The sequence below is a fragment of the Amblyomma maculatum genome, chromosome 10, assembly GCF_055883805.1.
Source record: "Amblyomma maculatum isolate TAMU_Amacu chromosome 10, ASM5588380v1, whole genome shotgun sequence".
NCBI lineage: Eukaryota > Metazoa > Arthropoda > Arachnida > Ixodida > Ixodidae > Amblyomma > Amblyomma maculatum.
In genome coordinates this window covers 34346208-34490386 of record NC_139353.1, presented here as the reverse complement: position 1 = coordinate 34490386, position 144179 = coordinate 34346208, and the positions used below count along the sequence as shown (strand labels likewise).

Sequence of the window (144179 nt, the reverse complement as noted above, 5' to 3'; positions counted from 1 at the left end):
TCCTTTGCTGTTTATTTATTTCGGAATATCTCGCAAATTATGTCACTGGTTAGCTGCTCATTGGTGCATAGCTAATAATATCAGGCTATTGAAGCCCGAAGAGACCACTGTGGAACCACATTTTCTAACGTTCTTTCTTATTACGAAAGAAGTCATCGGCTCACCACCACAGACCAAGAACCTTGTCCGATATTTCTTTTTGTGTGTCATTGCTCTAATTGGGTAGCCTGTTTGAGGAGGTCACAAATATGTGGCTGTACGTGGGTAATTTAAACGCATTTCGGTATAGCGGAAATTTTGCTTCGGTCGATTTGGTCCAAAACCTGTCCAACATAATTCGGCTACGGCGACCATGATGGGGACTTCCAGGGCCGCCTTAAATTTTGTCCACCCACCGCCGAAATTTGACCTCAAATCTTTGGGCAAAATCTTTCCAATTGAATATGACCATGGCGAACAAGATGGTGACCTCCAAATTTGACCGAGCTCACCCTCAAATTTGCGTCAAAAGCGATCAGTTCCTAACTGCATTGACCATCCTCGATACATGGTTACCTATAAAGTTGGGCATGACCATTTCCAGAATTTGTCCCAGGCCACCTTCGAAGTTTCACTTTTACAATTAGTATCCAACCATTATTGACTTTGCCCGACAAGAGGGCAACCACCCAATCGGCCATAGCCATTTCTAAAATTTGGCCCCTGCTATAGCTGAAAAGACCTTGTTTTCGTACTATAATCAGCTTAAAAGAGATAATCCCTACCATATTTTTTACTTTTTCTGTAACCTTTCAACTCGTTCATTACTAAAGAAAACAGACTATTCATGTAATGACGCACTTTTCTTTCCATTTATTTCTCGCGTTTTTCTCTGTACTGCCTTTCGCCTACCTATACAGCTTTAAGACCTTTAAGACCGTCACTAGTTGCTTGTCGAGAGTGGAAATGAGTGAGTCCATGAGGAGTGAGTCCCAATGAGTCGAAATCAGTGAGCTCAAATTGGTCGTGAGGTGAAATGAGAGTCCAGATGAGTCTGAGTTAAGATGAGTCGTGAGTCGAAGTGAGTGAGCGCAGATGAGTCGTGAGTCAAGAATGAGTGAGTCGAGATGAGTGAGTCCATGATGAATCTGAGTTCAGATGAGTCGTGAGTCGAAGTGAGTGAGTGCAGATAAGTCGCGAGTCAGAAATGAGTGAGTCGAGAGGAGTGAGTCCAAATGAGTCATGAGTTGAAATGAGTGAGTGAGCCCAGATTAGTTATGAGTCTGAGTGAGTCGTCATCACGCGTGAGTGTGAGTTCATGAGTCTGAGTAAGCCCGAGTGAGTCGCCAGCTTGCGTGAGTTTGAGTTCATGAGTGGGAGTACGGGCCTTGTGAGTTTGAGTGAGAGTGAGCCCGCAGATGGATCAAATTTTTCTGAGTGAGCCTGAGTGAGCACACGTGATTTTGCCGGCCTATGTATATGAGGACACTTAAGCACCGCCTTAAAGCAATAGCGTAGACTACCAGCCCACATGTAAAGCCCCGCCCTCGTCAAGCCGCATGAATATGTCTAGGTGGCCTACGGTAACGTGAATTCAACGCTCCTGGCAGGCTGATTCTGATACCCCCAGTCGCCGCGCGTGTAGACTACAACACACTCTCGAGCTGTGCCTTTTCGTATACACTCCTATTCGGTTTCACTACGTCAGAACCGTACCATTTTTTATTGGGTGTCATATATATAGGTAATCTCCTTGCTTTCCCGTTCTTATTTTTCTCATTACAGATCATTCCTTATGATGCATTTAGATGCCAAATAATCTGTTCTCTGCACTGTTGTGAACAAGTGCACGTAGCTAACTTTTGTAATTGCGCGCGACACGCCCGAGCCAGGAGACACGCAGCAAGAAAGGGCACAATATGGCGCCGCCCAGGGAGCGCTTTTCGGAACCGTCTGCGTGCCCAGTTAAGAAAGCCATACTCACTACAAAACATGACTGTTTGTGTTCAGAGGCATATATGGGTTGGTAATCACGGAATCGTTCACAATTTAACTCCATCCAGAAGTTCGCCCTGCATGACAGACGTGACCGCACTCGGGGCCAGCTTATTATGCCTCGTGTCGGCGCATAACGTCGAAACCTATACGGCATGCCACCCGCGACGGTGTTGCAAGACGTGCGTATATATGTTACAACAGCCATTCTCCAACGAGACAGGGGCTCTTATCTTTGGAGGCTTTTCCCCTCCTTGTCATAAACGCAGTGGCTAGCCTCTCGTGTCGTAAACTAAGAACCAGCTCCATCGACCAATCGCGTCGCACTTCCGGCCCGACACGGCCGGAAGTAATCGAGCCTTCCTGACCAATAGCGCATCGCCTCCGCCGTCGACGTTAGGAGGCCACCGCCACGCTCTTCTCCCTCAGAACCGCGTTCTCTCTCTCTCCCCGTACCGTTCTCGACACGAGCGAGAATTGACTGTCTCTTCTTCGCTTGTCCACCGAGAACGGCGTCCGTTCCGCAGGCGTCGTTCGCCGTGACGGAGGAAACACTTTAGCGAAAGTCGTAAAAGTGGCAAGTGCCGCTGCTTGTCCGGCCCCTCGGCCGGATTCGAGGCCTTCACGGCGCCTGCGTGCTGGAGAACAACGTGGCGCTAGTGAAGCGAGATAGCGGAAGGGTGGGGAAGGGCTGACCGTGCGTGTGTAAAGCAAGAGCTGCCGAACCTTCAGCACGTCACCTCCTCTTGGACGACTGGCTGCGGCCTCTCAGTAATTATGTGCAGCACTCTCGCAGCCATGAAGGCACATGTGAGTAGATGGAAAAAGGCGGAGAGCTTAGGAAACAGAAACATTCTTGATTGCTCCGTGCGAGACAATTTAGTGAACCGATCAATTGAATCCTCGCGTTGGAGTAGTATATTCAACCTATTAGCTGAACAAAAAACAAGTCAGAGCCCCGAAACAGGTTTCCACTTGTCTCATTTTACCGCAAATTATAACTGTTACTTTATGCTAATATGGGCTTCTCTACTGAAGGACTTACACCGTATTTCGTAAGAAGTTTGAGAAGTTTTCTTCTTACGGCGTAATTGCTACTCAATGAAGTCTGTTAGGTTAGTTTTGAGGAACACTTGAACGACTCTGACTGAATCTTTCGCAGGCACACCTCAGAAGACAAAAGAATGTGCTTGAGCCCTTCAATTCGTTTTTATTGCCCTGTTTTCATTGCATTTTTCTCTTTCCTCACGATGGTGTAAACTTGTCGGGTAAAATTGACTAAGACAGATTTCGCTACTTCAATTTTTTTTCTTTTTTTTTTTTTTTTTTTTTTGCAATTCTAGCTAACGCATAGCCATTCCACCGTTCGTTTGACGCCTGCTTTGACCTTACATTCATCTGCGACAACACCTAAACATTTCCTCCTGCTGCAAAGAGCAGACGACATGTCAGCCGGTGCATCTCCTCCAGAAATGGGTGCATTCTAAAGCTCTCGCCTGATTGGTTGATACAGGCTCTACTTCTTTCAGCGCTGCACAGATTTTGGGGACGCGAGCCGCACATACTGCTTGCGACCCCTCGCTGTTCGCGCCATCGCGTTTCTTTGTTTTGTTTCATCCCCATTTTATTGCCGCCGGCCAGGGCGCCGGTACTCCCCATTTTACAACCCTTTCTTTCCTCGGTTGATCGCCCTTAAAGCCTGCTGTGTTTCTTTCGCCCTGGTGTATTTCTTTTTACGGCGTGCTTAATGTTGCCTCGGGTTCTTTACGAGCTCTCGCCATCGATACGGTGGTTCGGTCACCCTGAGTCGTTCGAGCGTTGCTCCGCTTTCGATGTGCCTGAAGAGGGCTTGAAAACGAGAATGCCACGGGAGTTTATTACGTTGCAACCTTACGAGATGAAAACTGAAGAGACGCGTTAATGAACTTGACGGTCACTGGTGCGAAGAATATTACTATGTTGTATCGAAGATGAATTATTTGAAGCATACGTTTATATCTGCGTCTACACACGTGCGATCACCGGTCCCGGATGAAAAGCGGACTGGACAATGGAAATGCGGTAATCAAAGAGAGAAGGTAATCGCTGAAGATGAGTGAATGCTATAGCGCAGTCCTTTTCCCATTCCTAGGCACGAAAACTTGTTTGGGAGCGCTGAAGGAAGCAAGTTGTATTTACTGTCCAGTATTTGGAATTCATTTAGAGCCAGAGATGGACGACTGGTAATTATCAAAATGAGTAAAATAGGGGAAAGGCACCGAAAAAAAAAAAAAAAAAACTGGACTGAACCGAACTGAATTGTGCCTTCACGCTGAGAATGCTGGAGGCTGCTCACAGAGGAAAAACTAAAAGCCTGTCTACTGTCTGAAGGAGTCGCGAACATAAACAGAAAAAAAAGCACTAATTATCAGAGATATGTAACAACGGCCGGTGAAACTAACACTGATGCATCGTTTGATTTCCAACAAGACACGCTTGTGCCTGGTGCTTTCTGTTACGGTCAAGGTGCGAATAGTCTGTACACTCTGGGCTTCATGTTTAGGGAAAAATTTGTTCGCTTGAACATCACTACATTTTTTTCCGAGCTTCAGGTGTCCAGCTTTCCGACAGGCTTCAGTCAGCTTATCTTTAACGCACAGGATGGTATTCACAGCACATGGGGCTATTGACGCCTGCACGGTTGAGCTCCTCGTCCCTTGTCGCTCCTGGTGTTAGGCAAGGCGCTGTGGCCCTCATCTCTGCGTTTTGCTCTTGGCCAAGAGTTTTGCCTTCATGCTATTGTTAGAGACACTGGCGTCAGTGGCGTTCCGCATTGTGCGAATATATAGGACAGTTAAGGTAATGGCTCTTGCGGATAACATGACACTATATATGAGAGACGAGAACGATCTCACCTAGTGCCTCGTAATTTTAGGGTGAAAGCTTTTCTGGGCTCATGGGCAGTGTAGACAGTGTCCCCAGGAAATGTCCGCACGAACTGACACATACACACAAAAAATCGGTCTGCATTGGCAATCAAACTACTATCTCTCCTATACCTAATCGAGTGCGCAAAAGCACCGCTGCATGCCGCACTCAAATTGGAAAAAGATCGTAATCCTCCTTGTCTAACGCGAGGATGATAGCGATAACAATGACGATATAGTTAATGATAATACTAAAGATGATAATGACGCTGTAGTTAGTAATGATGATAATGATGATAGCAGTAACGACGATGGCTGTGCATTTAGCTGATAATACGATAGTGGCGATCGTGATGACGATGATAGTAGGAATGACAATAACGACGTAGTGAGGGAAAACAGTCGCGTAAAGTGGTTTTTGCCATTTCCGCTCTTAAACACAGTTAAGCGCAGTCCTGTAATTTGTTGGTGAATTGCCAGGCTGCATATGGTGCTGCCCTAAATTTCATCGAAGTTAGTATTTGATAACTGGTCGGGCTCAAGCGTGTCTGAGCAATAAGTTGCGGACGGATCGCTCACAGTACGAACATGCCAGTCCACGACATTCAGTGCCCTTGTGTCGGACGAATGACTCTTCGAAGAGGGCGACCACCCTTTACGTACTCACCCTGACAGTCGACGACACTGTACCTTGCGCACTCAGTCTTGCGTCCGGATATGGCACGCGGCCCATATCCTTTTCCCCGTTCTTTAAAGATTACTCCGCGCTCGGGCAGCGCCTTTCGTTCAGTGTCTGTAGCTCTCCGCCACCTCATTCGTTTGTTGCTAGTTAGCGCCTGTCGAGCAGAGCTACTCGTCATTTATTTATTAGGCTCACAGCTCTGCCATTTGATTACTTGAATAAAATTACTACTACTGATCAGCCTACTATTGATTAAATCGCGGTTCCCAAGCCTTGCAGATGCACTATTCAATGCCACTACGATGGCGTTTTTTTTTTTTCTTTTCTGCGCGCACATGCAAACATGTAAACCCAGGCTGTAATTTAACCCCAAACGCAGTGGCGGGCTCCACGGGCCGATCACTATTATCCCTAGCTAGTGTCTCTGAACGCAGGGGGCGGGCACAGTCTATTTAATGGTTGGAGCTAAAGGTGTAATTCCTCCCAGGACACCTGTGCGGCATTATGGCATTGGGAGTATATATAGGGGGTCTTGCCTGCGCTTGACCGTTTGCAACAATCGGGCATTGACGGTCGGCACAGCGGCAGAAAGTCTCGCTTCAGGAGCCTAACAGGCACATGTTAGGCAGGGATGCATAGTTGCCCGTTGTTGTTGTTTTCTAAGTGCACTCCATTCGGCTATTCGAGGTATCTGTCGCGGGCGCTTTGCAACGATCGTCATGCATAGTTGCCGTTGCATTCGTCCTTTAGCGTTATAACTGAGGGGCTTTTGCTTCGAAAAGTCTTCGGCGCGGCTTTTTCTCTTCGTGCATGGGGTGCCATCGCAGGGAACGATTAACTTCCTGACGGGTGATGCTTTTTTCTACGTAGAAGGAATTCCCGCGCGATCGTCTTGTCCTTTTGTGTTCAGGCTGCGCGAGGCTTCTTTTCCGACAGGCCTGGCTTGTGTAGCCGGCGCCGAGGTGACATAACCGACAAAATTATCCAAGAAAAGTAAACCAGGGCAAAACACGAGATGAAAGGTAGAAGGCGACACACAACGTGCTTTTGTACCGTGTTATTCGCTGGTTTGACTTTCTTCTAAATGTTGTACCAACTTGTCCGAGCTTGACATAACCGACAGGGGTAGCCAATGAACACGTCTGCGCTCAAATCAGCTGTTCTCACTTGCATTATATATTGTCTGTGCATCACAACGTGCGTAAGCTATATTCATTTGTCCATTTCCATGCTACAAATAACGTGAAAGTTTGTGTGTGTGTGTGTGTGTGTGTGTGTGTGTGTGTGTGTGTGTGTGTGTGTGTGTGTGTGTGTGTGTGTGTGTGTGTGTGTGTGTGTGTGTGTGTGTGTGTGTGTGTGTGTGTGTGTGTGTGTGTGTGTGTGTGTGTGTGTGTGTGTGTGTGTGTGTGTGTGTGTGTGTACGTGCGCGCGCAATTTATTTTTTTCACTCGTTAAGCAGCGTACTAGCCCTACAACCAACATCGTCACTGGCGCTGGTTTATTGATCTATGCAAGCTGCTTTTTGGGAGTTCCCAATGTTCTTCCTCGATCGCAGCAGCATATCCAAACGCTCCGAAGTCGCGTCTTCGTCTCTCTCTTCTGCTGCCAAGCCTGTCCGTCAAGATGAGAGGGGAGGGGGAAGGAGGGGCCGCCCAGTGCGCTACGATAGTACCTCTCACCCCCGATACTCGCCCCAGTAACACCGAGGGAAAGGGGCCGAGAGGGGAAAGGTCAGAGTATCCCTTAAAGGCCGCGTCGCGCGGGCGAGGCGAATGTCGAATCTCCACAAGCTTAATTGTGTGCGTAATGTTTTTTCGAGATGGGGTTACTATGGCTCTCGCGTTACAAGCCGCTTCATTACCACTTTACAGTTTTCTAGTCAATTATGAGGAGTTGAAACATAATACGTTCGAGCGTATGCAATGCGCCGTACCAGCCATGTCATAAGGGCTTTTGAGAATAGAAAACGGAACATATCGGAACACAACATCTGGAACAAAGTTCGCTACAGTATAACCATGTATGCCGGAAGAATTGCAATGACGTTTAAATGGAAATGCAAAGTATCCATGACTTACATATGTGTTATGCATTAAAAAGATATTGAGAATCCGCAGCAGTGGCTCAGTATTTGGGGCGCTCGACTGTGGAGGCGAAAAGCAGGGAAGTACGATGTCAAGTACAGTGAAATGGCATAACCACATCTCCCCAAATTTTGGAATCTTAGTGCATTTAGATGCACCGACTTATTTTACTAAAATGAACTTACCATGCCCGTTATTTTGATAAGGTTGTGATATCAGTTTTATTAGTTTTTTTTTTTTTTTTTTTTTTTGTAACATTGTTAACAACATATGCCGATTTTTCTGCCAGTCGTATGTTCTGTGCGCAAAAAGCGGACTTGCGAAGGTGGCTAATAGCGATGAGGATACCATCTAGTGGTGTTCTCAAGTTGTGTTACGTCAAAAAATATATCCAATCTGACATTGGACATTACACTGCCATAATTTAGTGAAAGCCTTTGAGTTTCTTCTTGTAATAATTAATTTGTTTTTGTGTTGTTTAGAAAACCGCGTGATGTTTTCAGATAGGAAGCATTTACTCTCCACAAAACCGCTTTTTTTTTTATAACTGTTTACTACATTGTTTTTTACAAGCTTTCAGCTTCAGTGTTATCTCACACTAGTCAACAATGGCACCAACAAAAGGAAGACAAAGCGTCGTGATGCTATCTGTTTATTGCACCCGTGTCCTTGTCGTATTTGCCTGTCCTTTAGAGTTCTTCGTGCGCTCGCGTTGAATAATTATAACAGCCATAGGAAACCAACGAGTTTTTGTTTGTGAATAAATAGTATATTAATTAAAATATCCAGTGGAGTATCTGTGAATTTATTGCTTGTTATGGTCAACTCACTCATTATATACCAAAATATTGCTCTTATAATCAATTATTAGTTGACGAAATCAGCTTAGTCAAAAATACTTTCTATGACTTAAATAGTAGAGTAATTAAAAGATCCAGTGGAGTATCTGCGAATTTATTGCTTTTTATGGTCAACTTACTCATTATATTCAACAACATTGTTCTTATAATCAATTAATAGTTGAAGAAATCAGCTTATTTAATAATACTTGGTACTAGTCCCCTTGCAATAGCCGCGTAAACAGAAGTGCTCATTCCGCGTTAATTATGGACAATTCGGAGACGTCACTGCGGCACTGAATAGGAGAAATGATGATGATTACAGTTTGGTGCACTCACAGATAACACTTTCACCTGGCACCTGGCACAGTTGAACGCAATAATTTACATTCATGGCATAGTACGCCATCCCCCCCCCCCCCCCCCCCCCCGTCCCCTGCATAAGAAAATTTGAAGCGAAGTAAAACATAACTATGAGAACAAAGGGCATGGCAGAGGTGGTTTTGCAGGCAGCCTTTATAAATGCACGAAAGGCACTATACACGCGTCTCGACATTCGTTTCCGACCTCTCGTCGGCCGCTTCGAGAGGGCGTGACGCTCGCGTCGGCGTCTGCAGGTAGCGTCGCCACGGGCGCCTCTTTTTTTCTCGCCTGCCGGAACCGGAAATTGACAGCCGTGTCGGCCAGGGCGAGCACCGCCCACTCTCTCTCCGCTCCTCCATGCTCCCACATGCATGGGTGGCAGCACCACCACCGCCGGAAGTGCCGGGAACAACACAAATCCCGGAAATACGACCACAAATAAGCCGGATACCCCCTTCGATCGAGAGCGCTTTTAAACGTAATAATAAGCTCAGTCTCCCTTCTTCTTCCCCACTTTCCATTCGTGTCTGTATTACACCCTCCTCTCTCATAGTGATCTGTGTGAAGTCCTGCTCGTTCGTTTGCTCTTTCATGGTTGCTGCCACGAAGGTACGTGGCGAGGAGTGAGTCATCCCTGCAGCTCATAACTGCCTAAATGCCCCCCCCCCCCCCCTCGCAAAAAAATAAAATAAAATAATTAAGAAACGGCCGCGCGTGCTCTTTTATTGCCGTCTGACGTTTCAAAGATGTCTTTTCGGTGTACGTACTAGAAGTAGTGCATACCAGCTTGCTTTGAAGCAGCATCGTTTTCCCTTCTAACGCAGAGATATGTCAAAAGCGGCTCACCACCGCATAAAATATGAAGCAAAATAAAAGACAAAGAGCAAAAAGACGTTCCGGAGAATACGAGTTGGTCCTGCACAGTTGCCACGGTGCAGGATGCGAGCGGCCATGATTTCATTTGCTCGGTTCGTGTTATGCGAAAAGCCGTGTTCGTTATTGATTTCCAGTCATACATCCTTTTCCTTCCTTTCGTCACTCATGAGCGGGTCCTTATTGTGTTGTCTGTGCTTCGGCTGCCACCTTTTGGTTTTCTCTTTGGTTTTCGCGAGTTATAATCGATTTCGACTCGCGCTCGAGCTTAGTGTGCGACTTGTAGTGGCCACTCAACCAAAAGAACGGCGCGGTTTGTGACGCCCACTGCCGGAAGCTTTCAGACACGCACTTTGGCACCTTGCAGCCCTTCGGGGCGGGCCGGATCTGCGTTCGATTTCGGCTCTCCGGTTTTTGCCCGAGTCAGCGGAGAAAAGAGCTGTCATCGCTGCCGAACGCGCCGGCGTACGGTGGTGTTGTATACGGCGTCGAAGTGGCTTTCAGGGGTCTGAAAGACAGCGCAGCAACACCTTTGAACGCGTCTTGGAGACGCTTTCCTTGCATGGTTTTCGTTTTCAAAAACTCTGTTCACTTTGTTTTACATTGTTTTCTTTTGTTGTTTTTCATGTTTAGAAACTTGACGCGTAGGTCGCGAATTCGACCGTAAGCGCTTTACCATGCAAAGTATCGTTACAATAAAACTTTTGAGGCTACAATAGGGCAAGAATAATACGCGAAACATGCCGAGACGAACAGCCTTTCTGCTGAAGATAACCATTCCAAAACTTTCCCTTTATTAGATTGAAGTTTGGAGTCTGTACGCATTGATATATTATCGCACGTTATCGACAAATGAGCTGCTATGCTCAATGAAAGCGGAGTCTTTTGAACTAGGCAATAAGAAGTAAAATAAAGCTCTTGCTTCTTACGGCCGTTTTTGCCAGCGAACTCCGAGGTGTCTGAGACATTTTTGTTTTCTATCTAGTACCTGAGGAAAAGCTTGACGGCCATCTTGTTGTACCTAGCCCAAGTTTCAATTTCGTTTCCCCTACGTCTTTTGTTATCATCATGAGCAATTTTTTTTCTTTTCCTTCTCTCGAACCACGCGCATCTCTCGCCAGAGTCTCAGTGGGAAATAAACAGTCTCCCCTGAGCTCCATCCGTCCGGACACCGGACAGCACACATATATACTTAGAGATTGTACTCACTAATTCCTTTTTCGGTCTTGCGAACGGGTTTTATTCGACGGGCGTGGCACAAGCTGTTCTTTTTATTGCGAAAGCAACACTACGACAAACAAAGCGAGACTTCGGGTGTCCCCGCCGGGGTGGTATATAGTTACGGCGCTCGACTGCTGTTCCCAAGGATGCGGGATCGAATTCCGGCCTCGGCGGCCGCTTTTCGATGGAGGCGAAAAGCAAGGCGTCCGCGTGCTGTGCGATGTCAGTGCACGTTAAAGAACCCCAGGTGGTCCAAATTTCCGGAGTCCTCCACTACGGCGTCTCTCATAGCCTGAGTCTCTTTCGGTCGTTAAACCCCCCAAACCAAACCGAGACTTCCGTGAGGAGGCGTAGCTACGGTCTCCTAATAAAAAAAAGTCAGCCTGCCATGACATGTGAATTCTTTACCCCTATGCCACGGGCAGGAGCTGCCAATTCGGGTCGCTCCTTTCATATGGGAAGGTGATATCAGAATCAGCCTGTCAGAACCGTTTGCATTCTCGTTACCCCTACGACACGCAGGCACGTCCATACGGCTTGGTTGAAGTGTGACTTTAAATGTGGGCTGGTAGCTACTCTTATAGGATGAGCTTAAGTGTCCCCATTAATGTAGCACCTTACCGGGATAAGAGAATAATGTAGCAGGCAAAAGAAGCTTCCGCTGTTGCTTTCGCTATTCAAGTATAGGATTAATCAGAGCTAAACCACTAATATTTTAAAATTTAATTTTTTGCAGCAATAAATATGAATTCTGATACTAAACGAATATTAACATAGCCGGAAAGGGTCCTAAGATCATTTTTTTTTTGTACTGGGGATAACAATTGGATGATGCTGACATTTATGTTTCTAATACTTAGTCGTACAACATACGTGTGTATACCTATAGGGGTAACCCGAGAACTAAATAAAGTAATCAACTAGAGGTGACGGTTATTCTTCGTCTCGTTTTACAGGCGGAAATTGTATTATCGCGTGAAGGATTTGCATGATCCTAGGGCTAATTTGCGTGCCAGCGTCGGAGGCGCTTTTTTTTTTTCTCCCCGCTTTGTGAGAGGAACGAAAGAAGGGCTGTTTCAGCCTCATCGAAATGGGTTTGTTTTTTCTTTTCTTTTTCATAGCAACTACTTCTAGTTCGAATGAGCTAGGTCATTATGCTTATATGGCAACTTATAACAGGTCTCTCCATTTGGTTCGTTTTGAATAAGCCGGTATCCTGCACATTAAGCTCGTGTAAATATCTTGCTCGTTTTTTCACCGGTACTAACGTTCAACGTCGGTCAAGAACCCTCTTTCCCTTGAGAAAACTGAACAGCTGGACACAGGGGAGAAAGACTCCTTCAGAAAAGTGTAAGTAACGCTAGTATCCAGTCGATTCTCGATAAGCCAAAGTGGGAAAGAAATAAAAATTGGTTCATGTTATGTGAGATGTAAATGAAGGCTGGACTTGTTATCACGCACGTGTTGTATATACTGTTACGGTGCGCAATATCTAGATGACGACGACGCACTGGTGTGGTGGGGTGAAGAAGACGACGCTCAAGCTAAGCTGGGTTTGTGCTGGTGGTGTGAGCTTCTGAGAGTTATCTGGCTTGGTCATCTGGCAGATCCGCAGATATCATGCTTGAAAAGAGGTTCGAATGTGAAGAAGCTGATACATGCTGCTCCGACAGATGCTGAGGCGTTAGAGCAGCAACTTCGCAGTCCGCCAAAGGAACCAGATCAGCAAGTGCGATGCCATGGGGTAAAACCATGGGGCCTACCATCCGCAAACGAACGGTCTTACTGAGCGCCTTAATTGCACACTGACCGACATGCTATCTATGTATGTGTCCGATCACCATCGTGACTGGGACATCTCCTTACCTTTCGTCACGTTCGCCTATAACTCCTCACGCCATGATACCGCCGGATACTCTCCCTTTTATCTACTTTTCGGCCGCAACCCTTTACTCCCTTTCGACACCTTGCTGCCTCTCGACAACTCTTCCTGTAGTTACGCTTCGGACGCCATCGCCCGCGCTGATGCCGCCCGCCACATTGCTCGAGACCGGCTTGGCGCGTCTCAGTGCTCACAAAAGCGTCGTTATGACCTACGTCACCGAGACGTCCACTACCCTCCTGGTTCCCTAGTGCTTCTTTGGCTCCCGGCCCGTCGTGTGGGGATGTGCGAGAAACTTCTGCCTCGTTACGTAGGTCCTTACTGCGTCCTGCGACAAGTCACCGATGTGACTTATGAGATCGCCCCTCTACAGCCCAAGTATCCTTCCACAACCCCTCATCCAGAAATTGTGCACGTCGCCCGTCTGAAACCGTACTATTCAAGTTCTCCTGTGTAGGCAGCACCGGGACGGTGCTTCTCCCGCGCGGGGAATACTGTTACGGTGCGCAATATCTAGATGACGACGACGCACTGGTGTGGTGTGGTGAAGAAGACGACGCTCAAGCTAAGCTGGGTTTGTGCTGGTGGTGTGAGCTTCTGAGAGTTATCTGGCTTTTACCGCTTTGTAAGTTTCCCTTAACAATATTTACGAGATAAAATTGTCATTTGCAACAGGACGTGCGAATTAAATGTGTACGAATGAATATGCGTCAGCTGACTAAGGACTATATTACGGGCATAGCCTCGCAGCAGCGTCTGCGGGAAGAAGCTGCGCGGCGGACAGAGTGTGCCAGCAAATATAACGTACACATGGAGGTTTAGCCTCAACCTCGTAGAGTCCTCTCCGTCCCTCCACTTCCCCCCTTCTCTTTCACCGACCAGCAACGGTCGCAGCTCCTCCTGCTGATGCTATAAAGGTCCACATACAGCGTACGTCGGGTCATTTGGACCTCGGACAAATAGGATCCGAGACCCGGCGTCAAATCTTTCCGCTGCTCCGCGGTTGTTTCCGCCCCGTCCCCCTGTCCGGTCCGGAAGGGAAGAACCTTTCGGGTGTTTACCGTGCCAATTCGTAGTGGCAACCGGCGAGATGCCTGCCCGCCCGGTGACGGTCGAAAACTGCCCATCCTGCGGGGAATGCTAGGCGCTGACAAGCCGCCCCAGCCCCTTCACCCCCACATCGTGGACCACATAGGCACATACCGCTCCCGTATAAGCAGGACTTCACCCTTCTCCCCAAGGCCAGTCAGTGTGTTTGCTGGAACCGTTCACGGGCTTTTGTCGCCCCCTTTATTGGAGAACGCCCTTTCTACGGTATTGAGTGCGCTGTGATTGCTTTTTTTTTTTTGTTGCTGCTGCTGTTGTATCCGTTTTCTTCTTGCCGAGTCAGCCCGGTATCCATCAATGTCGTCGTTTGGCCCGGTCATTTATATTCACGTCACGCCACCAACGCTTGATGCCTAGACGCCGCACGTGTGTGTATACTGTCCGTGGATGTTTGAAACACGTGGGATGTTTCGACACCGTGGTCCAGACGCAGGAGAGTGTGATAAATGCGCTGGAGTTGGTAAGAAAAACAAACAAATAAGCAGGGGTGGTTGGAGGGAAATTAAAGAAGTAAAGAAGGGAGCGAGCAATGTCTCGCTATTAGCACTGTCTGCGGAATATGAAGTTTACCTAGTCCAGCACCTAAAACTCGATAGCATAGTTGCTGTCTGATATTTGATGTCAAGAGCCCCAACTTGAGCGCGGTTGCTTCGAGGTGAATCTGCCTAGCCGCGGTGGCTTAGTGGTTAGGAGCCCGACTGCTGAGGCTGACGCATTTTGACAGGGGCGACACGCAAAGGCGACCACGTACTGTGCAATGTCAGCTAACGTTAAAGAATCCCAGGTGGTGGAAATTACCTGAAATTTCTCAAGCGTCTAAACTTAGTCGCTTGAGGAAGTTCAGTCCCATTATACCTCACCTGAAGGCAGCTCGCCCTCCCAAGGCTCAGTGTTTGAGGCAATCGTGGGGAAACTTCGACAGCATTCACGCTGCATCCTTTGAAATTTTCAGCGCCAAGTATTAACGTGGACAGGCAGAGTTGCCCAATTCAAAAAATAATTATTGTTTTACCGTAGGTTATCGTGCTCTGTCGTTCACTTCAATCGGCTCCTCTCGTCATGAAGCGTGCGGTGGCATCCATTTATTTTTTATCTTGAACGTTGTTCACGCTACCATTGCCTTCTTTTGGCTGCGAGCATGCATTATCGCCGAAGTTAGAATAATCTATGGTACTTACTTAACATGTGTGCTACCAGAAGAGTTTGAAACCTGTAAGAGCGCAGTCTGATGATTGCCGGTCTGTCCGGTACACACATGAAGGAAGAGCGAGAGTGAAAAGACGTCAGTATAAGATGCAATTAGAGCATCTATTCGCCTGTATAGGTTCACCTGCATTATCAAAATCTGTGCTTTCAACACCCGCGGATGAAACAATGGGCTGATCACGGCCAGGGTTATACGCCAACACGATTATAAACGCGGGAAGGAGAAGTGACACCAAAGATGCACCGCGGGAAGCTTTTCTTTCTGACCCCTTCGCGTTTCTCTTTCTTTCTTTTTATTTCATTTTCTGTTTGCTTCTTTTTCTGTTGCTCCTTCTTTTCGTAGATAGTCGTGGAAGACAGTGACCGATGAGGCAGAGGTGACGAGAAGCACATGGCAGCAACTTGCCGAGCGTTTTTCAGAGACAATCATCTCAAAAGTGCTGACACTTAGTGAAACACCCCGCACGCAGCCCATAATGTGGAAATTTATGACTGCGTGCCAATGACTAGATGTGCAATAACCCAGGCACTAATTAGGCAAGTAGTGCTTAACGGTGTATCGAAGTACATGTCGGTGAGGGGTGAGCTAGTATACGGGCACGATTATATACAGTCATGTCGAGCGCTGAGAAGAGATGTGTAGCAACCGTCCTGTTATGAGGTGTGTACTAAGCACTGTATGACTGCGAAAAAGAAAACAATGTCCGTGTTTGCGTGGTCAGAAGTGGCACTGACGGGACTCATTAAAGATATCGCGTCATACCATAAAAAGCGAAGCTTAAGTGTCCCGTACATTTTCTTCGTGCAGCGGTCCCTTTTACTGAAGCGTAAGTTTAGTGCACCGGCTATGACGCAGAAAGTGCGTGGTATAAAATTGTGAGAATGGCTACGGGGGTTCTCGAAAATAAAAATGGGAAGAATACGGTATTTCAGGTTCTGTTTTCCCGGGGGATGGTGAAAAGAAAAACAAAACGAACGTGTTCAACAGTGCCGTTAAATATGGAGGTGAGAAAATATTTTAAGAAAATTTTGGAATTGTGTCCGACTGATATAGGGAGCTTGCATGTAGCGATGCATGCTGGGTAATCCGCCAAGTTGTTGTCGTTGGCAGCAGACGGCGGTCAGCGCAAACAGGCTAAGCTGAGCGAGTGCCTTGTCGTTTTCAACGGTCTACAGAGCAAATACGCGGCATTTCGTGCGCTGCCCTTACGTACGTGGTCCAGACGCATAGTGCACTATGCGTCTGGACCTGTAGCTGCCCGTCGATATCGTCGTCATTCATGACTTCTAGTTCTGGCGAGTAGTTTGATACTTTCCCGGACTGGGCGTTGATCTCCGTGTGTTGGCCCGTGTGAGCCATTCGCATTGGCGTCGTTGGAGGGATCCTTTGCCCTCTTGAACTCGTGTAGACGTATTTTTGGAATTCTGAAGAACCCGCAGTCGGACGGTCCGATCGCGCCAGTATCGTCCGCGCACTACGTGACCATGTAGACGAGGCTGTGCAGTGCCGTGCTGCGTCGTCTGCTGCCAACGACACCACCATGGCGGATTACCCAGCATGCTTCGCTTCATGCAAGCTCCCTATATGCTCACAAAAAAATAAATAAAAAAAAAACCGCGAGAATGCGCACCTAATTTAATAATATGATTCAGTCACAAAATAACTCAGGGTGGAACAATTAAGTCACGTTTATCTGTCAGCTGGTAAAAAAATTCGCAGATGATTGATGAGACTCATGCGCCACGAATGCGAGAATGTTACTTTCTTTAAGTATACATGCCCCTTGAATTTGTTCTCGCCTAGGACTTAGGTGAAAAAATCGCAAACATTAATTCTCGTTTCCAACTCATTTTGCATCGGCGATTTGTTTTAGATTACTTAGACCACATTGGAGGTCCTGCAGCTGTGCACATCTTTTTATTTTATTATTTTTTTTTTTTTGGATGAAGGCCTCGATCACGAGTGGATTATGATAACAATGCGGAATATATTGCTTAACATATGACGTCATATGACGTAACAATATGAATGGAGCTGTCCGAGTTCGTAACTCCCTCCTACTCGACCACGTCATCATGGTCTTGCGAGATCACGCAATCTATCGGCAATTTTATTGAAGGAGCTCGCGCTGGCCGCCAGGAGTCCTGGTCCGCGGGTCTCTGTCCGGGTCCGGCGGTCCTAGTGTTTGTTACGGTTCGGGGGTCCGGGTATTTGTCACCTGCCAGTGGTATGTTGTTGAATTTGCATCGGCGTTTCCCCCTGTTACAATCCCTCTAGGGATAAATAAATAAATAAATTTTCAAGGCTTTCAGCGGTCGACATAGACGGACAAATTTATTTTCTACATGGGCTCACTATAATGCTGTTGCGTACATAAAGATTCCACGACATACGTTGCGTGGTCCTGTTCTACATGATGATGCGGATACATGTGGGGAAAATTTTAGTCTTTTTTTTTTTTTTTTAAACAGCTTCCTTTCTTCCCTGCCCTGAGTCAATGCCTAAGTGGCTCGCTCCAAGAAGACAAAAAAGAACAGCTCCCTTTTTAGCCTTAACAACGTACGTTGTTCAATGCTCAACAGGCGTTTCTAAAGCGCATTACTAGCTTTACTAGCTCCAGTTTGATGAAAACCTTCGGTATGTTAAAAATGGGGCAAAAATCAATCGCATGCACTTGGCTGGTGGTGTCTTCCTGTCTTCCTGGTGGTGACGTGCCCGTGTGTTCGCGTCTGCTCATTCCTCCTCACGAGCGATGTGAATATATCTGAATATTGACGTTGTTGACTCGTGTTTTTGCGCTCACTAGCTAAATGCATCTAGTTGCTAGGCAGTGCGCATGTGTGTCAGTCCCTCGCTTGACCGATTTATTTGAGCCGTGTTCTTTCAAAATGTTGAGGCGAAATTTGATCAAATTGTCGTTTTATGCTCAATGCGAAGAAGTTCTACATTACCGAAAAATTATAAAGAATCAAAGATCTCCATAGACGGAAACGACCGAGATCCAGGACCTCCGAAAACGCTTGAGGTCAAACGCCCAAAGTCGTGATGACAGGCGACACCTAGTGTGTGTGCCTCCAATTCAACCGTGACCGATGACCTCGCCGACGCGTTGCTCTCCTGAACACTCTACTGTCCTCCGTCGCTTTCTGTGACTGACAAATTGGGGACGGCACGAAGGGACAGTGTGAAGGGCAGGGGTAAGGTATAAGGCGCTTCGCAAAGCGACAACCGACGAATTGAACCCCCTCTTCCTCACCGGTACCCCCCGTCATCGTCACCCCAGGTATCGCGCCCTCTAAAGAACCCCCGCAGACTCACCCGACAAAAGGCGCATAAAAATACAACAGCGTCGACAGCAGGAGCTTGCTTGGGGAGAGGAACCTCTGCTGATGCTGCTGCAGATGCGCACGGCTGATCCACTCCTTTCTGCAACGAAAAATTGCCCGCCGGCCTGCCGAACTGAGGACACTCCTGTTTTTTACCTCTTTCCTGCTCGCTTGGAAGCCAGGTAACCCGCTGCTCCGTCGTCAAGCAGTCTGGTAGAACCCGCGAGCGCAGTCAAGCAGTCTGGTCAAACGCACCCACCCCTGCCGGCAGTGGTAACCTCCTTTCCTTCTGCCCCCAGTCCTCCTCCTTGGCCATGTTCAGAACCGGAGCAACCCATCGGGACGTTGGGCAAACAAGAGTAAGAGTCACACAAGTGGGATTCTTCTCTACCCTTCGCTCTCTTGACTGGCTTCGCTCTCGGTCAAAATGTCCGGCCCAGGCTACATAAGGACCGTAGAGGAGAGCAAAGAGCGCGGCTAACTTTCTTCTTTCCCTCTGGTTGCCGCGTTCTTCGCGTTCCCTTTGTACCATGTCAGAATGCGCGAAACTGGTCGCACATGAGGCCACCTTGTGGCCTTCGATCGCGCACGTACAGACAGATGCGTGGTCGGAAGATGGCTCCCGTGCAAGTTATTTCTCCTGCCTGATGTAGGCATGTCTGACGCTGCAGTGCCTTTAGCGGCTGGCTTCTTCACTTTTTTGGCCGTGCCTGGTTCCGCGCGGTTTCGGCGTCCAGTTGTTCCCCCGCTCTCTTTACGCCCTTCTCTTGTAGATGTTTGCTGCCACCATCGCTTTACAAAGGAAGGCTGTAAACCGATCCGCTTGTTGTTCAGGCGGCCGCTCAGGTTGGACTGTTTACTCTCGCCCTTCTGGTTGCCGCCAGCGCACCGACCGGCGAACTTTGAACGCATTCTGAAGACCGCTGCGGTGCCCACCCCCGCCCCCTGCCTTCTTCCGCCACTGGAATGCCGCACGTGCGGCCAACGGAATTCCGCATTCGTTCATTCTTTATTTTTCCTTTCCACTCTTCAGCCACCTCCTCCTTCGAGCGTTTCACCCCTGCTCCTTTCTCCCCTTTTGCCTTCGTCGACAAGTTTAACGTTCCTCCATTCTTCCCCAATTTGCCAGACTCTGCCCCCATCGCGATGGGATTCCTGAAGATCAGACACAGCCTTTTTGCTGGACCGCAATAAGAAGCGGAGGGGGCTGAGAACGAGGGAAGCAACGGCCTGGTCAGCGCGCGATTATTCGATTTATTTTTATTTTCACCCTTCTTGAGCCAGTGCTGCACGAGCGTGCGCACATATGATCCTACGGCACTCGTGCGCTCGCCACAGAAGAACGTTTGGAGTCAAGAATGCAGCCTTTCGCTGTAGTCTCTCACCCACCCTCTCCCCATCCCGCTTCTTTTGTCGAGGCTTTGCTCTGTCCTCCAAAGCGCACCTGCGAGCCGGCTTTCTAAACAGCCGGCTATGCGCTTGCGACGAGCGGTGATGGATAACGTTACCTCTTTACGATTCTCCTGCCGCTGATCCTTGCGCCGGTTTTTCTTCTTCCTCTCCTACACCCCTGGCTCAAGATTTGTCTGCTTTTGCTTGGTCTCCATAAATTTTCGGCAATAAATACATCCGAACGTCGATTCTCGAGGACGAAGGAGCGTGAAATTCTCCTCAGGAGCTTTCTTCGAACGGGAAGATTCACTTGCATACATTGCTCTTTGGCGGCACGTTTCTTGGGCGCAGAGGAAGTCGTGGAATTCACGGAATGCTCTTCGGTACCACGCTTCTGTCTTGTGTGGGGAGAGAATTTGAAGCCTTAAGGGCGCCTCAGCAAGCTTTCCATGTCGATTAACCGACATGACACGTGAGCAATAGGTGACTTCTGGAAAGGAGGAAGTGGTCGTATGAGGAGAAACAGGTCTTTTTTTATTGCGTTTTGCTTTTACGTGTTGGGAAGGCACTAAAAATGTCAGGATAATTGTTGCGATACCTTAGCGTAAAAAATATAATCACCGTAATTCTAAAATGGAGAGATCATGAGCGAAATTGAATGTATTGCTTTTTTTTTATTGCAGTGGTGCATGTAATTCACGTGCTAGCGGAAGAAACTTAGTTTGGTATATTTCGTTCCATTGTCGTGCACTGTAGGGTAAGTTTAAAAAGTGTGTAACGAATAGCGCAGTTGCCACTAAAGAAAAGAATAGTGTATATATGTGAGCTGGTCCGATATATATATACCTATTCCACTAAATAAAATAATAGTGTATATATATATATATATATATATATATATATATATATATATATATATATATATATATATATATATATATATATATTCGTGACACACTTTTCTTAAACTTACCCTACAGTGCACGGCAATGGAACGAAATATGCCAAACTAAGCTTCTTCCGCTAGCATTTGAATTACATGCACCATTGCAATAAAAAAAAAGCAATACATTCAATTTCGCTCATGATCTCTTCATTTTGGAATTCAGGCGGTCCCGCGGCTGAAACGTGAAGCCACAAAGGTCTTTTTATATATTTTTTTTGCGTATATATATATATATATATATATATATATATATATATATATATATATATATATATATATATATATATATATATATTCTTGCATCGAGGATGCACTTGTATAGTATCATCCTGTTTCAGATGGCAGCTAGGTGGCTGGTCTGCCCGCAGTGCACAGGTTTTTTTTTTTTTTTCTTGTACAATAAACGAATCTGCGCCTTACTCACGGACAATTCCCGAAAATGAACGGCACTTCGGCTCTGTTACACACAAAACTGGAAACACGGCCTCGGAATAACTATCAGAAGCTTTCCTATAGGTTTCAGCGTCGATTCTTTGTGAACAGAATCTCAAGTGGCCATCGGTTATGCTCTTTATGCATGCCTGATTTCAGCATCCATTCATGATTTCAACACTGTTTGCAATGGGATTTTATATAATTAATTCCTGATGTGTTTCGTTGGCTTTCATGTCTTTTCTCACTTTATTTTTCTTTGATCGCATATCCAAAAACACTACTAAGCAATAATCCAACCTCAGAGCAGCCATATTTTCAAAAGCAAGCGCTCTGTCGATCGAAAGCAGCATTGTACTGGCGTGGCTTAGCGGTGGCCGACTGGCGCCATCGTCCAACGTCCATCCTGCCGCCGGATAACGAGCAATACGGATCGCTCTTCGGGAGTCGAAGCATGGACCGTACGGCGCAGGTGATAGGGAGCGTAGATAAGATAAGAGAGCGACGGGTGGGGGACAGGGAAGAGGAGGGGTGGGGGTTGAGCGCCCGGTTCTGCAAGCTCCGAGATTGTCGCCATGGTCGTCCATGCAGCGGCGGCGTCGCTATCGGCGCGACGGGTGCGCGCGCACAGGGCAGCCCAGCCGCGACCCCAGTGACCGTTCGGCGGTGCTCCGAAGCTCCTCGTTTGCCAACCCTGGGCCCCCGAGCCCGATAGGACCGAATACGTTCGGTACTAGACATCCAAGACAACCGAAAACTTGTCCTGGACCCTTCTGGAAGGGCGGCGATGCTTCGTCGTCGTCCGGGGCACACTGCAACGCTCCTCCGAGTCGGCGTGATTTGCCATACCTCGTCCATGTGAGGACAGCATTCGTCGGAGTGAGCGGAAACATACGTGTCTTCGGATCGACAACGTGCTGTGCCGCCACTTCTAGTCCACTGACTTGGAGTTCCTTCTCCTGTCTTCAATCACTGTGTATTTACCGTTCGGGATACCACGTCTCCTGGACGGCCTGCCGAGTGGTTTTCCGCAAGTACAGTCCTGGCGCTGGGGTCCACAGCCGCTAGAAAGAAGACGTCGGAGCAGTTGTGCGGCCGTGCCTTGTTTTATCTGCACGGATTGCTTTGCTCTTTGGCGCCGTTATCGGCTTAGGGAACAGAAGGCAGGTTTACTTTTTATTTTCGCACCATAGCTGGCGATTTGCGTAAAGGCAGGAAACGTCCACGTCGTCAGGATAGGATGTGTCATAGCCTTGTTCTAATAACGCTGAAACTTCATGACGAGTGAAGACATTAGGTTGGATTGCAACGAGCTGGGGTTCAAGAAGAAAAATAACTTTCAGTGGAGAATGTTACGTTTCAAGCATTACCATTTTATACACTGAACATAAGTTGAGCCTTCTTGTCGTGGTGGAAAGAAAACAATTTTACGAAATCCGCAACCTTAACCAGCCGGCCTGCATAAGGGCTTCACTTGTGGAGTGGTTGTGTCTACCACTTGTATATTCTTGTCTTCGCACGCGGGAGGCTGTCTTCGATCACTCACTTTGGCACTTACAGATTAAACATAATCTGACCGAAAACAAGAAACGGTTTTCGAAGAAGGCTGCCTTGTGGACATATCATCAGAAAAACTAAGAACAAGAAAGGGGCACTTTGTATGCACGATTATTTGATAACTGCATTCAATCAGCGCAGTCATTGTTCAACTACTTGCACAAAGCCTCTGGTCAAGTATATGTCGCAGCTACGCAAACTATCGCCATATGTGTTCAAGCTATATTACAGTTCAGCACTTTGTGAAGCATTTCAGACTCCGCGAATGTTCTGTTCCTTCAGCCTTTAAAAGGTCATGTTTCTTTTATATCCATCGTGTTAGTTGAATGACACCGACCGTGTTGGCTTCAGTCTGAGAACTTTCATCAATGTTTTCATCCAAGCCCGACCAGAAGCTCACAGCGAATGTTCTATGTTGGTAACAAAACCATTTTCGTCTGCAGTACTTCGAATTCATTCTTATTTAAAAGGAATTATATACTATTCGGTACTACCATTACGAGTGCATTTCAGAGGCAGAGTAATCTACTTGCATTTTTCGTATCGACCCACAAATTGCCCATTCTGGACGTTGAGAACCCACCGCACTGTGCAATATCTACCTGGGCACAGTGATTTGGACGTATATATTTCCAAATCTTAAGAAGCTTTCCATCTCCATCAATCAAACTTCAGGTGTACTTCAGGTGTTGCGGACTAAACGGTTCCATCAAGATTTTCTCTTTCCTGGCTAAGTAGCCGAGGCAGTGGTGAGACGCTGTGACTAGTGTTGTGCCCTGTGGGACACTGTGCATCAAGTATTCGAAGTCCGCAAATTGCCTGGGAGAAGCTTCAACAGCCCGCAGCCTCTTTGATCCATGGAACTGGGTCCCGTCTCAACGATGATGTATGGCGACCGCTGGTCAGACTGTACCTACATGCCCGACACTATGGGTCTTCAGCCGGGACCTTGCGGTAGTGGGCAGGAATCGCAGCTTCTGGACGACGGTCTTGATTACCGGTGAGTGGGTGCGTTAACTAAGCGTGCTGACTAAGGAAGTAGAAGATGCAAGGCTCAGGTATAGAGCTCCATTCGATACTGAGTGCAGCCGCCCAAATTTTTAATTGGCGTGCGTAACGGCTACATTTGCTGTGCTCCTGCGCCTTAGGCGGATAAAACTTGCCGGAAGATCAAGAGTACGCTATAAGGCTTGGTTAGCCTTTGCTTATACTTCGACATATAGCAGATTAACTCCTCTCAGCGCTCACAATCACAGAAAATGTGACCGTCACTCAAGCCAGTTAAAGATTTGGGCGGCTGTACCTTAGCGCGTCAAGTGTAAATTGCGATGGCGTAGCAGGAAAGATATATATACCTGTCGTCTTTGCAGCGCGTAGCCGGACAAGGGCAAAGAATGGAGGAACGAGTAGGACGCACTTTGTCCTTTTCCGGCTACGCGCTGCAAAAACGATGGAAAACCATCTAGCCCGACAGCTTGTCTTCTTCAAGACATACCTGTACACATAATGAAGTACTAACTAAATTTCCTCGAAACTCCGCTCATCAGAATTGAAATTTTGTAGTCATGTGTGTCAGTGAGCACGGCGTCGATATTGGTAATGTGTATTGTACAGTTGCAGCTCTTATCCCTCTTTCATGTTCACGAATAGCTAGTGTCCTATTGATAAGGGTTAAATAGTTTGGTTTGTACTTAACAAAACGCTTAAGCTCACCATATCCTTATTTAAAAGTTGTATAAAAATGAAAATACACAGCATCCTTGGCATATCAACCGCCGATATGTATAGCAGTTAAGTACGAGTTACACTTGTCCCAAAAAAACATCTAAGCCCGTTGTGTTGCATGGTTAAGCATGCCTTCTCACTGAATGTAACGATGCTTAGAACGTTCCTAACAGGGACAAGCAGCTGTCAATGCCAGCCCATGCTGCAATGTCGGGAAAAATAGTTGCCATATCCCAGTATCCGTAGTGGTTCATCGTCAATTCAATCACTGCCATCAACACGTACAACGACTACACGATACGCGTTATTCTGACTCCTGGCTTTCTGCTGTGATCATATTTTCATTATTTGCAACACGGAACTTCTCTCTTGTGAAGCGGGATCACTTTCCATAGCTCCTTCTTTGAGTTTTTGTGTAAACACTGTGGCGTAAGCAAGGAACACATGTTCATTTATTCGAAGCAGGGGATGGGATTCTGACATGAAAGCCACTAGCAAAATGGTACGATTGCGCTTCTCTATACGTGACAAGTTACACGCCTATTGCCTTCGCGTGTTTGGCGTTCATTTCCTTGCTTATTGTAATATCATGATAGCTCCACGAAGAAGACGTCAATATGCATGTTTGCATCTCATCTCTAGCGTAACCCTACAGATTTACTTTTTCTTGCAGAGAACGCATTTCTCCTGGGAAGTACAAGTAGGTATTAGGCAAAAAAAAAAAAAAAAAAGGAGAAAAAAGTGGAGAGGGGGGGGGGGGGGGGGGGCTCAGAATATATGCGTTTGATGTATTGTTCACCGAAAGAGAAAACACAAATTTATTTTTAAATAAACACGGCAGAAAGCCTGCGAAGTTTCCTAAAAGGAAGTACCGAAATTCGTAACTCGGCCCTATAGAGATAAATGTGCGATTTTTTTAATTGCATCAAACTTACTATCTCTGTTTTGTGTGACTGCATTTGTTCCACGCAAGAGACGGTCCCAGAGTCAGCGATTCTACTAGGACTTCCAAACAACTGTTGGTAATATCATTCAGCACAGAGAAAGCGAACTGAAAAAAAAAAAGAAAAATGACTGGCCCTACTTAGCATCCATTCTTTACATCTCTGGTATCACATCTTTGGTCAAACTAACATTGTTTCCAAAGAATTTGGAAATGCCTTTTCTTGCAGTGTTGAGATTAATAACATTTTTAAAATCAGTATTTAGCATTGTACGTAGGGTAATACGGGGTTACTGAGGACGAAAATTAATGGGAGACATTCAAAGAAGGTCGCAACACCAGGGTTGCTTGACCCCACCTGCTATATCCTTGTACATGCAGTAGAACGAACCCGCTCAGTCATCGCCAGCCGAACCCGAGCACGCAAAGGACAGGTCGGCGTTGAATTGACGTCCGAGCTCAAGAGTAGCACAATATGGTTCGCCTGCGCCTCTTTTGTCTGAAGACTCTGTCCTCGCGATCAGCAGTCTAAGATCTGGCTATCGTCGGCACAATACTCCGCCTTCACAAGTTAACATGTCACGTGATCTTGTCACAGTTGACGCCTGCGCTTTGCTTCACGGCTGTCCGACTTTACACCTGCAGAAAGTCGTCACTTGTCCTCGTTTGAATCACAACACGCGCCACGAGCCATGAACTCTGCGACCTTATGACGTCATCAGAGTGAATTTGTTGCCAAACGGTTTGCAACTGATCCACCCTTACTTCAGCAACAAACGCTGTAATAAGTGTAAGAAACCAACGCCGATAACCAACGCCTAAGTGGCGTTGGTTATCGAGACATGCTCAAAATGAAGTGGAATAACTGCTTGTGAACATTAACAACGACCTCCTTTGAATACAGCAGAACAAAAGACGCTAGTATATCTTCGTACACCAGGTGTTCTCTTCACGTCCTTAGCACGACGTCAAGCTTTCTCACCTGGCCGGCAACGAGTAAGATAATCCGCAGTTGTTGTCTCCGTGCTTCAAGCACGTCGAGAAAACGAGGACCCCTCCAATCACGCACTCTTCTCCCTTCAACGAGCCCATAGATAAGCCAGCACGTTGTTGACTAAAAGCAAGAAAAAGAACGGTCCTTCAACACTCGACGAGGAGAGTTTTTGGAGACCTCGTTACGGTGACCGCAACGCTTCCCTTTCCACGCTTGCTTTGGAACGGTTCGGGTACTATATATACCTATATAAACTTGGCACCGGTTCCATACACTCTGGCGTGTATAGGGCTGCGTACACAGGCTACGCGCCCTATAAGGTTTGTTACGTATGCACGTAATCATGTTGAATTGGTAGTCTTTGAACAGGGTGGAATGCTATTTTCTCTAGCTAAAGTACTACTTTGGTGGTTGTTGACGACACATAAAGATGTACGGTGACCATGTTTTCATTTGCGTGTACTTAGGAATTCTGAAGAAGACATTATTTTGCATAAATTTTCTCAAGTCGTTCACCTACGCATAATGAGCGATTTATTTTTAAATTATTTTAGATTTTGTTTGATTTCAAAGTTAAAGGGTAGGAGAAACAGCTGACGAAGGATGGCGGCCATGCTGGGAAAATTACATTTAAAAGCATGGAGTAGAAACGGAAAGAAAATCACGGGCAGCACTGATATATCTTTTAATCATAATGGAACGCGGCCGTGTTTATAGCCCAATAATTGACGCATGCAAGTTACCAAAATAATCAACTATTGCTCTCGTCTTCTCTCGAAGTTTTTCGAAGTATTTAAATGCAGTACTTCACACACCAAGGTATGTTGTCTCTTCCGCGGTTCTTCAGTTACTGGGGGACTAGCACATTCGACTGTTGAGCCCATGGTTGAAAATGGTCGAAGGATTGAGTCCTGGCGCTTGAGCTATTTGACAATGAAGGCTTTTTAAAAAGCAGCGGTGAAACTTGCGGCGTCCATGCATGTAAGCGAACACCGGGTCGAAGAAAAAAGGGATATAAAAAAATCTACACGTTTTTTATTCTGTAAACTAGAAACAAATCCGCAGTATATCAACCGGTGACTAATATATACGCCGCCAACCAGTCACCCACACTGATACCTGCCAGCAACAATACCTACTTTACTGATCCCTGTCAATGCCCGTAATATGTCGTACCAAACCACGCCGTCAATCGCATATATCATACACCATCTCATGAGAGAGCACACAAAACGTATACTATACCATGCCATACCATACTGTGTCATGTCATGCTCTTGCCATGCAAGTACCATGTCATACCATACCATAGTAATCATACTGCACAATTTCCCACCGTGTAAGTCATTTTGTATTATACCTTACCATCTTGTGCAATGGCATGCCAGGCCAGTACACCCTATTAACATACTATGTCATTCAAAACTTACCATACCTTCAATTATATTTCACGGTGCTTTCTAACTGACAAAGCTATTAATAAGAGCGAGTTAGTAACAATGCTATTCTATAATATCATACAATGCGTATCAACTACTACACCTTGTATCATGCGATATACTGTATCATATACCATATTATAATCCTTAACATACAATGCCCTGTAGTACCATACTATTCCGTATCATACCATGGTATGGAATAGTATCCCGTACTCCACCATATGGGAAGGCACTGACCATCGTTAAGCTCCGAATCGTTGTGCGTTCTCAACTTTCAGCGTGCTTTTAAGACGCCGGCATGTTCGCTCTAAGAAGAAAGCCGACTTCTCTGGCAAAGCTCGTCGTCTCCTCTTTTCCTAAATTCCGACACCTTCGCCAGGGTTTGCCGACCCGACCCGAACACAATGGCAAAGAAGCACGCCCAGATTTATTGTCGCTCCGGGGCTATCTCTATTATTTTCTCTTGTTGCTTTCATTTTCTAAAAGGCGTTGTTCTCTCGTTCCTCGTGGACTTAGCTTGGGGAACGTCCTCGCCGTCTTATTCCTTTTATCTGCCGGGGCTCGTTTCTGTTGTCGCGATCGTCGCAAGCACGCGCCAAGCATGTGCGTTGCCGAATTATACGACCACTCTTCACATCGACTGCATCTGCGATATTCGAGTGATGCGCCACCGTAAGCATTCAGGGTAGATTTGGGAGACCATTCGAAAGCCTCGCGCCCTCTTGTCTAAACATTCTCTTGCGCCTTGATGCTTCCCTCCCGACTCTTCATGATGCGTTGTGCGCTCGTTCCCATCTTCGGCCGTGCTGTGCTGCGCACCCATGGAACCAGCGAATTCTTTGAGCAGACACGCATGAAGGTAGCAAGGCAGCGAAGAAGGCTTAACTTGTCGTTTAGATTTACCAAGAGCGGGATAGTGCTATGGCTAATAAAACCACCGGCGTATTATCAAACGCGCGTGCTGGCAACCTGCTCCGGTCAGGGATCAATGCACGAGTAGGCCCCTATCTGGTCTGGTCACCCGACACTGCATGCAACAGAGTCAGGGCAGGAGACAGCAGACCGGGGTCCAGGTCCGGTCACCCGCGTACGCACGCACGCACGCACGCACACACGCACACACACACACACACACACACACACACACACACACACACACACACACACACACACACACACACACACACACACACACACACACACACACACACACACACACACACACACACACACACACACACACACACACACACACACACACACACACACACACACACGCGCACACACACACACACACACACACACATACACACACACACACACACACGCACACGCACACACACACACACACACACACACACACACACACACACACACACACACACACACACACGCGCGCGCGCGCGCGCGCGCGCGCGCACGCACTTATACAGGTTCATCACACGAGTCCCCGTATGTCTGAAAAGCTTGGAATTTGTTATTAAGTTACGAAATAAAACTAAACATGGAAGCGTAAATGCGTGCGGGTGTAACACTGCTGGAAGCAATGAGCTTACGTGATTATTTTGAACACTGCATGCACATGAACTGGTTTTAAATGCACCCCTTGAATGAATAAACAATAGTTGTCAATGCGCGCTTGTCTCGAGTACCTCGTTTTTCTTATTTTTCCCAGTGTAGCGCGCTATTCAATCAAAATGTTCAACCAACCAGCCCAAATCGCTGTTTTACTTGAAATCTTCAAAGCAGCGAGGAACACCTGAGCCCTGCACAGGTTGAAAAAAAAAAGTGGGAGGTTGGTGGGGCGAAGGCAACTCTACATGATGAACTGAATGCGGCGACGAAGGCTTGAGCGCTCAGTACGGCTAAGAGCTCCTTCATCAGCAAAGACCTGATGGCTGTTTGTGGGGAACGCCTCAAGCAGCAAAGGTCCGATAGCTGTTTGTGGGGACTCGATCATCCTCAAGTAGCAAAGGTGTGATGAGTGTTTGTGGGGAATCCGCCAGCAGCGAAGGTCTAACGGCTGGCTGTGGGGACTCCTTCATCCGCAAAGGCGAATGAAAAGTATCCAAGCGTCCTTCGGGGAAAGAAGAGACGTGGGCGAAAACGGAGACGCGATCGTCAGCTGAAGGATATGGCCTCTTCACGAATTCGGCTGCCACCGCCTGTGAGACATTCGAGAATTCGCTAAGCTTTTTCTGTAATTTATTTTATGCTTTCACCTGCACCGAAAAAATGAGAGTGGCAAAAGGCGCACTGCAGCCAGCATGAGCTTACTACAATCATACTAATGACGCGTTCATATGTTCAGTGCCGTGCACTGAACATATGAACAATTAAATATATGTAATTTTGTAAAAAAATTATCATTTCTTAATCTCTCAGAAAAGAGTCTCTTAATCTTGGTTGATGATAACATCGTGACTTAATTTGTCCAGTGCTATTATTTAAAAAGACAAACGAAATTGTTGTCCTTCACATACTTGACCCGTGTTACAAGCATACGTGTTAAACTTTGCATTAGAAGGAGAACCTGGTTGAAGATCAGAAATTAAAAAAAGTATAGATATATTCAAAGGTTGCACTGCAGGAGGGAATTAAAGTAATACGGGAAATCGAATACATGGTCTCATTACACTAAGGCCAAATCGATCGCGAAATCGCGGCTATAACGGTACAAATCTGTTCCAAACAGCCCTCATCTTTACCTCGTCTCACCCTCGCTGAATTCTACTCTCCCGATCATCCTCCATCCCCTTTCCGCGTCTCAAAACCACACCCGCCCTGTGGCCGCACTCCCAGGTGGTTCCCCCTAATTGTGCCCACAATTGATACGTGCCCCCACATTGAGCGTGCGTCATCAGGCAGCTTAGCGAGTGAGCGAGAGAGCGGTCGGTCGGACCTGCTCCTGTCCGTTTCCGACGGGCACAGCAAGGTGGTATGCAAGGCTCCCACTCTGGGCTGGCTGTATGATGATAGCGGCAGTCTCGCTGGAACATACCGTCCACCTTTCGATTGGCTACACATATGATGCTTGAACTGCGGACAGATGCAGCGGGCTCCCGCAGCGTTTCCACCGTGCTTTTGACAAATGCGCACATCAATGGCGCAAGCAATATGACATCGCCCAAATAGCTCATCGGACAGCGCTTAGAACTATAAGATTCAAAATGTGCTTTATTTTGTCACCACTTCATGATTTTTATTGAGATGCTTAGTTTTCGAACGACGAAAGAACGAGAAATATGGCTCCAAAGCCCGTCTTGTATCGTTCACACTGCAATAATTTTGAAAACGTTCCTCAACACTTTTTGGGTTCAGTTCTGTGGTGTACACTTTTTCGCTCTGCTGTCGGCGTGACGAAGTAAAAATGTATGCATTCGCTTCCGGATAACTCTTCGTAACGTGATTGATAAGTGGGAGTACGACCCAATAAATCGCAACAGCTTTCAGTTCACGACGTTCACGAGTGCATTGTTTAGTTAAGGACTTGCAGGTGCGATCATTATACTTCCGCTCTACATCGCTAACGAATCTTTCTTGGTCGCAGTATTCCAGTTATCAGCATTATTAGAGACTTGGTAGTCGAATTACTTTTACTAAGAAGATAAAACCCACTGCGGGCTATTATAATTCATTACTAATTTTTGTAAAGTATGAACAGCTGTATCATCGGCGATCAGTTTTGTGTTATACGACGAAGTTTCTACCTGTAACAATCACTTCACTACTTATACAGTAAGTTGACAATGTTAGTTTCAATCTTATTCTTCACCTTTGCTCTCATAACACAACCATACGGGGCATGCGAAAATGTGCGACTCCGAGTACATTTATTTTAATATACGGTTCGAGACAGAGCGGTGCTATCAATATTATATATATATATATATATATATGAGAGAGTGTGTGGTTGGTCGGTTTGTGGGGTTTAACGCCCCAAAGCGACTCAAGCTATGAGAGACGCCGTAGTTGAGGACTCCGGAAATATCCGGTTCTTTAACGTGCGCTGACATCGCACAGCACACTGGCGCCTTGCTTTTCGCCTCCATCGAAGAGCGGCTGCCGAGGCCGGAGTGTGTATGCGTGCGCGCGCGCGCGCGCGCGTGTGTGTGTGTGTGTGTGTGTGTGTGTGTGTGTGTGTGTGTGTGTGTGTGTGTGTGTGTGTGTGTGTGTGTGTGTGTGTGTGTGTGTGTGTGTGTGTGTGTGTGTGTGTGTGTGTGTGTGTGTGTGTGTGTGTGTGTGTGTGTGTGTGTGTGTGTGTGTGTGTGTGTGTGTGTGTGTGTGTGTGTGTGTGTGTGTGTGTGTGTGCAGTGTAAGCGAGCGTGCGTGCGCACGCGAGTTACGGCGGATACCCGGCACGGGGCTGTAGCCGTGAAATACTCGCATAGCGACCGCCAGACATCTGGCGAAGTCCATTGGCTGATTCGTTTCCTGCATAATCAGAGCACGCAAGGCTGCACGTTAAAGGGCGCGGCGGCGGCACCTTCCACTCCACATCATTGATTGTGTCGAACGAGGCCGCGCCTGGGCCGGGAGTCGAACTACTGACCTCTGACGAGGACGCACAAACAAGCGGTGTTAACGCGACGTCTCTGGCAGGACTTTCTGGGCTGTGAGCGTAGCCGGCGCCGTGTGACCTCGCCTGTTTGTAGCGCCGATCTTGCTTTGCGCACTGCGGGGGCATTGTGAGGTGTTGACTCGGTGGCGCGCGTGCGATGGGATCTGCGCCGATAGCGGCCGCGGCCACCCTCCTGTATCACGTGGACAGCGTCAGTCTTACCCTTTGAACGCGTATGCCGGTTCACGTGCGCTCTGGACTGCCGCCCCGTCCTGTTTGTCACCGTAGGCAAACTATGCCCACCTGTTTTGACTTACTCTATATGTTTGCGGTACTTACTGCTCTCACGGCTGCGTGCAGGAGCGTCTGCAGCAACCGCTGGAACAGCCATCACCCTTTCCGCATGACTTGAGCTAACCGCTCTCGGCGCGGCGTAAACGAGCCTAACCCGATGTTTGGCTATAAATTCGTATAGACCCATACATCGAGTACTCGGAGACGCAAAAATTTGAGATATACTTAATCTCCGCCTTTATGGGGCATGACAAGAAAACAATGGCTTCCACCTGTGACTCCTCTTACGGACCCTCGTTCGCTCACCTGCTCTGTACCCTGATCTATGCTAGTCGCGTGGTCCCTAATTCTTTAATTGTACCTCCGTTATTTCTCACATAATCATTAGCAAGGAGTCGTAAGCTACCGAACTGTGTGAAGGTAACCCGACATAGTGAATGCTTAACACCTCAGGAGAGAAGGAACAAGACTGCTGTTGATTGGCACCAGAAAAAGACTGTCTGCAGAGGCTGCACAAGCCACGACCAGGCGCTGTCTTTATTTTCTTCGTCGGGCGGCACGCGATATCCGGGTTCCCGGCGCCACCCGAGAGGGCGCTACAATAGAATGATACCGCGCTTTAACCAAACCGTGTACGGACGTGCCTGCGTGGGTTCTAAGGGTGTTGCGTGACTGTCGGGATCCGCGATTTCCGGAGGCTTTCATTCCCATCTCAAAGCGTGACGTCACACAATCCGACTACTACAGTGAGTTCCTGGTCATGTCAACTGCCAGTTGTCAACGTGCTTCTTAATTCGCTCACTACCCCGGCATGCCGACGCCGGGTGTTGTAGACAACGGGACCTTTAACAGTGACGCGTTAAAACACCTGCTGTTTGAAGTGTTTGAATAGGTGAGGAGGAGGGGGGGGGGCGATGGCGTAGTAAAAACATGACAGCACCCGCAATAGGTCTCATAGTGTTTGCACCAGGCGCAGACAAATTTCCAGTGATTAATAGGCGGCACGCAAGAGATTTTCAAAAACCCTTTCCATCGGGTACATGCAGAAATGGAAAACACCATCTCTCTGAACTAGACCGAACAGGTGCCGAAAACACGGCTAAACTAAGATTGCTGCAGCTACATCTTCTTTCATGCTTGTGTGAGGAGCCCAAAATGTGCACTGCAATGTATTTAGCACGACGCACAGGGAGGTTTCGGTAGACGTTTGCATCAGTGTATACGTAGATACCAAAGCACCTCCTCTTTTCGCTGCTGCGAACTGGTTGCAAGAACACCACCTGCCTTAAGTTCCTTTGTTTTTGTCCAGGGCCCACATGTGTCGAGAGAGAAAGGCAGCAGCTCATAGGCAGCTTTCTACAGACCTTTTGGTCGGGTATATGCGGCTGTTCATGCCATATCACCTCGGTAATGGACAGATGCGAGATGATGCAGACATCTCTTGCCACCACTTCTACATTGAATTGCACCAGACGAAGACGACAGTTAAAAAAAAAAAAAAGTTTAAAGAAAGGGTGCCAAGCTGAAAAAGAGGAGATGGCCATGAAGCGTTGATCGAAAAAACGTTTACCAGGCTACTTTTCAGTACCGAATGCTGCTGCTCTGAGGAAGGTTGTGCTTACTTATAGAAAACTGCTGTTGCTGAAACGTTTTGTGCACACAGATGCGAATTTGAGGCCGCGAAATGAAGCGCAGTACTTTGCGGCCATCTAACTGTGTATTCTTTCATTTAGTGCCACGTCATTTTAGTGACAACTGAAAAAAGCTGCCCAGCATTGATCTACTGCAAGTACTGAAGCATGATAGAAAAACAGCGCAACAGACGTGGACGGAGGTGAAGAACAGACAGACCTCCGTCCACGTCTGTTGCGCTGTTTTTCTATCATGTCACCATACCAACTCGCCCAGATGTCTCTTCTATTACTGAAGCATGACTGCATTTTAAAGCTAGTAATGACCTCAATGCAATTTAAATAGGCAAAATAGTATTTCTTCCTGTGATTATGTCGCCCTGTAAAGATGCCTGATTGTTTATAATGCCTGTGTTGCTGACATTTGCTAAATATACTAATCTCCCTCTCTGCATGGTATATCAAAGACAGAGCAATCAAATTTCAAGAAGGCAAAAAAAAAAAAAAATCAAACAAACAAAGATTAAACACCGTCCAACTCAAGGCCCAAGTAACCATACTTTTATACTAAAAAAGCAAGCGTGAACCGCGTGAATTCTGTAGATGAAGTAAATGAAGCCGAAGCGTACTACAACGAAGAGCTGTTGTTCCTCATTACGCTGAAAGTGGTATTTAACGGCTCCGAAACGTTTTTTGTTATCGGCGCTACTTTTGCAGTTGTCGCCGTAACAAGTACGTGATTAAGCCCAAATGGGATTTCTTGTAGCCGTTTCAATCGAATTCACCTTATGCTGTTTGCTTTTCTTTTCGTTGACTAAACTACGTGACATGGAGGTAATAATTAAGACACAATCTGATCAACATAAAGGTTTGCTAATAATAGCGATTGGTATGGAACCAGGCAAGTTATAATGCTTGATGGACCACTATGTATGTTTCTTTCTGTTAAGCTGGGCAAACGAGCCAGCATATTTGTCGATAACACTTCTGCATAGAGAATTAACACAGTATTGCCATGTACGATTTGAATTCCGGCTAACCTATAGACTGGAAACTACATATATCAACATGGAGCGAACAAAAAGCTACACCTCTTACCAATACCCGTAGACTTAATACCTAAACTGACGTTTAGAGGGATTGTGATCACTTATGCATGACTTGTCTGTAGAGAAACAAACGAAAGAAGCGTGGTCAGTGCTTGACAAGAAACAGCGCAAGTGCCAATGTTTAGGGGAACCAAGGGCACACAGAACGATGCATTACAGGCTCGGAACGACGTAAAGGAGAGCAGACTGCAGAGCTTGTTTGCAAAATGAATTGAAACATGGCGGACCTGGATACCTAAAAAAATACACTGAATGAGTCAGAGTAAGCAGTAGGACCAATGATGGACCAACTACAGAAATGTCTCTACCACGATTTTTATCCAGATGCAACAGAGCGCACGTATGAATGACATGGCATTGACAAAATGATGCGGGGTAGATAGAGTCACGAGACTAGTGTACATCACCTTTGGCTGAAATACTCAACGTAGACTCTGCGCAGTAGAAAGGCCAGAAATACATCGCCAACCACGAGGATTAAGTGAAACTAGACTGTAAACTTGTTGCGCGTAACTGCAAAAAGCGACGCAGACAGCAGAGCACACTGGGACATGTCCTTGCGACTATACTACCCGCATAATTAACTTGGAACAACACGCTTGCAACACGCGTAAAGTATAAGCATGATTCCTAAAGTTCAATAAAGGCACAATCAATACTTCTCCGTTAATTTAATCGACAAATCAAAGTATACGATATACTAATGGCTATAGGTTCATTAATAAAATATATAACTGCGCCGCGCAAATTAGTACATGTTCTCCCATTTAATCTTGATATTGGCAAAATATCCTGCGAAATTTTAAATACAAATAATAGGTTAAAATTCTCCTGGAACATTACTTCTGTCAGTGAATGTGAGAAAAAAATTATTGGGGATTGATGTACAGCTCTTGCAACAGATCTATAGCTCGCATCAGCGTAGGGGTCCGGACAAGTTCCAAAATTAACGATGTCGTCCGCTCCCGCAGTTTCCATCCCCATATACCTCCTCCCGTTAAGTGCTGGCTTGCTCAAAATCCTCGTAGCCCGGTGTATAAAATCTGATGAATATATATAGCCTATATACCGAATCGCGGGCGACCCGCTGCCTCCGGAAGCGGCGGGAAGGAGGGCGGCGATGGACGATTAAGTTCCAGAAACAGCGTTTACAGCGAGCGTGGGGTATCCCTTATTGGGGAGTGAAATTTAGGGAGGTAGGGGCACACAATCACCGGTGCGGGATTCATTTCGGAATCCGCTTCCGTCCATCCTGCCCGGTCCAAGCTCAGAGGGCAGTTCGAAACCTTTCGGCGGATATGCGCGGGAAGGAAGGCCGTCGCTACAGATCCCGCGTAATTAGGGGAAAAAAGCAGAACGCGGTGAAGCAGTTCCGCTCTTGCCGCGAGGATATTTAGAAAGAGGGTTGCGGGAACAGTGAAGTTCCAGTCAAGCTCCCTCATCCTTTTCTTCTCGTCCCTGCTTTCGCCGCCTTCCCCATTTTACGTTTCGCTTTCCTGGAGATCCCCATTTCTCACTCCTTTTCTGACCTGCCTCATTTTCCCGCTCACTCTGTCCGTGCGCTACTGGTTTCGCCTCGACACGGCCTGATTCCTTAATTTGATGTCGTCGCAACCGAGAGGGGAGAGCTCGTTTGGGCGGTCGGTGCACGCGGGTAACACGATCCTGATGGACGCCAAGATTTGTCTGTGGAAAGCAGGCATATATTTGGACGGGGCCGAGTTGACGACGGAGCTTTGACGTAATGCATTCTGAAATCGACACGTCGCGTATTTCGTACATTCTGCAAGGTTTGCGAAGACGTGTTAGACGGAACTCGGCGAGGGAAATGCGATCCGTCTGTGTGTGACAATTACTTTCTGGGCGAAAGGACATATTTAGTGAATTAGAATGTTTCAGGTGTCGCGAGTAATGTAGCTTCACCGTATACCACGATGCCCAAAATACTCTAGGCGAAATGAATTTGTAGTATCCTGCGTTGGAGAGCGGGCATTGTAACGGCTCTTGAGGCGCGATGAGCTGTTGGATTTGCAGTGCTTGATACCGGGTGAGGAAAGCAATGCTCCTCTCATTTCATCCTTGCAGTTCGAGTCGGTTTGTGCTCCTGAAGAGGTGGCAACTGCTTTGAGAGGAGACGGCATGAGGTCAAATGTTTTACAAAATTGCTCCTTAGTGCCCCTCGGGCTATACTTTATCGTCAGTCCTATATTCATATCCTTGCTTTGATCGGACGGTACTCACTTTAGTTCAACACGAATTCCTGAAACATTTGAGCACTTCGTATCTTTAGCACGGTAACTGGCCGTTAAGGTGGGGGCGTGGTAGCCATGGTGTCAGGACCTGCAGTTCAGTATTGTGTGTTGTGTATAAAGAGGATTGCTTGTTAGACCAGGCCCAAGTCCCGCTTTCTTTGACATCAGTTTGAATTTAGAGACATCCGTGAGATAATATTTAAGGTCCTATTATCCTGATGCTTAGCAACATCTTGCTTCCCAATTTTGCCCTGCTCACGCGGTGAGTATAATTATGGTTGTCATTAAAAACTAATGGTATACGTTTTTCACAACAAACTGTGGGAACCTAAAAGCGTCCCGAGAGAGGACGTCGAGATATATTGATTATTTTGAGGTAGAGTTACATTACGCCTCAAACAATATTTTAAGAACAAATCCCCTTGGGATAAAATGCGCAGAACTTCCCAGTACCTTTAATTTTTGTCCTGCAGAGCAGAACCTCGACAATCGCATATCCGCGTTTACAGTATACGGCCGTGTGTTGTGAATTTAATCCTGCGGTACCTGATAACTGAAACGTCGCACAAAAGAGATTGGCTTTGATCTACTGGCGCATGCTGCATTCACGGCAAAAATATAAAAAAAAAAATAAACCGGAAGCTCTTTTTTTAGACAGTTACGATGATTACATCCTTCTTGATCGCAACCTATAATTTTTATGCTACTGAGAGCGTTAAGTTGCAACCTTGTGTACAAAATTCAGTTCAAAGGGTTTGCTTCCACAAGACTTGTAACGGGGCTCGTTATGCATCTTCTAGAATGCAGGGTGGAGCAAATATAACTGGCTATATATATATATATATATATATGGTTGGTTGGTTGGTTGGTTGGTTGGTTGGTTGGTTGGTTGGTTGGTTGGTTGGTTGGTTGGTTGGTTGGTTGGTTTGTGGAGTTTAACGTCCCAAAGCAACGCAGGCTATGAGAGACGCCGTAGTGGAGGGCTACGGAGTAATTTCGACCACCTGGGGTTCTTTAACGTGCACTGACATCGCACAGTACACGGGCGCCTTGCTTTTCGCCGCCATCGAAGAGCGGCCGCCGAGGCGCGGGTAACCACAGATCCGGACCATGGAAAGGAATGAACTGTGTGCGAGGGAGGGGGAGAGAGAGGGGAGACATATTTTCATTACAAAATAGAAGCTCCCATCTGTCACCTGTTTTGATCAATCAATCACTCACTCAGTCGCTCTGCCGTTCTGTCAAACAATCATTGAGTCAGTCAACCCGACAGCTGTGAAACTTGAATGCTTCATTCGGGAGCAGGATTTCCGGGAAGAAATCGAAATTGTTGCTCTAGCATGTCAGATTTATTTCGGTTTCTTCTCGAGACCAGTTTTCACGCTTCAGGCAACTATCTGCGAAATCGTCGATTTGGTACCGTGTAGTGGTTGCGCACTATATAATTCTAAGGCTGCATAACGCACATTCAAGGTGTAATAAAGTGTGTTCTGAGCTCATATTTTATCTCTAGAACTCCATGTACACACTCTGAGCATTCTTATGAGCTTCGAATTCCGTATCATCCATTCGCGTGGAGGCTCGGCCCTCTACTGTCGGCGGTGAAATAAGCGGAGAAACCTTCGAAACCTAGCGGATTGTCGGGCTGACTACGTTCCGCCATTATTTTGTTTTCGTTGGCCTCCAGTCCGTTGGCAGTTTTGCTGGCTCCGTTGAAATTTCAGGCTTGTGAAAACAAAGAGTATCATAGTGTATACTTTATTGTCATGGTCTTAATCAACGACGATAATTATTTATTCACGGTAACCCAATAAACAAAATTCTAGAGGGCACTGCAGTGCAATAATAATACGAATGCACATCTCGCGTCCGCTGGGTACGCCGTCCGAGTAGACTGATTGATAGCCAGCGCACCCCTCTCATCCCCCTTACGTTGTCATGGTACCAGGTGAAAAACAGACAAGTAAACATTGGATAAATTCGATGGAAAAGAAACAGGAATTATACCGAAAGTGAAAAAGGCAGATCAGGATGGAATCTTTCTTTGATAACTCAAGAGGCAGTACGTGCCCTACTTTTTGAAGCTAGATCTGGGTGTCTAAGAACATGCAGCTACAAAAAGAAATTTAACAATGAAGGTGACACATGGGCAGTGTGTGTTAAATCCACAGAAACAAATAACCATATTATACTCGAATGTAATGGTATCCATCCGGAAGTCGATGCAGGCGCAGTCACTCTTCCTGAGGTCGTAGGTTTAGAGATACCAGTGGCCGGGTGAATGAACCTGCGGTGGAAGCTAGCAAAAAACGATTTGAAGATTGGTTGCATAAAAGCAGAAAAGTGTCATAATGTTGGTAATGTAGAAACAAAAATTCAATAAATAAAATGATGGTATGGTTAACCAATCTAAAATAATAATTAAGATAAAGAGGGAAAAAATTAGCATGATAGCAACTGCTACCACCCCGTTTCAAAGGGGACGCTTCTATATTTCATCCATCCATCCATGGTGATGCTCGCCCCATATCTCTTCTACCGAGGCGCAGTGGCTCTGAATTAGTAATTAGTATATAATTGACAATTAGTACTTAGTTTGCAACTATTACTTAATTACCGATTAGTAATTGATTAGTAATTACTGGTGATATGTAATTAGTGCTTAACTATTACAGGTGGACAGTTTCTGGTGGCGGAAATCTGAAACTAACAACTGCTAGGGGTGGACACTTCCCGGTTACGGAAATTGTAAACGCCACCCATGAGCTAAGAAAAACTTCCTCGTTAAAAATAAACGCGAGGAAGATGTTTTTCAAAAGTACTTTACTGCACTTTAGGAAGACAACGGAGTAGTGGGGGTCTTCTGAAATATTTCTTGGCGAATTGCACCTGCAACATGCTTCGGAGTACAGCTTTATCATTTTAGGAGCAAAAGATTACTCATGTGGACGTGTGCAGTCGAGTAAGTAGAAAGCCTTTATAGTTAAGTCACAGGAACTAGCAAAAATATTTACTATATCAGGGCCTTTACTATATCAGTTGTTGGTGATGACATGGTCCTGAAGATGCTGTCTGATAAAAACATGGCTACTTACTGAGCATGTCTTGTCGCCTAATAAAAAAAAAAAAAAACACTCTCAAATACCTTCCATCTCTTTCTTATCGTCTCTAAGTCCCATTTTTCATGTATACAGGTAGAAAAAAATTTGTTTACATTTTGTAGAAGTACCTCTTAAGCATGAGGGAAATGTGGCTACGAATACAACCGAGTTTGATTTCATGTGGAAAGCAAAGCATCTCATGAACCCGAAGTGATCTTCCGCTGTTTCTGTCTTTTAAAAGGCAATAGATGATAAATGCGCGTGGCAGTAAAGTGCTGCAAATCCGCACATGCCGCGCCTTCAGTTCTTGCTACTGTTGCCTCGTGCTTCGTGCTGCACAGTGCTGAGAGTGTCAGTCGTTTTTTCCCTTCCTTTTTTTCTCGCTGCATTTTTACAACTCTTAACTTTTCTGAACGGGCCTCGCCTCCTTCTTTCCATGTTTGTAGACAGCTTTTTTATTTTTTATTTTTTTCTTACGCACTACGTACTTTCCCTCGTGGCTCCACGGCCTACGTATAGTTGCCTTTTTCTGAGCGCTGCTAAGCCTAGTAGTAAAGCCATTTAAACGAACACTGGTGTTGTTTTTTTTTCTTAAACAAATTGCCTCGCGATCCTAGGTAGCGCGCGTACAGCGATGTCATTTCGTGAGAAGTCGTCGTCGCGGCCAGATGCACTTAGCTATAATAACCGATTTTAACAAAATTATCTTTATTGTAAAGGGGAAAAAATGTACAGTCGTCTATGTAAGATGAACTGGGACTTCAGTTTCACTTTACTATAACGGGGTTCTACTATAAATGGTATGATCTTTAATTATCAATGGGTGCTCAATTGTTTGGGTGTTTGGGGGCTCAACTGTGTAGGCAATTCGTTCATAGGTGCCATAGTGTGACATATATATCGCAAGCCCAATGCAAGGATTAGCCTTTAGAAAATGGCAAGGGCGCTCGCGGTTTACGTCTGGGGCATGATTTAGTTGAGAAGCGATTCGAACAAACTGTTTCTGTCACGAAAAAAAATAAATGGGATCTTGGGTTGACCTTCTTATTTTGCTACAAATACTCTCCAAGTTCATTTTCTTACGTCATCAAAGTTATTCTTTTCTTCTCGCGTTTTTCAATGTTTGATTCTTTCATGACTTCCCGAAATTTATGTACAGAAAGATGAGGCGCAGATGGCTTGGTAGTATTTGCTCGAAGTCATGGCAACTCCTAACCTAATGAAAGTGTCACTGGTATAACTAAGCTCTGTTACTCGAAGTCACCTCTGCAAGGATTTGCTTGATGTCATATACAACTTCCTATTTATCCTTCCCTTTTTTTGGGAAGGGCAAGTGAAGGATGTCGTGAAAGGAGTTAAAGATATGCCATTATGATCGTCAGCAAAAAATCTTTCTTTTGCACAGTGGTACACTACCTATTAAGCGTGGGTTGAGGGAAGAGCGGTTGTTTGTTGCATGGTCGGTGAAGTGCTTGAATTGTCATAAGCTGTAAACGGCAGACACTTTTTTAACGTGATAGCGTTATGCCCCATAACGTAACCGTACAGGTCACCGCGACGGCAGGTCACGTGACATCATTTTTGAAGGCCTATAAATAGTGCTGGGTAAGTCGTAGCTTAAAGTTTTACGAGATGATCTGTAACTTGTATGATCTCTCGTTGCATATAGCTCGCATGTGCTAGTCAAGTTGGAGTCTCGCTTGTTACAGGTATTCAAACCGACATATATATACCTCAAACTGCATTCTTTTAAATCGAGATTTCCGCGAATGCAGCTACCTAGACGCCGCGTGGAGCGTGACTGCCTACATGGAATACGCGAACACAATTAAATACCAACTAAAAGTACCTTAATATCGAAAACACCTCAATCGAACACATTTTACCCGCATGACAATGATGCTTCGTATTCAATGGCACAAGCAGCCCGAAATGTCTGTGTAGGTTTCTTCACGGCCAAGGCGCATTATTCCTCTGGGATATCGGGGAGAGGACTTAATGAATGAGTCTTGCAGTTATGACATGTATATCGTACGCGGTTCCTGTCATTCTATAATCAAGGGGGAGTTTCTGAGGTTGATTTGCCCCCGCAGTGCATTGTAAATAAATATGGCTGGGAAACATGCTGATGTGAATGTTCGCTCAGCGAGGGTGTATACGCCTGTGTCATTGAAAGTCTACATTGCTCAAAAGAAGAACATTGAACAGATGACATTTTTCATTTAGGTGCCTAATCTATATAAAGCGTTTATGAAACACAATGAAGCCTTAGTTCCGTCTGTCACGGTTCGGCATGCATGGTTCTGCTCAGCGGGTTAGTATCGAGAGACTGGCACAGAGCTTTTAAAAGTGTTAAACGTCTCCCGTTAGACACTTGTACAGAGTTTGGCAAAATGTTAAACTTCTCTGGTTACAGACTGACACAGAGTTTGCCAAAGGGTTAAGCGTCTCCAATTAGGGACTGGCACATATTTTGGCAGAGTATTAAACGTCTCTGGTTGGTTCGAATCTTATAGAAACGAGGGCGCTGCAGTACCTTTCTCAAATCTCGGTGAACTTTACATTTCCAATTAACGGTATACGACTCGAGGTACACACGTCATCGATTAGAATCTATATCGTGAAATAGTCTCGAACTTGGTTAGCGGATTGGGAGCTAAGTGACATGACAAAAAGAACGCTACAAGAAGAAAGGTTGCGGCACAATTTTCATGAGAATTCACGTTTTATTTTTGTTGCCACTTCCTGCCCAGATTTTCTGCTCACGCCACCAATATGGAAATTGAGGAGAAACCGGTGATTGAATAATAGTTTAATGCAGTGCCAGGCGATGCTGATCTGCGGTTCGCTCCGCGCGCCGGATTCGAATCTCACTAGCGCTCATGAACCATTTTATTTTTTATTTTATTTTAATTTAGATCAAGCATGCCTCACGTAACACAATGGCCGCATGACTGAGTGGAAGCTTATTTTCCGGCACACGAAGATATCCGTATTAATGACACCAAACGTGTATAATTGCAGGATTGCCGAAACTCCGACAGCAATGCAAAAGCAGCCGACTGGGCAAAAACGAAGTGTATAGAAAACAAAACCCGAAGCGACCTGGCAAAGCAATCTGAAAACCTATCATCATTGGCCGTATAAACGTCTTTTACACGTAGGCAGCATTTCATTACGGTCTATCAATTTCTATTCGCCACGTATTCGCGAGCCACGGCAGCTTCCAAGAAGCAGTGGCTCGTCTGCAAAGCACTGCCAGCGACCGGTCCACTTGAGATAAGGCTGGCGACGAACGCTAACATAGGCGCGCGTTCCGCTGCTATCCCGCGTGTGCGCACAGTGAGAAAGGCTCAGCGAAGAAACTAGGAGCGACAGACTGATAAGACGAAGCCGTGCCGTGCGCGCTGTGGAAAGAGATGGAATCCGTGGCGTGTATCTCTGCAGACGTTCCACAATGGACACGTCGCGTACTCATGCGATCCTATGCCAGCAGCTCGTGGTGTGTTCACCCTTTGAGTAGCCGCTCGCCAGTATATATATATATATATATATATATATATATATATATATATATGTATATATATACGTTGCAAAAAAAAAAAAAAGAGTGGTAAAGAAACGAATGTATTGATGTTTCGGCCGCGGGATCAACCGGCCTTCGTCAATGCATTCTTTATTTTCAGCACGTCTGACTTTTTTTTTTTCAACGTGTTCTCAAGCAAGCCCGAAGAATCTCCAATTTTCCCCCTATATATATATATATATATATATATATATATATATATATATATATATATATATATACATACATAGTGTGTGTGTGTGTGTGTGTGTGTGTGTGTGTGTGTGTGTGTGTGTGTGTGTGTGTGTGTGTGTGTGTGTGTGTGTGTGTGTGTGTGTGTGTGTGTGTGTGTGTGTGTGTGTGTGTGTGTGTGTGTGTGTGTGTGTGTGTGTGTGTGTGTGTGTGTGTGTTGTTTTCAACTCGTTTGTGTTAAATTTGAAGAAGTGGTCGGAAAATGTTGCATGATAGTCGGCGTCTTTTTTCAGATCGAGGGATCCCAGTATTTGTTTTTGCAGATTTATGCACTACTGAAGACACGCAACAAAATTATATTATCACAAGCTGCTGGATCTATGAGTAGGTGAAAGCCTGGTTACCAAAATATCTGCTCTGAGAGGTATATACCTTCTTTGCTATCGAGCGGGATAAAGTTACCCAGTTTCAGCGTAAAAAGTCCTGAATGGTATAAAAAAGTTGGAAAATAAAATGTACCGTGCATGTTGTCTGAATGGGTATATATACCAAGTTTTAAGGCTATCACCCCGTTCACTAGAAAACCCGTTCTCAGCGTCGTGAGCAAACAATCACAAGCATGCCGCTGACAGTTAGCAGCTGAAATTATCGAGCACTGACTGGACTTAGGGTTGGGTGAGGTCACGTTTTCCAGCAGCTGCCAACTCGGGCCTCTCCTTTCACATGGGAGGGTGATATCAGAATCAGCCTCCGTGGACCATTGCATTCACCTTAACTTCAGGCCACGCAGACACATTCATGCGGCTTCGTTGAATCGGAGCTTTGTATGTGTGCTGATAGCCTACGCTTACCCTTACGCCGTACCCTAAAAAAAGAAAAAAAGAAAAAGAAAAAGAAAAAAATATGCAGAAGTACTTTATAGTGTTGCCTATGACATCATTGCAACTTTTCTCTGGCCTGGCTCATATTTTTGGCCGCGGGATGTCTCAGGCCCACTGCGTGTGCACCGAAGCAATAATAGTGACCAAGATCATACCTGCAATTTTTTTTTTTTACACGTGAACAACCTCTACAACAGCTGCAAGCCACTTACTAAGCCCTGTACGAGTAAACAGCTCTCAACATTCTCTGACAAAGATATTCGAAAATTTGACCGAGCCTCCAACCCACATTCGTCTCTTTTGAGAACATTTGGCTCCGCAATGGAATCCTGAGGATGACATTTTTGCGAGAAAACTCTTCAACTGCCTGTAAGCAGTAACACCTAATATAACATCTACAGCGGAACAAAACCTGCAGTCACAAACGTGTAATTGTCCCTACTTTGCCCAGGCTGTGAAACCTTTGATTAGAATAACTGGGAAAGACGGGAATTCATGGCTAAAACAGGGTATAGCAGCAAAAAAAAAAAAAAAAAAAAAAGTAAAAAGGCTCCAGAATAACAGCTTAAGAACACCATAAGCACTTAATATGTGTGTATCTGTTTTTTTTTTTTCGTTTGTGTGATTTTGGCTGACTGACTGGAAAACGTTATTGAAAGATACAAAAGCGGGATGTATGGGTGGGATCCCACTGTAGGTCTCCGACGGCTAACCCTTCTATCTGTACTTTGCGCTCCTAAGTCATGCGACCTTGTTGTTACCAACGAAGAATGTCCCGAAATACGTAACGACATAGATCAAATTAGCCACTAGCTAAATTAAGCGCATATTCAATATACTTCAAATGATCAACAGTCCGCGATGCCACAAATGTCAGATCGACAAGGCACTCCGAGATAACAAAAGTGTAATGGCATCGACTCCCTGAACATGCCAGAAGCACACCAAGCGGAAGACCTCACACCGCTCCATGCACTCGAGAACGGAGAGCTTATATAGGCCAGCCAGCCTGTTTCTTTCGATACCCGTGCACCCTAGCTTTCTGACACGTACCCGCACACTCGGCTCCTCATCACCGCTCTTGGAGCTCGCGAGAGTAGCCTCTTGGTTCTGAGCAGGCCTGCCGACAAGGGAGAAGCTAGTAAAGCGTGATTAGTCTCGACGTAAGAGCGGCCGCTCCTCGACCGCCGTTATTCTTCGTTACCGGGTCGACGAGAGAGTTATGAGGCTCTCCAGATTCTCGTCACGCCGGCCGGTTGCTCTCTGGCCCTGTCCATCCATGCGGGGTATCTCGCACAAAAAACAACAACAAGAAAACACGCGCGCTGATTAAGAACAACTTTCTATCCTGACCACGGCTGTGAGCGCCGTAAGCTGTGAGCTGTGGGAGTCTGTGCCTCTCTCTCTCTCGTGAATGTCGTATCTGCACTTGCTTGGTGCACGTTGTATAAACATTCCGGTGGTGGGTCCATTCGTCTGTGTTTGCGTACTTAGTGCTAGTCGTACAGTTGTTGGCCCTGCGCCGTCCGCGCCAAGAGTGGTGTATATATACCCGGGACGTTTCCCTCCCGCACGTCACAGGCCTGGCTTTCGAGGGGTTTGGTCAAGATGACCGCGCGAGCGTTCTATTTTTTTTTTTTTGCCGGAAAACAACAACGTGCCGAGGTTTTATCCTTGGTGCACTTCATTTGGCTTAGGTGCGTCGTTTATACATCTGCTGCACTTTGTTTTGTTTTTGTCGTATATATTGTGAAAAACAGCTTCTTGTGCAGCGTAAATAGGAGGAATGGAGACACTGTTTTGAATTTCTCTTTTACAGCCCGCTTGACGGCAAGTTTCGAGAGCTTGCTTGAAACGACTGCGAACAGGGTATCAAAAAACGAGAGCTAAGGAGAGGGTTCTTAGGGGGTTATGAATAATGCATAATACGCCATACGGTTCCATTTGCTTCACCGCTGTTTCTTGACAACGCTACATCAAAATGGCTAGCTTGCTTACATGTCTGCATATCCAAATGTGCACGCGGGGCGAGTGTGTCTTTTCAAGAACTTTGCTCGGAACGAAGTTGTTTACGGTGCAACTGAGGGGCGTTCTAAAGAATCAAGCGTTTTGAGTACGCGCGTTATGCAAATACAGACTTTGCTTTCGTCTTTTTGCAGGGTTTCTTGCTCCATTTCGTTCGTGAACTGCTTGTATTTGAGAATGCAGCCACACGATCAAATGAGCTTTCTTTGAAAGAGAGCCTTACACGGGTTTCTGTTCTTCACTCTGTTCGAGATGAATGTGGCGCTTCGATGAATTCTAGCGATGATCGAGCTATTGAAATGTCGCTCCCTTTCGGTGGCTCGTTTCTCCATAACGCGTGCACTGGGTTGACACATGTGAAATTTTGGTTCCCTTACCGGAAGGAAGTCGTACAAAAGAACACATAAGGAAATGCGAAAAATCCGGAGGCGGACGAGAAAGAAGACTAAAACAATATGTGCCTCACAATTGCAGAAGTGTAAGTTTTGCAAGAATATGGAAAGCCTGCATCATCAGCATATTGAAAGACAATCCCATTGGAGCTTGACAAGTCACCGAGTACGACGCCCCGCCGGGGTGGCGCAGTGGTTAAGGCACTCGACCACTGTGCCCAAGGACGCGGGATCGAATCCCGGCCTCGGCGGCTGCGTTTCGATGGAGGCGAAACGGAGTGGCGTCCGTGTGCTGTGCGATGTCAGTGCACGTTAAAGAACCCCAGGTGGTAAAAATTTCCGGAGTCCTCCACTACGGCGTCTCTCATAGCCTTAGTCGATTTGGGACGTTAAACCCCACAAACTAACCTACTCCGGAATACGACACTATGGACGTGCATGTAATATAACATCAAATGGACACCTCTATGTCAACCATATTCAATTAAAGCACTTGAGAACCTAAATCTAAGCCGTGAATAACCTTCCCTCTTTGTTTCATGAACTTATATTATTCTATATTTCCACAGTGCTTTGCAAATTCGACCACGTATATTATTATTATTATGTTTCGTTATTGGTAGCGGCGAGCCTCCGCTTTTGAGCACTCTTTCAACAGCGCCATTATACACTTGTTGACGGCAACATGGCCTGCTCGGTTATACGGTTATTTCGCTTGTTTTCTACCGTCAGGTGCACTTAATAAGCTTTAAATTAATGTACATGGTTGGACAGTTATAAGGCGGAATTAGAAAGCGCTGCAGATCTTCACAGTTGTAAGCATAAAGCATAACAAATATGCGTTTAGTTGAAGAACAAAATAAGCAGCTAACAGGCACAGTCGTGTTACCGAATAATTATTTTGTGAATTTTGCCAGTAGCGCGACTGCTTCTCCAATACCATCTGCAGTGTATATCCTTGCGAACACATTTAGCCCCAACACAGCTTTTCAAGATGGAGACGAATTTCTTCTCTCATCAGCGAAATAGTCCACCGAAGGACTTCTCAGTGTGCGCTCTAGTTCGCTGCCTCCCTCTCTCTCTGCGAAACACTTATTTTTTCACGAAAATTTGTTGTGGCTACCTGCACTGTCGTTTATTGTTTCGTGGTCAAAGCTTTCAGCTATAACAATAGGCGCATTTTTATTTCCCTTCGAAAAATGACGGAGTCTGGCCGTGAAGTAGTCGTTTGCCCCCCCCCCCCCCTTTCTTACACACACAAACACACACGCACCCGAACACAGGAAAATTTGAAGTATTCATGCGGACAGAAAATTAGAGCGGCTCGCCGTTAAAATATCCCGCTAATGTTGTTCTTGGGGCTGCGTCGAGTCGAAAGACAAAGGGTCAGGAGACGATGGCGGAGTGGAGAGCTTTAAGCAGGCTACTATGCCTTATCTCCCTTTCCATATCTGTTCTGTTTGCGGGCACACGAACGCATTGGAGGCTGACACCGACTAAGTGGTCGCACAGGGCTCTTCTCGGTTTGAACAAGACCACGTCTCTAAAAGGCTTTCCCCACACTCGAGCTCTCTTCACTCATCTCTAATTCGCGCTCATTTAGCAGGCCGCGGGCTCTTGGCGTCTCGAGTGGCCGCACTTTGCAGCTTTCTTGGAATGTGCCAATCACATGGAGGACAGGGGGAAGTACCCGTATCTGTACAGTGTACATGTCCGCTCGTTTGTCGAGTGAGGAACGCTAGCTCTATACTTAATCGATTACTTCGAGTGAAGGAGTGAAAGTTCCTTCTCCGTTTCTTTCGCGAATGGAATGAGCCCGTGATATGTGAATGAGCCACGGACATATCACCCACTGTTTCGGTGATATTGCTCTACAAGAAACACACCCTTGTTGCCAGGCTGCATAGTTTTCTTCTTACTGGTATCCAGTAGAGCATCGATTATGTACTAGATATGTGCTAACGAAATACAAAGAGAACGACGAAAGACACAAGCGCAAGCTTACATTTAAACTGAATTCCCCAACAGCGCTGAGAATAAAAAAAAAAAGGACAAGGGTACAAAAGTGAAAAACACCTTAACAAGCATATGGAAGTAGTAAGGTTGAAAGTTTGGCGAGTTAAATCTTGTTCATTTTAAAGGTAGCGCGAAAACCGAGGACCAAGAGTAGAAGGACGAGAAGGAGCGCTCGTGTTGTGTCCTTCTACTCTTGGTCCTCGGTTTTCGCGCTACCTTCAAAATGAAGCATATAGGCGTCACATTACCCTGCGCAGAGAAACATTAACTGTGTTTTGCTTGAGAGAACATGTTGCGAAAAGGCTGGGACACCTTTGATAAAGTCAGCTCGTACACAGTATATAGCGACCGCATGGTGCATAGAATTTGCGGTGTGTGAGTCCTGAGTCCTGAGTCCTGACACAATATATATGTGTTGAGTTCATGATCTTGGTACGCTTAGACGCTTTTTATAAAGTTCTGAGCAAAATGCTAATATTTAGGACACACCGCGGGAGCAACGCGAGTGCATAATGCACGCAAGCTTTTCTTACATTTCAGCGAAAAACACTGACGTTAAAAATTGGCCAGGTTCTTTGCTTGCGGCATTTGCGCGTTGCGAATGCATCAGGAAGTTTTGCGATTCCACAGGATTAGCAGGGCTGCTTTCCAGGACGCCCTTCCTTCCTTGCTTCTTTTTCTTCTTCTTTTTTTCTTTTTTTTTGTTAACACGCTTGTTTTTAAATGTGAATAAATGTGAATGCTTTCGAATGTATTTGCAATTGAAGCCGGTATCGGCCGCTCTGAATGGAGATTAATGCTCGCCATTTATACGACGGGGTATACATGTCGAGTCTTGTCTGTCATATGCCTGGTCAGTAAAAGGTCGAGTGAACAATTATCAGACATTTTGTGCTCATATTTTTGTAATGTGAAGTTATATGTACTATAAACAGCAGGGGTAGCAAAGGAATTATGAGAGATATGAATTACTTTCTTGAACCCAATAGCTAACTTTGCCAGCATTGGCAAGAAAATTAGAATCGTTAGCTTTCGAACACATCTTTCTTGCCACTGCCAGCGACTATGGAGGAACATACTGATTTTTTTAATATTTAAACACAATCCTCGCGTGCAGATGAGGATGCCTCTCCTGCCCCTGTCTCTCGAAGGCGTCCCGGTGTCGAGAATAAATCAAATAATGTTGCAAGCTGTTTTAATGTCTAAGATGACAGGGATTTGCACCTATCGGTACGAGCCGCTGCCTGCTGATCGCAAGAAATTTGGTGTTTTTGTTTTCTTTTCGATGCTTGTGATCGATCATTACCAGATCAACATTTTCTGCTCCTTCAATTCGAACGCACACTCAGAAATTCAAGCTATACATTTGGACACACTGCGCAATCCATATCGCATCACAGTAAATCACTTGAGCAGTCATGTTATGTGAAAGACCGCCAGGGCGACACATGGGGGCGTTTTAATAAAATGAGCTGGACCTCAGTTAGACGAATTAACGCTTTAAATAACATGTCGAGAAATTTAGTTCAGGCAGAATAACCTTTATGCAATGGCCTCTTATAAATGCAACTCTTCCTCTCGGTATACCTGGCAGGCTCGTGGCTCCATCTTGTGCTCTTCAGCGTCATTACAATGGTTAAAACAACACAGGGAAGAAGGGATGGTAGACATATCACGGACTCCGGGTCCCAACTCTTTCTTCGTCTATGTGTTTTTGTACGCTGGAATTAAGTTTCATAATGCTATTGAGAACCAACTATGTGAGCTATTTACGCTTAGTTTATGAGTCATACGCTTAGTTATGAGCCTTAGATTGCCTGAAAACACTGAGCATGGGTCGTCACGCTTTAATTCAGTGAGCTTCACTCAGAGTAGAAGGATGATCGCGTTGCCAATTGGTATGTATATACTGTTACGACCAAGCATCCGCATTTGCGCGCTCTATTGTTCGCCTGTGGGCATGGAAAAGTTTTGTGAATATGTGGTGATGGTCCATTGGCTCTAAGTGAGCCTGTTTCCAGGAATCCTGTTTTGTAAGCATGTTTTGCTTTGTGGACAACCTGCAAATGCCAAATTGGCCCTGTCAAGAGAACGTCTGGAAAAACACAAAGAAACGTCCCCCTGCGGGAAATAGCAGGAAGTGCTTTCTTTTGTTCACCCTTCCAGTCGAGAAGTGCTATCCTCCAGTGATGAATGCCTCCTATCCAAAGGAGACGACAGAGTGACATGTCCGCTGACGTGCAGGACAAGAGAAGAGCATGACTCATACGGCCATTAAGTGATTTCCCGGGAATGCAGGAAAGATTTGCAATTGTCGAAAAGGGACCATGTTGGGAGCCCTATGCGGCGCCACGTGCACTCGGGTTTCTGAGAAGTAAAACCCCCAGAACCAGCCTGTGGTTTCTTTGCTGAAGAATAGAAATGTACCTCCTCTCCTCGCCGTTCCCAAGCTTTTCCCGCCAACAAGTGATCACGCCCAACGAATGAATGCCGGACCAGTCAGTGCTTCAGACCATCAGTGCAGTGATGTGTTCGATTGGATGCCGATACCTGAGGGGCGTGCCCTGGATTTGGTTGGTCAGCATCTTCAGAGAGGGGCTGGACATAGGGGGTTTTTAAGGACGCTGCAGAGCACGAAATGTCGCTCTGGGCCCTGGGTAAACGGCTCATCCAGTCGCTTCTCGCTATGAACTCTTAACGCTTGTCATTTTGCTGATGTACCCTTCTTCTTCATGTAAATATTCTTGTAAATACGTTTTCTCAAAGTGCCAGTAAACCTGCTTGTACATATTTTACCAACTTCGAAGATTCAGTCCTTCTTCAACCCGGAGTCTCTGCACGCTACCAAGTGAAGGCCGGGTCGCCATAGCCCCAGCGTCACGACAACTGGTGACCAGCGGTGGGATCTGAATCTACAAGCCACAACATCTGGTGATTGGAGGTGGATCTGAAGCTACAAGCCACAACACCTTGTGATCGGAGGTGGCATCTCAAGCAACAAGCAGGAGCAACAATCGGCCAACAAGAGGGCAGCTCGGAACATCGATCGCATGTGTGGGTGAGTGCTTGGCTTTTCTTCTGATGTGGACCAGGTTCTAGAACAGGGTTAGATTTTAGAACTGGTAAAGAGAGTGTGGAAACGCCTTTAGGTTTGGTAGTTTGCACTGTTGTTTTGGAAGTAGCCGACACTCGGAGCGATCATGGACCTACAAAAGCTGCAGAAACCGGAACTGTTGCTATTGTGTGAGGAATTGGGAATTGATACAAGTGGTTTGGCACGAAAACCTTTGATTATAAAGGCAATCACAGATTTGGGAGCCGATGATGAGGAGCTCAGTGAAGCATGGAACCTCATCGGTCAAAAAAAGGAACAGCTCAGACAGCAGAAAGAGCGGGAAAAAGAGCAGAAAGAGCGGGAAAAAGAGGAAAAGAGGCGTGAGCGTGAACTTGAGAGGGAAAAAGAGGAAAGGGAGCGCGAACGTGAGTGGGAAAAAGAGGAAAAGAAGCGTGAAAGAGAAGCAAAAAAGCTGGACCAAGAAATTGAGCTCCGGAAATTAGAACTAGAGTTGAGCAAGAGGTCGGGCAATTGTCCCCAGCTAGCGGTACCTCTTCTCAACAAGGAGGCAGATTTCAAGATGTCAAAGTACATGCAGCCATATGTGATATCAGGGGATATCGGTCTGTATCTGGCTAACTTTGAGCGAACCTGCGAAAAACTGTCCTTCCAGCGAGACACTTGGTCTCAGAGATTATTGACGGTTCTGCCCTGCGAGGCAGCGGAGGTTGTCGCGCGGCTAAGCAAGGAGGACGCGGACAACTACGAGAAGGTCAAAGCTTGCCTTCTGAGAAAGTATAGGCTTAGCGCCGAGGCGTTCAGACAACGTTTTCGGAAAGCTACTAAGTCCAGGGACGAGAGTTACCCTGAATTCCTGTACAATTTAAGAGTAAATTTGGGCGAGTGGCTAAAGAGCACAGATTCCTACAGTGATAGGGACGCTGTAGTCGAGCGAATTCTTTTGGAGCAGTTTTATAACTGCCTCCCAGAAAAAGAAAGAAATTGGTTACAGGACCGAGGCGAAATTAAGTCGGCAACTGAAGCTGCCGAACTTATTGAGGAGTATGCTTCGCGCCGACAATTCAGCAACCCAGCAGTGGATAGGCCCCGCAATCCCAAGTTGAGTGTGAATAACCATCAGGAAAGGCACTTTGCAAGAGTTAGAAACGAAGAAATGAAGGTTTCTTCAGGCAAATTCCCTAGAAAGGACGGCAGTGAGAAAAGTGAGCAAGTGACCAACGCGCAGAACACAAAGAATAAGTTTGAGGCTAGGAAGCCGCTCACATGCTTTAGGTGTAATGAGCAAGGTCACATTGCCGTCAACTGCCGGAAAGAAAAGATTGCTTTCTCGTATGTCAGTGACTGCGATGAAAATATGCAGCTTTTAGAACCCTACCTGCATGACCTAGTAGTCAACGGGAAGCCTTGCAAGGTACTGCGCGATTCGGCCGCAACGATGGATGTTGTCCATCCGGCGTATGTGTCGCCTTCCGACTATACAGGACAGTGTGCATGGATCCGACAGGTAGTTGAGGAACAGAGTGTGTGCTTGCCGATCGCGAACGTGGTCATCGAGGGCCCTTTCGGCGAATTAACAACCGAGGCTGCCGTTTCAGGAAAGCTTCCTAAGTGCTATCCGTATTTGTTCTCCAACAAATCGGACATGCTGCTGCGAAAGAGGGGCATCCTTTTCGGAGACAGAGTTGTGCAAGCCTTAACACGTTCAAAGGCGCGAGAACTAGCTACACTGCTCATTCCAGAAAAATCCACAGCGGAGGAAACGGCAGTTAAAACAATGGTAAATGCGGAAGATAGCAGGTCAGAAAACTTTGAGAGCGAGGCATCTCAGATAAGTCAACTTGAAAGTGAGCTTGATGAGACGCGGAATGAGGACGTTCTTGAGAGTAACCTCTTGCCGCCAGTGTCTAGTAATCTCACGAGACTTTTAAGTGGAACCCGAGAGGACTTAGCTATAGAGCAAGCCAATGATCCCAATATACAGGAGATAAGGGAGCGCCACCGCGCCACTAAGACAGCAAACAATATTTCTTTCGAGATGAGAAAGGGAGTGCTGTATCGCTTATTCAAGGATAAGCGCGGAGTAGAGCGGGACCAATTAGTCGTTCCCCAAAAGTACCGCGGAGACTTACTGCGACTTTCCCATGGCAGCTCGTGGTCATGTCACCTTGGAATAAAGAAAACAAAGCAGAGGCTGTTGCAAGAATACTATTGGCCTGGATGTTTTAAGGACACGGAAAATTTTGTACGGTCATGCGACACGTGCCAGCGGGTTGGAAAGGCGCAAGATAAGTGGAAAGCTCCGATGGTGTTAGTACCAATCATTACCGAGCCGTTTCACCGGTTAGTAATAGATATAGTTGGGCCACTTCCTGTGACCGAGTCAGGGTACCGTTATATCCTCACTATGTTATGCCCAGCCACAAAGTTTCCAGAGGCTGTTCCGCTGCGCGAGGTGACGTCCGAGAGTGTAGTGGATTCGCTGCTGTCAGTGTTTGCACGAGTTGGATTCCCTTCCGAGGTACAAAGTGATCAGGGTAGCGTTTTCACGAGTGTCCTCACCACCTCATTTCTCGAGCGATGCGGCATTAAGGTAGTGCATAGCTCGATCCATCATCCGCAGAGCAACAGCGTAGAAAGATGGCACTCTGTTCTCAAACGAGTCCTGAGGGGACTGTGCTATGAAAACAAGCGCGAATGGGATACCTGCCTGCCTGCAGCGCTTTTCGCTTTGCGGTCAGTGCCGCACGAATCCACTGGATTTAGCCCAGCCGAGTTGGTGTACGGAAGGTCATTGCGCTCACCTTTGCGAATGGTGCGCGAAGCCTGGGAGGGGCGCGGAGAAGACCCAACAGTAGTAGAATTCATTCTGAACCTCTTGAATCGCTTACATAACACTAAGGAACTCGTTGAGGCCAGCATGAAGTCAGCCCAGGCTCGTTCCAAGGTGTACTATGATAAGTCAGCCCGTCAAAGGACGTTTTGTATCGGGGACCAGGTGATGTTGCTGAGAAGTTCAAGGCAGAATAAGCTCGAAGTACAGTGGGAAGGACCGGCTGAAGTCGTTGCAAAGCTTTCTAACACTAACTACGCAGTGAAAATTCCCGGTAGGCGTAAAGAAGTGCGCATTTATCATTGCAATCTTATGAAGCCTTATGTGCAGAGGGAAGCCGTGGTAAATCTAACGTTAAACCTTCCCGAGGAGATGGGGGACAACTTGATTTGCCTCAGCGGAAAAGGAAGCAACGCTCAGGAGCTTCTCAAAAAGACGGAGCAGAGAGGAGAACTAAAGAAATCCCAGCTGTCCGATCTGGGCGAGATAATAACAGAGTTTGAGGCCTGCTTCGTGGACAGGCCAGGCAGAACTGATTTGACTGAGCACGATATTGAGCTGACTTCAGACGTGCCAGTGCGATCAAGGTGCTACCGATTTTCTCCAAGGCAAAGAGAAATTCTGGATAGGGAAGTAACTCGCATGCTGGAATTGGGAGTAATAAAACCCTCGGAAAGCGATTATGCTTCGCCCATGATCTTAGTAGAAGCTCCAGGTAAAGACCCTAGGCCTGTGGTAGACTACCGAAAGCTAAATTCTCTCACCAGGGATCAAGTGTATCCTATTCCGAATATTGAGGAGAGAGTAGAACAGGTCAGTAGAGCGGCATATGTGACTACGCTGGACCTTACTCGAGGATACTGGCAAGTACCGCTCACTGAACGCGCCAGCAGATACGCGGCTTTCGTCACTCCGACGGGCAGCTACCAGCCAACAATGATGAGTTTCGGGCTCAAAAATGCTCCATTTTGTTTTTCCCGACTCATGGATAGGGTTTTAAAGGGGTGTGAAACATTCGCGGTGCCTTATTTAGACGACATTGCGGTTTTTTCCGACTCATGGGCGGACCATATGGTACATCTAAGAGCTGTACTGAGCCTTTTGCGTCAAGCTGGACTAACCGTAAAGGCCGAGAAATGTTGCCTGGCAAGGGCGACCGTGGACTACTTGGGTCACAATGTAGGTCAAGGTTTCAGGAAACCCAGCGAGATTAAGATTTCTGCGGTAGCAGACTACCCGCGGCCGAGCACGAAGACGGAAATTCGAGCATTCCTGGGTCTGACTGGGTACTACAATCACTACATCCCTAACTATTCAGCTTTGGCTAGCCCTCTGACCGACGCTCTCCGCAAGACAGAACCGACAAATGTAGTCTGGGACGAACAAAAGGAAGCCTCCTTCGTAAACCTGAAGGCTGTGCTGATTAGCCGTCCGGTATTGCGAGCTCCAGACTATGGCCGAGAATTCACGGTCCAGTGTGATGCCAGTGATCGAGGGTTAGGTGCTGTTCTCTGCCAGAGAGATGACGACGGTAATGAGCACCCCGTGCTCTACTTGAGCAGAAAACTGAGTTCTAGAGAGAGGGCTTATTGCGCGTCAGAGAAAGAGTGCGCTTGCATTGTATGGGCCATTCAAAAATTGCAGTGCTATCTTGGAGGGGCCAAATTCACCGTAGAGACGGACCATTGTCCCCTAGCTTGGCTGCAAACTGCGACATCGAAGAACAGTCGCCTTCTTAGGTGGAGCTTGATTTTACAGCAGTACAATTTTGAAATAAGATACAAAAAGGGGAAGTTAAATGGGAATGCGGACGCGCTTAGCCGCTCTTTCTAAGCGGTCCGAGATGTTCCTCACCATGTATCCAAATTGATAATCAGGTTTTTTTTTTTTTTTCGTGCGCTTGAATATAGATGACTATGTAAAGCAGCACGTTTGGTTTTCGAGGCATACGTGGGTCCTGAACGTCTTGAGAGTGGGCTTTTCTCGAACAACAATGGCAGATTTCTTTTGACCTGGTCTCTTCAGACGGGAGCCGAGTGCTTGCTTCGACATGTGGTTGAGTTTCAGATAGCTCAAGCAATTTGGCCTACAACAATCAAGACAACGCGACATGCAACAGCGAGCTTCAAGCGTTCACGTGCAGGCCATTAAGTCGTCTCTTCATGCAGCAGCTGCGGCTGCTGCCCTCCGAGTCTCTTCTGGCGGGGGAGGAGGCTGTTACGACCAAGCATCCGCATTTGCGCGCTCTATTGTTCGCCTGTGGGCATGGAAAAGTTTTGTGAATATGTGGTGATGGTCCATTGGCTCTAAGTGAGCCTGTTTCCAGGAATCCTGTTTTGTAAGCATGTTTTGCTTTGTGGACAACCTGCAAATGCCAAATTGGCCCTGTCAAGAGAACGTCTGGAAAAACACAAAGAAACGTCCCCCTGCGGGAAATAGCAGGAAGTGCTTTCTTTTGTTCACCCTTCCAGTCGAGAAGTGCTATCCTCCAGTGATGAATGCCTCCTATCCAAAGGAGACGACAGAGTGACATGTCCGCTGACGTGCAGGACAAGAGAAGAGCATGACTCATACGGCCATTAAGTGATTTCCCGGGAATGCAGGAAAGATTTGCAATTGTCGAAAAGGGACCATGTTGGGAGCCCTATGCGGCGCCACGTGCACTCGGGTTTCTGAGAAGTAAAACCCCCAGAACCAGCCTGTGGTTTCTTTGCTGAAGAATAGAAATGTACCTCCTCTCCTCGCCGTTCCCAAGCTTTTCCCGCCAACAAGTGATCACGCCCAACGAATGAATGCCGGACCAGTCAGTGCTTCAGACCATCAGTGCAGTGATGTGTTCGATTGGATGCCGATACCTGAGGGGCGTGCCCTGGATTTGGTTGGTCAGCATCTTCAGAGAGGGGCTGGACATAGGGGGTTTTTAAGGACGCTGCAGAGCACGAAATGTCGCTCTGGGCCCTGGGTAAACGGCTCATCCAGTCGCTTCTCGCTATGAACTCTTAACGCTTGTCATTTTGCTGATGTACCCTTCTTCTTCATGTAAATATTCTTGTAAATACGTTTTCTCAAAGTGCCAGTAAACCTGCTTGTACATATTTTACCAACTTCGAAGATTCAGTCCTTCTTCAACCCGGAGTCTCTGCACGCTACCAAGTGAAGGCCGGGTCGCCATAGCCCCAGCGTCACGACAATACGTAGCACCCAGCCGTCTTGCATTTTTCCAGAAGGAGGGGAACATTACGAAGAGCAGAACTCACAGTGACAGCATGAGCTGCCTTGCTCCAAGTGCGGGTTTATATGACCATAACTTTGAGGAAAAGTCCTATAAGGATGAACGGGTGAAAAGTCAGAGAAGGAAAAAGGCCTCTTGGAATGAGTTGGAACCGGTCATCATCGAACCTATAGAGTATTGACAGATTAAACTGTTAAAACTCCAAGTTCAGGAGGGCTATGTCATGCGCTCGCAACCAGATCCAGAACAAAGGACTATATACGTCTACGCTGAGTATGATCCGTGAGTTATTCAGAGTTCAAAACATTTCGGAAGTCGAGTGGGAGTTAATCTGAGAAGCCGGGGCTTTTCGAAGAACCACATGATTCGTGCGCGCCTCAGTTAGGCAACATTTACCATTGTTATCTATCTATGAGCAAGAAAAAAAAAACAGAACTCGTGCTCTAGCATGTACCGCGCAGCATTTTCTGTTAGTTGTAACTGCTGAGCTGGGTTATTTTCGAAGTCGGCAGTCGCCCGTGCATGGAGCTGCAGTCGGTGCACAGATTCCGCATCGAGTGGCCATTCAAAATGGAGGAGTGCGTTTCGAGCATCGGTGCTTGAAACAAGTACGTGCGACCACTCGTGCATTTGCGGGGTGGCGGTGCTCGCAACTTTTATCGAAGCAGTGGCGGCGACTACTACAGCTAAGCATTCATTGCGCGATCCCTTCACGAGTGGTGCGCCCCGAACAACACAGCAAACAGCTCGCGCTCGCTCACTCTCTATTGTGCCGCGCCAGGCTGAGAGTGTGCGCGGGTGTTGTTGGATGTGCGCAGCTCATCGAAAAGATAAAAGAGTTCTTTTTGTGCGAGTAGTTCGCGTTCTTTCGCGCGCACTTGATGAGAGGACTTCGTGTACAGGACTGGAGGGTGAGTGTGTGATTGCATTAGCAATTACGCTATCTTTCAAGCATTAATCTTCAAAGAATGGAAGATTCCTGAGTTGGAATTGTGCGCTGCCTTCTGAAGCTAGCTGCTGTGCACTACTTTATTTGGTGTGCTTTTCGAATACTAGTGTAGCAGATAATCGCGGTAGATATCCGTATTATTTACTTCCAATCTTTCAATGATTATTGCATTCATTCACTCAGTCCTTCGTTGACTTAGGGGAATTCCCCTCGCAGGCAAGGAGTACGGGATATGAGACACGCAGTGGTGGAAGCATTAAAAACATTTAGGTGGACGCTCGAGCTTCGGCTTAAGAGTAGGCGCTACAACTCCTTTGTAAATCTGTGTATAGAAATAGTGTTCACACTACTCAGTGCACATTTGATCGCACTGTAATGGAGCTAGGGGACACGGCCTCAACTACAGGCCTCAATTTTTTCTAGTATATTTTGAACACTTCCGCTGAAATCACACAACACCCTAGCTGGGAATTGGACACGGGAAGGGCTTTTCAACCGAAAGAGCTGTATTTTATCCCGTGTTAATAATTCCGATCATCGGGCTTCAATATGCGCCGAAATTTTACTTCACGCCTATTGAGTAATTAACTTCGCGGCCCAATCAGATGCAACCGTAACCGGGGAGATCAATCTCTCAAACTCAAGCTGAGTAGCCACCACGAGTGAGCTACCACCGGTGTCCTCCTGCTTGCAGTCCAGTGACTCTGCAGTATTAATTAATACATAAATAAAACGCAACAACGTTAATGGAGACATCCCACCTGCGACTTTCCTTGCGGATCCTGGTTCGCGTACGGTAGTGTCTAAAAAAGGAAAAACTGCTCACAATGACAAGGATGGAAGGAAAGAAATGAAAGCAATACCATACGGGCGCAGACTGCCAACTGTTTATTCATTGAAGCTGAAGCAGATACTACAAAGGCGCAAATCCAGGCTAGTGATGATCATTTTCACATTTTCACGCGCTCAGGCAGAGATAAACAAAGGTACGAAAAGAAGAAAAACACATCAAAATTATGTATCGATGCCGGAGGCCAGGTGAGAAGATATGGTATCGATTCCTGATAGCGAACCACATTGTGCTACATGTGAATTAAAAAAGAAGGAAAACGAATCAAAGAAGTAAAGATGACAGAATGTCGCTTTGAAAAAAAAATAGAAAAAAGAAACAGGAGGAAAGGCGATGTGTGAGGGAAAAAACTGCCAGGGTAATCTAGAGTGAATAAAAAAAAAAAAAGCTTTTGCTCGTTTAGTTACCCATTCCATAGCTTGTGCTTCTAACACATTGCTACCAGCGGACATAAGTATATAGCCTCGCTTTAACCAATCCGTACAAGCAAGCTTGCGTAGCCTATAGAATAGCGTGCATGACTGGGCATCTAACAGCACTGGAAGGTTGATTCTTATCACAACCTTACCACCTCACACGAGCAAGCTGAGTTGGCAGCTCCTACCCACTGACGAATCAGTGCACGGCCTTATCACCTGCCGAATTTCACCTGCCAGAGCCATGCCAGCGATTTTTCGGTCACTAGGCGGACGCGCCTATTCTGCAGGACGGGGCCTCCCATGCTATCGCACTACTAACTGTCGTGTAATTTTACGCGCTCACCGTCTCACTATCTATTATTCGTGAGCTATCAGCTGCCTTTATTATGTGCACACTGTAGACACAGGATGATGTTGAAATAAAATTCTGCGAGAGTCGCGAAGGCTGGTTCCTCTTCTATTGGCGACAGTCATCCCTTTCGTTACAATAAAGGCTGTATTTGTTAAGTTGGCTTCGCCACTTTGTTTAAGTGCTTGCAGTGAAGAAAGCTTTCGGCCATTAGAGCGCAGGGTTTTCAGAATAGGACATGCACATTTTCAGAACACTTCGTCGGCAAGTTCGTCGAATATGTATTCAGACATTTTTTTCTCGGCTTTTCGAGACTGTTGCGTTATGTAACGCAAATTTCTCTTCTCTGGGCACGCGACGGTCGTCTAGCATATACGTTAACGTCAAGTTTTGCAGCCCCCAAAGAACGCGCCATGAAATAAGCGGCAATAGTCCGAAGTAAAGAAAGCTGGTAATCCAATTGACAGGTTGCTCTTCAATGTTTCGACGAGAATAAATTCGACTGTCCGCTCGTTGGCGCTCAATAAAGCGCACTTCAGTAGCAACACTGGGAAGAGAAAGTGGGAAAGGGTCTGGCTAAACTCTCAGCGAGGCAGGCGGTAAGTGAAGAGCCAAGCAGGAGGGGAATTAAATAATCGTAAAAAAAAAAGAGGGAATCGCTGGGGTAGGATTTAAGCCTAGTCAAGGTGAGCCAAGCCGAAGCTCGCAGAAGAGGATTTTCGCCGCATGGTTATGTAATCTCGTCTAAGCGGGGCTCTCATCAAAATCAAGGGTCCTCCCCACATGCTCAACACTTATCTGTCCCTGCAACGACTTCTTAGCGATCGACGACCAGCGGGCGATCGGAAGTGCCAATGTCACAAAAGGATAAAGAAAGGAAGTGCGACAACACGCCTAGACCCTCTTCTCTTTTTTAATCCGCCTCTTATTCGTATTGAACTGAAAAACTTTCCCGTCGCTCTTTTGCTACTTTCAGCGTTTCTTATTCGCCCACACGAATGCAAGCGATGTGAAGGTCCAGTGAAGAAAGGACAAAAGAAGGTGTGGAGCGATGAAAAGGCACGAGAGCTGGAAAGAAGAATCGACCGTATGAAAAAAAGACAAACAAGCAACTAAACTTGCAGCTATATACGAGAAAGTTTAGCCTCCTTCAACGCGGCGTCTTTTCTCGGCGGCGTCGGGAAGCATTCGCTGGCGGCGTCAGACGGCTCTGAAAGCTGTTCGGCAAACTGTACTGCCCCTATCCGTACCATCCCCCTCTTCTCTTCACCCCTCCGAACTCTCACCTGCATATTAAAGAGGAGGAGGTGTGTCGCATCGTTGCCGTTGTAGAAGCATACAGATTAAACGCATGCAAGATCCTCTGGGCCGAGAGCCGATGCTCGAGTCAGGAGTGGGGATTAGTGCTGTTTCTCCTCCAGTCGTGAGAGTACGGCGGGGTGCAGGCTTTACAGTGATGTGGAGAGCGGCCCCTCCAAGGGAGTGTCAAGTTCGACGGCCTTCGCATTTACCATCACCTTCATCCTGTCCTATATGTTCCCCTTCCCTTCTGCCCTTCATCTCCATCATTTCTTTTCTTCCACTATTCTGAAGTATACCAATCTAAAGGGAGAGAGAGATAGAGAGGAGGTATAAGGAGAAAATAGAGGTCCGTACGACTTTGCACAACAAAACAGGCTGCTTGCTAGTCGGAGAGGACGCTTGACTTTTGATGCTCCTAAACTGTACCACAAAGCCTGGGTGAGCCGTTCCGCAGCTAGGCGTCAAACGCACTCTCTCCCATATGCGAGAAACCGGAGCACAGTTTCAAACTCTATGCCGACAAACAAATAGCACCACTGGGAGGGGGAGTTGTGAAGCGATACTCCGATATGGGACCTCTCTCCTCCGTTTCACACAAGTAGGCGCATGCCTTGCGCAGATATATTATACAGTGTATGCCGATCGTGTAACACCTGGACTCTGCGAAGAGAGCGCGACGCTCGACAATGGCAAATTGTCGGAAACAGCTTCCATTGTGTGTTTCCCGTATTCCTTCTCGCTGGCGCTCTTGGAGCTCGCGCTGTAGAAGCGACGGTGGCTTGACGGGGCGCTATAATGTGGCATCAATCGCAGGAGGAAGGCAAAGAGGCGACGGGCCACGCAGGGCCCTGAACTAGGCTTTTCAAACAGTGACCGAGGAGCGTTCTTTTCGCTTTTCTCCGCTCTCCTCCTCCCCATTCTTTTTCCCTTTTTCACGCCCCCTTCCCATCTTTTCTCTTTCGCCGGGCATCCATCGCCACCGGCGCTAACACTGCAACGGCGGCAGCAGAAAGTTCTTTTGTTCCGCCCGGACCCACACCGTGTGGTGCGGTCGAGCGCGCCTCTCCGATCCGAGGCGGCAGTCTCTTTCTACTCTCCTTCTTTTTACCTCGCTTTTTTTCTTGCTTACGCATTATTTCTTTCCCTAGACTGAGTGGGGGGAAGGCAGTGGGTTTCGCCTTTATTTCAGTCCGAGCCCTGTGCAAATACTCACTCCCACATTTGGAACACCATCTGGTGGAGCAGAGCCCTCACTCCTGTCGTCGCGTCGGTCCTTTTTTCGCCAGCAAGGGCTTGCAGTGGGGACGATGGCGTTGGGAGGACGCCGGTAGGAATAAAAAGGGTATATAAAGGCAGCGCATGGGAGAAGGAGGGATCAGTAAGCGCGCGCGCCCAAAGAGAGAGAAAGAGGATAAAGGGGGTTGGGGGAGGGAGAGGGGGCTGGAAAACGAGGGGAATGACTGCGAGGAGAAGAAGCGATGAACGAGAGAGCGTGAAAGATGAAAAAGAGGGCAGCGAAGTTTAGCGGGGAGCTGGATGGAGACACAGGCGGTGTCGCTCGGATCGCTCGCTACGCGGGGGCTTTGCTTCGTGCCCCAGCTACTAGACGCTGCTAGATCTTCGTTCTGCGCTGTTGCTGCGACTCAGCGGTGGCGCAGCGGCGTCCTTCCTCTTTCGGAGGGCCGACAGAATGCATATTCGGAGTGGAGGCATAAAGAGGGCGGTAGCGAGGACGTTTGAAAGCGCCATGAATTGATAGCCGCCTCCCGGGATCTTTGCTCGCGTGCTTTGAATGCAGGCCCTCGCACTGGGCCCCGGTTTGCCCGGTCGTCCGCGTTGGTTGTAGTCGGAGAGGCAACGATGCTTCCCGGCACACTTTTGCTTCGATGACCCGGCGCTTCTGGCAGAAAAGAAAGAGGGGAAAAGATGGCTAGAATGTAGATGGGAGGGGAGGGGGGGGGCAATAAAGAAACATTATACAGGACGAGAGACCAGCTAGTTTGGACACTAGAAAACCGAGAAGAGACTTTGGGTGCGTTAAGAAACAAGCTGCTTGGGCAGAGACGAGAGATAGGTTTAGAGGATGGTAGGGAACAAGGGACTCAAAGCGTGTCAAGCTGTGGAGGAAAAAGGAAATAAAAGGGAAAAAATAAGAGAGGGAAAGAGCCCCCCAGCGTGCTCGTCGACGACATAAGATTTGACAAACCCCTCGTCTTTTTCTAGAGCCTCTCTCACCCGAGTCAAGGGGGTGGCGCGGGAGCAAGCATCAGCCGTGAGGAAGAGCCCTTCCCATTGGCCCAGACGGGCGCGATCGATGGGCCAATGGGCTGCGCCCCAGAGCCGAGCCAATTGACGCCCGGCTCAACTGAACTGGTCGCGTTTCGCTCGCGACCCGTGTTGGTGTGGAGACGCCGATGGCGGTGGGTGTTATTGACGGCCCCGACGAGAGTTCGCAGGAGGGGGGTTTGGGTGGAGGGGTGCCGGAACGGGTGGGAGGGGGGCAGAGGGGGTGAAAGAGATCTCACAAAACGGAGTGAACTCTGTAGTGAATTTTTCGTTTTACTTTTCTCATTCTCTCTCTACCCTCTCTAAAAAAGGGAGGAGAAGAAGCACGGAACTAAGAGTCAGGAACATGGGTGGGTCTTTGCTCTCCTAGAGAGTAGGTGTCCGGGGCCAAGTGGTATTAGCAGAGAGCGCTCCTCGTTGGAGCGTCACCACTGTCCGGGAGGATCCTCGGCTTGGCCCATCGCGTCCGGCTGCCCCCCCCCCCCCCCTTTACCTTCCTTTCAACCCCCACTTCTTCCCTCCACCTCTCTCAAGTTCCCCTTTCTCTTTGTATATTGCCTCCCCCACCTCCCCTCTCTATGCCCTCTCTCCAGCGCCACCACCACCGTCCAGAACCACCCTTCTCCCGCCGTGCACTCGAACCCGTGCGCGAAACTGACAAGAGCTGCGCTTGCCTCTCGCTGGTCGACGGCAGCGGCAACGGGACCCCACTGACGACGAAGAGCTGCCGGAGAGGAGGAGAACAGTGAGGAAGAGAGAGAGGAGGGAAGACAAGCGGAGGCTTGTCAGTTTTTGTCCTCACTGCGGATTTACAACGCGCTCGAGAGGCCTCGGCACACGCGGACTACACACACATACTCACCCGCAAGCGCGTCAAGAGCTGCGCCGCGTTGTTGGCCCGTGCGCTCGGCTGTCTCGTTCTACGGCTCTCGGACGACGTCTACTCGTGAAGCTTTTTGCACACCAGCAGCGTTCCCCTGCACTTACCCACAGTCAGCATCCTCTTCTAAGATGAGTGCCTGTTGAGTGGCCGGCCGGTTGCCTGCCTGCCGAGACGGACGGAAACCTTTTCCAGCAGCGGCTTTCTTTTTTTTTCTTTATCGTTTGGGTGTGTGTCTAACGAACGACACCGCATCGATTCTCGCGTGGTGTGTGCTTTGTGTGTGCGATCGTGTGCTCCTGCTTTTCTGCTTGAGATCTTCCGTTTGTTGGGGCTTCCTCAGCTACGAACGAAGGTAGATAGACAGACACACGCTGTGATCCAGTCACTCCACAGCCGGTGTTATATTATTTTTGTCTCTTGTGGCCGAGAGATATTGCACGTCCGTTTCTATAGACGTTCATTCCAGAGAAAAAAGAGAGAAGACAAATTGGCAGTTTCTATGCGGTGACGTCGAGTGTTCTCGTGACGTGTTCCTAGATCCTCTTCGCGTAAGCCTCCCGGAATGTTGCACCCGACGGCGTCTTCTCCCTTTCTGCTGCGGCCCTCCCCTCGTAGGGAGTCAAGGGCCGGCGGCTTCTGAACGCGTCCTCGGCGTGGTGTTTTCGCGGCGTTCTAGGAGCCCGCGCCCGACCCCGCGATGCTGTTGATCAGACGACCAGAGCAAACACAAGACTCACCCCAATCGTGCTCCTGCAAGCTCTTTGACTCGGTTCTTCTTAGCCAGCCCCGCTGGCATCGCGATCGTCTCCGCCATGCAACTTCACCGGCACCGGCAGACCGCGACTCGCGATGAGCTCCACATGCAAACGCTGAAGGAACTCGCCATTCCGCTTCTCAAAGAGCGAAGCCAGAGCGGTGGTGGCAGTGCTGGGGGTGGCGGCAGTGGTAGTGTGAGCAACCTGGCAGCATCTGCCGGACCCCGAGTTGCCGCTTTGCCCATCTCCCTGCAGAACATTGCCTACGTGTCCGTGCTGCGGCGCGCTGTGGCCCAGGCCACAGCCGCAGCCGAAGCCAATGCCGCAGCCGCTGCAGCAGTGGCTGCCGCCGCAGCCGCTGCAGCTGCTGGGAGCAAATCGGGCCGGCGGCCCGCCAAGCTCAGCTTTTCAGTGCGTGACATCCTCGACTTACCTGAGGTCAAATCTGGCTGTTCCAGCCCGCACCCGTTCATCGGCGCCAATGGACAGTCTCCGGTCGTGGCATCTGCCGGTGGTGGCGGAAACGGTGTCGGAGGAGCGGCGGGAGCAGTCTCAGCTGCAGACCTCTGCGGGGGACCCGCGGCTTGGACCACGGCGGGACACGTCCACGGCAACCCGGCAGTGGCCAACGCGGCCGCCCTGGGACAGGACCTGGGTGCATCTTCGTACGCGCTTCACTACGGCGGTATGTGCACCGAGACGGCCTACCGGTGGTTCCATCATCCGACGCCGGACATGCTGTCGTACGGAGCCCTTGGTGAGTACGCCCTGTGCTCTTGTCGATTACGGTTTGCATGGCTTTCGAGCGAATGGCATAGGCGGACGCTACCCTGCATGAGGGTCTTGCAAAGGACGTTTGCGCATTCCTCTATACACGCGTGTAGCGCAAAGGAACATTTTTATTCCAGGGTTTTAGAAATGATTGAGGTATCAAGCAGTGAACGAAAGAGATATACGAAACACCAAATGCAGAGGAACAGAGATTAAACAGTCTGTGTAGAAGCTTGGTATGGTTTGTGTAAGGTTATATCCAGGCTTGAGGTCAGGCTATGAGCAAAGCCATACTGAAGAATTCCATAAATTTTGACCACCAAAAATGCTTTAACCTTTACTGACATCGCACAGTACGCGGGTGATTTGGTTTTCGCATTCATCGAAAAACGGCCGCCGCTACCGGGATTCGATCCCGCACGACCTTGGTTTCCACAGTCGAGCGCCGTAGCTGCTGAGCCACCGCGGCGGGGAGGGGAGAGTGGCTGAAGAAACGATCGACGATGTAGGAGTAAGATAAATGCCACAAAATAAACTTTAACATCTAATATAAACTAATTCGTAACTTACCAGTGAGAGAGAGCAGTGGGGAGTGGAGTTGTTGCATTGGAACATCTTTATAGGTGTTAATTCAGTGCAATCTCTGATGTGTGGTGTGCGAGGAAAATAAAACTTTCAGATAGCCTGTTATTGTGCGTTATTGATAGTGAGTTATTGTGCGAACAAGGGAAATTAGTTGGAATGCATTTTCGCGGTAAACAACTTCGTGTGTGTTAAAACTATTACAAATTAATTCGCCGAAAGGCACACAGAAGCCAAATACTGGCGCTAGAAATAAAGTAGTCTCTGGTCGGGGGCTGGGAGACTTCTCCGATCTAGAAAAGAATAGGTGGAGTATATTGGTAACTGTCCTAGTTTATTACAGGAAATGTGACAACAAACGAAGGCATAATTGTACACTTTTTGAACTACGTAGACTATTCCCTTCGTTGCAATGCTGTCTGTTTTGAGCGCGGTAAATATGTGACCCTAATTAGTTTCTATAGCTCCCACGTTCTGTTGACAGTTTTGCCTCATTGGTTTCTTTTGGTTGTTCAGAAAATTTGTACACACAACCATTGCGTATGGGGAGGACGACCTTTCTCGCCGTAGTTTTAATTTTACTTAATATTTTTTTTTTATTGAAGCCAAGTATTGTAGTTGTGGCTCATTATGTACAAAATAGAGGCTTTCTGCATTCCAAAAAAATAATAACGCTGCAAAACTTAAGTATAAGTTTAACATTAGAAATAACGTTTAATTTCGTGAAGCGGATATTGCTTAATTTCTATGGCTATATTCTCTGTTAATTTCTAGGCACCCATTGCTTAATTTCTATGGCTATATTCTCTCTTAATTTCATAGGCACCCATTTCTTAAATGTATTTGCATTTGACTGACCAATTTGTCTTTTAAACAACCGCTTCAGATGTCGCTTAGCCTATCGGTAAATTAAATAAGGTTCGATTAGCGTATACGGTCTAAATTAATTCATACGGGGAAGATATGTATGAGGGTGAAGGACGCACGTGTCTGTGTAGCTTCTCGGTCGCTGTAGAAGCACTACTTGAAGGCCTGACTTCCATTTCAGCGCTGATAACAGTATGAAACAATTCTTAGTTCTTTAAGTTAAAATGGCCTAAAGCTAGTCTACCCAGACCACTTCCAAAAGCCGCGTTTTTCCGCGGATGCCCTGTTTTGTAAGCTCCGCAAAAGATTGCGCATGACTAGATAACTTGATTGTGACTGTGCTCCTCGCCGCCTTACCTTTCCTATCATTCTCTTCTATCTCTCTCCTTTAAACTCTTCATTCCCCTTCCCCAGTGCAGGGTAGCAAACCGGAAGCTTTCCTGGTTAACCTCTCTGCCTTCTCTCTCTTTCTCTCTCTCTCTCACTAGATAAGTGAAGCGATTCCTAAGATCTCTGTTATATAACACTCGAATACAAAATACTGGCTATTAAGACCGGTAAAAGTAAGTACACATAAGACACATATGCATCTTAGGTCTCGTGTAGGAATTGTGACGAGCTATATATAGTCTATACCGCTCTTGCGAACACATGTTACGCGTAAGACGTCGACAGATATAGCGTATGTAATTCAGCACATATATGGATAGCCAACGCTTTGTCTTGGCGAGCTGTAAAACAACTGACCTAATCTTTTTTAATAACTGTTACAGCGTCATATGTGAGGTATATTTAATCAATGACGAATTTCCTATCCCTCGGTGGATGGGTTGAAAAGCCCACAGATAAAGTCAGCGTTAACTCTTTACACAGCTAATGACATAATCAGCAGGAATACAGAAGACGACGAGGACCAGAAGAGAAACACAAGTCTTCACGAAATCTCTCCTTATTAAACAACCGCAGACAGCTCCAAGTGAAAATACGCGTTGATATCTATCCGCCAGCTCTCTCAATATCTGGGCTGCTCTTGCTGGCAGGCTGTTTTGGTCTCACTTTTTTTTATCTTTAATGATATATTAACGAGATGAAAATTACGAGCACTTAATAATGTTCCTGATTTTTAGATTGTGTTCGGTCTTCAAGTAATACAAAACGCCATGACAGCAACACAGCCCGGATAAGGGTTTTTGATGAGACAGCGGAGAAAAGCTTTCTTTTACTTTTTCCGCTGATTTTCACGCCATATTTCGATTATGTGAATGCGCTTCTTGTTGTCGTTCTTCTATTACGATTTGCTTGTTTCTTGTTGCGATTGCTATAGTGACACTGTTGCTATAGGAAAAATACTGCTGTGAAGGAGACAGTCGCGGCGTTGCTCTCAATGTGGAAATTTCATCTGTGGTCGTCCACAAGGCGAACGTTAAAATCCATTTTCCCCTTCTCAGATCCTCATATCAGGAACTATGCGCATTCTTATCGCAGTCGCTGTTTTACTGACCCAGAATCACCTTTCATGGACCGCTAGCTGTGCCCCAAAGATGAGGGATCTAAACCCCGGCCACGGCGGCCGCTTTTCGATGAAGGCAAAAAGCAAGGCACCCGCGTGCTGTGCGATATCAGTGCACGTTAATGAACCTCAGGTAGTCGAAATTCCCGGAGCCTACCGTTAAGACTCCATAAACCAAACCAAACCTTTAATTCTAAACCTTAGAATAGATGCTCAACGTGCTTGTCTTTATTTACTTCAATTAGTAAGGAAGCCCTTTTCGCTTGATAATGGCCACAGCTATGGTCCCTTACACGGAGTAAAATAATACAGAAAGGTATATTCACAGCTAACACAACGCCTAACCTGACGTAACTGCAGCAGAGAACACAGAATGCAATTCACGGCATTGCGCATCGCCAAAATTGAATGCACGTACTTCACTACAGGGACCTTAAACTTACGACTGAACAGCGCGCCATTGTCTACAACGTGCTTTCTCTCAGTTGAGCTGCGTATGCTTAGTGTGCATCTTGTTTCGGTCATGCACGGCTATCGGAAGGGCCAGCGAACTGTATGTTTGTAGACAAATAGCGCGAAGCAGAAAGCTAATGGCCTCTTCCAGCCCCCAGAGACCGCTTTATCAGCCATGTTGCTGATTAGGGCTTCGTTCAGATACCACTTCAAATGACGTCACTGAATACCATAACACCAGGCCCAACGAACGCGCAGCGTAGTAGCGGCGTCTCTCTGTCTGCGCAAACACCGACGGCGTCACTGATCCCCGCAGCTGTGCTTGAAGTGAGCCTAATGAAATATTTGAAAGTTGCTTATAGGCTTTAAAATTAGCCTTGATGGTTCTGAAGACATAGACCTCACAGCTACTGACGCATATGGAAAGACGAGGACACCGAAGCTGTTTTATATAGCTATAAATATGTGTGTTCGTATATATGTATCTAACGTGTTTCAAGCACCTTGACGCATCTATAAATTACTCCGACCACGTGAGGGGCTCCAAAGTTGACGCCGTTTTTTTTGCCTTCGAGCGTTACATACACTGAAGTCTCCTCATATAATATGCAGTTGCTGCAACATGCGACCGGAGGGGAAAATTAAATTAAATCATTAAGGTAAAGAAACAAGTATGAAACATACACTATATATACTATACTTGACTTGATAATTCAACAGCAAATAAAAAAAGAACAAAGGTGTACAACATCATTATAACTATATTGCTCATAACTGACCGTCAGTGGTCTATCGTAGAGCCAGAGATGATGCCATGTGAAGGGTATAACATATAGTATGACAAAGAGAGGACCTCACCTCAGCAAATGCGTCGTAGCAATGTGGTCACAGGGAGGTTCGGACGTCGAACAGAAATAAGAAGCTGACAGAAAAAACAAAAAAGCATTCTCCCGAACTTGTTTCAGTTAGGTTGATGGTTATGTTAGTGACGGTGACGGCGATGAAAAAATAGAAAAGGCCGTTCTGACGCCAGTGACGAATTCCGAACGCGATTATCTGCTGTACAGGTTGAATTACGGCGCGGCCGGATGGCCACGCAAGTGCTTTGCTGCATTCTACATACACCGGTCACGAGTCGATGTAGAATGGAACACGAGAACGGGAACCTCAAAGTGGTGGTTTGGGTCGTCCACCACATTTCGCTTGAATTTGCTATATGTAGACTTGGGCGCCAGAGGTGGGCATTTGACCTCAAAAACCTCGACCTCACCTCAAACTCAAAAACTATTTGGCGACCTCACTCAACCTCAACCTCATCAATTGAGGTTGAGGTCCCCCAGGCGACCTCACCTCACTTTTCAGGTGACCACTGGCGACCTCACTCAACCTCACCTCAAACTCAAAATGTGAGGTTGAGGTCGGGTGCTCGACCTCAAAAAAAAAAAAAAAAGAATCATTAAATTAAACCGTAACTTAAAGCTAATATACATGTCTCGGTAATCCTAGGGTATATAGGCTAGCCAGAATTTTGTCGTATGAAGGCTGTAGTTTACTCTTAATTTTATACAACAATTAATATCCCGGATAAAAACAGAAAAACTCCGGACCCTACATGTCCAACTCTGCACTAAAGTGGCAATCCTCTCCCCCTCGTCGCCTACCCTTTTGTGGTCGGTTTCAATCTAAGGCCTTATGGGTACAACGTTACTACGCATAGGCCCATAATGCAATACAAAGAGTTTAACCCATCTGACCCACGTGAATAAGAATCGTATTAGAAATAAAACAAGCCAGTTCTTACTATAAACTGAAAAGCCAAATGCTGTGGACCCTAGTGACGACGACAACAACAATGACGATATGCTCTTTTTCTTTTCTTGCCACATAGCACTAAACAGACAGGGACACAGTGAGACACACGGGACGGGCGCTTTTTTTTATCGCCCGTCCAGTATGTCTGGCTGTGTCACTGTCTGTTTAGCGCTATGAGGCAAGAAAACTGACACCAACTCGCCCAAGCTTCCATCCTTGCTCTTTTTCTTAATTCGAAAAAAAATTGATGATTTCCGAGCTTTTTTTTTAATACACTGTACATTGTTTTGCGACAGAATACATTAAATTAGGAAAAAATAGGAATACATTCGTGCCTCGTTAGTACGGACGCTTTGGTTTCCGACCAAAGCTGTCCATAAAGGGAGTCATCCATAATAACGAGTCATGAATAAAAACGAAAAGTATATAATTGAGAAAAAATGTATAATTAATGGCTGCTGTTTTAATTAATTTAGGTATATAAACACAGCCGAGATGTCGATGCTACTCTCTTCTCCATAGATCCGTAGACCAGAAACTTCATGTCTGTTCTTAAACCTTGTCAGCCATCCTCTTGAGTAGCTGGTCAGTAACGCCTAGACAGAGCGTAGAATATTTCTCAGTAAACATCCCCTTGTTTTACTGAACAAAAATTCCGTAAGTCATCACAGGTAAAACCTATCAAGACGGAGGAGAAGAAGCACTCATAATGTTGCCGAGGCAGCGAGCCTTTTCTTGAAGCATTTCGTCGCTCACGACAGCACCATTCGCGTACACATTCCCGAACCACATTAACAAGGCTGACTCCATTTCTTCGAACTGTGCTTGGCGCTGTCGGACTGTGGCTTTCGCTGCGATGCCGACGTTGAGTCATTTATCGGAGTCCTGTAGTATATATAGATGGTATACCGTCGACCTGGCGAGTCTGAGGCCTAGTTGAACTCGGGTCCAGTCTTTCGTGGCTTGGATTGACTGAGATGGCTTTTGCCGCTTGTACTCACAGATTTCCCGCTTCGCGCCTAAGTTCAGCTCCTTTCTTTTGCGTTTAACTCCCGCCATGTCAAAAGTCAGACTAAAGTTGAGGGTTACAGGTTCCTGCTTCTTTGCACTCTTTTTCCCTAGTTAACCTCCCTGACTTTCCGTTCTTCTGATTCTCTTTCTTGCCTTGTACTGCTTCTGTAAGGAAGCGAGGGAGTCAAGTTGGCAGGCTACTATACAGAGGGCTATCAAACAGCCCTTTCCGGTGCCGTCTGTATGTGTTCCTATGAAACAAACACTGCAAGCTGAAGTACATTTTAGAACGACGGCTAGCCGATTACGAAGAGCTCAGACCTTGTCAAGGCCGCATCGTTGACTCAAGGCGAAGCCGACATGCGGATCGCTGTGTTGCAAAATGTGGTAGTTCGGCAGCGCAACAGTGACGAAAACCAGGAGCACGAGAAGGAAGGGCCTCCAGGACGGGACGCCCGGTCCTGGTTGCGTGCTCGTCGCCTTTCTTTTGTCGCTCTACTTCGTGAGTGTGTCTTAACCTTGACCGAAAAGCTTTAACGGCTTCATGGAACACACATTGTGTTCTGGGATAGAGAAACTTCAGTTCCCACCCCCAATTTTGGCGCTTGTCTTTCTTCTTCTTATTTCTTTCTTACGCTTTTACCGACCTCTCTTCTGTTCACGTTCAGCAGAATTTATTGCGACCACATGTTGCTATTTTCCAGACTGCGGCCTTTAGTTGCGGCGCTGCCGCTGCACCCAGAAATCTCCCTGTTCCCTCCTTTTGGGGTTTTTCTTAGTTAGCTGACCCTCGGTTTGCTGTCTACGATCCCTGCCATCCACCGTCATTTCCTCCTCCTCCTCCCTTGCTTTCCGCTCTTGTGCCCCCTCCCCTCCTAAAACGACGACACGCCCGCTTTGGTTCTTTCCAACTCCACAGGACTCGTTCAGGCATCTGACCGTATCGGCTGTCGCATAGGTTCCCGGCCTGCGCACCCTTCTTTAACTTGCGTTCGGACTCCCCTGGTTTTTTCAAACGATGTACATATTAACGAGACAAAAATACATGGGCCGAATAGGCTGTGTGCATTCATCCCCTGTCCATTGTTCAGAGAGCGAGTTTCTATATTAACGAGGCATAAATACATTGAAAAATATTTGCCCCAGAAAACTGTCCATAATTCGGTTCCTCCGTATTATCGGATGTCATATTAATGGGGCACAAATTCTCCATAATAGCCACTCATGAAACGACTTGTGAAGACTAAATCGCCAACAAAACAAACAAAAGAGGAAAAGACAGCAAAACACCAATTAATCATAAAACTCGGCCAACGCCGAATAAACCTTCAGAAAATTTCCAAGAGGAATGCTGTTTATCTTATGAGGTCCCAACCGGCCACTCCTGGACGTTTGTTTATAATTCTGCGATCCCGTGGCGTATTGCAAGAATTGGCGGAACCGCTTCTTCGAAGACCACGCTTACATTAAAAAATTACAAGGGTCGGAACTGCTAGGAAAAAGGGTTAAACGTGAACCACTTTGCTGTCGCGAACATCGGCTCGCCCGTCAAATTTCGCCGGAGCAAAATGTCCAACTCCCACCCGCCTAAAAAAAAAAAAAAAAAAAAAAAAACAAATACTTGTACGTCTGAGCTGAATACTGGATGCCATTTCGCCAACAATTCTGAGACGAGCTTCGTTCTAGTATTCACTTGTTTTCCTTTGAAGACTAAACTAATAAATTGCACGGTGGTGTCTCCGAAGCTGCTTCGGCGCATGCACCGTACGTGAATCTAGAGAAACCGTTTCCCCGTTAGTGTCGAATAGTTACAGCACATAAACGTAAAATAAAGACAAGAACAACAGAAAGGAGGCGAGCAAGCAGCCCGGAGGGACCGCGCCCCCTGCTGTGCACGCGCTCCTCCCTTCGCCGTCCGTCTCCATGGCATCTGGTTTTGCTCATGCAGTGAATGCCGAACTGTCACCAATACACACCAAAGGCAGTGGGGTATGTGTTTACTCCGCTTCCAGAGACTGCATCGCGCTTTTCAATACTTGCAAAAAGAGAAAAACTAAATGTCCACGCCGGTAAGTGGAAAGGAGGGTTGTGCTATGGGCCTCTGAAAAGATGCCAAAGAAAGAGCCTAATGTGAGGGAAGAAGCCTGTTCTTTTTTCGGCAGTGTACGAACTTAATTGACATACAAGAAAATATATATGAAGAAATACCATGTTGGCGAAAGTAATAACAAATGTCGCACACTAAAAACAGAAGAGAACTGCGCTTCCCAGAGCGTATAGAAGGTTTGAGACATCGACTTTACTGCATTCCTCAGTGCTAGCATGTAATTGGGTTCATTCACGTATATCTAAATTGATTTTTAAAGAAAAAGAGAAATGTCTGAAAAATTTATTCCGACATCTGGCCACAAAAATTTTCATCAGATTGATTTGTCCGTCTGGAGCAGACGGGAGCACAAAAGAGACACGCTCAGTTCGCTACACCAATTCGTCCATCTAGACACCAAAATGTCGAGCCGGAAACCATCTCAATACTTTCTAGCTCATAAAAACAAGTAGGAGAAAGCTTTTCTCTTTTTTCTTTTTTTCTGCGCCTGAATAAGAGATTTCAAGAGAAGCCTGATGTTATGAAGTTAAGAATCCCTTACTCTCCTCCTTTCTCCTGCATTGCTTGATTTCACTAGAATTTGAGAGAGAAACAAGAGGCCTTAGCGGAGCGAAATCATTTTTTTTTCAATGGGCTTCACTGTATGCAAGCCCCATATCTATTTTTTTGTCTCTTCTATCTCGACAAGTAGTTAACATGTGCAGGCTTCTTTCCTGCATACCACTGCGTCTTATAAGCTGTGCCGTCCGTTTCATCCTCTTGCATGTTTTACCGCTATATTGGTTATATACGGAACGCTAGCACCTTCATCCCATTGCAGTTTTTCGGGGCCACCTGTGAATCTGTTACAAGGAACAAGCAGCACAAGACCAAAGAGAGGTTATTTTGGAGAATACAAGAATATAAATTTACAGGACCGGAATATAGAACGATGACGTACAATTCGAAAGGGAGGACTTCGATAAAATGCTCAGATGGTATTGTGCCGGTTTTCCTAGTTTGTTCATGTTTTCCTTTTTTTTTATCTGTGAGTATCACGTCCTCTAACAATTTCGCTGCACCATTTTCTGTTAAGTTTCCGTGTAATGTACAGCGGGGTCCTTTATCGAATGTAAGGCAGCAGCCGTGACGTTAGCGCCTGGAAACGGGCATGCACACGACAAACAGTTCTGCTCCACGCCGTCTGCGCAAAGACAGTTTGCTTCACTTTTTAGTTTGCTTGTTTCTTTGCGGCATCCGACAAAAGCACCGCGGGTCAACATGAGTTATGTGCTTTGCGCGCTCCTGGGTGTTTGAGCCGGCGGCAAGCATCGGCAAAAACAAGTCAGAGGAAACGGGGGTGGCGGGCGGGGGGCATGAGGAGTTCGGGAAGTAAACAAAAAAATATCTCCTTCCAAGAAGACCAGAGGGAAGCGTCCTCGGGCTGCGGACATTACGGTGGAGTGCCGAAAGCTGGGCAGGGGCTGCAGCATCCGGTCGTCCGAACGGGGGGTAACCAAACACCGAGAGCCGGCGGGCACACCGCGGCAGTCCGCTCGAGCTCCGCGTCAAAAGGGGCGCTCTTCGAAGAAAGCCGCGGCAACAGCAAAAAGCCTGGACCTCACAATTTCGACCTCACACAATGACGACCTCACTCAACCTCAAACTCACGCGTGAGGTTGAGGTCCAATTTCGTGACCTCACTCAAAAAATTTCGAGCTGTCACCGACCTCACCTCAACCTCACCTCACTCCGTGAGGTTGAGGTCATTTTGAGGTTGAGGTCGACCTCATGAGGTCGAAACCTCATGAGGTTGCCCACCTCTGTTGGGCGCAATGATGGTCCGCACGTGCGCCGCCACGCGGAGCCGTGTTCCCGCTAAGTGTGATTGAGCGTATGCACAGCATGCGGTTTTGCGTAGGATGCTATTGCTCCGTTTGGCTGTTATCTACGACCTAGAAAAATAAAAAGAAGGAGCAAGACCCGATGCACATAGAGAAGCAGACAAAGCAAACGGGCATTCAGACATGTGATCGGGATAAGGTTTGTTTTTGTATAATTAGTGCCCTGTTTTGTTATCAGCTGCAGGGCCGCATCCGCCCTTCAGTTCCGCCGTAACTCTGCGCTGGCGGCAAGTTTTCTTTCCTTATTTTGCTGAGAGCGTGCATAACTTTAGCGTCCTTTATTTATTATCGGTATATGGCCGCAAGGGCTGCAGGTATACAGGTACAATTCGACGTAGGCGTCGTACCGATGTTCCACAACAACGCGGGGAATACGATTTGCGAATTTTAAGTTCGGAAATTAATATAGCAGCAGGCTGTACGACGATGTGTATAACGCGCTAGCATGGAGCTCTTTTCTTTTTTTCTAATGTCCAAAGTTTCAGATGCTTTAGGACGTTAAACCCTATAATCAAACTAAGCTATTGGAACCTCCCTTCTGTCCATAGACTCCATACCCATCAAAACCCACTTTTGACCCCCTTCTCTCTCTTTTCCAGTGGAAAGCATCACGCTAGAGTGCAAATGATTACTCAGCCAACCCATCTGCTTTTTTTAGTTTAATTAATTTTCTTCTCTCTCCGTATCCGACTACACACTGCCCAAGCTTTCCAAACATCTGAAAGGGGTTCTGCGGACGCTTTGCATTCTTTGAGCCCGAATAATCGTCAAATGACTTACTGCAGAAAGACTTTAATATAGCCATGCTATACCACTGCTTTTGTCGCTAACCTACTGGTACATTTAAATGCGACAACACTCTTAAACTGGGGTGTAGGGCGTGTGTGAAAAAAGCCTCTGCTGTAAACATTATTATTACGCCCTCTTCTGCAGTCTTCTTCAACCCCATGTTGATGTTTCTTCGAAAAGGGAAAACTAAAAAAAGAAAAAAAAAATCCAAGCCTCTGCTTTTGCTATTGGCTGCCTTCCAACCCCTGTTATCAGCTGCCATCACAACTACAACTATTTCTGCCGCTACACTAGCATTACTTGCTATATTGTTAGTGCTACCAGTAGTAATAATAATGCTGCTATTACTACTGCCACTGCTAGTATAAAGTATATCGACACAACAAACTAAGGAAAGCTTCTCTGATAGAGAGTTATCACCCTAAAAGGCCGACTTCTGGTTTTGTTTTTTTCACCGGGCTATCAGAGTCGCAAAAGAGAGCTCGGTTGTCGCGCTGATTGAGAAAGACAGCGTTCATCCCGAAGGTCGCACAGCGTCTCTACTTCGTGGACCAATACCGCTCGGTTTCCTTCATCGCGACACCATAGAAGGCGCACATCATTCTTTTTCCGGGTTCTCGCGAGATAAATTGCGTGTCCAGCGAATCGAAATAGGCGCGTTGGGACCTGACAAGCGGTGGTTATGTCCATCTGTGCTGCGAAGTCCGCTTGCGCCGACATCACTCATGGACCGCTTTGTGTCTGCAGCTTCAAACAAATCGCATAATGTCCTGCAGCTCGGTAGCACTTCGTCCCCTCCGTATGGCTCAACAGATACCGATAGAACGAAAAGCAAGCATAACTGCGCAAAATGAGAGAAATAAAATTGTCTACGAGAACCGCGATCTGCCGAAGATCTTCACACCACCTACACTAGCTGCCCTAAGCGACGTGGTACAAACCGCAAAGAACGTCGTAAAAAAAAAAAAAAGGGGGGGGGGGGGGGGGACTCACATACACTGGCTTCAGCTGGCTTGTCTTTAAAAACCATACGGGTCCTCCGCTTCTTTTACGGGGGAAGCGATAGTGGCGACGTAGCACAACGGCGCAGTGTATCTAAGTGAAAAGGAATCCCCCATTCGGGAGAAAAAGGAAAAATAGCGGGAAACAACTGCTCGCTTCTATAAGATTACAACAAGCAGCGTCAAGAAGCGTGGCACCCAGAAGGGTGGTGGTTGTCGCCCGTGTATGGCAACGCCGATGTTTTTTGCGGCGTGTCGCCCCATCACATACACGCGCGCACACACATTCACTTACGCTAGGCACGCCGAGCTCCCGACTGCGCCGACCGCAGCGGAACGGAGGGTCGCCGGGAATTGAAGATGGATGCTCCCGTTGTGTCCCTTATCGGCGGCCGGGATCTCATTCTCCCGGCGCCGCGGCCGAGGGAAGAACGCAGTCATCAGGAACCGTTTGCGGGGAGCCTGTCTCACACAGTATGGCGCTGTTGCCGCTACCTCTCTTCCCCATGTTCCCTATGTGTGTTTGTCTGTCTCCATGGATAAGGAAAAGGAGGGGAGAGAATCCCAGGGAGCTCAGGGATGACGGGAGAAGCGGCGCGTAGCGGGGCTCCGTGTTGCTGGAAGCTGGGGACACGAACAGTCGCCGAAGCCTTGCGAGCAGCTTGCGTGGTCGCACACGATATTGCTCATCGTTCGCTCCTCGGATTCTACGTGTCTGTGCGTTTGTCTGTCTCTTCGCGGGCGTCGTGCTATTGTTCGGGACAATATGTTTTCGCTGCGAGGAGAGATCCAGTGCGCTGTTTTCTTCCTTGTTTTGTTCCCTCTTCCTTTTCTTTGTGGCTACCGATGGCAGTGAGGGAAGCAGATCTCATTTTCCCTTCTGTGAGCGAAGTACTCATTACATCATTTTACACTCTCCTTATAACCTATTAGCACAAAAATGCCGACTGATAGTTGCACGTTCCCACAAATCTTAAGACGATGATTGGTGTTGATTGATGCTGGAATTCAACTGTGGCTCCAAAAATTAGGCAATTACTACTCAAATTTAAAAGAATTACATTTTGCTTAGTTCTGTGGCACGAGATAATAAGGCAGGCGCAGTATACGGAACGAAAGTATTTCTGGTGACTTCCACTTAAGTATTGTTAAATGCGGCCTTAATAGAATTCAGTGGACTGAGATACGCGGGTGTAGTAGTAACGACCGCGTTAAATTTGAAATCAGAGCAGCTTAACTTCCACAAGCGCTGCCTAATGATGGCTAAATGCGCTTACCTTTACTGCTGTCGGGCCGAAGTTATGTGCGGTGAGCGCAAGGGACAGACCACTCCCGAATTACTCCAAGTGGAAAATATTTGACAGAAAAAACTTCGTTGAATCAAGCTGATTAAAAAAAAAATGAAAGAAATGTGTGATTGAAATGAGTGCCTCCATTCAAATGACCCCAATTCTCATTAGTATATCATCATGGGCTTAATACTGCGCGTAATAAATGCGGCTGAACCGGGTTACAACGAGAGTTTATAAATCATCTCGTGTCAAGAAAACAGCTGCTTCCTTTATTCCATTTATGATCATCCGTTGTAAAACTACAAGTCTGTAAGCTAGGAAACTATACAAATATCACTGGGCGTAAAACTACGAGTTTAATGTTTCAATCTAGTTTTACGCGAAAAAACAAATGTTTAACTGTATAGTTGAGTTGCGTTGAATTACCAGTTCCATATAAGAAATACCCGCTAAATAACATGCAATGTGATTTGGCTAAACACGTTTATTTTATGAAAAAATATTATTACGATGGACAGAAAAAAATGACAGTTGCTTCAAGGACTCAGAATATTTAACCAGTATTGTTTAGCCCATGCTTTATTTTTTAATCTATTGTCGTTATAAATAACTTCGGAGTGCTTCACCTTCCACAGAGTGGCTTGTTGGGCGAGTTGGTTGAGCATTATTTTAAAACAGCGCTTGAACACGGACAGATATAAAGAGACAAACACACATCGGCGCTTTGTAACAATGTATAGCGTTAGACACGCGCCTTCGCTTCAGGTTTAAACCGACGCTTGGGTGTGCCATTTTGCAAACCGAGTTGTATTCACGCAATTATGTTCATTAACGATGGTTTTAGGCTTGCACTATGTGTCGTACTAGTTCCGGCGTCCACTTCCGCTCTATTTGGTCTGGACAAAGAGCGCAGCGGAAATCTGTAACGGAAGCAGCAACCGTGTGGTCGACACATTCGTCCATAACTTTACAACCACCGTGGATGCGAACAAATGCCATAAGCGCCCGCGACCATAAATTCAGTGGCTCCTTTGTATTGTTTGCCTTCCTCCTTCTCACCTCTACTCACACTCTCTTTCTTCTCTCTCTCTCTCTCTCTCATTACGTGCCTTATAGATTGTATACAGTGGGCACAAAACCTTAGCAGCACCACACAAGCTCACAGCTTATGTATATGGCACTTCGTTGAGAGTGAGACGCTTTGTTAGAAGTGTACAAATAAAGAAATTTTCGGGCAGTTGTATCTAAAGCGTTTTTGCTCCGTAAAGCTTTGCGTAATGCTGCTCGTAATCGCTCGTATTATTACTACGCTTATAATAATCGTAATAACAATTCCTAACGGGATTTTGCGCCTCCGCGCGTGCTTTATTGCCGTAAGGGGGAAAGAAGGGGCGGTTGGTAGGGGATATATGGGCGGTGCGTTTCACGGAGGAAAATGGAGCAGAGGAGGGAGCGCAGGAGGAGAAGCCGAAGTATATATGTACGTGTGGGTTTTGACTCGAGTATAATGTGCTCAGGCGTGAATCCTGAATGCCGGATTCGCACAAATGTTGGACCGCGCGTCGCCGCGGCTTATTGCGGAGACGTGGCGCGGCCGAATAGGGGCTGTGCTAAGCCTAACGATGATGACGTCCTCCTCCGATGCGCTCTTCCACTCGTTAGGCCTAGGAGCTTTGATCGCGCACGACCGTGTTCTGAGCGCGCTTAAAGGAGCCATCCTTCGCTATACGGTTGTGCTGACGCGAGAACTGGCGGGCTCGCCAAACTGGAGCGGACAAGTTTTGCGGAATTAGAGGCGTACAGAGAATGCAGGAAGGCTAAGGATGGCCTTAAGAATGGCGGTTACGGCTCCTCCGACAGAGTCGACAGAAGTCGTTCGCGTGATGAAGGTCATCATCATTTCGAGTCGTTTTCAAAGCGACGGAGTCGCCTGCTCACGCACAGCTCATTTGTCGCTATGCGTTCGCGCGTGGGCTGGTATCAAGATCCTGTTCTGCTTGCTGTCATTTTGTAAACAAAACAACTAAAATCGGAAGAGCCGGATAGTACTCAAGCAGGCGACAAAATCCTGCAGTTTTACATCTGACTTCTTTAGAAATGCTGTACAATTGTATTTCATTTCACACTAATATGTGTAAAAAGGCTGACGAGATGCAATGTGCAACTGTATGGTTTCAGGGACAAGGAGGGCCACTTGTTTCGAACGATAACACTTTTTTTTTTTCGCGCGATTTAATTCGCTACATCATTTATCGGCAGTCATCTGGACGTTATCTCAGCTTGGTATTTTTTTGGTGTGCACGCGTGTTCCGCTGGGGTCTCTTGTTATTGTTACTGCACCTTAGTCTATTTGACTAGTGCATTTGACGTAACTTTGGTGTCCAGAAACATGCATACTAGGGCCACTTGCTTAACCTACACCAACTACACCGGTGTAGGAAATATTCTATACCTACACGGGATTTTTGCTGCACTGGTGTAGCTGGTGTAGGTTAAAAAAAATGGCCCTACTAATGTCTCTTATACTTTGCGGCCACGGTTGCTTCCAATTTTAAGAATAAAGTTAGTTGGCTTTATTGACGTCGAAGGTTTAGTCACGTGGCTATAGTACGGCCAATGGTTAAAGCGGACATTCATTCCAGAGCAGAACTACGTGCCGACGACGCAGATAGGACTCTGAATTATCGTCTCGGGCTTTGAACGTCATCACGCGGACGCCATACCCACATAGCCTTTGATGATGATAATGAAAATGTTTATTAAAGGGGGTGCAAATGCCGGAGTGGATGGTGCACATCGAGTATAGCTCCTGCTTTACTTCCAAATGAACTTTATAATCTGCGCAAGAAGCATCGTATACGGTGCTGATGTACCAGATCTGCTCGTTTTATTGCATTCGCCTATTTATTATTGTCTTAGCCTGGTCTGCATTAGATATGAATAGAGATATTTGACCGAAACATTTCTATATGGGCAATGAATTTCTAAATGCACTGTCATGAATTTGCGTCGGCCTAAGCTGTTTCTACTCTCCACTGCCTGCAAGCAACTTCTGAGTTCGCCGAGTGTCGACCGGCGATTGACATTGAGTTTTCACGAGGCTCTTGTCTTCTTCGCCTTTGAATGGGGATAATAATAAAATAAATAATAATTGTTTCATAGGAATTTTAAGCCTCACTATATATGTCACACTTGTACCGCGGACACCTAAACCACACCTTAAGGAAAGGGAGGAAAGTGGCAGTAAAAGCAGCAAGACAGGATGATATGTTGTAGTGGAGGGCTGTGGAGCAATTTCGACCGTGTAAGGATCTTTCGTACACTGGTATCGCACAGCACGCTGACGCCTCTCCGTTTCGCCTGCTCCCAAACGCAGCCGCCGGCGGTCGCGAGATCAAACCCATGTACTCGAGAACAGCAGTCGGGAATGTTAGCCACTGCGCCACCACGACAGGGCAAATGGTGATAAGGATATTTTCTTCACGAGGCCGCACCTCTTCTGCTCCTTCTGCAACTCACGAGTTTGCCGTGTGTCGGCGAGTGACATTCAAGGCATCGTGTAAGGTTAAACTATAGCTCTCAGTTCTTTTATTGATGATTCAACCAGAGCGCGTGTTGTGCTTTCGGAGCGGATTCGAACCGATTGGGTTCGAACCCGGCTACTCGGTTCAGTTGCCTATAGCGTCTCAACCGCTGATCCGCCGCGGCGGATGCTTTATAGCCAGGTTAGTGAAGTTATGTGTAGGGTTAAACCACCGCCATTTTTAAGGAAAACCTTTCTACGCTCATGTAACGAAATCACGTGCGCGAGAGTTGTGCGCGAGATCCGTTAACGCCTCCTAATGGATCTGTGCGCGAGATTCCGCGAGATGTGTTCTCCTAGCTAGCGTTCCTGCCATCTGCAATCCCACACGGACTAGCGCCAAGGAACGCCACGCGACAAGAGCGATGGTGAACAGCCCAAACTTGCCGGAGAAACTGTGACAGATACTGTGCCTTTCCTTTCCTGCAAACCAGTTATAATTATATGTAGCACTTCAACAAACGCCTATAAGAGGAAAATGATAGGAGAGGAAGGATAGGCTTTCGTCATTCTCCTCTTAAGAGACTCTCTAACTTTTTTTTTATCTTTCGCAATATGTTGAATGCTTTCTTCCGCTTCCACTCTTTGCTAACAGAAAGTGTTCATACTCCGTTAAGCTGAATATCTGACTGATTTGGAAGATATAGACGTCTACATGTTATAGTGTCACACTGTGGAACTAGTGTTATGTTGTGTAGCGGTCCGAATTAATTTAGGGTGACGTTTTGTTTACGCTGTTTAACGTTCCAAAGCAACTCCGTTTATGAGAAAATAGTTGAAGGCTCGCGAAATTTGGACCACCTGGGGTTCTCGAACGTGCGCTCACATCACACAGTATACATGGGTGCCTTGCTTTTCCCTCCATCGAAAAGCGCCCGCCGCAGCTATGTAGGATTCGGTGTCGCGCATCCTTGGGCACAGCAGTCGAGTGCCCTAACCACAGTGCACCACTACGGCAGAGTTCGAATTAAGTCGCTAGCAGCTCTTCAATGTGAGTTTAATTTTACGCTTACATTCCCCCCCCCCCCTTTTTTTTTTCATTGCAAATATAAAATACAAACACAAAACTTGAGATTTTCATCGAGGAAGTGAGGCACATCTAGAAATAAATCGGAAAGTTGACGTTACAATGCCTCTTAATAACGTAAACATAGTATGCATAGCTGCGGCCTACAGGTACACAAATAACTTGTAATTATGTTGTTAGACTTAGCTTGCAGTTTGGCTATATTCTTCTTGCAACGTGTGCATAGCCAACGAGGAGGATCTACCAGGAGAGAAAAAGAAAATGTTCGGTGAAAGTAATGCCAGCATCCGATTTCGCTCTTTGTATGCAAAAAAAATCATCACAACAACAAAAGCTTGTATCATTGGATCATTTTAATTAGTCGTTACTCATTAAGTGGCTCAGAGGGATAAGCCTATTCTGAGAGAAAACGAAGTGTAATAAATGAAGTGCGTTAATTCAGGCTATGTCGATGGAAGCAGAATAAATTATCCATGACATTATGACTGCAATCGCAGGAGCAAGTGAACCCTGATACAGAGTGCATGAAGGATTCGTTGTTCCTAGCCGTGTTATTTCGTCACTGTACTCAAGAAGGGTTGTGTAGCTTCGCCACCGGTCATATAGTTGATGTGATTTCAATCACAATGGAAAAAAAAATTGATTAAATAATTTCACCGATATCACATATCAGGCGTCGACCAATGATAATCTTTTGTTACGCGCACAAACAGGTCTGTAACTATATATCACCACTGTTTTAGCGGGGCCTGGCTATTGTGCGCGAAGGAATTACAAACATTCATTACTCTTGTCTGTTGAAAAAAAAAAAAATCTGAAAGCACTGCAGAATTTTCAGTGGAGAAATGCGGAAGCCTGAGTGTCGCTGAGGCGCAGCATCGTCACTCGCGGAATCTCGCTGACACATCTCGCGGAGAAATCTCTCCGGCACGAGGTTTTCACTATGAGTGTGACAGATACTGCCCTTTCCCTTTCCTGTAAACCGAACGCCGCTGAACGTTGACCCGTTCAACGGAACACTGGTTGTGTTCGACAAGGGGCGCGCGATGTGCCGTATGCAGCAGCAACGCTCAGACTTCCGCATTTCTCCACTGTAATCCATCCAACCTTTGTGTTTGGCGCATAATAGCCATAGTTGCTTTTGTGTCAAAGAACCCCATATAATTAACTTTCTCCAGTGCAGATTCGCGGCAGTGCTCTCAACATTTTGGCTCATTAAGTCAGAAACACATCCACTTCCGTTTGGCGTGACGTCACATCTATTGGACGTCAACATTAGTCGTATAGGTATTTCGAAGTCCGATTAATTTTACTTTTACATTTTTGGCTCGAATTAATTGACTAATAATCCTATTGGCCTAATTTTTTTCTGCAGCATCCTCATTTCATCCTTTATCGATCACAATCACAACCATACGTTTGATCCTCACTCTCCTGAGAACGACACAAAGCCTGCGGACACGTTTGTACGCAGGACCCCAAGAAAGCCAGGAAAGGCTTTCGCATTAAACAAGAATCCACGCAGCTCACAGATGCATTTTGTACCGATCTTTGAAGGTTCAAACTGGAATGAGTTCAACCAACAAGCCATCTCATATATCAGTAACCAGACATACCGAGAAGCAAAGCACAGTAATGTTGATTGTCGAGTTTACCCAGCGCCAACGCACGTGCGTCAGGGCCGGCCGCCGGTCGACGAGAAACACGAGGGGCCTGCGCCTGTTCCGAATCTAGGAAAGTGGCATGATGTTAGGATTCAGAGGTGGGAACAGGAACAGCGAGGGAGTGGTAACCGAGCGGCTGTGATGGAGCGACAACCTTGCCGTGACGTCACCGGAAATGGCGTTCGGAAGTGCACAGAATGCGTCGATTCTGGGCCACCTTCCGAAAGACGTGCGTGTGTACACAAATAAAAGCCTCGTGGCGACGAAGTCGACACCACTGCGTCCGCACTGCTACCTAGGGCGCATGGTTTCGGTTGTGTTCCCACGGCGAGAGAATATTGGGGAAAGGGTTCACGAAACGCTGCGTGCACTACAGAGGAACGGCGGTAAGATTTTCGGGGAAAAGCACGATGTTTCTTTCCCCCATCTGCGCAAAACGAGGGCTATAAAAAATGGAGGGGCAGAAAGAGGGTGAGTTAGGAAGGGGGTAAGGGGAGAGCGATCCTGGGAAAGAAATGAAGAGCAGCCTCTCTTTATCGCCCTCTCCCCTCCGTCCCGAAATCTGGGAGGGGAAAAGGAATAAAGGTAGGCGGAGCCCTTCGATCCGATGGCTCCACCCCTGCGCTTTAGGCAGGGGAAGCGAACATTTGGGGCGGAGATATTTGCGGCCGAACGCGAGTCCGGACAGAGGTGCTCGGGGCTATTCCGCCGTCGCTGCGGGCTCGTCGCCTCCGAGATTGCGAGACTTAACGGCGCGGAGCGGGTTCGGCATCGACAAAGTTTTGTAACTGCCAACATGCGAGCTCCTTTCCGCTGTATGACAGGTTCGCTTGAAAACGTTCGCCTTTCGATATGAGCTGATGTCTCGATGTTAGACTTTCGCCAAGCTGATCTGTAAGTCTTCTGGGCGCAGTTGGGTATGATTAATGGAGTAGGATCATTCATGACAAATAGGCAGGCTTTGGAAGCGGTGGAGTGCTTCTAGTGATTCTTTAAGATGCGTGCATTATCATGAGGTGGGTGTAGAAGAGGGCTACAACTACATCACCTTACGTCATTATCTATAAAATCATAGCTTTTACAAAGCGCGGTGCTTTGAACTCGCACATCGCATACTTTGAGCGCCGAAGCTCCACAAACGGAGATTGTCGCAAACTTTAGTCCCGGGGCACTAGAAAATCGACGAACGAATGTACGAACTGCATGTCTCGCACAGTACGTAACTTAGGCCTGTGAATCCAGTCGTAAATTTATAGCAAGTGTGGACAGAGACGGTTCAGGTTTCTCCTGCACTGGATTAACTAACGTTAAATTCAGTGCAGGAGAAAGGGTTCTCCTGTTGACGTCTACAACTGACAGCAGGTTCCATCATATTGACAGTGTATTCCATCATATATTGTCGTCACATCTGGCTTTGTGGCACCTGTACGTCAGCCGTATACTTTCCCGTCCGCCCGATCTTGAGCCGTGTCCAAAACGTAACTATATCGCAAATAAAAACCAAAGACGCGTGCACGTTTACAAACTTAGCTCAAAATTTTTGAGTATAGCGCCACATCTGGAACCCTGATATTATTTTTTTTTCAGCTCTATTTGCTGCAGATTTATGTGACAAGTTTTGATTAAATTACGGTTTCATTTTGTAATCTTCATTTTTCATGTAGTCCTGGAGGTATCTACTAGTCGAGTTCTGCAGGTTATGGGCTGACCCCTTGCAAGAAGCTGACGAAGAAGACGCACTCTGTCACATTGCTATCGCGCAGGGCGAGAGCCTCTCTAGTCTAGCATGGATCGCCCCGCTACTCTCGCCCACCTCGACGCCGTCAATAAACCTTTTCTACATTTGGTGGAGGCGTGGGGTGACGCTTTTTATACATTCAATGCTGTTAAACTATACATAGTGTAGTAATGCATAAACTCTGGCCATTTAGTATCTGAAACAATGCGCTGCTTCCAGCGTCGTTCGACATCCTCTATAGTGCTGAATCTATACAAACAACGGAGCGATTAAAGCGATCCGCATTTCTTACAAAAAAAAAAAAAAAATGCAATGACGTCGAATAAATGCAAGTTACGCAATTACCCCGCTGCTGAGGGAAATATATCGCCATGAGCAGCTGCGATCGGCGACATATTCTTGGAAATAAGATTTTTTTTTTGTCAACTGCTTCATTGATTTCATCACTCTTGACGCATTAACTGCGTGACGACTCCAATCTTCAAACACAATGTCCTCAGAAGATACGGGGACGACTGCGGCTGGTTCTTATCTGCGCCCCTTATCACCGTCATGAGTGCAAACAAACTAATCGGGAGCGTGTATCTTCTCCCACAGCACGGTTTGGCAAGGAGCCATCCTATGAAAGCAGCGGATTCCTTCATTGTGTGCACACTTCGAGCTGTTCTCAGCAGATAATGCGCGAAATCTTGTGCCGTTCCTCTGGAATAGCTTTGACCCAGTTGATCTTTTTTTTTTTTTTATGTGTTTGTGAGGGGCAGGAGGGAAGCGAAGGTAACACGTTTAATCAGACGTTCGTTTCATAGTATAAGACTTGGTGTTGTACTTTATAGTTAATCTATAGTGGCATTTTTTTTTTTGGACTTTTCCAGCGCATGTCAGCAAAAGCAGAAGCCTAACACTCTGGATTACAATACCATTAAAGAATAGTTTTACAGCATACTCTTTTCTGGGTCGCACGTCATCGGCGTTGTGCATAGTTGTTGCTTGTTTGGTTTGTAGTGTTTAACGCAAACATTGGATTTTTTTTTTACGTTTTGATTTTAGTATTTGACAAGAATTAGTCATGTTGATTATCGGGATAAAGAATATTAAATGCAAAGCGGAAGGAAAAACAACGCGTTCTTCCCGATAATAAACATAAGACTAATTCTTTTCAAATACCAACATCAAAACATAAAAAAAAGAACATCCTCAACGTTTGCCTTGGACTCGTAGTTTGTCAACTCCTTTAAACTCTATAATAACGAGCCCCTCATTTCCGTTTCAATTGCCTGAATGTTTATATATATATATATATATATATATATATATATATATATATATATATATATATATATATATATATATATATATATATATAGCGCACGTTAAAGGATCCAAGGTGGCCGAAATTTTCTGAAGCATTCTGCTACAGAATTCTTGATAGCCCGAGTCCCTAAACATCATCACCCAGCAACCACGCAAAAGTATTGGCTTCGTCGGTTAGAGAAGGGAAATAAAAATTCTGATTGGTCGACAGGGTCATGGCGTCTCGGTCGCATGACCTCGCGCCAACATTTCAAATACTGCACACTCACGTGACGTTACGGATGAAATGAATGAATGAATGAATGAATGAATTAATGAATGAACTTTTATTACTAGAGAAAGGCCGGAGGCCACAGTTAGGGGCTGAGGAATAAGAAGAAAACGTCCGCGAGGTAATAGCTAAACTCCAAGGCATGCGGGTACAAGTCGTAGCCAAGTTTAGAGAAATGCACTAAACAGGGTGAGAAGTACCGCCTCACACTGCTTGTATAAGGCTACTCCGTCTGCCATAGGCAACGAAGCCCTCCTTAATGCTGTGGAGGCCGAGAAAAAGAAGTGAAGGCGATAGCATCTGCGAGTGTGCCATGTTTGGTAACCAAGGAATTCCCTTCCTCTATGAAATAAGGAGCAGTGCCATATTAGACGAAATAGGTCTGGCTTGCCGTTAAGGTGGCAGATACGGGCATTTCATTGAGCTGCGTTCTTGAGAAATCGGCAGTAGTGATGGCGGGCGATGCTGTGCTATCCATTTGTAGAGAATGTGAGGAGTGCAGGCAGTATTAGCGCAAATTAGGCTTATTAATGAAAACTTCTTCACCCTCGGAGAGAGCTTGGAAATGTCCGTGAGAAAACCCTGAGGGGTGGCTACATTAGGCCGGCGGCAACTAGCGCTCTTGAGGTAGTTCATCGAAAATGGTTGGTGGTAATGTTTATCTGATCGCGTGGAGCTTCGGGAGCCACGCACGGGATGTCTTCGTCAACGGGGTCCAGCGAAGGAGTAACGGGTGGAATTAACTTGATTAATATATGGCATATAATGAGAAATAATGTTCCTGGCACGCCTCTAATGATATAGCATTATAGCCCCGTCATGGTGGTGCAGTGGTTAGAGTAGTTGAACTGCTATGCACAAGGATTTGCGGGACGGAATCGCGGCCGCGGTGGTCGCTTTTCGATGGAGGCCAAAAGCAATTAAGGCCCTCGTGTGCTGCGCGATCTCAGTGCATGCCAAAGAACTCGCAGGTGGTCGAACTTTCCGGAGCCCTCTACTACGGCGCCTTTCATAGCCTGAGTTGTTTTCGGACGTTAAACCACCAAACCAAACCGATGTAGCATTACAAAGAAATTGACTTTGCCGAAAGAAGAACTTCGATAATTTTAAGCGCATGGGATTCGAACTTGGGAACCTTAGGTTGTGAGCCAGCTGCGCTACAGACTAGGATGCATAAGACTTTTTTTTTCTTTATTGCCTACTTCGACACCTAACAATTGAAACAATGCAATTGCTTGGTTTCGTTAACGAAACCAAGCAATTGCATTGCTTGGTTTCCACCCCACAAACTAAATTTCCATCCCACAAATCAAATTTGGTTTGTGGGATTTAACGTCCCAAAATGACTCAGGCTATGAGAGACGCCGTAGTGGAGGACTCCGGAAATTTCGACCACCTGGGGTTCTTTGACGTGCACTGACATCGCACAGCACACGGGCGCCTTGCTTTCGCCTGCATCGAAAAGCGGCCGCCGAGGCCGCGGGATTCAATCCCACGCATCCTTGGGAACAGTAGTCGAGCGCCGTAAGCACTGCGCCACCCCGGCAGGGTGAAGCAATACAATTGATAATGCACGTGAGCCATACTTTGCCTAACGCGATAATAAATGTTTTTGAACATCCCTAACTCATTTAACACAAAGACCCACTATGGTGGTTGAGGCAGTTCTCGGTACGCGTTTCTTACACTCCCAACACTCTCAATGAAATGGTCCCGCATATGACGAAAACCGATATCAGCATTCTTAAATTCCATTCTTGTTTTCCTCAGCGTCGGGCCTCACATGATCATCCATGTCTTCCGTGGTGTCTATACAGGTAGGAAACGCATTCCACAATGATCCATTGCCAGCTGTTTATTGCTCGTCGTAGCACATCCCAGCAGAATATCTGATCCCAACAGTCTAAGAATGTATATTTAATTATTTCCGTTTTTGTTTACTTAAGTAACAGCACGTCATGTTTTTTTATTATTTAACTAGGCCTTAACAGGAAGTGCGTCAGCGTAGGGTGCACAAGACATACGCATGTACGGCTTGGCACGCCCGAAGTTGATATGTGTGCCGTGTGGCCTGTCACTTGGAGGGGCATCTTAAAACAGTATACTGACCAGTATATGGGCAATTAAAGGGGACCACAAGTTACTATCGAGTCATATGTGCTTGGCTCTAGTTTTCTTGTCTATCAACACCTGCCTGGCACAGTACCGACAATCTTCCATATTGTTAGAGCCTTAAGAACTTGGTCATTGCCAAGCATTGAGTGCACTTCGGAAGTTTATTATACTAATCCTAAATTCATTTACATCATAATACGGGGCATATGAAGATCCAAGCGAGGTATTACATGTGTACATGTAGGGCTGTGGAAATTTCGACCACCTGGGGTTCTTTAACGTGCAATGTCAGAGCACGTTAAAAAACCCCAGGTGGTCGAAATTTCCGGAGTCCTTCCCTCATAGTCTGAGTCGCTTTAGGGCGTTAAGCCCCATAAACCAAACCAAACATACGCACGCCTAACAGAACGTTGTAATGCTTGTCAACGAAGGAAGGAATGCTACAACGTCCCTGCTTTATTGAAGCCCTCTATAGAGTCCGTGCGCAGCTCAAGCGCTGCCGCATTATCTCACTGCTTTCCTTTTTATTTTATTTATTTCACTTGGGTTCTTGGATTGGCTCACCTTTTTGCGTGTTCCTCCTGGGCATGCGTCGCGGATTCGCCAGTGGAGCTGGCGCTTCTTCATTGGCCGGCTGTCTTTTCCCGGGCACCGAAATGATAGCGGATATCTCCGTCGTTGGTATACGCGAGCATACTCTTCTCTTCCCCCACGGCGCTATCTCGAGCAATCTCGGTCACCCCTGTGCCGGTGATAAGATAAATCTTGGCGGGGATCGTATATGGAGAGACTGAGCAGCGAGATTGCAGCATAAGCGGGCCGCCATATTTGCACGCCGTCTTAAGAGCCTGAATACGTGATTCATTCATGGTTGTATTTCAACCGTAAATTGGATTGTTTTCATTACGTTAATTAATTTATGCTGTTTTTATGATTTGTATTCACTTGCACTGTTGCGTCACTTGCGTTAAGTCACCGATTAATTCCTGCAGTCACAGAGGATTGCACTTGATGTCTGCATTTTAGCGTCTATACATTCGTACACCTCGGCGTTATCGATTGGTTGAAGTTGTTGAATACAGCTTGGTTTGGTTTGGTTTGGTTTGTGGGGTTTAACGCCCCAAGGCGACTCAGGCTATGAGAGACGCCGTAGTGGAGGACTCCGGAAATTTCAACCACCTGGGGTTCTTTAACGTGCACTGACATCGCACAGCACACGGGCGCCTTGCTTTTCGCCTCCCATCGGAAAGCGGCCGCCGAGGCCGGTATTCGATCCCGCGTCCTTGGGAACAGTAGTCGAGCGCCGTAACCACTGCGCCACCCCGGCGGGGTGAATATATATCTTGAACCGGCACGCACTATGCAGGTACTTAAGCGCAGCCGGTAGCTGTAATCTCGAAATATTATACAGTTAAAATATGCGCGGGTTCTGCGCCTTTGTCAGCGCGTAACTGTATCCTTTCCCCCGTCGCGAGCTTTGAACTATATTGTTATGTGCATTGATATCAATTAACAGAAATTCGCTTCCTTGTTTTAGCTACCAATAGAACGCACGCTTGAACGTCCTGCGTCTCGGGCGATGGGTGTTAGGGAATTTCGTGACGACTATTTGTGAAAACTGATGTATGCAGCTGCTTATCTTTCAATGGTTAGGCATTATCCGTTGCACATTCAGTAGAGCACATCTTTTATTATACTGCAGTCTTTAATAAGATGTTGCACTCCGCCTTATTACGCGTACTTTGTCGCATTGAAAGGTTATATATTGATTTGCTTGCACAAAAAGTTACCAAAACCAATTTCATGCTACATACTGAAATTTTCCTTCTTTGCCGCGTGCTCTGTATTAATCATCTTTCTGCACAATGCCTCTTGCTGTAGCAATGAGTGAAACAAAATGGTGGTATGGTTTGGTTTGTTTTTGGGGTTTAACATCCCAAAGCAACTCAGGCTATGAGAGACGCCGTAGTGGAGGACTCCGGAAATTTTGGCCTGAGTTGCTTTGGGACGTTAAACCCCGCTACCAAACCAAACCAAACCAATATTTCTCTTCCTCTTCCTTTTCTTTCTTCTCTACTTTCTCTCTTCTGTCTGCACGAGGCAGCGGAGGTGGCTCAGTTACAGAGCCAGTAGCAGGCCCGTGCATTTTCTTTTCCTTCTTCCTACAGCCACAACAACAACAACAACACCTGAATCGCGCCGTAAAGGCAGAAAGGAAGGTGGGAGCTCTGAAGCGTACGTGCGTTTCATAATTGGTTCACAGGAATGGAAAGGCGCAGTATCTGCCACACTTGTTTCTGTGGACACCTGAATCGCGCCGTAAGGGAAGGAAGGAAGGTGGGAGTGAAAGTTTAGCTGGTTAGTAGAACTGCGCCTCATTCCTGCGTGCCGAACTTTCCCCTCCCATTTAGCAGCGTGCAATGATTGCGGTCATTATGACTCGGTAATTATTTGAATATATTTTTAGACTTTTAGTAGCAGCAGCTATAAAAATTGCAAGTCATGAAGGGCGTTATAATTCTTAGTCAGTCTAGTATACATATTTATGCACCCTATATGGAAATGTTTTTATCCATTGTGCTTCGGTACTTTCGCTTTCCGCCTTCTCCCGATTTCTTTCTTTTTTTCTTTTTTGCAACCATGTATGTTGTACTTCTCGTGGATCAACATCAGTACTCTTCAACAGGACTATCGTGAGCTTGCATTCTTCCACAAGACAATTTACTTTTGAGGTGCAGTAGCTCTGCAGACACGTAAGCTCCACCCTGGAGTATGGCGGAACGTTGGTTGGGTTTTAACAGAAGGTTGCCATAAAAACGTCGGGGAGGATAATTTAGAAGAATGCCCCGCCGGGATGGCGCAGTGGTTACGGCGCTCGACTACTGTTCCCAAGGATGCGGGATCGAATCCCGGCCTCGGCGGTCGCTTTTCGATGGAGGCGAAAAGCTAGGCGCCCGTGTGCTGTGCGATGTCAGTGCACGTTGAAGAACCCCAGGAGGTCGAAATTTCCGGAGAACTCCACTACGGCGTCTCTCATAGCCTGAGTCGCTTTGGGACGTTAACAAACCAACCAATTTATAAGAAAAGCTTAGTCCATATAGGCCATGAGTTAGGCGAAGTGTGAAGCTTAGATAATAACGGAGATGATACTCGGCCCTGCACAGGGACGAACGAAGGTAATTAGAAGACGAACTCTGTCCCACAGTAGACGGAACTGATTACTGACGGAGGTTACTCCCTTGACCTTGTCTTGACGCCCACCTTCGAACATCAATGGAGTCTGCTCATAACCCGTTCCACGCGTTTCTTCCATCCGTTTCACGTGCGGCAGAGTTGGGGCGAGATAAGCGCTGGACAGGCCATTCCGCTCTCTTTCCCCTCTCTGTCCCCTTTCCCTCAGGCATATGGTTCGATGTGATACAACGAAATCGCCGTTTTCTCGGAAATCAACTCGTGTGCCCGATCACAACGGGCTCGTATTGTTTGCACGTTCCGCATCGCCGTCCGCGGCTGTCATCACGGCGATCACGGAGCCTTCTTTCTTTCTTTTTTTTTTAATTTGTTTCGTGCGCGCAGAAGAGCTGAGCAAGATCACAGGCGCCGCACTACACGACTATCTTGGGCCGTTTACTGGGTGTCAAGAACAGACAGTGCACTGTCTGTTCTTGACACCCAGTAAACGGCTCAAGATAGTCGTGTAGTGCGGCGCCTGTGACTTCTTTGCCGCTGTAAAAGCCGCGTGCTTTCGCACTACATTTGTCGTGTAATTCGCAATAAGTCATCGGTACTCGAGTCACTTTCAGTGTAGGGGTTAGAACTTGTTTTTTGTCGAGTAATATTTTCTTAAACATTTTTGCAAAGTTATATTTTGCTCAGTTAAAAAGCGAAATCAAGTGACAGGGTTCATAGGAGGAGCCTCTGTTCGATCGACAATGTTTAGACCGCAAAACTTGTCTAAATACAGGCGATATTGGGCGGGTGCGTCGGGGTAGCTCACCTAGGGCGCTCTACTGCTGAAAACAAGAAGGATGGCTCAATCCCAGCAGCGTTGACCGCCTTCGACGAAGACAAAAGCAAAGCACCGGTGTACGTTGCGATGTGTGCGCAGGTTACAGAACAACCACGTGGTCCAACTTCCCAGCACTCTGCGCTAAGGCGTTGCTCGTATCCATGAGTCTCTTTGGGGCTTTAAACACCTTAAATCAAAGCCCGTTCAGTTTATTTTGTTTTGTGACGGGCCTCGCCTTCTTGTCCTCTCAGAAGCGTGCGGAGAAAAAAAAAAAATATCAGTCAGAAATTATGTTAATGTTTTAGTCACATTGACAGTTGGATATATAGGTGGAGATTTACAAGGGGCTTTTCACTGCAGGTAAAACACTCTTTGCATGCGCTTGTAGATCGGGACGCTGTTGGAAAAAAATAAAATAAAAACGTGCTTTAAATGATGTAACTGGGGTAGGTATTATACAAAAATGCAAATAGAAGCTTTTTTTTTGAAAGCTGGGATGACATGCTGTCACTGAGGTGACCTATATGCATTAAGTAAAGAGCGCCATAACCAAGTACCAATTCTAAGCTGAGTTCGTGAAAAATCTTAGGGGCAAGCCGTAGAGCAGGTTTCCACCTTAAAAATATGAATTACACAGCTAGCTGGTAATACGCCTCCTTAAGGCTTTGAGGCGCTTGAATACACTCTTAACTTTTATTTTGTAAAAGCATAGTGCCCTGTCTACAATTTAGTACGCCATAAAACTTATCGCGTACACTTTTTGCTTATGGCAAAGAATAAAAAATAAAAAATTAAAACTCGCGTACTAGAAATCTCCTATGTTATTGTTATAGAGCATCCCTAGTCGCCAATGAGATGAAGCTGCTGAAGTCCTACCGAATCTATTGTTCTGGCGTCTCCGTAGCGGGCAACTTTACTGTCCTCTTTGGGAGCATTTCTCTTACTTAGCTTTTAATCTCTCCTTTGTTTCAAGATTACATTGTATCCACACTCTTTTCGTCTTTTTCAGCGTGATAGAAGGGGCAGGTCAGTGACGTCATGCTTTGTGCCCTGGTCGTTGTTGGAACGTTTTTCTATTCCTCAGTGGCTTTCTGTATCCTGGTTACTTATCAGCTGTGAATTACGATGAGAAGCCTTGTATCAATCTAATATATTGGAAGAACCCAATTGTTGAAGGCACAGAAAACACCAGGAGGTCGCATGTCTAAATGGCTTACTTTCTAACCGCAAGAGTCTTTTTTATGTTGTACAGCGTCGCTTTCTAACACGTTATAAAAGACAGTATTCAGCCACACTTTCGCCAGTTGTACTACTGAAATCAGAAAACGGCTAGCTATGGTAAAGCAGCGGTTACAAGGACGCGAAATCAAATCCCGACTGAGGCAGCCGCTTTTCGGTGGAGGCGAAAAGAAAGGCGCCCATAAGCCGCGCATGTCAGAGCACGTTAAGGAACTCTTGGGGGCCGAAATTTCCGGAGCCTTCCACTACGGCGTCTTTCATGATCGGAGTCACTTTGGGGCGTTAAACCCCACAAACCAAACTAAACCGAAACCTGAAATCGGTTGTCAAACCTTTAGAAAACCAAGCGTAACTCCTCCTATAAATAGAAAAAAAAATTGAATCTTTTGATTGCACGCGTGCAAGAAGTCGATGAAAATGCACCACCAACAATTACAATTTGCGACATTTGCACATAACTAGTGGGAGTGCCAAAAGATTTTTCGTCATTCAGTGCGTTTACTAAAGCCTTGGCGCGAATCAAGCTCTTGTTGTTAAGTAATCTGTAAGTGAGGCGGTCATATGCGCTGCAAAAAATGTGACTCCCTCATCAATATAGCTGTCACGGAGCATTTGAAAGTGAAACAAGAAAAAAAGCAATGCAAACGCTCGCAAGAAGAAGGCAATGACGAGAACTTGGACACTCATATAAAGAACACTCTCTTGTAGAAATATAGTGCGTGCAAGAAAAAACAGCTTCAAAAACTGGAATTTATTCATGTCACACAGTGATCAAGCAATAATAACAAACCTCTCCAATATCGTAGCAATTCAATTAACCCGGTCTTGTGGGCAACCCCATGAGGTGTGAGCTTAAACTCATGAGATTGCCCACATATCAAACCAGCCTTTTCGTCACCTGCAGCAATAGAACGCCACTGGACGCTTTTCAATCTCCTGCTCAACTGTAGCTTTCAATTACAAATAAAGAAATAATTTTTAAGGCTACATTCATAGCCAACCAGTACATTGGGAACCATGATATAGCACTGAACAGAAGTGGGCAACCTCATGAGGTTTCAACCTAACCTCATGAGGTTGTCAACCTATGGTCTGACTCCTGTGCGAGCAGCATCTATTTGAATCCGCCAATTTCCTTATCTTATCCGTCCATCTCACTTTTTGTTCTTCTAGTATCATCACTGCAAATGAAGTTCGAATGAGCGTCTGTACTACCGGACGCCTTGTCACGTAGTTTCATGAAGGCCTCATTGTTTCTTGCGCCACTGCGTTTAATTCGACCTTATGTACGGAATTTCTACCCATGCATATAATAACGGGACGTCACTCAAATTAATTCTGCTTTTGTGAACAAATGCAGCTGTCGATAACTGACTGGATATGTATAGGAAATGCAAGTGAGCTCCAGCTCATCCTGTCGTCGCTTCCTCTTTCCGCGTGCAGCGCTTGGCACGATGGGCGGGGGAGGCATGGACCCCCTGCAGGGACAGCTGCCCGTGGGCTCGGATCCTTCGCCGTTGCTCTCGGAAGCCGGCGAGCTGGCCGAGCCGCCCGCGCTTGCGGCGTCCCCGCACCAGGAGTCTCCTGCGCTGCCCACCGGAAGCACGCCGCTGGTGGCTCCCTCCTCCGTGTCTCCGGGATCCATGAGGCCACTGCTAGGTGAGGGGCGGTGATGCGGAGAAACTGTCGGGGCTTGGTGCGGGGAAACCTTTCCTACCTTAATCTGAGGCAGGCTGGCATACTCTGTATAAACCCTTCCATCAGGTGCGCGCACACCTGTACTTTAATTGCTTCACTTCAGCTTTACTTATATAGCCCATATGCACACAGCATCTTGGTAAGGAACATTGTAACACCCGAATTTTGAAAATTCTATATAGCTTCTTTGAGGGGGTCTTTTTCATTTCGGAAATATTTAGTCAGCACGTTCGGCATTTATTCTTAAAGTTAAAAACTAAATCAAGACGTTTTTGTCATCTTTATCGCGACCACTGGTAGTCCTCTTTAACAGGGCTTCGTTCGCTGCCTTGCTTCGACAAAAGTTTGCTCTAGGTTCGTACAGATGTGAGGAACCTATAAACATCGTATACAGCACTTGAAATATAATTGTGATGGGGCAAATGAAACGAAAGTTTTAAGCAGGTATTCGTTTCCACGTGTATACTATTCGTGCCCAAAGATTGAAGCGTACTGCGGGAGCGATGAATGCACAGGAACAGTTTCCGCAACGAACCCATTGGGGTAATACATCCCTTCGTATGTCCCTCAGTGCACTGCTGCACTCTACATGGGCAGTATAGTACCCTACACACACACTTATAAATAGAGCAATGGAGCAACAAGCCTCGATGTACAATTATTAATTTCTTTACTAGCTCCCCAAGTCGAGAGAGCTTTCCGAGAAAAATGAAGTAAATGAGTACCCGTATAACAGCATGCAAAACCACGGCATTGTTTTGAGCCTCATGAACCTTCGATTGCATTGAACTAACTACCCAATGCTTTCACGTTACACCATCGATGATAGTTAGTTGATGATTGTATCTTATGTGGACTAGTGTCGTGACGCTGGGGCTACGTCGACCCGGCCTTCACTTGGTAGCGTGCAGAGACTCGGGGTTGAAGTAGGATTGAATCTTCGAAGTTGGTGAAATATGTACAAGCAGGTTTAATGGCACTTTGAGAAACTTATTTACAAGATTATTTACACGAAAAAGAAGGGTACATCAGCAAAATGGCAAGCGTTAAGAGTTCATAGCGAGAAGCGACTGGATGAGCCGTTTACCCAGGGCCCAGAGCGACATTTCGTGCTCTGCAGCGTCCTTAAAAACCCCCTATGTCCAGCCCCTCTCTGAAGATGCTGACCAACCAAATCCAGGGCACGCCCCTCAGGTATCGGCATCCAATCGAACACATCACTGCACTGATGGTCTGAAGCACTGACTGGTCCGGCATTCATTCGTTGGGCGTGATCACTTGTTGGCGGGAAAAGCTTGGGAACGGCGAGGAGAGGAGGTACATTTCTATTCTTCAGCAAAGAAACCACAGGCTGGTTCTGGGGGTTTTACTTCTCAGAAACCCGAGTGCACGTGGCGCCGCATAGGGCTCCCAACATGGTCCCTTTTCGACAATTGCAAATCTTTCCTGCATTCCCGGGAAATCACTTAATGGCCGTATGAGTCATGCTCTTCTCTTGTCCTGCACGTCAGCGGACATGTCACTCTGTCGTCTCCTTTGGATAGGAGGCATTCATCACTGGAGGATAGCACTTCTCGACTGGAAGGGTGAACAAAAGAAAGCACTTCCTGCTATTTCCCGCAGGGGGACGTTTCTTTGTGTTTTTCCAGACGTTCTCTTGACAGGGCCAATTTGGCATTTGCAGGTTGTCCACAAAGCAAAACATGCTTACAAAACAGGATTCCTGGAAACAGGCTCACTTAGAGCCAATGGACCATCACCACATATTCACAAAACTTTTCCATGCCCACAGGCGAACAATAGAGCGCGCAAATGCGGATGCTTGGTCGTAACAGCCTCCTCCCCCGCCAGAAGAGTCTCGGAGGGCAGCAGTCCCAGCTGCTGCATGAAGAGACGACTTAATGGCCTGCACGTGAACGCTTGAAGCTCGCTGTTGCTTGTCGCGTTGTCTTGATTGTTGTAGGCCAAATTGCTCGAGCTGTCTGAAACTCAACCACATGTCGAAGCAAGCACTCGGCTCCCGTCTGAAGAGACCAGGTTAAAAGAAAACTGCCATTGTTGTTCGAGAAAAGCCCACTCTCAAGACGTTCAGGACCCACGTATTCCTAGAAAACCAAACGTGCTGCTTTACATAGTCACACATATACAAGCGCACGAAAAAAAAAAACCTGATTATCAATTTGGATACATGGTGAGGAACATCTCGGACCGCTTAGAAAGAGCGGCTAAGCGCGTCCGCATTCCCATTTAACTTCCCCTTTTTGTATCTTATTTCAAAATTGTACTGCTGTAAAATCAAGCTCCACCTAAGAAGGCGACTGTTCTTCGATGTCGCAGTTTGCAGCCAAGCCAGGGGACAATGGTCCGTCTCTACGGTGAATTTGGCCCCTCCAAGATAGCACTGCAATTTTTGAATGGCCCATACAATGCAAGCGCATTCTTTCTCTGACGCGCAATAAGCCCTCTCTCTAGTACTCAGTTTTCTGCTCAAGTAGAGCACGGGGTGCTCATTACCGTCGTCATCTCTCTGGCAGAGAACAGCACCTAGCCCTCGATCACTGGCATCACACTGGACCGTGAATTCTCGGCCATAGTCTGGAGCTCGCAATACCGGACGGCTAATCAGCACAGCCTTCAGGTTTACGAAGGAGGCTTCCTTTTGTTCGTCCCAGACTACATTTGTCGGTTCTGTCTTGCGGAGAGCGTCGGTCAGAGGGCTAGCCAAAGCTGAATAGTTAGGGATGTAGTGATTGTAGTACCCAGTCAGACCCAGGAATGCTCGAATTTCCGTCTTCGTGCTCGGCCGCGGGTAGTCTGCTACCGCAGAAATCTTAATCTCGCTGGGTTTCCTGAAACCTTGACCTACATTGTGACCCAAGTAGTCCACGGTCGCCCTTGCCAGGCAACATTTCTCGGCCTTTACGGTTAGTCCAGCTTGACGCAAAAGGCTCAGTACAGCTCTTAGATGTACCATATGGTCCGCCCATGAGTCGGAAAAAACCGCAATGTCGTCTAAATAAGGCACCGCGAATGTTTCACACCCCTTTAAAACCCTATCCATGAGTCGGGAAAAACAAAATGGAGCATTTTTGAGCCCGAAACTCATCATTGTTGGCTGGTAGCTGCCCGTCGGAGTGACGAAAGCCGCGTATCTGCTGGCGCGTTCAGTGAGCGGTACTTGCCAGTATCCTCGAGTAAGGTCCAGCGTAGTCACATATGCCGCTCTACTGACCTGTTCTACTCTCTCCTCAATATTCGGAATAGGATACACTTGATCCCTGGTGAGAGAATTTAGCTTTCGGTAGTCTACCACAGGCCTAGGGTCTTTACCTGGAGCTTCTACTAAGATCATAGGCGAAGCATAATCGCTTTCCGAAGGTTTTATTACTCCTAATTCCAGCATGCGAGTTATTTCCCTATCCAGAATTTCTCTTTGCCTTGGAGAAAATCGGTAGCACCTTGATCGCACTGGCACGTCTGAAGTCAGCTCAATATCGTGCTCAGTCAAATCAGTCCTGCCTGGCCTGTCCACGAAGCAGGCCTCAAACTCTGTTATTATCTCGCCCAGATCGGACAGCTGGGATTTCTTTAGTTCTCCTCTCTGCTCCGTCTTTTTGAGAAGCTCCTGAGCGTTGCTTCCTTTTCCGCTGAGGCAAATCAAGTTGTCCCCCATCTCCTCGGGAAGGTTTAACGTTAGATTTACCACGGCTTCCCTCTGCTCATAAGGCTTCATAAGATTGCAATGATAAATGCGCACTGCTTTACGCCTATCGGGGATTTTCACTGCGTAGTTAGTGTCAGAAAGCTCTGCAACGACTTTAGCAGGTCCTTCCCACTGTACTTCGAGCTTATTCTTGGGATCATTGGCTTGCTCCATAGCTAAGTCCTCTCGGGTTCCACTTAGAAGGCTCGTGAGATTACTAGACACCGGCGGCAAGAGGTTACTCTCTAGAACGTCCTCATTCCGTGTCTTATCAAGCTCACTTTCAAGTTGACATATCTGAGATGCCTCGCTCTCAAAGTTTTCTGACCTGCTATCTTCCACATCGACCACTGTTTTAACTGCCGTTTCCTCCGCTGTGGATTTTTCTGGAATGAGCAGTGTAGCTAGTTCTCGCGCCTTTGAACGTGTTAAGGCTTGCACAACTCTGTCTCCGAAAAGGATGCCCCTCTTTCGCAGCAGCATGTCCGATTTGTTGGAGAACAAATACGGATAGCACTTAGGAAGTTTTCCTGAAACGGCAGCCTCGGTTGTTAATTCGCCGAAAGGGCCCTCGATGACCACGTTCGCGATCGGCAAGCACACACTCTGTTCCTCAACTACCTGTCGGATCCATGCACACTGTCCTGTATAGTCGGAAGGCGACACATACGCCGGATGGACAACATCCATCGTTGCGGCCGAATCGCGCAGTACCTTGCAAGGCTTCCCGTTGACTACTAGGTCATGCAGGTAGGGTTCTAAAAGCTGCATATTTTCATCGCAGTCACTGACATACGAGAAAGCAAACTTTTCTTTCCGGCAGTTGACGGCAATGTGACCCTGCTCATTACACCTAAAGCATGTGAGCGGCTTCCTAGCCCCAAGCTTGTTCTTTGTGTTCTGCGCGTTGGTCACTTCCCCACTTTTCTCACTGCCGTCCTTTCTAGGGCGTTTGCCTGAAGAAGCCTTCCTTTCTTCGTTTGCAAATCTAGCAAAGTGCCTTTTCTGACGGTTATTCACACTCGACTTGGAATTGCGGGGCCTAACCACTACTGGGTTGCTGAATTGTCGGCGCGAAGCATAGTCCTCAATAAGTTCGGCAGCTTCAGTTGCCGACTTAATTTCGCCTCGGTCCTGTAACCAATTTCTTTCTTTTTCTGGGAGGCAGTTATAAAACTGCTCCAAAAGAATTCGCTCGACTACAGCGTCCCTATCACTGTAGGAATCAGTGCTCTTTAGCCACTCGCCCAAATTAACTCTTAAATTGTACAGGAATTCAGGGTAACTCTCGTCCCTGGACTTAGTAGCGTTCCGAAAACGTTGTCTGAACGCCTCGGCGCTAAGCCTATACTTTCTCAGAAGGCAAGCTTTGACCTTCTCGTAGTTGTCCGCGTCCTCCTTGCTTAGCCGCGCGACAACCTCCGCTGCCTCGCAGGGCAGAACCGTCAATAATCTCTGAGACCACGTGTCTCGCTGGAAGGACAGTTTTTCGCAAGTTCGCTCAAAGTTAGCCAGATACAGACCGATATCCCCTGATATCACATATGGCTGCATGTACTTTGACATCTTGAAATCTGCCTCCTTGTTGAGACGAGGTACCGCTAGCTGGGGACAATCGCCCGACCTCTTGCTCAACTCTAGTTCTAATTTCCGGAGCTCAATTTCTAGCTCCAGCTTTTTTGCTTCTCTTTCAATTTCACGCTCTTTCTGCTGTCTGAGCTGTTCCTTTTTTTGACCGATGAGGTTCCATGCTTCACTGAGCTCCTCATCATCGGTTCCCAGATCAGTGATTGCCTTTATAATCAAGGGTTTTCGTGCCAAACCACTTGTATCAATTCCCAATTCCTCACACAATAGCAACAGGTCCGGTTTCTGCAGCTTTTGTAGGTCCATGATCGCTCCGAGTGTCGGCTACTTCCAAAACAACAGTGCAAACTACCAAACCTAAAGGCGTTTCCACACTTTTTACCAGTTCTAAAATCTAACCCTGTTCTAGAACCTGGTCCACATCAGAAGAAAAGCCAAGCACTCACCCACACATGCGATCGATGTTCCGAGCTGCCCTCTTGGCCGATTGTTGCTCCTACTTGTTGCTTGAGATGCCACCTCCGATCACAAGGTGTTGTGGCTTGTAGCTTCAGATCCACCTCCAATCACCAGATGTTGTGGCTTGTAGATTCAGATCCCAACGCTGGGCACCAGTGTTGGGGCTTGTAGATTCAGATCCCACCGCTGGTCACCAGTGTTGGGGCTTTATCCCACCGCTGCCACCAGTTGTCGTGACGCTGGGGCTACGTCGACCCGGCCTTCACTTGGTAGCGTGCAGAGACTCGGGGTTGAAGTAGGATTGAATCTTCGAAGTTGGTGAAATATGTACAAGCAGGTTTAATGGCACTTTGAGAAACTTATTTACAAGATTATTTACACGAAAAAGAAGGGTACATCAGCAAAATGGCAAGCGTTAAGAGTTCATAGCGAGAAGCGACTGGATGAGCCGTTTACCCAGGGCCCAGAGCGACATTTCGTGCTCTGCAGCGTCCTTAAAAACCCCCTATGTCCAGCCCCTCTCTGAAGATGCTGACCAACCAAATCCAGGGCACGCCCCTCAGGTATCGGCATCCAATCGAACACATCACTGCACTGATGGTCTGAAGCACTGACTGGTCCGGCATTCATTCGTTGGGCGTGATCACTTGTTGGCGGGAAAAGCTTGGGAACGGCGAGGAGAGGAGGTACATTTCTATTCTTCAGCAAAGAAACCACAGGCTGGTTCTGGGGGTTTTACTTCTCAGAAACCCGAGTGCACGTGGCGCCGCATAGGGCTCCCAACATGGTCCCTTTTCGACAATTGCAAATCTTTCCTGCATTCCCGGGAAATCACTTAATGGCCGTATGAGTCATGCTCTTCTCTTGTCCTGCACGTCAGCGGACATGTCACTCTGTCGTCTCCTTTGGATAGGAGGCATTCATCACTGGAGGATAGCACTTCTCGACTGGAAGGGTGAACAAAAGAAAGCACTTCCTGCTATTTCCCGCAGGGGGACGTTTCTTTGTGTTTTTCCAGACGTTCTCTTGACAGGGCCAATTTGGCATTTGCAGGTTGTCCACAAAGCAAAACATGCTTACAAAACAGGATTCCTGGAAACAGGCTCACTTAGAGCCAATGGACCATCACCACATATTCACAAAACTTTTCCATGCCCACAGGCGAACAATAGAGCGCGCAAATGCGGATGCTTGGTCGTAACAACTAGTCTGCGTCAGTAAAATGCCAATTATTAACGAATGAAAGAACAACATACTGGCTGAACAATCCGTTCTGATTGATTGTTTCCTTGTGTCTGTTTCATAGTTTTTTACCAAATATCATACTACATCGAATACTGCATCGAATTATGTCGAAACGCAGGCCCCGCCAGCCCTAACGACTCGGAGTCATCCAAGCCGTCGGTAGACCTGGCGGTGGACGACTCAAACAGTGAGGACGAGGACGGCTCGGACTTGAAGGGCGACGACCTCGGACCCAGCGCCCAGTCCCGAGACGGCTCCGGGGTCTCAGGTCCCGGCTCTCAGCAGCAGCCTCAGAAGAAGCGCAAACGCCGCGTTCTATTCTCCAAAGCGCAGACATACGAGCTGGAGAGGCGCTTCAGGCAGCAAAGGTTCGTGTATACCTGCCTTTGTATTCGCGTTTACATTCACTTCGTTATGGCAAGTGAAGGATACGTGCTGTGTCATTGCGAAACCCAGCTTATAAGTGGTGTTCTTTTAATGCGCCTCAGTGGATACTAACCGGGTTAAGTGGAGAAATATGGGAGAGGCCTTTGCCCTGCAGTGGGTATAGTCAGGCTGATGATGATGATGATGAGTGGATACTAAGGGTAGGAAAATTAAAAGCGAAGTGACAAGTTGGCACATTTGCTGGAATAATGCTGCGGTGGACACCTTAAGGAGAGGTCTTTACCTGAGGTGGGGCTGATGTTAATGATGACGGCCAAGACAAGCTGGAATCTAGTGCACACGATTGCAGCACTGATGAATTAAAACTGGCTGTTATTTCCTCACCAGCAACTTGTCTGGTTGTTAGAATAGACTCCAGGTGACTGTCACATACCTTTTCCGTGGTGAGACTACCGTCCTCCTGGCTCCTGTTATGACAAAAGGGCTCTTGCGGGCTGCAGAAGCTTTGCATTGAAAGTTTTCTACAATTACTTCACTGTCCCCGTGAGATCTCTCTCTTATCGAAAATAAGTGGCTAATTTCGAAAGATATTTATAATAGCGGTCCTTTATGTCATTATAGATAAATTTACTTATTTGGTGCGAAAACTGAAAGGTGGGGAAGCCATGGCCTCTATGGTTGCCTTGAATGAAGTTCTACATGCAGGCAACTTTAGGTACACAAAAGCCAGGCTTCATCATAGGTGCTTAATGTATACGAAACCGCGAAACGTCCGGTATATATACTGAAAGTGACACACACTGGTAACAACTATCAAATAACGCCCCGTCGTTCTTTAACATGCCTTATCTTTTACGTCTTAAAAAAATATAGTGATTTTCAAAGAACGGTGTCAGGGCATAGAAATTACAGCTGTGATTTCTTACCGTACCGCACTGACTTTATTCCGTACTTACCCGAAATATTGTTACCTTAATCAGCCATTCAATCAATCAACCAAATATTTCTTCGCTGCACGTCAACAACTTGTTTTGATTCGACATAAAAGTTGTGTTCACTGATATTATTTTTCGGTTGCCTATTGAAATGTATGCTTATGGGATTTCCTTCCTGCAGTCGTACTTCTCTCACTGTATATTCTTGTAACTTGTTACGAAGTCTCTCATAAAGCTTCAACTTCAACCTTGCACTGTGCTTCTCGCAGATACTTGTCCGCGCCTGAGCGCGAGCACCTGGCCTCCATCATCCGGCTGACGCCGACGCAGGTGAAGATTTGGTTCCAGAACCACCGCTACAAGACGAAGCGCGCCCGGCAGGAGAAGGGCCTGGACGGGTCGGCCGGCGCCGGCAACCCGCTGCCGTCGCCTCGTCGGGTCGCGGTGCCCGTCCTGGTGCGGGACGGCAAGCCCTGCCAGCCCGGCTCGCTGAAGGGCTCCGACGGTGCCGTGCTGCAGCCACCGCAGGCGCCGCCTGGAGCTGGCGTGCCCTTTCCAGGAGACCTGAGCACGGCCGTAGCCACGTGTATGGGCTCGTTCGTGGGAAACGTCATGCCCACATATTCACATCCCATGATTCCGCCTCAGCCCAGATGGTGGTGAGGCAATCCCATCTAACTTCAAGCCCCGGTGCTACGCGAAGCTCTTTCGATGGAATACACCTCTGGCCAATGCAGAAACAGCTATACGTCGCGATGTGTCTATGAGACCGCCTCACTTCTGGAGTGTGTATCGACGGCGTGGCATCTTCTTATTGCTTCAAAGCAAGTGGGACTCGCTCTGAGTGCAACTGGGTCGCCGCGTGAGTAAAATCGTACCCAAAGCCCTCGACTGCTGACCACGCTGTCGTCCAGATCAAGTCCTGACGACGACCCAGAGACGATGCGGCATGTTGTGTGCACGGAGGCCGTCGTGCCATGACTGACCCGCGTGCTCCTCCTCTAGAGGCGACTTTTATATTGCCTCCTTGATTACGCCTCCCCACATCTGGCGCACTTCCTGACTCCGTGACGTGACAGTGTGGTTACCAACGACCAGAGCAGCCCAGTGACGTGAAATCATATTCACGATCAACGATGATATGGCAGCAAAAGAAAGTGCATTGGAACCTGTGGGAAACGCCACCATGGTGCTGGCTCAGCAGCGCATGGGCTATGAATTTGGCCTTCTCTTCAACGCTTTCTGTCAGATTGAGGTGGCGTTTCGAACCTCTACAAGTCCTCATGAAATTATATATGCTGCAAGCATCGAAGATCCGCGCGTGAAAAGCGTCATATTCCACTTTACGGAAACGACATTCAAAACGCGCGTTGTCCTAATGGTCCCAGAACTGCAAAATGCATTTTCGTTTCTAGTACTTGACGTCGATTGCGGCCTCCCATATGTGAACATGCAATTTGGGTTGCCACGTCGTCGTGGTGCGACATCTTGCTGCAGCTTCTGTTTAGAAATGACTGTCACTTCTGCGTGGAGTAGTGCAGCGTACAGCGTTTAAAGCCAGCCTTCAACTATAGGTGACCAAGACGCAGTCATGTTTTTAGAACGCAACAAGTGGAAGATACGGTTTTGTCGCGCATGTTACATGGTTCTGCTGGACATGGTGGTGTTGGATTAAGAGTTGATGTATCGTTGACTCCTATGGTGTCGTTCTAAAGTTTAAGCGGCATGGCTGGCTTGAATCGCACCCAGAGGCACTTGCTTGGCAGGTGTGACGTTTACCCGAAGATTTAAGTTGATAGTGCTCTCCGATTATATAGAGGAAGAACAACGACAAAGCTATTTGTCCTCCAGGTAAACATACCACAAAGAAAAACCAATATTAGAAAAAAAACCAACACGGCTTCCGGATAATAGCGTTTACACCATAGTGATCTTCAGATTATTGATTCAAGTTATCGTTCATGGCTATCGAGCGCAGAAAATTAAGCTTATTCCTTAGAGGTGAATTCATTTAGTAACAATTCGCCATATGACAGTCTAGTTGGTGAGGTAATCGTCAAGCGGTTCATTTAAAGCATTTAAAGATTGTCAGTGGTGTCTCCATTGAAGTTAGGATAAATCTCACCCACATCCCTGCATTACACTAGTATATATTCGGCTTAGGAGACAGTGACGCGCTGTTCAATGACACTGGTTTAAGGACGTAGATCCGTCCCGTCGGAGAGGTACTGACTGTCATCTTCGGCAGCTCTAGGAACTCGCGTTGAAGGCTGGGGCAGAATTATGGTGCAACAAAACACAACACACGTGTTTATACACAAGAAGTCAACATATCTGTGAGCGTCCGCATCGTGAAGCATTCCTGGACACCGGGCTGAACGGACTGCGCCTGCAAGATCCCCCTTTCTCTGGCACTTACCTCCCCAAGACAGAGACAGTGCATACACAAACTTCACAAACTTTGTTAAAAACAACGCTACCTGCCAGCATGCAACGGTCGTGAGGCCACTTCACAGGACGACGCTGTGCACCACCCAAGTTTTGAGGTGCAAAGACAGTTCTGCACCAGTGCTGGTTACAGTGGTGAACTTCGAAGACTTCGCACTCGTCGATATCTACCAAAGAAAAAAAAAACTTCAGGGGTACTGTGAACGGGAAAGTGCCTTAACCCCTGCTTATATCGAGAGACAGGAGTCAGTGTTTGTTGTGCGTTCGAGAGAGAAAAAGAAAACGCGAACTGTGTTGTGTGTAAGGGCTGCGTGCATTTAGACCAATGGCACGATTGTGACGCGTGCACATTATGTCAGCGTTTAGCGCAGCCCATGATACAGCGTGAAACACGCGCACACACCTAAGTACACGCATCCATACATACATGTATTGTTTCACACACCGCCATCGTTGCAGCTTGTGTAGATGTAGAATTAGTCCCTGGCATCACCTTTTTGACATTACTCTCTTTTATTTTTTTCCGATTTTAAAATGCGAAGTTCAAAACAATTGAGACTTTTCGAAAAAGTACCTACTTAAAGAATACTTTCTCTCTGCATTTTTCACTTGGATTTATTTGCTGACGTCCTGGGTGACGAGGTCAGCATTCAGTGTAATAACACCGACGGTACTTTAGCATTTTGGTTGCAAAGGAGAACAATGTATATCCAGTGAACTTAATTCGTTGCCCCATGAGAGCATCCAGTATAACATGTAGTTGAAATTTATACGCATATTTTGTGTCTATCAAAAATAATGTGAGATACATTCGAGCAATTACAAATCAATTGTGTCAAAACATCTTGCCCGAACGATGGCTTGTAAAATTTTCCAGAAAAGCTATTGCGCGGTCAGAATTAGGCCACTCAGCGTAGGCTAGGCCATTAAATGGCAATTCCTAATAAACATGTCGCCTATTTTTCTGCAGGTTCAACATTGGCTACATTATTCTTCGGTATGCTTTGCGGACGCATGCATAACTATTTTATTTGCATTATAAGCAGCCTTAAATGCGAGCTACGTAATTCTGTTGTTTGGTATACAGAAAAGATCGGTATTGTAATCACTGAGCAGATGGCCAGTACATCCACCACTGCCATCCCGTAGAAACACTACGTTCGCTTCCTTTGCACGTTACACCCAGTGTCTCATACGTCTCCAAACTTATTAGATGTTCGTTTTTTAAGGCGCTCTTGGTAAAACTCTGGGCAGCGGTTATAATGTTAGCACCATTGCATTTAAAGATTTTTCAGATTATATAGGCCGTATACATGTAGTCAGTAATGGTTCAGGGCATCCGAAAAAAAAAATCTAGACAGATGTTCATATTGCTCCAGCATTTAAGTCGAGGAGCTGTGACGAAAGGTCCTCTTTTTATAATAGAGGCTCTGCATACTGCCGGGATCCGGATAGTCGGTCGGTGTAATTTTTCGCCAATGCTTATCATTCATTTCACTTTCTTTCGCAAAAACCACATGGCAGAACTTTACAAACTCTTTTCTTCAGTTGCTGCGTTAGACATAGTTTCTCTCTTATCGTTGTTCCTTTTTGTGTCATTCACATGCTTCATCTAGTCCAAATGTCAAAATATACATGTTCATTTAGCATCCACAGATATGTTTTCTTTTTTGTTTTACCGAAATGTTTAAAGGTAGAAAGCAGGAGTGTTCGTGCCTGGTTTTAGTTTTTTTTGTGTGTGTTTGTGCCGTTTTCAAAGCAACTTATGCTTAAAACTGCCATTTTGAGGTCATCTGGACTGGACTTGTTCTTAGTTTTTTTTTTTTTTTTGTTCACTTGTCTAAAAAATTGGCTGAAAACCCTGTCATAAAAGCGTGTACGATTGGGAGCTCATTTTCCTTTCAATTTGTGCTGATCACGTTGCGTCGGCATATGTACATAAAATAAAGAGAACGTGTAATGAACCTAATCAATCGTTTCCGTACCTTTTCTTGGTGGTCCCGTGTTTTCTGGTTTATTGCTCTGTATCTATGCGTGCTTCCTTGCGTTAACATTTTATTGAAAACTTTGAATTAACAGTTTTGTGGGCCACAGTGTGTACATCCATATTGGGCCACACTTTAGTCGCCAAGAGGTGCTCAAAAAAATTGCGTTGCTTTATTGAGTCCACTAATGAAGCGGTTCTCAAAACAACAAATTAAAAGTTATTTGGTCAAAAGGATGGAAATTCCGGTTTCCGAAATGGGGATAATAGTTCGGAACTGAAAACGGCGACGTTCGCAAATGCTACCTGTCCTGTGGCTGTATGGTTGTATGAAGCAAAAAACAAATTATCAGAGCAGATTGTTCTTGTATGCTAAGAAATGACACATGTACCCACGGGGGGGGGGGGGATTGAAGCGCCTTAAGAACTGAAGACCTTAAAGAAAAAGAACTCGGAGGGCAAAGGAAATGCGCACATACTCGATCGGTGAACTATAACTATAACGATTGCTCACTAGCGTTGTTCGTCAAAACCTCCCGCTCTAATTAACTACGAATTCGAAATGTAGGGAAGAAGTACTTCGGGATAAAAATACATTGCGGAGTGATGTTGATGTATAAGTGAAAGACAGTGATGGTTAACGAACCATGGTTGGTTTGTGGGAGTTAACGTCCCAAAGCGACTCGGGCTATGAGAGACGCCGTAGTGGAGGACTCCGGAAATTTCGACCACCTGGGGTTCTTTCGCACAGCACACGGGCGCCTTGCTGTTCGCCTGCACCGAAAAGCGGCCGCCGAGGCCGGGATTCGATCCCGCGTTCTTGGGAACAGTCGTCGAGCGCCGCAACCACTGCGCCACCCGGCGGGGCTATGGTTCACGAATCAAACGCAATCAAATTTTAGCATGATAGCTACTATTCTTTAAGGTAAGCAAGAGTGAAATGGAAGGGAGTGCTTTGTGGTTTGTGGTTTTTTTTTTCTCTCTCGCTAAGCTTTTCTACAAATTATGAATGCAGCAGCCTTTTCTTTATGACTGCTAAAAGAGTGCTGGTCATTATAAAATATTCTATTACAGTTTTTGTTTTCGGCTAGAGTTGTTAAAGAATGCCTGTTTTGAAACCGTATATCGCGAGACAGATACGTGCGCCCTTCAAATTAAAAAAAAAAAATATCCGAATTCTTGCCCTGTTACATATATAGATGTATCAACCGAAAACGCAGTGAAACATGCCAATTTGCCTTTTTCTAATATATAAAGCCCTACTACATTGAAGCTTCATAGCCACAAATTATGCCTCCCTGTAATTTAGTAAAGTAAGAACTTATATCAGTGAAACGATATCTATCCTCTTAGATCGCACTCTTGTCTAACATCTCTGAAGCGTCAGCTTCAGTATATGCCGCCTATACCATCATAATCACTGAATTTGCAAGCCTGCACAGTTCCCACAGGGGTGCAGGAAAGGGTAACCATAGTGTAAGCTTGTCCAGTTTCGTGATTGCATTTACTTATGCCGTAGTGACAGCCGCTAGCCCTTGAATGCCCGTACAGTGTAAAAGGTAAGAAGAATGGTAGGAAAACTATATAGGAGTCGGATCTGTTATTCGTACTCGGACGGCGGCTGATCTCGAAAAGTTTCACAGAAATACACCCAACCTTACTGACATGCACTTCATCATCAGAAAGTTACATTGCTTTCGCGCATTGAAAGTCAATGCCATTTATGTTCTGGATAACAAGAATTGTGTTTATTTTTCATTACGAACAGTAAATATACAAAGTACTGCAGGAAAACACCATAAGATGCATTCCGAAAGCACAACACTGCCAGCGAGACCTCAATGACCTCAACAAATGAAGCAAAGTTGTAAAATATACGAAGCAGTGCAATACAGCATTTTCGTAAATACAGAAACTGCCTAAAAAATTAGGCATGACATTATATCAGAGCAATCAAGACTAAGCCAATATACCACAGTAGCAGAGAGATAGAGATGTATTTTAATGAATGGAGATGTTGGCCTTGTAGTAAGCTTGACAGTCTACTCCCGATGAGGGTGAAACATAGTGAAGCAAAAAAAAAAAAAAAAAAACATTGGCGAACCGCCGACACAATCTGGTGATCTTGTTTAGACTTCATGTATAGCGCCTGTGAGTAAATCAAATAAAACAAATCGCACTTGAAAGCGCCTATATGTATCAAGGTGAGGCAAGAGTTTGTACTGAAACTTTGGGTCGTACCATAGAGAGCGTTACGACCCCCAAGATTCAGCAACCACAAGTCCGACCATCTCTTCGTAAAAATGGAATGGTAGGCCACTCGGATATACCACCATGTACTGTTCTCGTTGCAACGTTGGCGCGGTCGTTGCCTGTGATGCTGCAGTGAGGGGATAACCACTGTAGCACAACGCAATGACGCAGCTTGCAGACCTCTGTGTGTAGCCTGTTCAAGTCAACGATGAGCTGTTCCTGATTGCGTGGTGACCGTGCGACGGCAAGGCAGCGTGACAGTCACTAAAGACAACGCATGCAGCAGGATGCTGTTGAATAATATATGCAATAGGTGCTCGCATAGCACCCCACTCAGTAGTCGAAGTGGAAGTGCGGTGACAGAGCGCATGACAAGATTGCGTTGATGGTATCCAAACATCAGGCTGATTGAGACGGAGCTAGCAGAGCCATCAGTGTCTATTTAACAGTGCGCACTGCAGTATCCAAACATGCGTGTGCTCAAGGGTGAAGTATTCAAACGCAGGTTCAGGAGTGCGGGCTTTTAATGCATGACAACTGTGCATGGCATTAAGTGCCATGCATAGTTGTCCTGATTTTCCATGAACCAAACCTACAGGATAATGTTTCGACCGGAGATGGAGCCTCTGGTCATAAACGTATAGTGTACGCTGCTAGTGCCAGGTATAAGAACACATTTGAAGTTTTGTGGGACGATAATGACTAATAAAATTAAATCGTGCCACTAGCACAGCATGCCGTTAAATGCACCTCGACACAGCTCCGCCACGGTGGCTCAGTGGTTAAGGAGCAAGTTTTTTGTTATGTCTGTGCTTTCTCTTATACCAGTGTCTTTCGTTATATCAGAGCTTTTGTTATATCCAGGTTTTTGTTTGCCGCGTATTAAGCCCTTCTTCCGCAGATGGAAGTGAGCGATTTCTCTTTAATATCTACCTACGGTCACCTGTCAACCGTGCCACGTGACTCTAACGTGTGCCAACCGTGGCAGCTGAGAGAAGCTTCAGAACAGCAACGCTTTTTTTCTTGGTAGTGAGTGCTTTTTTGCTAACAGAATTTGAAAAATACCCGCGCTCCAGCAACGGATCACGCGAGAGGCACAAGGTCTCTGAAAGCAACGCTCACTTCATTCTGGATGTAGTGCGCACAACCATCCTGCAAAGGGAAATCAGTAGGCGACGACGACAGCATCAACGCCTCCGAGCTCGCATAAGCGGCAGAGGGGGAGAAGAAACACCGGATTTATGCTGCCGCAGAATAAAAAGCAGTGACGCATAAAAAGTAAAGAAGTGAGAACCAACTCAAAACACTGGGAAGACGACACACTACGGCCAGAAGGGAAGACGAAGGGAACGCGAGAGAAAGGGACGGCAGGGAAGAAGTCATGCAGCCGACTGAGCCGAAAGAGAGGGAAGCGAAAGGAAATAAGGACGCACATCGGACCAGTGGCAGCGCCGTCGAATGGACAGGTTGGGGAAGTGAGTAGGAGAGAGGGAACTGAAAGTAAGGGGATAAAGCTGGGCGAGAGAGGAGAGGAGATGGGGAGTGGCGGTAGTCGTTGATCACCCATCATTTAAGCAAAGATGGAGGGAGCGCCGCCGCCAAGCGAGCTGTGTCCGCCTTCAGTCCCAGCTTTCCCCAACCCCATTTCCTCCCTGCTTCGAGTCTCCGGCACTGAGGTTCCCTCTTTTCCCCCATATTTTTGTAGCTTCCCTTAGATTTCGCTTTTTCCTGCGCCTTCGTAGCTGCCCCCCCCCCCCCCCCCCCACCCTTTTTTTTTTCTTCTTCTTGGCACGACGACCGATCCGCTCTGCGGCATATAATCCACTTTGTTCCCTTTGCTGGGTGGGGCGGGTGTGACCGATTCGCTACGCCTCTCCCCAGATCCTCTCTTCCCCATTTTTTTATTTCTTCCCCATCGCGACTGGGTATCTTGCGAGGACGACGCGTGCGAGCAATCTGGTGGAAGGGAGGATATATGGATTCAGAGGTTCGTGTCGCGTAGGACACTAATTACCGAACCGAGCGTGTTATTCTGCAGTCGGCCGACCTTATGGCCTTGCAGTGTCCGTCTTAAGACATGCGTTTGACAATCTTTATTTAGTCAAGGCTCTGAGCCGTAATTAGTGGCTACTTCTTATGAGCGGTATTGTAGGCACGGCATTTGAGCTGAAACTGACTAGGTTAGATTGCGTTCCAACCAATCAACACAGTTGGGTGGGCGGCTGGCGTATGACAGCCTTAGACGCTTATAGGAAAAACAAAAAACAAAAAAAAAACACCGCATTGATGGGTGGTGACGGCATAGTTTTATAGATGGCTTGCACGTGATGACGTCACTTCCGTCTGAGCCTGGCAGCGACGGCCATGTTGTCGAACCACTTGCCGTCGCTTTCAGCGTTCTTTTTTGTGTGTGTGTGTCTTTTGAAACCTGAATCCGCAAACGCTTTCCGTTATTTTCTCACTCTTTTGGAAGTTATGCCGCCATCAAGAAGAATCGAGTTTTTGGACGCTTACTTTATTTTGGACTTGCGGGATCGACACGCGTTAGCTGGGACGGTAAAGTACGAACGTTTAACGGTACGTGTCAACCCATGCACGCTGAGACCTGAGTTTAACACGATGATTTATGTTTCTCTGTTCTTGGGCACGTGGACATCATGACCAATCGAATTTACTCTTTCAACTTTGTTGCGATGAAAGAAACAAAAGCCTTTAACTTTAAGGCGTACAATAATTTCACGATCGGATGAGTAAAAAGCCTGCACGGAATACCGCTGTATACGAGGCAAAAACCCCACAAACCAACAAACCAACCGTCACAGGTTACGTTAAGCCAAACTTAAACGAGTGAACCACAGCGGCAGCCACGTTTCGACGGTGGCGAAGTGCAGACGTCGGCGCACCGATAATACAGAAAACATCAAAGGACGACATATGGCTGTTTGACCATGATCCCATGGTTGCTCTACTTTATTAAGTGAAAACCAGTTAATTATGTGGTTAAACTAAGCATCTCAATTCACATTTCTGCAGCACTGACAACGCTCGTCCCGTCCGCAACCACTTGCACTCTGGTGTACGCTTTGTAAAACTGCAAACTTCATGTTCGTTGCCCTGCGCTACAACAAGACAATCTTTGTTCCTTGCATACAAACTATGAGCCGAGATTTGCCGACCACCATTTAAAGCGCGGTCCTGCGTAAGGCCGGTGTAGGGCTGCGTGAATGCTGCTGCAAGAATGACAGGCATCGTCGAAGGGAGGGTGGTCGCACGTTCAAGCTTGCCTTTTATTGCGAAAGCAATACTCCTCTCAGTTTGAGCCGTCAGCGTGGCCCGGCGGTGACCACCGTTGACCTTTGACCTTTAGACGACCCCCGTAGACGACCCCAAGCTGGCAGGAGCTGCCAACTTGGGTCTCTCGTTTCACATGGGACGGTTATGCCAGAATCAGCCTGCCAGAACCCTGGTATTCACGTTACTCCTAGAGCCAAATAAGGCACGTTCATACGGCTTGGTTAAAGAGGGGTTTTATATGTGGGCTGGCAGGAGCTGCCAACTTGGGTCGCTCGTTTCACATAGGACGGTTATGCCAGAATCAGCCTGCCAGAACCCTGGTATTCACGTTACTCCTAGAGCCAAATAAGACACGTTCATACGGTTTGGTTAAAGAGGGGCTTTATATGTGGGCTGGCAGGAGCTGCCAACTTGGGTCGCTCGTTTCACATAGGACGGTTATGCCAGAATCAGCCTGCCAGAACCCTGGTATTCACGTTACTCCTAGAGCCAAATAAGACACGTTCATACGGCTTGGTTAAAGAGGGGCTTTATATGTGGGCTGGCAGGAGCTGCCAACTTGGGTCGCTCGTTTCACATGGGACGGTTATGCCAGAATCAGCCTGCCAGAACCCTGGTATTCACGTTACTCCTAGAGCCAAATAAGACACGTTCATACGGCTTGGTTAAAGAGGGGTTTTATATGTGGGCTGGCAGGAGCTGCCAACTTGGGTCGCTCGTTTCACATAGGACGGTTATGCCAGAATCAGCCTGCCAGAACCCTGGTATTCACGTTACTCCTAGAGCCAAATAAGACACGTTCATACGGCTTGGTTAAAGAGGGGCTTTATATGTGGGCTGGCAGGAGCTGCCAACTTGGGTCGCTCGTTTCACTTGGGACGGTTATGCCAGAATCAGCCTGCCAGAGCCCTGGTATTCACGTTACTCCTAGAGCCAAATAAGGCACGTTTATACGGCTTGGTTAAAGAGGGGTTTTATATGTGGGCTGGCAGGAGCTGCCAATTTGGGTCGCTCGTTTCACATAGGACTGTTATGCCAGAATCAGCCTGCCAGAACCCTGGTATTCACGTTACTCCTAGAGCCAAATAAGACACGTTCATACGGCTTGGTTAAAGAGGGGTTTTATATGTGGGCTGGCAGGAGCTGCCAACTTGGGTCGCTCGTTTCACATAGGACGGTTATGCCAGAATCAGCCTGCCAGAACCCTGGTATTCACGTTACTCCTAGAGCCAAATAAGACACGTTCATACGGCTTGGTTAAAGAGGGGCTTTATATGTGGGCTGGCAGGAGCTGCCAACTTGGGTCGCTCGTTTCACATGGGACGGTTATGCCAGAATCAGCCTGCCAGAACCCTGGTATTCACGTTACTCCTAGAGCCAAATAAGACACGTTCATACGGCTTGGTTAAAGAGGGATTTTATATGTGGGCTGGCAGGAGCTGCCAACTTGGGTCGCTCGTTTCACATAGGACGGTTATGCCAGAATCAGCCTGCCAGAGCCCTGGTATTCACGTTACTCCTAGAGCCAAATAAGACACGTTCATACGGCTTGGTTAAAGAGGGGCTTTATATGTGGGCTGGCAGGAGCTGCCAACTTGGGTCGCTCGTTTCACATGGGACGGTTATGCCAGAATCAGCCTGCCAGAACCCTGGTATTCACGTTACTCCTAGAGCCAAATAAGACACGTTCATACGGCTTGGTTAAAGAGGGGCTTTATATGTGGGCTGGCAGGAGCTGCCAACTTGGGTCGCTCGTTTCACATGGGACGGTTATGCCAGAATCAGCCTGCCAGAGCCCTGGTATTCACGTTACTCCTAGAGCCAAATAAGGCACGTTCATACGGCTTGGTTAAAGAGGGGCTTTATATGTGGGCTGGCAGGAGCTGCCAACTTGGGTCTCTCGTTTCACATGGGACGCTTATGTTAGAATCAGCCTGACAGGACCTCGGCATTTCGTTACCCCTCTAGGCCACTAAGGCACATTCACACGGCTTGGGTAAAGCGGGGCTTTATGTGTGGGCTGGGGAAGAACAATTAGAAGAATGCTCGGTCACCCACAGCTATTGCTTTCGCTCAATATTTGGTTCAGCAGCGTTGAACTCTTAAAATGTTTTGCTTTTGATGAAGCGTCCGCAGCATTTCGTTCGCGGTACATGCTGAAGCTTAGCCGTTGCGAAGTGCGTTCTGCCCACACCAACGTTTAGATTTGCAGGGTCGAAATTGGCGATTAATGCGTGACAGCCACAACGTGTCCCTATTCACACTGAATGTGTTGGTATATACAACGATCTTCGGAATGCGATAGACGTTGCATTTGTCCGCTTCTTCTTTCACCCAGAGCATGGTCGAAACGGCTAAAGTTAGTGCATAAACCTTCTCCTTTTACCCAGAGCGTGTCGCTAGGTCGAAACTGCTAAAGTTAGCGCACAAAACTATTGTCAAGCGGCGGGTAAAAGCGAACCATACATGACGCGAGCTGATGACGGTGGGAGAGATGCAATCGATGGCTCGTCAGCACGGCCGACTGGTATCTGAGGGCCTCGCGGATGTGACGTTGGTAGAAGTGATGTAATTGAAATAGGCGTTCCTTCATTGCGTGTCCTCGTTATTACGGCGGACGCCTTTCTATAGGCTCATGGAACGAAACCTCCTGCGCAAGGTTTGTGCCCGAGATCTGTCATATTCCGCGAGATGCGTTCTTGTCTAGCGTTTCTGCCTTCTGCAATCCCACATTTGAACGTGCGGCAAGGAACGCCACGCGACAGGAGCAACTGTGTACCGTTCAAACTCATATCGGAGAAATTTTGACAGTTAATGCGATTTTCCTGTTCTGTAAACCAATTTTAATTCTATTAAGCACTGCACCCGATAAGAGGCAAACGATGAGAGAAAAATGACAGGAGAGGAAGAGTATAGGCTTTCGCCATTCTCCTGTTAAGAGACATATGAGTCCCTCATTTTTTTTTTCTTTTTCTTTTACGACTTAGGGCATGGCTTCGATGATCCTCAACCCGAAGTTCTCGTCAGAGCGGCTGATGAGTTCCTCCTCAAAGCACAGGCCGACTTTGTGACCGCATCTTAAATATCTGCTCTCGGGAAAAATATTGATTGGTCTACATTGTCACGCCGTCACAACCGCATGAATTAGCCTCGCGATTTTCGAACACCCAACATTTCAATAGGGCCCCTTAACTGAAGGCGGGCCGAAACGAATCGAAAGATGGCGAGGAATTAATGGGGTATTTAATAAAGTGAAAATATAAATAATTTACTCGAACAAGTGTGTAGCCAATGGAGTTCGAACGCAAGTGCTCCACATGTCAGGCGGGCAAGCAAGGCATAGGTCACAAAAGGTCGCTGGTACCAAGCATGTTAGAGAGGCACCTAGTGAGAGTACTGTGGTGCGTATGTCTTACTAGCGTGTGTTTGGGATGTGTATACTGGCGTTACAGTAATAAAAAAATTGAAATATTTAGAACTATAGACAAACTTTAAAAAATCACGGGATGAAGAGGCTGTGCTAACGGCACTATTATGTCTACTCTTAAGGCGAGGATTACCATTCTTTCAGTTTTATATAAACCGTTTGTTTTCTTTCAAATTCTTTTGGTGCCCTGTTGTACTTTTTTCGGTGTCCTTAAATGGTGTGCGACAATAAAGTTCTTCAGATTTGGAGTTTTTCGTAATGTATAAATATAACCAACGGATTTTGTGTGTGTGTGTGTGTGTGTGTGTGTGTGTGTGTGTGTGTGTGTGTGTGTGTGTGTGTGTGTGTGTGTGTGTGTGTGTGTGTGTGTGTGTGTGTGTGTGTGTGTGTGTGTGTGTGTGTGTGTGTGTGTGTGTGTGTGTGTGTGTGTGTGTGTGTTTGTGTGTGTGTGTGTGTGTGTGTGTGTGTGTGTGTGTGTGTGTGTGCGTGCGTGCGTGTGTGTGTGTGAGAGAGAGAGAGAAATTATCTGTACAACCAGCCTTTATGAGGCTGGTGGTTTTGGCATCGCTCTTTTCAGAGCCATATCATGTGCATCCATAGTTATATAAATTTATATAAATGTTGCCGTACGTGGAAGGAATAGAGCAAGGCTCTGATTTCACCTAGTGCGTGTTCTTTACTTTTTAAATTGTGCTGAGCATTACCGCAAGACTATCTTTTCTTCCCACGCACTTGCTTCATTCGATTTACTGGACACATACTCAAAAAACACAAAGGTAATAAAACCTTGAATTGGGGGGAGGGGGATGCAAATAACCGGCCGGCATCAATATCTGTGCTTTTTTTTTTTTTTATCTTGCCCATTGGACTCTAACTGCTAAAGTGATCGACCAATAATGCATCCAGGCAGAAATTAAGGCATAAAAGCAGTTTCGATTGAAGAAAGTGAGACTAACGTGCGCATTGATGAAATACATAGAGAAAAGACGGATGAGAAATTGGCGATGTGCGCGAAGTGTCTCCGGCAAGACCCACTCCCGAAACTCGTCGAGGGAGCACACCGCAGCCTCAAAAGAGAGGAGGCGCCAGCAGCTCAGTACAGGGGGCGATAAATAACGTCCAATATCAGAGCAGACGAGCATAAATAACTCGTCGCCATCTTGAAAACTCCGCCCGAAGGAAAATGCGTGACGCTGTGCGGCGCCCTCTCCTGACACCGTATCCAAGCATGAGCGAAGCGTGTGTCGTCCGAAGCGATTTAGATATAGCGTCGCACTCGCCTACTTGGGTTGTCGTGGGCTTCCAGCGTGCGCGCGATGTAGAGTGTGATGCCAGTCAGTTAAAAGCGCACATACAGAAGCGCACGCGCATAACCTCCCCGACTAAATCTGTGCAGTGCTGTGGCGAGCTGAAGTATTTTCCAAGTATAAAACGAATGATCCTCTATTAATATATATATATATATATATATATATATATATATATATATATATATATATATATATATATATATATATATATATATATATATATATATATATATATATATTGTCTGCTGGAAGTAGGACGCTGGTCAATCACGAAATTTGTAACACGCGACCGGCTATGATTTTAAGAAACCAACTGAAGCTAAGCTCAAGGCCCGTTTTTTGGACACCAATTTCAATTGTTAGTAGCTATCTAATAATGTAAGATTGTGTTATAGGAATATGAGAAAGTGAACCAATCTTTCCGTATGCAGAAAAATTTATTCTCTATAGCCTGTCCTTTGCTCCGGTTGAGTAATTAAGACTGCCATCAAATAAGAGAAGGAAATATTTTTGACGATGAGAAAAACACGAATATGAGAAAACTGGAACCCTTGCGAGGAGAGATGCATGGATATATTTATTGTTACAGCGTACCGTTACGGTATGCGAAAGATTGTGTTCGTGACAAACTCTCCACGTAAAAATGCACATGGCCAGAGTTACTGGGTGAAATAAAAGAGTGCAATTTGTAATGTTTACATTATCTCGCGTAGCTGTTTCACTATAATTCGCTCGGGGCGCACAGCGTTCAGGCAGTTACGCTATAGTGCCTAGAATATATTCTAGGCACTATAGTTACGCTACAAGACGCCCAATCAGGTGCCTAATACAAAACTTTTCTCTGATATCATTGCTCTTCTTGGCTGACCGGTCACGCACGTTAAAACTTCTTTCTGGACGAGTTGATGCATCTTGAATTTTTATGAAATATAACAACGCCGACACCTTCAGCTACAGAACGTGACAAGATTTAAACGAGGCACATGAAATAGAAGCTTTAGTGAAGTATCTTTCTTATGCAGCGAGCTCTTTTTTGTGTGCCTTTCCTTCTTCTTGCATTACTGACAACTGAGCGTGTGTATGTTGCCCAAATCTTCTCACGTTCTGTGGTTGCATGCGTTAGCGTTGTTGTATTTCATTGGGTCACGCATGGGTTTCAGCCAATCAACAATCGTTGTTCATTTCCAGCGACCGGCTTACCGGCTCCGTTTAGTCTGAGCAACCGATAAGTTCGTGCTTTCCACATGCCTTCAGCACCACTGCCCGCATATAGGTGTGAAAAAGTATAGCCACCATGCACGCAGTTCCCGCGGCGAAAATTGTCCTTCCCGGCACACTCCCCTCGCCACCGCCACCGCCGTTTCGAGGCCATATTTCACCATGGCGTTCCCTTTTGAGCGAGGCGGACGTTTACGCGTCTTGATCGTCCATCGAGAGGTGCTTCTCGATATCCTTGCGTCGAGCGGACCGCGTTGGCGCCAGGAAATTACCGCCTCTCCAAAGGCGTACCCATGAAATATGGCCGACGACGCCGGCAGTAGCAGACGATACACCGGCCGCTCTCAGAGGACACATAGCAGACGACAAGAATCTCGAAGAAGCCCGAGAGCTGACGACAGGCTGCAGTGTGAGTGCCACACAAAAAAGAAAAAAAGGAAAAGAAAGCAGTGTTTAATGGACATAAAAACAGAAATGAAAACCATGTTAAACGACGTGGTATAAATGACTTACCCGCCACTAGAGACGATGAAATATGTGCCACGATGCGAGCCATAGAGTGCGATGAGTGCGCGAACATAACCCTCAATCGTCCCCACTGCACCATTGAATTTTCGCATTATCGCAAGCCGTTATGCCGACGTAAAGTTCCGTAAGGATGTATATATGTGTAATAATGTAGAGTGGGATGAAAATACAGCCATATTTAAAACAGTGATTTATTTTTCTCTTATTTCATCCTTCCCATTACTGCGGCCCCTTATGTGCGTCGCCTAATGCCTGGCTGCGTTGCTCCATCGTCGCGATTTTCTGGAATAAAGTTTTTATTTTAACGCATGTAAAGCAAGTGCCTCAGCATATTTTCTTCCAAATTCCCATTCAGTTGTATCCTTCTTTATGCACGGTTGCCAAAGTAACACTCCTCTGAAGCTACGTCAATGCAATAAACCATATCGGGAGCTTTGTTATCACTGACACGACACTGATGCAAGAGCAGTGAAGGAATGCTTAGCACCAGCTACCCTATCTGTGCTGGACTATAATTCAGCACAGATTTCTTGATGGCTGGCTATAGCCAGCTATTAAGAAAATATGTCACCGAGGAGTAAATGAACTCAAATATGTACAGAATTTGACGACGGACAAGGCGAATGGTTTGGTTGGTTTATGGAGTTTAAAATCCCAGAGCAACACAGCTGTGAGAGACGCTGTAGTGGAGCCGCAAATTTCTACCACCTTGGGATTTTTGACGGACATCGCACAGCACAGAGGCTCTTTGCTTTTCGCCTCCATCGAAAAGCGGCCGTCACTGCCAGGATTTGATCCATGAATAAGAAATGAAGGAAAAAGAGTGCGTAAAGGCAATACCAAAACATATTGCATTTGCCAAGTATGAAAGAGGACAAATAAATTGTCCTCTCTGCTTTGCCCGACGAAGTTCGTTCTCTCTAGAAGAGCCGTTACGCATTGTTTCTTCCTACCGTGATACATATCGACAAAAGGTTCATCGCGGCGTTTACTGTAATTTTTGCAGAATCCAGAGAATAAATAAAAAGAAAAGCTTTTGCGCTGCGGTGCAAATGCTATACTTCCGGTGTACCTTTGAACAACGTTAGAATCTCCTTAGATCCCCTTACTTCAAGCGGCATAAAGCGCGCAACAACATGGAGGCGTTATCCTCCAAGATGGAAGGCAGAGAAGCGGACGAAACAAACAAACAAACACACAAACACACACACACACACGCGCGCGCACACACGCACGCGCGCACACACGCACGCGCGCACACACACACACGCACGCACGCACGCACACACACACCCACACGTACACGCGCGCACGCGCGCACACACACACACACACACAAACAGATAGAGAGAGAGATAAAGCAATGATGGTAAAAGCAGCCCCATTGGTACATGCCTTCAAGCTTATTTGCATGAACATATAACAATATGAGAACGATAAAACGATGAAAAAGATGGTAGAATATACATCGTTTGGCGGCTCGCATCTCGTAAACAATTCGAATTTAGTGGGTCCCACGTGACCTACACTGTTCGCTAACCTCTGCAAATTCTGCAACCCACCAGGCGACTCTACCTTCATCAATGACACGCTTCCTCACTAGGGGTGCTGCCTCTGCCCTTGGGCAGGTACGCAGAGATAACATGCACCAATACCCATCAGTGATATGCATACTCTGTGATGTACAGCAGCAGGCAGCCATGGGAGAATCTTGAAAAAAGTGCTCCTGCTGCGTTTCCATGACGTTCGAAGACAGCCGAAGATGGAGGAGTTAAACCACCGCAAACCGTGCCTGATCATGCTTAATCGAGCTTTCGTGGGTTCAACTTGGTTGAACCCATCTCATTCTTAGAGCTTTAACTCTACTGCCTCCATTTGTGAAGATCATTTGACACCGGGGTTAGACCTCAGGCGCGGCGCCAGGTGGCTATGCTGATCGGTACTTCTTCGCACGTGCGGCGCGCGGAGCAGGGACACTCGCTTCTTCTTCCACTTCACACACCTGCTGCTTCTTCTTCACACATCTGCCAAACTTTATTCGTACCTGTAAATATCTCCACAAACATACAACATCTACGCTATCTACTGCCCATCTGGCTTGATAGCCTCCTCTGCTGCTGTCAATAATTAAGCCTCTCACTGTACGGCGCCTATGCGCTCGGTTCCGAAGAATGAAGTAATGCACGTACTGGACCGACATTTGAATTTATGACAAACGCATTAAATGTAAGTAAGCTTCAGCTTTGAACTAGATACAACCTTGGCAAGTAATAACAATCTCCCTTTTCTGTGGCTGCCGCATTACAAGGATGGAGTATTGGGTGCGTTTGCGTAAAGGGCAAAAATGTGAGAATACTCTATACTGTATAAGAGGAGCGCACGTTTCCTACAAAAGAGGATAAAGTTGCAGAGGATGCTCAACAGGGAGAAAGTATAAGCTCTGCCTCAAAACGATACACAAGAAAGCGCAGGAAGAAGCTCGGTATTGCAGAGACGGCGAAATGAGAGACGGAGCCCGGTTAAGCGTGATTTATGGACATCGGGGTGCGGCAGCGGCGGCGCCAGTCTACAGTTGGCTTCATTCGCGACGGATTACAATCCTCCAGGCGGCGATTGAGGAAATGCTGGCTCGTTTTTCCTCCCCTTCCAATTGGAATCGGCTCAAGCTGCGCACCACGGGTTGTCTCCGTGCCAAGTGAGTGGGGACTTTCGCTGAGGCAACAGGCGAAAGAGGCCTAAGGGTAAAGCAGCAACTCCGAAGAATCACCCAGATGGCGCTAGGGGGCCCTGAATTGTTCTGCGCTCTGAAGAACGAAATGTGTACGTCCGTAAGGAAGGACAGAACAATATATATGTGGATATATTTGAAATGAGAATATAGCAACGGAAGGCTTCTCTGCGGGGTAGAAGTTTGACCGGAGTGCAAGAGGAGAATAAGGGGAGGATGGAGCAATAAAGACAAGTGAGAAAGAAAAATGGGATCCTTTCTGGAGCAGAGGAACTTTGCTATGGTGAAGGAGAAATGGGTTTGTAGAGGCGGAAAAAACAACAAGAAAACGAAAATGCCATAAACAGATGTCTTGCCAAAGGGCGGAACAAGCACAGCACGAGGGCCTCGTATACAGTCAGAAGGAGAGAGCTTGCTCGTTCAAAATGAAGATTCCTGCGGAAGAAATCTTGGCAGGCAAAGGCTAAATTAAAAATCGGCAAAATCTGCCGATGCAACTGAAGGCATTTTTGAGGCTTAGTATAATGCTTGCTTTGTTCTGTTATTTGGTCTCATTCAAGTTTGCTTGATGCGGCACTGTCCATGCCTCAAAGAGTAATCAAGGAGGGTATGTGAGAGCTTGCCTACTGTACAGCTTTATGAAAACGTGTGACTTGAGGAGAAATTTAAAAGGTTATGGCTGTACAGAAACGTCGAAATGGGACAGTGTGCGCTTTCATCTGCTTTTCTTTTTCACTTTCCGCATCTATACTATTGTAGACGCCATATTGAAAGTGACGTACAAGAGACAGCGAAAGAGAAGACGGAGTCATTCTTTTATATCTTTTTGATATAAACTGTGTACCTGTGTGCAGTGTTTGAGAGCACAAAGTCAAGTGAAAATTACGGAGATAAGAATGTACAAAGGTGCGTAACGGTCAAGTTTCGTTTTCGAAGAAGAACGCAGACGATGTCCTATTTTTAATATAAATTTGATGAGAAAAATTTAAACTCTTAAATTGACAAGCTTCACTTCGTGAATTGAAGTTGAAATTGTGGCTCATGTATTGCCGCAGGGTGTGAGGGGATCAGGGTTATTTTTCAACACCGCCATTATTCCGGTCGCCGCCATCCCAGACCCTTGTCGTAAGTCTGCTCGCTTTGAACATAAACGGTTCTCAGGAAGAAAACATTTTGGAGAGGAGAACCGCTGAAGAAGACTTACCAAAGAGTTAAATCGATTTGGACGGCACAGGACGGCTATTGGACTCATCTATTAAATGTGAATAACACTTCTATATATATTCAATAGGCGCTCAACTCCGGAATATGAAAGCTAACAACACAAGCTATAATGTGGGAGAAATATCTCACATTTCAACGAAAAATAATTACCCCTCGATACTGAAATAATTGTTACGACTTCCAGCTTCAGAATTAATTTTATTTTTTTGCTGAGATGCTGGATACTACAAGATCCCGTAACTTAAAATGAATCAAGGTTTTGAAATAAAACTAAAATTTCGCTCTCCAAGAGGAAAAAATTTGAAGCGTTCATGATCTCAGGGCTTGTCACGACGTCGCGGCCAAGCCAAACGTGGCGTGTCCATCGGCAGATGGCCCTGCTTAACGTCCAGCTGCATGGCAAGCGTAAGCAGCATACCGCTAATAGACTTCTGTTCCTATACCAACCAACACAAAACGGAAGCAATCATATACATGTAAACGGGAACGCGGGAGTGGGGGGGGGGGGGGGGGGGGGGGGGGGGGGAAGGAAGTGTGGGGACTGATGTAAACCCCGGAGGGGTGAGGCTTGCGAACAGATTGAGTCGACACGCCCAACAACGCCCCTGCACGCGCGAACGGCAGTTGTTTCGGTAGTTTAGTAGGCGGGCGTTGTTGCGGTCGGACGTTTCGCTCACTAATACATCTCGGGATGGGCTTAAGCGGAGCTGTCAGCGGAATGACCCGAATATAATAAAAAAGCGTGTTGCATCAGGGACTCCCCAAGGGCATCCCAGTGGCTCCATACAGAGTGACTGTTTTTACGGTGGTTCTGCACCCTTATACAACCTGAGAGCCAGTTTGCAAAGTTTCACCGGTGAGGTTACGTTTTTGAAATGTCAGACAGCGGTTTCGTCCGATCCGGTAGCTACGTTTGGTTGCGTTTTTGTCTAATAATCTGAAATCAAAATGCGTGCGGAATGAACGTCAACCAATTGCAATTACGGATAGGATTCATAAGTTTCAAAAGTTGAAAACGAACTTGTGCAAAGATCCAGCAAGTCGGAGGAAGGATGGTGTCAATGATGTTTCTACTGTACTTGTGTATGTGTAATCTCGCATCCTACCGGTCCCATTCCAGAAGGAATCGCTTAAATATATCAGCAGACGTTGAGCTGCTTTGCTCTTTTACACTTCTGAAAATTCTCAAATCTTAAACGCAGCTATAGTCGTCGTCGTTAATGTTTAACTACTTAAACGACTTCTGCATTGATACCACCGCCTTAAATCTTAAAAAATATCAGCTTTTGAGGCCGATATGAGAACGGGCATACCCAAGCCCAGGAAATGCGGAGAACCGCTTCAGGTCTGCAAGAATAGCACGGCTGGCCGCGTGGCGTTCAATCAATCAATCAATCAATCAATCAATCAATCAATCAATCAATCAATCAATCAATCAATTTTTATACTGTAAGTCATCAAAAAATTTCGAGTTTTGGGCACATCCAGCCTAATATGTGTTCCTGTGTGATATTGTTGGCATCAGAGGAGGAGCTTTACAGGTGAGATTTTGCGTCGACAAGGAAATACCGGTCGTGATAATCACCGTGTTCATGATGATTTTCTCACAACTGTGTATTAGTTTTCTAAAAATTACAAACTTAATATACGTCATCGCGTAAGGAAGTTTTCGCTATACTGGCAGCCAACTGATGATGCAGGTTGTTGGTGCCCAGGAAAGTTAGGTAGATTGATATAATATGCAAGGAGTTGTCCAGCAGTCACTACTAACTACTGCTACTCCTACTACTACTTCTCCCAAACATGTCTATACATTATCGTTTCCTTCTTATGAGCGTCGGACTTTTCACGCGCACACGCGAGTACAAAACCTCGTGACATATCATGCAAACGCTTTGGAATACAAACTGACTTTTAAGCACGAAAAATGTACATACATCGCAAAAAAAAAAGGAAAAATAGAGGTGGAGAGGAGAAGAGAGAAGGGGGATATGGTGAACGAAGGCACGTTACACGCGAGGAGTCAACAGCCACTCGTTCTCACCTCTGATATTTCTTAAGTAAACACACACATAACTGGCCGGAAGCGTTCACACGCCGCCGACACATCAAAGAAATTCGCCGCCCTCACCAGAGCACGCCTGCCGTTTATGCAAATTCATCTTCAAGTTACTCGCATACATCTCTCGCGAGGGCTCAAAACATGCCGCATACTCAATACGCACGAGAGCTTAGATCAGGAGAAGCGAAGCGTACGCATGATCACTTCACACTCTCAGCTTTCTCGAAAAAATGTGCATAAAGAGAGCTAAGTAAATATGTTCACTGATTCTTTTTCTTTTTTTACAGGTGAGGCGGCTGCACTGCTGCGTCATAATAGGGCTCGACAATCCAAGCGGGTATAGATGCGGGCCGGTAGCAGCGGGCCGCATAAATTATCTGGGCTGAAAACCGGAGAGCCCGCGAACCGCCGCAGCCGAAAGGCCGTGTTTTGAGAGTTTTCTTCATTGTCAATGCTTGAGCCTTGACTGCTCCACTCTTCTCCCTTTACCTTTCCCCGTTACCCTTCTCTCCTTTCGCCCTATAACATCTCTCTCCCTCTTCTATGTCGCGCCTTTTAAAGCTCCACTCGCGGGGCCCAGCTCCCGTTTAAATGCGGTCCAGCTTCGCCTTGGTCTGCGATCCGTCTCGTTCGGTTGGTCGGTCGGCCGGGAAACCGGGGTCGGCTCTGTTCTCCGCCCGCGTGAAATCATGAATACCAGATGAGGTGCAATCTCTCGTGTAATGCTTGTATTCTCGTTTCCTACGACACGCCCGCTACTGGTCGCTGTGAATGAGAACGACCCAGAGAGAGGAGGAACGCGTCTGATCTAAGCTGGCTTCCAGGCTCGACAGAGGTCGAGCTTTCAAATATTCAAAAATAATAGAATTCAGGAAAAGGGGGGGGGGGGGGGTGCAGGGGGGCTGCAGAGGGGTTGAGAAAACATCTGCCCGCTACCATTATATAAGCTTTCATATCCACCGACAACGTGTAAGCACGCATATATGGTTTGTTGGTCCCGTAACTAAACCATGCCCGTAACCACCATGACATTGGGAGTGCGGCGGGAGTCTGACATCGGCAGCCAGTTTCACGATCATAAAAACGCCCTTCGAAGACAAAGACAGGCTGCGCCATATGTGCAGTTTAGAGCCAAACGAAATATGTAGAGCATCACTGTGGTCGTCGCGATCTTCGAAATTATCCCTATCATTGATACAAATCTGACTGCGTCCTCTGCAATGCAAAGGCCACTTCCGCTGCTTTACAATCAGCCGCTTTACTGTTTACATTATATCAAGCGTCTGCAACTGAGCCGTCGAGTCAAGGCTGGCCTGAGGACGTTCTCTCAAATCGCGACTGAGAACAGCACAATCGTGACGCACAAACACGTGTCACGTATTTTTTTTGTTTTTTTTTCGCTATATTTGCGGACTTTCTTTTCAGCACGTTAACAAAGCCTATGTGTGAGGCTTTCTTTATCAAAGATAATGGAACGACAGTTTCTAAAAATTCTGCTAAATTTTCCAGATAACATTGATTATTTTAAGCCAATGTTTAGTAATATAAAATAATTAGCCTAGTTCACTAATTAATTAATTGCGGGAAAGGCCTGTGTTGCGCAATACAGCTAGCAGCTGTATGCAACTAGCTTCCCTTGCCTACCTCAATACTATTTAAGCCTAGGCTCAAGTTAGCTGACACTTTAAACCAGCCAAAGGACGAGACACAGGGAAGAAGAGGACAGGACAAGGCTTGACTAACAACCGAATGTTTATTGAACGAAAGAAGGTAACGAAGGCCCGTTCTGAAAAGCTGGTTTCGGTTCATTTTAAACCAGCCAAAGGACGAGACACAGCAAAGAAGAGGATATGACAAGGCTGGACTAACAACTGAATGTTTATTGGCTGGTTTAAAATGAACCGTTACCAACTCACCCAGTCGTCAACCTTGTTAGCTGAGATGCCTGGTATATACAAAGACCACAAGACATCTATTAGTTCGTAAGTATAGCCAAACAGTTTACAATCGCGTCTTCATTAAGCACTTAGATGCGGGGCTGTCTGCACGCCATTGAATGAGTCCGCCATTTGCAAAGAAAATACGTTAGTTCCAGGTCGTTTGCCACGCAGACGTACGCAGCGGTTGCCACGCCATTTGTACGATGTAACGGTATCCTTTACAGCGAACAAAAAGTTAACACCAAACAGGCATAAGGGCTTGTCCTTGCATTTCGCTCTTTACGTGCTCCGTATACGATTCAGTGCCACCGGAACTAATACGAGCGAGAACGAAAGTAAAAAAAAAAATAATGCACGAAGGGCAGGGAAACTACTAACAATAACTTGCGAAGCGTAGACAAAGCCAACTGCATGTCTCCACCCTATTACTAACGACCCGTGACGTTGTACCGCGTTGCGAAGCGGCCAGCGCACGAACAAGCGTGCACGATTTCATGTCTGGCGCGCATGAGGGGTATACACGCATTTCAGCTATCTGTGCACGTCATACATCACACAGGGGACACGCGATGCAAATGTTAATTTGACAGACAAGTTAGGTATTATCTCAGTCGCTGCTACTTTTGTCCTTAAGTCGGTTTCTCTCTCTCTTTCTCTGCAGGCCTCTTACCTTATTTAGAGATGTATTGCACATGACGTTACAGGCTGTGTAACTGTGATCTGCGCATATCTTCCACTGCGTACGTGGCAGCAGATCGCATCAGGGAGATCAGATAAACGCTTGGCTCCCACTGCGACCCCATTCCCGACGTGTCGAACAAGAAGCCCTTCACGACGTCGAGCAGAGCGACTCACCTATAGTGTATGCTGCTTGCAACCCAAAGAGATTGACTTTATCTAATACAGTATTTGCAAAAAAATGTAATTCTTATGTCGGTAACTTACCGACATTCTAGTGGAAATTAAGAAGAAGAAATGGGCATGGGCGGGACATGTAGTGCGAAGAGAGGATAACCGATGGTCGCTTAGGGTAACAAACTGGATTCCAAGAGAAGGAAAGCGTAGCAGGGGGCGGCATAAAGTTAGGTGGCCGGATGAGGTTAAGAAGTTCGCGGGGTCAAGTGGATGCAGCTAGCACAGAACCGGATAAAGTGGAGAAATATGGGAGAGGTCTTCGCCTTGCAGTGGGTATAGTCAGGCTGCTGCTGCTGATGATAATGATTATGATGATGATGTAATTCTTAACCCCCCCCCCCCCTCTTTCTTTCCTCTGTTCTTTTCATTTTTTTTTTTTTCAAGTTGGCTGACCAGGCTGAGCAGATACGGTTTTCAAGCATAATTAAGAGTGGTAACGGGTCACTGACCTAAAGTGTAATTTGCTTCTTAACACGTGCATCGCAATGAAGCAGTACTAAGAGCACAGCGTTTACGGGTGCGGTTTGAAGACGTAAGCCCCCTGGATTTATACCACAATGTTACTGAACAACAATACGGCACACAGAAAGGAAGTGCAAGAAATGTGCAAATTTTTCGTCATTTCTTCTCCTCGCCTAATGACGTCATGCTCAAAATTTCAGGCTTAATATTTGCATTTCTGCAAAGCAAGTTATTCATTTAAAAAGTAGCATTGATATCAATAAACGGCAGCTTTATTGGGAGAGGGGGCGCTAGAGGAGGCGATAACTTCGCGATGTTGCATTCGAAGAGCACATCGGATGAGTAATGGACATTCCGAGTACGTATATCTTCAAATAGTCTAGAGTGAATACGCAACCATTATCGTTTTCATCCAGCATATAGGGAATGAATAAAACGGTATTATGCTACGTTCCGTGTACGACAGAACGACTACGCGGCAAATGCGATTGCGCTTCAAATGAATAAGTGATCGTGATCGAATGAAAAGCGGACGTAGGTTCAGCTCATCCAGAAGCATTCATTTTCGCGCGCACTTCTGTTATCGCTTCCAGAATGAGAAGTGCCATTCAAATCTCTCAAGTTTTGAGATGGAGCGTTCCTCTATGAGTAGGTTGAACATATCGGTCTTTGCGCGGAATCAAGGCAGAAATGGAAGGAAGAGGCGCGTGCAATTGATCGTCACAACGCCTGCAAAGCTCGCCGCATGGAATGGCCATATACCGATTAAGGGAGAGTAATCTGTGCCTGCATGGTGTCCATACTTTAGGCCACAAATCGTGATATATATAATACATGTATTGGGTACACTGATTCAGGGAATAAGCTTGGTTTGGGGTTTAACATCCCAAAGCGACTCAGGCTTTATTTGCGAGATAGCGTATAGGAGGGCTCTGGAAATTCTGGCCACCTACGGTTCTTCATCGTGCACTGGCATCGCACAGCACATGGACGCCCTGCTTTTTGCCTCCGTCGAAAAGCGGCCTTCGGTGCCGGGATTCGATCCCGCGTCATTGGGCACTGTATTCGAGCACCTTAAACATAGCAGCGCGGCGGGGCCTCAGGGAATAAAAAAGTACTCTATCAAATTCCGGTTCAACTGATGTCTCAACGCAGGTTTTTAGTAGCATCCGTTAGCAATTCCTCAAAAGGAGTGATTGGTCCAGCAGGAACATTAGCCGAATATTCGGAGCTGGCGATGAATTACAGCCACATTAACAGACTTGATACGCACTTCTTCATACCGGATACACTAGCTGTAAGTAGTAGTCTCCTTATATAACTAACCTCCGTCGTCAGGACGGTTGCTAACGCTCGAGATCATGTAAACATTATTGGTAATGAGCGAAAACATGAAGGGAGCTAAATTGTTCCGATCCGCGTTGCCTCCACACAGTTGGATAACTTGAGTACATGTGAGGTATATCTTAAAGTCTGGTATAAATGATATTGAAATTATAAAGCTCAGTTGTAAGGGAAGACACGTTTGAACGTTTTTGTTTAAACACGTTTGAACAGTGAACGGCATGCCTTGCCGTTCACTGTCGAAATTGCGAGAGCTTCTACCCTAAGCCTAATTGCCCACAGGGTATAGGACGAAAGAAGGGGCAGCTGAAACGAGAAATATTCGAGACTGAGGCTATCTTGAGGTCACAACCTGATGACTGTTAGGCTGTTAGCAGTCCCTCAATGTTCATTTTGCGGAGAGAATTCGTGATTTTGTCCAATAAATATTTTATTTTTCACTCTTTCTCTCTCTCTCTCTCTCTCGCTCACTCATTCTCTACCACAGAAGTCATGGCCTCCTGCATGAGCAGCCATGGTGTACAAACACACTTGTCCCGGTGCGTTTGGGCCCCGTGACGAGGTAAGAACCGTAATAAGGCTTTCAAACTAAAGGAGAACACGGGAAATCTAGTATCATGTTTCCTACTATGAGCCGGCTAAAACGCAGCCAAAGGCTAACATATATAACAAAACAACTCTCCCCAAGAAGAGAGCAGTGAACATAGAGGGGAATGTGATTAAATTCTCTCCGTATGCAAGAATTCGCCCTATTCTTCAGGTGACGGGTTTGCTCCTCGGTAGCGGCTACATCAGCGAAAAAGCTGTAATACAAAATCTTTCCGAAATAATCGATGTGCATAAGGTATAACATCATCGCAGTTGTGTGCCTTCTTATCGCACCTAACGCGGGAAGTGCGTACATAGCAAGAATAGAAGCGAGCCTGCGGCCGTCAAAGCCGCCGGGATCACAATGGTGTCCTAGGGAAAAGAAGGGAAGGTGTTGTCCCGAAACGGGAAGAAAGGACAGCAAGAAAGAGAAGGAAATAAAAAGCACTGTTGGCTTTGATTGACGGCTCAAAAGCGAAAGGCCTGTCGAAATGACATCGATAGTGATGTCACTTTTGTTTCTTCTTCCGATTAGCGGTTGTCTTTCTTGCCCCGCTTCCTTTGTCCCATATTTCATGACGTTTTTCCCTGACAGGCATCCGAAAATATTGCATAGGACGAAGGAAAAAGAAGAGGCGAAATATGTCACCGTGCTGCGTGAGATATAAAGCTTTACTGATGTGACTTTAGTTTTTATTGTGTTTCTTTTTCTCGTTTACTGGCACCATCTTGATGTGCGTATAGAACGCATGATGTTTTTTATATTTCCTTGGGCGGGTGTCACAACATTTTTTTTCTCCCCAAACCTTGAATAGAAGCTGCGCTTTAATAGACACGAATAGAAACACGCTTCCTTGATTAAAGGTGCATTCTTCCCGATGACGTTTCTTAACGCGAACTTTGTTCGGTAGAAAAACATAATGAGGATTTAAAGCGGTATTTTGGGACATTGTTGAGTAAAGAGTATGCACTAGTTTTGCGTCCTGGTTTCAGAGGCATTATATACTTCGAAGGTGAGGAATAAGTCTTTCCAGGGAAGCTGAAAAAAAAAAATATTGCTTCCATCTAATGAAATATGTAATAAGTGTGGAAACAAGCACGTATTTTCAAATAAATATAGATAAAAAATCAAGTTCTTTTCACACGGGCTGCTAAGGAACTGCTAAGAAAACGTGATGCGTATAAAGGTAAGACCTCATTTGCAGTACTGGTTAAGGAATAGTTTTTTTTAACCTTGTTTTTGATTAAAGAATAAAACTGGTGACTATCTTCTAACAATTTCAATATTCTGTCTTTATGGCTGTTATCTCTGTAATAAAGAGAGGCAAAAAATTTCCGAACTTAGAGGCGTAACGTTATTTCAGGGCAAAAAAGATTCGATACTTTAAAATCGACATTGAGCACTTAGTGCTGTTAAGCGGTAACCGTATGAGATGACATCGCTTGACTATGCATCGCGCGGCACAGACGCCATCGTCCGTCGTTGCCGCTGGTGCACCTCGCACGAAGCTACGGGACTCGGCCACCAAGTGGCGCAGTTTCAGTTCTGCTCTGTTTTCACCGCCTCGTCATTCGGACAAGGAAAATCTAATTATGCTAATACGTGTTTGGGACTATACAGCATACAGTACAATAGAAACACTGACGAAAACTCCGATAAAGCATAGCATTTCTAAATGAAACATGCATCGCAGTGGTAGCACCTACGCTCTGTGATGCAGAAACTTGCTAGAAGTGACTTCCTCCCGCTCCTTTTGGCAATTACCTATATCAAGGCACACTAGCCTTTGGTGCCCTTTATTACCTTACCAAACTTTAACTCAACTGCCTCGATGCCCCCATATATACACGGATCAGACTACGTGAGCGTCTGCACGCTCTTCGCTCAAACTGGAATAGGAAAACAAAGTTTGTTCGCAAAAAAAGCCAGTGCGGAAGTTGCGCCGAGCGACGAGATGACCGGCAATGCTTTGGTCGGAAGCCTAGAATATATTGAAGTCCGGAGCGATTCCTACCGCTTCCATCAAGCGAATATAAAGTTTGCTGTTCGCTTCTGTTCTCTTCGTACAACTGTAAGGTGAACAAGCTGGAATATTTTCTCTTCTTTAATTTAACTATAGGTGAGAGAGAAAGAAAGCAAACATAATAAGGCCTCCACAACCCTTTGAGCTTAAGGAGGAGTGGCGTTGAATTGAAAACAAGTCAAAAGTTGTTTTGCTTAGGAGCTATAACGCTACATCCCATACCGATACTCACCTATGAGGCTGAAACATGGAGGTTAATGAAGAGAGTTTTACTTAAGTTGAGGACAACGCAGAGGGCTATGGAACGGAAAATGGTAGGTGGAACATTAAGTGGTAGGGAGCGTGCAGAGTGGGTCAGAGAAATAACTCAAGTTACTGACATTCTAGTGGAAATCAATTGAAGAAGAAATGGGCATGGGCAGGGCATGGAAAGCTTAGCAGTGGGCGGCAGAAAGTTAGGTAGGTGAATGAGGTTCAGAAGTTCGCAGGGGTCAAGTGGATACAGCTAGCACAGGGCCGGGTTAATAGAAGGAAAATAGGAGACGCATTCGCCCTTCAGTGGGTATAGCCCGCCCGATGATGATGTTAATGGTGATGATGATGATTGAAATTAGCAGAGGTTTAGCATAGTTGAATATTGTATTCAGCGAAATCTTCACAGCATGGTTATGCCTGGTAGAATTTCAAGCCCGATTTAACGGCATCGTTACGACGCACTAAGTGCAGCATCATCAGCACTGGAGTTCATGGCTGCCTCAGAGTCGAAGCGGGATCGCTCCTCGTTCTGATGCCAATCAGTTGACGTCATGGCTGTTTCACTTGACGTAATCAATTTGAGTAATCATGTGCTCCACCCCTCTATCTTCTGCTCCAATTTGAAAGAATACCAAAGGGTCAAAGGATCAAGGTCATGACCTTGTTGTGCGGAGGCGCCAAGGTGGTTGACAAAGTTACACTTTAAGCGGTCGGATGTTTTAGAGAAAGGAAGCGCCCGAAAGTGGTTTAGCCCGACTTCAGCAGAGCCACAGGCAGCGGGGACAAACGCAAATAAAGGAATTATAAAATTTAAAATTAAAGCGCTACGCACCAACACAAAAGTAATAATCAGTTTAATACCTTGTTTTATGAAAAAGAAAGTTTTTTTTTTTTTTTTTAACAAGGCTCACACGTTTGTTTTAATTTTACAATACACTTTAGAGAGATTAGAGATTTATATTTTTAAGCGAACTTGCTTCCGGTGTTGGAATATGGAGGGATTTAAAACTCGTGCTGACTGTCGCCATGAAGGTATGCTTCTCTGCTTTGCCTGAGCAACATAGACAACGAAGGCACTCGAGAGAGAGAGAGAGAGCAAAACAAAACAGACAAGCAGGGAGGTTAACTAAGCGAAGCCCAGTAGGCTAGCCTACAGGTGGGGAGGGGAGCAAAGGGAGAAAAAGGAGAAAAAGGAAGGAAAAGGAATGCTGCTTTCGCTACTTGGTCAAAATAAGTCAAGATGAGCTACTGGAGTGGCCACTAAGTACACCCATAACTGCTATTATTTTCTTCAGGGGACAAGTGCGAACACGTAAGGTATTTTTTATTTGGATTCTTTTTAAACACGCCCGGGACTAAACACCGTGGGAAGTTACGACGAGCTTTTGACCGCGAACTATACTGTACTGCGTACACGTGACATCGGTATAAGCCAGAACTAAGGTCCCCCGTGTTATTTCATTGCTTCCGTGAGTGGTACAACTAATGGAAATATTTGAGCTCTCACAGTTAAAGGCACCATGAAGGAGATAACAGTCACGAACGCACGCTCTCGGTAGCTTTGTTTATACATCGTTGATAATTTGTTTAATTTTTTTTAATCCCCATGCGCATTTCTACAGCTGTAAGTTCTCGGTATAATAAACTGCAAATGGACAGTAGAGGGCACCCTGAAACCTTCTCTCTTCATACATTTAAAATATTTAATACTGCAATCTTCAGGCTAGTTAGCATGGCCTAAATTTCAGCTATTCTCGACACTGTATGTTATTCATGTGGACTAACTGGAGCATCAAAAAATATAATTCCAGAAATACAATATTTCGTGTTAGTCTCTGGTCAAGGTTTTCGGTTTGTGTGCTATTTTGCTGCATATTTCCCTTTAGGAACATGCACAAACTGCATCAACAACTTCACATTTCAGTGAGGTCATATCTTCTGTTTTCTGTGGCTACTTGATAGACGAAGTGTGATCTTGCGGCTCTTTTGCCCCACCCAAATAGACCTGCAGTCAGCTACACAACCTTGTAGATCACCGCGGCCTCATACTATATTCTAGAATAAAATGAGGGACACGCCTAGTTTTACGGGCTTTTACACCTCGCAGCAACACAAGCTTTACGACCGTAAGTTATACCACGCATGCCCCTGCAATTCCGCCAACGCAAGCATATTGGTCAACCCAAACAGTGGCGTTGTTTATCGAAGTGCTCCCATTCCCCGTTCAGTTGTATACATAACGAAGCTTTCCTTTGAGCGACCCAATATACGTGAATCCGACGGTCGCGAGCGGCTCAGCGACCCAGGCCGTACCGACCTTGCATACGCAACCAGCTCCACCTAGTGATGTATGGCGGAGTACTTGCAACGCGTGGTGGCGCTACGTTCAGCTAGCGCGTCGATGTCGTGCGCTCTCCCTTTTGCGCTTGCGTGCATAGCTATAACCGCGCTGTCTTTATGCGTTCATGTGGGAGCTTTGCTTCGACGCCCCGCGAATAGAGCCGTCTCAACGAGACAAGCGGTCCCGTTATAGATGACCCCGGCGAAAGTAATGAAAGTGGTGTCCCGCAGAGGCGAGTCGACGGGAGGCACGTCAGCGCGCCCTTTCGGGATGCGTGCCGCACGCGCACGGGAGGAGCTCCGCTCAGCGCTGTGGGGGAAATGGGGAGCGCGGCTGAGGGAGAGGAGGGACTCTGACTTCCCTAATTAGGCCTAAAGCTCAGCGACCTCCCGCAGCGTCTTCGACGCGGGGCTGGAGCGGGAGAGCTGCCCATATGTGTATGTAAAAAAATCTCGGCGCAAATAGAGAAAGAAAGATGATAGACTCCGGGTGAGTTTGGATAAAAGTAAGAGAAGTGTAGCTTAATTTTGATCATTGAGCAGGGCTCGCGTGGAGGACATTTCTTACCGGCCTCTCACGTGATTGCGCTGGAGATTATAGAAGAGACAGGAGATGAGCACTGTGCCAAAGGAAGCGAAAGACAAGAGGTGAACAAGAGGAATGCCGAGAGCAGATGTGCACTACTTACTATGAAGAATCTTGTGCCAAGTGTCGGCACTTGCATTTTGGAGTCAGGTTTCTTAAAGTGATTTACTTCAATTTGCATTTGTGCGATCGGGAGAGGGGGCATTTTTAAATGGATCGGCGGATGGCCAGAGCGTCCCTTTGTGATTTTTACAGTTGGGTGACTTTTTAGTAATCTTTACCACTGATTCATTTAAATTACCTTTAATATAAAACCCAAGGCCTTACGTATATTACATTATTAACTCTTCTTGCATCCACATCTGGATGACTACTGCCGCATTCCAGTAAACATGTTTCATTGTCTCTACAAGTTTCACCACACAGTGCCAGCTTTGGCGTCTAAGAAACCGTGATCTTACTTTAAGTAGGGCGCTGCCTCTTGAGTTGTGAATAGTCCGTTCCTTCCTACTTTTGTTTTCCAGTTACACACACACACACACACACACACACACACACACACACACACACACACACACACACACACACACACACACACACACACACACACACACACACACACACACACACACACACACACACACACACACACACACACACACACACACACACACACACACACACACACACACACACACACACACACACACACACACACACACACACACACACACACACACACACACACACACACACACACACACACACACACACACACACACACACACACACACACACACACACACACACACACACACACACACACACACACACACACACACACACACACACACACACACACACACACACACACACACACACACACACACACACACACACACACACACACACACACACACACACACACACACACACACACACACACACACACACACACACACACACACACACACACACACACACACACACACACACACACACACACACACACACACACACACACACACACACACACACACACACACACACACACACACACACACACACACACACACACACACACACACACACACACACACACACACACACACACACACACACACACACACACACACACACACACACACACACACACACACACACACACACACACACACACACACACACACACACACACACACACACACACACACACACACACACACACACACACACACACACACACACACACACACACACACACACACACACACACACACACACACACACACACACACACACACACACACACACACACACACACACACACACACACACACACACACACACACACACACACACACACACACACACACACACACACACACACACACACACACACACACACACACACACACACACACACACACACACACACACACACACACACACACACACACACACACACACACACACACACACACACACACACACACACACACACACACACACACACACACACACACACACACACACACACACACACACACACACACACACACACACACACACACACACACACACACACACACACACACACACACACACACACACACACACACACACACACACACACACACACACACACACACACACACACACACACACACACACACACACACACACACACACACACACACACACACACACACACACACACACACACACACACACACACACACACACACACACACACACACACACACACACACACACACACACACACACACACACACACACACACACACACACACACACACACACACACACACACACACACACACACACACACACACACACACACACACACACACACACACACACACACACACACACACACACACACACACACACACACACACACACACACACACACACACACACACACACACACACACACACACACACACACACACACACACACACACACACACACACACACACACACACACACACACACACACACACACACACACACACACACACACACACACACACACACACACACACACACACACACACACACACACACACACACACACACACACACACACACACACACACACACACACACACACACACACACACACACACACACACACACACACACACACACACACACACACACACACACACACACACACACACACACACACACACACACACACACACACACACACACACACACACACACACACACACACACACACACACACACACACACACACACACACACACACACACACGCACACGCACACGCACACGCACACGCACACGCACACGCACACGCACGCACGCACGCACGCACGCACGCACGCACGCACGCACGCACGCACGCACGCACGCACACACACACACACACACACACACACACACACACACACACACACACACATATATATATATATATATATATCATCATCAGCAGCAGCCTGATTATACCCACTGCAGGGCGAAGGCCTCTCCCATATTTCTCCACTTAACCCGGTTCTGTGCTAGCTGCATCCACTTGACCCCTGCGAACTTCTTAATCTCATCCGCCCACCTAACTTTCTGCCGCCCCCTGCTACGCTTTCCTTCCCTTGGAATCCAGTTTGTTACCCTCAGCGACCATCGGTTATCCTCTCTTCGCACTACATGTCCTGCCCATGTCCATTTCTTCTTCTTAATTTCTGCTAGAATCATCGGTAACTTGAGTTATTTCTCTGACCCACTCTGCACGCTTTCTATCTCTTAATGTTACCCCTACCATTTTTCGTTCCATAGTCCTCTGGGTTGTCCTCAACTTAAGTAGAACTCTCTTGGTTAGCCTCCACGTTTCAGCCCCATAGGTGAGTACAGGCAAGATGCAACTGTTGTATACTTTCCTCTTGAGCGATACCGGTAAGCTGCTAGTCATAATCTGCGAGTGCTTGCCAAATGCGCTCCATCCCAATCGTATTCTTCTTGTTATTTCCTTTTCGTGGTCCGGGTCTGCGGTTACTACCTGTCCTAAGTAGACATATTCGCCTACTACTTCCAGTATTTCGCTACCTAATGTAAACTGCTGTTCCTTCCCGAGGCTGTTGAACATTACCTTAGTCTTCTGCATATTGATTTTCAAGCCTACCTTTCTACTTTTCCTGTCTAGGTCATCAATCATTATTTGCAGTTCATCCCCCGAGTTGCTTAGCAAGGCAATGTCATCAGCAAATCGCAGATTACTGAGGTATTCTCCATCTACCCTTATCCCTAACTGCTCCCATTCCAAGTCTCTGAATACTTTCTCTAAACAAGCTGTGAATAGTACTGGGGA

General features: G+C 46.6%; 1 protein-coding gene across 1 annotated transcript; it reads left to right on the top strand.

Moving 5' to 3' along the window:
* The first annotated feature begins 23425 nt into the window (after positions 1-23425).
* On the top strand, positions 23426-109064 carry LOC146176132 (uncharacterized). Its single transcript, XM_084580920.1, has 5 exons — positions 23426-23791; positions 67304-67602; positions 99324-99539; positions 106691-106940; positions 108164-109064. The coding sequence occupies exons 1-5, from the start codon at positions 23649-23651 to the stop codon at positions 108555-108557; spliced, it is 1302 nt and encodes a 433-aa protein (XP_084437046.1). The 5' UTR covers positions 23426-23648; the 3' UTR covers positions 108558-109064.
* The last annotated feature ends 35115 nt before the right edge of the window (positions 109065-144179 follow it).

Coding starts and splice junctions, on each gene's coding strand:
- LOC146176132 (XM_084580920.1), top strand. CDS start 23,649: ATGGAACTGGGTCCCGTCTCAACGATGATGTATGGCGACCGCTGGTCA. Junction 23,792..67,303: donor GACGACGGTCTTGATTACCG/GTGAGTGGGTGC, acceptor TGGCTGTTCCAG/CCCGCACCCGTTCATCGGCG. Junction 67,603..99,323: donor GCTGTCGTACGGAGCCCTTG/GTGAGTACGCCC, acceptor TTCCGCGTGCAG/CGCTTGGCACGATGGGCGGG.